At 39.3% G+C, this 144,179-nt stretch overlaps 2 protein-coding genes across 2 annotated transcripts in view; one reads left to right on the top strand and one right to left on the bottom strand.

The window, feature by feature from the left end:
• LOC126162390 (tRNA (uracil-5-)-methyltransferase homolog B-like) overlaps window positions 1-17,281 on the top strand; it is a 103,490-nt gene extending 86,209 nt beyond the window's left edge. Inside the window, exon 8 of the mRNA XM_049918868.1 lies at window positions 17,021-17,281. Within this exon, the coding sequence (XP_049774825.1) occupies window positions 17,021-17,223 (203 nt within the window). The 3' untranslated portion in view covers window positions 17,224-17,281. The remainder of the gene's footprint in view (window positions 1-17,020) is intronic.
• A 17,766-nt stretch (window positions 17,282-35,047) lies between these two features.
• On the bottom strand, window positions 35,048-132,106 carry LOC126162389 (enoyl-CoA hydratase, mitochondrial-like). The gene is made up of 8 exons (XM_049918867.1): window positions 131,977-132,106; window positions 104,653-104,853; window positions 85,840-85,964; window positions 75,033-75,237; window positions 64,455-64,574; window positions 55,842-55,909; window positions 35,544-35,651; window positions 35,048-35,271 (listed from the first exon to the last, which is right to left on the bottom strand). The coding sequence occupies exons 1-7, from the start codon at window positions 132,068-132,070 to the stop codon at window positions 35,586-35,588; spliced, it is 879 nt and encodes a 292-aa protein (XP_049774824.1). The 5' UTR covers window positions 132,071-132,106; the 3' UTR covers window positions 35,048-35,271; window positions 35,544-35,585.
• Window positions 132,107-144,179: the final 12,073 nt, after the last annotated feature.

Genomic DNA, 144,179 nt, shown 5'->3' with positions numbered 1-144,179 from the left:
TTGTGCTTGACCAAGCACACTGTTAACAATGTTTTCACAACAACTTATATCACGATTTTATTGCCTTAAAATTTCTATTTCTTGTCAGATAATACTTGTATTTACTGGAGTAGGGGATATTATTACAGTCATCATTGTGCCTTCCAATGTCTGTATTTTTGATTATAGATCAGAACAGTGTTGTTGCACACCTGATACCACTTTAATGACTGATTTTCCTCTCATGCTGTTTGAGCCCAAACTACCTCATTATTTGTAATGACGTTCATCAGTAATTCTTGTTTTACTACTTCCATTTGTGAGTTGACGTGTATCTGAATCTCAGTTTCATCTGCTTCGATCTTTTAACACTGTGTTGTAACCTGATTGTTTCTCTTTACGTGATTTTCTGCATTCCTGAGTGAAATTATTAAACTTACTCTGAAACTCATTATAAAAATTCACTATCTCTTGGTCTAACATTTAGTCCTGTTTGTTAATTTGTTGTTCAAATTTTTTGTTCAGATTTCTCTCATGATCATTGAGTTTTTTGTTCAAATCAGCATTCATTTTTTGTAAAAGCTGTCTCAGCATTTCCTCTCTTCCTACAATCTCAACCCTGTTGTTATCTGTTCAACATTTACATTCAAGTTTTTATTTTCACTTTCCAGGGCATATTCATTTTGAATTCTACCAGATAGTTCAGACTCATTAACAAGATCCATATCACCACTTTCCTGATTAACACTGTCCTCTCCATTGATTATGTTACCATCCTGTTTCATTAGGCATTATTGTTCAATTGTATACTGCACATGCAAAATATAATTAAAATGAGATTATTCACTGCCTATCATTCTTTTCCTGTCGAACTTTGCTTGTAAGGCAAGGCACCACTAAAAATGTCTAATTCACTCACAATACTTAGACACTAGCTGTCAGACACCAGATCCGAAGATTGTTGCAGGATGCGATGTGCTCATCATTGGTCTCCATGTATAGTGACCCTGTTGGTATTGCTCCAGGCCCGCTATATTAGGGCAGTCTCTCCTTACTTTTCAAACAAACTCTCTAATGAAACATTCCTCCAGGGATACTATGATGACTGTTTCAAGTGATTGTTAACTGGTAATGAATCATAATTTATTCAAACACTCAGTAAACATTAACACTTTTGATAAGATTCAGCATTTCAATCTGCATGCCACAATTTGCTGCCAATTGCTATCACACTGAAAATTAAGTAATGACTGACCATGGCATGGACATGCTAGAAAAGCATTAAGATGGCTACTGAGCGGTGCTGATGAATGCACCATCCAAGGTCAGCTCACTTCATCCTGGCCGAGAGCCCAGCTGCAACTAGCTCACACCACAACAATAACTAGTATGCAGCATATTGCCAACAAGCAAAGATTAATTTAATACTGTTAGCCACGGCTATAACATGCTCAACGGAGAATGTCAGCCTAAAAGTCCACTGCTTTCCTACTGCCAGGTCCAAACAGTATCACAAATTACAAAGTATATCAATGGAATCACAAGGTATTCTCGTCTGATGAATCTACCACAGTGGGGAAAAAAAAAAAAAAAAAAAAAAAGACAGTGTTTGACAAACCTAATTGTAAGTGGCCATTAATTGTACATGGCCTGGAAGAGACACCATGATGGCTGTACCCACAGCTTTAATAACATCATGAGGGGAAAGAAAAGAAAATAAGTAAGGAAATCCCCCTGTGTATTTTCAAACATCTGAGCATACTTGGCCATTCATTACTTTATTTAGTGCCTCAAGGGTTTTTAAGCTATAGAATGATGATGCAAACTCAGGACTTGCTATGGTAACCACTGTTAGATATGGAGGAGATGGAAAGCTCTTGAGATAATAGTCATTAGTTGGCAAACTCTGGGGCAACTACCACACCCCAGTTGTATTAGGGTTGTCATGCTGACATTTTACCTTCATTTCCCCAGGTACATGTGTGATGAAGATGCAGTACTCAGATTACTTTATTTTAATTTCTAAAGGGTGGGTTGATGTTGATTGAAATTAGCCTAAATCTGCCAAGAGGGTTTCAGAGGGTAATACCTGCGATCACCATAAAAATAAAATGAAGGTAAAAAATTTTAACAGGACAATACAGTGTTAAAATCAGTTTACCGTTATTAAAAAATGGGGTAGCTTTGTGACATCAATATTTTTGTAGAAGGCTTGTAAGGAATAATTAATACATTGAAATCTGCACAAAAGCTGTGTTGCAGCCTGCTTCCCATCAAGACTGTTCCAGCACAGCTGACTCAGTGAAGTCAAAAAGATACAGTGCATAAGGTTAATGGCACATTAAAGAACATAGCAGCATTTGTACAAACTTTTAATTCACTTACATTACTGAAATTTGTAAAAGCCAACCCAAGACCCAACAAGTGTTTCAATGTTAGAAACTTGGAAAAGCACCATTAGTTTAAAAAGCATTTTACAAAAACAATGAAATAAAAACAGTTTTGGGTACAAATAATTTTATTGTTTCTCAAAATACCCGCCTTCCAAATTAATACACTTTTGTATGAATTCAAACCAATTCTGAAAACTGTTTTTCACTTTGATGTTGGAACCTGAAAAACATCGCTCTGGAAAGATTCAACAGCTTCTGATGTGACACGACTGTCTACTTTCTTGACATAAGTGAATGAAAAGAAATTGTTTCGTAGTAAATCAGGTGAATATGGATGATGAGACATGCACTGCCAATTTTTCTCCACCATTGTCATGGTGATAATTTCATTGACAACATTTTGGAAATCAGGTGTTGTATACCATTTGGCATTAACTGTTCTTTGATCCCCTGCAGTAGGCTGTTCCAACCCAAGTGTTCACCCACAGATGCCCAGCCACCTGCAGGCAGCAACAGGCTGGGGTATGTGGGGTGGGATGGTTGCTAACAAGGATACCGTGTGGGTAGTCAGGCAGCCACACTGTACTGTACATGACTGCACCGCCGTGGACTCTTTTGTGCGAGCAGGGGTTGCACATGCACAGAATTCATACAATAGGGCTGCCCGGCGGGCAGCCTACACTAGCTACACTGCTTGCACTCCTGTCCAAGTCCCATGGGAAAGCTGAGGAACAGCCGACAGTCAAGCAATGGTCACATGTCCATGTAACCATAGAAAGAAGCAATCTTTTCTTTGAAGTACTTTGCAAGGAACCAGTCTTGCTGATTTCTGTTCCTCGTGGAAGAACCAAACAGTTGAGTGTTGCTTAGTTTCCAGCTTATACAAATGCATACAAGTTAGGTCTCTTGTAATGTTGTATAAAGATTTTGTAGTACCTGTAAAACAATGTGGAGTCAGTGGGGAATAGATCATTTACACAGCTAAATATTAATGCAAAAATAAATGTACTGCAGTCTTCCATATGCCAGAGTATGCTCCTGTCTCATGGTGAGTCTTATGCTGAACTTCTCCAGTAGTCGACATAGACCCACACACACTCATGAAAATGCAACTCACACACATGTGGCCACAGTCTCTGGCTGCTGAGGCCGGGTTGCAAGCAGCAGCACATGATGGGACCAGAGACTGTGGTCATGTGTGTGTGTGAGTTGCATGTCCATGAGTGTGTGTGGGTGTGTTGTCTATTTCCGATACGGCCTTGTTGGCTGAAAGCTTACTTTCTGACAGTCTTTTTGTTGAGTCTTGCAACTCAGCATCTCCACTACATGGTGAATGGCAACTGTTCTTTTCATAATATTGTCAAATCACCTATTAAATTTTTACAAACAACCACTACATGACATTATTGAAATGTGACAAATTTTAAACTCATTTGGGCTACCTATGGACATTGGTGCATTTCCTGTGCTGGTATCATATGCTATTACTGGTGTTTTGTTGCAGTATATTAGGTGTTTTCTTATTTTTACCTTGAGCTTTTCTGTTAGTCCACTATTTCTTCATTTTCATGTTGAACTCTATCTTGCATTTCTTGGACCATTTCTACATCTACGTCTACACCTAAACTTTATCTGCTGCATGTATTTCAATCTGTCTCTTCCTCTACAGATTTTGTCCTCGACAGATCCTTCTAGTATCATGGAAATCAGTCGCTGATGTCTTAACAGATATCCTATCATCCTGTTGCTTCTCCTTGTCAGTGTTTTCCACATATCCCTTTCCTCTCCAGTTCTTCGCAGAACCTCCTCATTCCTACACTTACACTCTGCAAAGCACTGTGAAGTGCATTTCAGAGGCTACATCCCATTGTATCAGTCATTAGGGTTTCTTCTCGATCCATTCACACAATGAGTGTGGGAAGAATAATTATTTAAGTACTGTAATTAATCTAACCTTGTCCTCACATCACTATGTGAGTGATAAGTAGGGGATTGAAGTATATTCCTAGAATCATCATTTAAAGCTGGTTCTTGAACCTTTATAGGTAGGCTTTCTAAGGAATATTTACATCTGTCTTCAATAGTTTTCCAGTTCAGTTACTTCAGTATCTCTGTGACACTCTCCACAGATCAATCAAACCTATGAGCATTTGTGGTGCCCTTCTCTGTTTGATATCCTCTGTTAATCCTATCGGGTCCCACACACTTGAGCAGTATTCTAGAATTGGTTGCATGAATGATTTGTAAGCAGTCTCCTTTGTAGACTGATTTCACTTCCCCAGTATTCCACCAGTAAACCAAAGTCTACCACTTGCTTTACCCACAACTGAACCTATGTGATCATTCCATTTCATATCCCTACAAAGTGTTACACCCACGTATTTGTAGTTGGCTGATTCCAACATGCCTCATTGCTATCATAGTCATAGGGCTCTATGTTTTTTCACTTTGTGAAGTTCACAATTTTACATTTCTAACATTTGAAGCAAGTTGCCAGTCTTTCAACCACTTTGAAATCTTATCAAGATCTGACTGAATATTTCTGCAGCTTTCTTCAGACAGTACTTCACTATAGATAACTGTGTCATATGCAAATTGTCTGAGGTTACTATTAATATTGCCTGCAAGATCATTAATGTATAGCATGAACAGAAGGGCGCCAACACACTTCCCTGGGGCACACCTGAAGTCACTTCTAAATCAGACAATGACTCTCCATCCAAAGTAGTTGCTGTATCCTTCCTACCTAAAAACCCTCAATCCAGTTACAAATTTCACTTGATAGCCCATATGATCACACTTCTGATAGTAAGTGTAGATGTGGTACTGAGTTGAACACTCTCTGGAAATCATGAAATACTGCATCTACCTGACAGTCTCAATCCAAAACTTTCAGTGTGTCATTTGGGAAAAGTGCAAGTTGGGTTTTGCGTGTTTTCATAATCCATGCTGGTTGCCACGAAGGGGGTCATTCTATTTGAGATATCTCATTATTTTGGAACTCAGAATACGTTCTATGATCCTACAATGAATCGATGTCAAGGATATTGGACGGTAGTTTTGTGGATCAAGTGGTTCAAATGGCTCTGAACTCTATGGGACTTAACATCTATGGTCATCAGTCCCCTAGAATTTAGAGCTACTTAAACCTAACTAACCTAAGGACATCACACAACACCCAGTCATCACGAGGCAGAGAAAATCCCTGACCCCGCCGGGTTTGTGGATCACGTCTACTATTCTTCTTGTAAATAAATGTGATCTGTGCTTTCATCTGACTGTTGGGCATAGTTTTTTATCTGAAGGGCGTATGACAGATTATAGTTAGAAGGAGGGCTAACTCACCCTCAAATACAATGTGGAATCTGATTGGGATACCATTGGGCCCTGTAGCTTCATTTAGTTTCAACAATTTCAGCAGTTTCTCAACACCACTGACATTAACCCATATTTCACTCTTTTTTTCAATGGTATGAGTATTAAATTGGCATTTTTCTCCTGGGTTAAACATTTCAACTTTTGATTTACTAACCCCAATTTCACTTTCTGTCTCATTTGCGAGTGACTGGACACTAACTTTGGTGCTGCAAACAGCCTTTACTTTTCTTTGGGTTTTGTGAAAGATCATTTGACAATATTTTGCTGTGGTAGTCATTGAAAGCAAGCTTCACGCATTGCTTTCTTTACAGCCAAATGTGTTTCATTCAGCATGTGTCTATCTATAGCCCCATTCTTTTTTTACATGTATTATGCAACAGCCTCTGTTCCATTAGAAGTTTCTTCATCTACATCTACATTTATACTCCGCAAGCCACCCAACGGTGTGTGGCGGAGGGCACTTTACGTTCCACTGTCATTACCTCCCTTTCCTGTTCCAGTCGCGTATGGTTCGCGGGAAGAACGACTGTCTGAAAGCCTCTGTGCGCGCTCTAATCTCTCTAATTTTACATTCGTGATCTCCTCGGGAGGTATAAGTAGGGGGAAGCAATATATTCGACACCTCATCCAGAAACGCACCCTGTAACTGCTACCAGTGTTTAGTGTTTGTTCCGCTATCATATAATCATACAATAAAGGATCCTTCTTTCTATGTATTCGCAATACATTACATTTGTCTATGTTAAGGGTCAGTTGCCACTCCCTGCACCAAGTGCCTATCCGCTGCAGATCTTCCTGCATTTCGCTACGATTTTCTAATGCTGCAACTTCTCTGTATACTACAGCATCATCTGCGAAAAGCCGCATGGAACTTCCGACACTATCTACTAGGTCATTTATATATATTGTGAAAAGTAATGGTCCCATAACACTCCCCTGTGGCACGCCAGAGGTTACTTTAACGTCTGTAGACGTCTCTCCGTTGATAACAACATGCTGTGTTCTGTTTGCTAAAAACTCTTCAATCCAGCCACACAGCTGGTCTGATATTCCGTAGGCTCTTACTTTGTTTATCAGGCAACAGTGCGGAACTGTATCGAACGCCTTCCGGAAGTCAAGAAAAATAGCATCTACCTGGGAGCCTGTATCTAATATTTTCTGGGTCTCATGAACAGATAAAGCGAGTTGGGTCTCACACGATCGCTGTTTCCGGAATCCATGTTGATTCCTACATAGTAGATTCTGAGTTTCCAAAAACGACATGATACTCGAGCAAAAAACATGTTCTAAAATTCTACATCAGATCGACGTCAGAGATATAGGTCTATAGTTTTGCGCATCTGCTCGACGACCCTTCTTGAAGACTGGGACTACCTGTGCTCTTTTCCAATCATTTGGAACCTTCTGTTCCTCTAGAGACCTGCGGTACACGGCTGCTAGAAGGGGGGCAAGTTCTTTCACGTACTCTGTGTAGAATCGAATTGGTATCCCGTCAGGTCCAGTGGACTTTCCTCTGTTGAGTGATTCCAGTTGCTTTTCTATTCCTTGGACATTTATTTTGATGTCAGCCATTTTTTCGTTTGTGTGAGGATTTAGAGAAGGAACTGCAGTGCGGTCTTCCTCTGTGAAACAGCTTTGGAAAAAGGTGTTTAGTATTTCAGCTTTACGCGTGTCGTCCTCAGTGCCATCATTGTCCCAGAGTGTGTGGATATGCTGTTTCGATCCACTTACTGATTTAACGTAAGACCAGAACTTCCTGGGGTTTTCTGTCAAGTCGGTACATAGAATTTTACTTTCGAATTCACTGAACGCTTCACGCATAGCCCTCCTTACGCTAACTTTGACATCGTTTAGCTTCTGTTTGTCTGAGAGGTTTTGGCTGCGTTTAAACTTGGAGTGAAGCTCTCTTTGCTTTTGCAGTAGTTTCCTAACTTTGTTGTTGTACCACGGTGGGTTTTTCCCGTCCCTCACAGTTTTACTTGGCACGTACCTGTCTAAAACGCATTTTACGATTGCCTTGAACTTTTTCCATAAACACTCAACATTGTCAGTGTCAGAACAGAAAATTTCGTTTTGATCTGTTAGGTGGTCTGAAATCTGCCTTCTATTACTCTTGCTAAACAGATAAACCTTCCTCCCTTTTTTTATATTCCTATTAACTTCCATATTCAGGGATGCTGCAACGGCCTTATGATCACTGATTCCCTGTTCTGCACTTACAGAGTCTAAAAGTTCGGGTCTGTTTGTTATCAGTAGGTCCAAGATGTTAGCTCCACGAGCCGGTTCTCTGTTTAATTGCTCGAGGTAATTTTCGGACAGTGCACTCAGTATAATGTCACTCGATGCTCTGTCCCTACCACCCGTCCTAAACATCTGAGTGTCCCAGTCTATATCTGGTAAATTGAAATCTCCACCTAAGACTATAACATGCTGAGAAAATTTATGTGAAATGTATTCCAAATTTTCTCTCAGTTGTTCTGCCACTAATGCTGCTGAGTCGGGGGGTCGGTAAAAGGAGCCAATTATTACCGTAACCTAGCTCGGTTGTTGAATGTAACCTCCATCCATAATAATTCACAGGAACTATCCACTTCTACTTCACTACAGGATAAACTACTACTAACAGCGACGAACACTCCACCACCGGTTTCATGCAATCTATCCTTTCTAAACACCGTCTGTACCTTTGTAAAAATTTCGGCAGAATTTATCTCTGGCTTCAGCCAGCTTTCTGTACCTATAATGATTTCAGCTTCGGTGATTTCTATCAGCGCTTGAAGTTCCGGTACTTTACCAATGCAGCTTCGACAGTTTACAATTACAATACCGATTGCTGCTTGGTCCCCGCATGTCCTGACTTTGCCCCGCACCCGTTGAGGCTGTTGCCCTTTCTGTACTTGCCCGAGGCCATCTAACCTAAAAAACCGCCCAGCCCACGCCACACAACCCCTGCTACCCGTGTAGCCGCTTGTTGCGTGTAGTGGACTCCTGACCTATCCAGCGGAACCCGAAACCCCACCACCCTATGGCGCAAGTCGAGGAATCTGCAGCCCATACGGTCGCAGAACCGTCTCAGCCTCTGATTCAGACCCTCCACTCGGCTCTGTACCAAAGGTCCGCAGTCAGTCCTGTCAACGATGCTGCAGATGGTGAGCTCTGCTTTCATCCCGCTAGCGAGACTGGCAGTCTTCACCAAATCAGATAGCCGCCGGAAGCCAGAGAGGATTTCCTCCGATCCATAGTGACACACATCATTGGTGCCGACATGAGCGACCACCTGCAGATGGGTGCACCCTGTACCCTTCATGGCATCCGGAAGGACCCTTTCCACATCTGGAATGACTCCCCCCGGTATGCACACGGAGTGCACTTTGGTTTTCTTCCCCTCCCTTGCTGCCATATCCCTAAGGGGCCCCATTACGCACCTGACGTTGGAGCTCCCAATTACCAGTAAGCCCAACCTCTGCAACCGCCCGGATGTTGCAGACTGAGGGGCAACCTCTGGAACAGGACAAGCAGCCATGTCAGGCCAAAGATCAGTATCAGCCTGAGACAGAGCCTGAAACCGGTTCGTCAGCCAAACCTACGGAATGTCTTTCGTCCCCTGCCACACCTTGAGATGACCTCCCACTCTACCACAGGTGAGGGATCAGCCTCAATGCGGGCAGTATCCCGGGTAACCACAGTTTTAGTCCGATCGGGGGATGCGTGGGATGAGCTGGCCGTCCCCGACAAACCCCCATCCGGACCCCCACAGTGATGCCCATTGGCAACAGCCTCAAGCTGTGTGACCGAAGCCAACACTGCCTGAAGCTGGGAGCAAAGGGATGCCAACTCAGCCTGCATCCGAACACAGCAGTTGCAGTCCCTATCCGTGCTAAAAACTGTTGTGCAAAGAACGTCTGAACTAATCTACAGAGAGCGCAAACAAATCGACACAAAATTTAAACGGTTATTAAAATACAAGATTGCCTAGTAAATGCAGTAATGCTGCCACTTGTGCACTGCTGACACACTGCTCGGCGGCAGAAGGAGACTACGCGACTTTACACTATTCAGGTACTAAAACGCGATGCTACAACTCTCAAGTACTATAATATGCCCGAAATTTATGAATTAAACAATGCAAGTATGAAAAACACGCAAAGAAATTAAGAATTAAACTATGTAACAAGTGAGTGAGCTAGGAGTATACGACTTGCTGCTGCAGCTGCTTATCCAACGGCGGCAGGGAGCACAGTGAATGTCCCATCATGAACTGTTCTACTGGGTACATATCTATCTAGTACATGGCTAGTTATTATTTTAAACCTGTGCCACAGTTCCTCTGCCTTCTCTTCCTGTGCTGGAAGTTTCAAGTGTCTCATTGAGATATGACACTACTGCTTTTTTATCTAGTTTACCACTTTACACCCACCCCTGATACTGAGCCTTGCCGAAACAGTCTCACATGCAGTTTCAGTTTCTATTTCAAAGGATTTGAGTTTCTTGTCTACTGCAACAAGTACACCACCTCCATTTCCCATTAATCCATCCTTTCAATAAACACTTAAATTTTCCACCCAAAACCCACTGCTATCAATTTCAGGTTTCAACCAGCTTCCTAAATTCAATAATAAATAATATGTATTTGTGTGTATGACAACTTATCCATTACTTCACAATATGGAGTCCACTGTGATTTTCTTGCTTTTTACTGCTGTAAAAGTCATTAATATGTAAGTATGTTCTAATTCATTGGGGGACAGGCGCGCATGCAGTGGTCAAATCGCTGCAGGCATAACTAAATGGGTTTGCTTCAACATGGAACCAGATACTTTCAACATACTAGATGATGTATGATTACGTTGAACAAAGCAAATACAGCACACTAATAAATTGTGCAAACCGTGTCAAAAGATTTCTCAAAATCTATTAATCCCAAATGAAATGATCAATTAAAAACATCTTATTTTGTGCCTGTCTTGCATTTTGTAGTGCATTGAATGTAGCCTAGAGATAAAACCGAAACTAAATATAATGACTTGAGTACCTGCAAGTGCAACTGCCATGACTGCCACGAACCATCATGAGTTATAATAAGGAGGCAACAGGGCAGATAATCTATCAATAATATGTAGGAGGGCTGTTCAAAAAGTTGTTGTTGTTGTGGTCTTCATTCGAAACACTGGTTTGATGCACTCTCCATTCTACTCTATCCTGTGCAAGCCTCCTCTTCTCCGAGTAACTACTGCAGCCTACATCCTTCTGAATCTGCCTACTGTATTCATCTCTTGGTCTCCCTCTATGATTTTGAACCTGCTTCCTGCTTCCCTCCAGTACTAAATTGGTGATCCCTTGATATCTCAGAATGTGTCTTACCAACCAATCTCTTCTTCTAGACAGGTTGTGCCACAAATTTCTTTTCTCCCCATTTTTATTCAGTACCTCCTCATTAGTTATGTGATCTACCCATCTAATCTCCAGCATTCTTCTGTAGCACCACACTTTGAAAGCTTCTATTATCTTCCTGTCTAAACTGTTTATTGTCTGTGTTTCACTTCCTTACATGGCTACACTCCATACAAATACAGTGTGACACACGAGAGGCGGACAGTTTTTAATGAAATAATACTCAGCCAACTTTAAAATTAATGCATGTTTATTTACACAAAATCAAAGTTCATTATTTGCCATTTTAGTTACCAAAGTTATTTGTGAAAAATAATGTCATCAAGGTGATGTCCATCATTTTGAATGCAGGTCTCAAGTCTGTTCTCAAAATCCTCCATCACACGGACTAAAATCTCTGCAGGGATGGCAGCAATTTCTTGAATTATTGCATTCTTCAACTCATTCAAATTTCGTGTTTTGTGGTTAGAGACCCAGTTCTTAAGGTACCCCCCACAGAAAAAAGTCACATACTGATAAGTCGGAAGACCTGGGAGGCCAAGGAACATTGTCAAAATGTGAGATAATCCGGCCAGGAAACATGCGTCTTTGAACTGTCATTGAAGTGTTCGCAGTTTGCGATGTTGCCCCAGCCTACTCGAACCAAACTCGTTTTAAAGGGATTCGTCACCTTCTTAGTTCTGGTTTCAAGAATGTTTCAAGCATACGAATGTAACGAACTGAATTAACAGTAACTGTGGCCCCTTTCGCTTCAAAAAATAAGGTCCAATAATGCCAACAGAGCCAAGAGCACACCAGACTGTTACTTCTTCTGAATGTAGAGGACACTGGTGGATAAGGTGTGGATGCTCTGGAGCCCAGTAATGTAGGTTTTGCTTATTCATGGTCCCGTTTAAATGAAAATGAGCATTGTTCATCAATAAAATTTCATTTTCATTCAATCCCAAAATCACTTCCATTCTGTAAGTGAAGTCTTCTCATAGAGCAAAATCAGTTTCCTTAGGTTGTTGGACAGTGAGCATTTTGTAAGGATGGAATTTTAATTCTTTATGCAAAATTCATCTAACGGATTCACGATTGATTTGTAACTCACTAGCATGACGTCTCGCTGACAGTCCTGCACTTCTGACTGCTGCTTGCCTTACCTTTCAACATTTTCTGGTGCTTCTTATCCAGTATGATTCCAGTTGATCTGAAGTTTTCCACCCATCTGAGGATTGTGTTATGGCTTGGAACAGCTCCATGTTGACCGACATTAAACCGCGCACGAAACAATCGCTGCATAGCAATAATAGACTCACCACTTTTCACGAAACTGTCATAGACAACCACTTGACGTTGCAAGTCCCACTGCTCCATAGTGACTGAGTAAATGAAATGACGTCTTGGGTGGATCAGAACTATCCCCACCATGATCAGAACTATCCCCACCACGACCACCTCCCACCACCGCGCCCTCAGTACTATGCAGTTCAAAACCGTCCGTCTCCCATGTGTCACCTTGTACCTTCAGAAAGGAGCTCCTGAAACTTAAATCTCTACTTGATGTCAACAAATTTCTCTGTTTCATAAATGCTTTTCTTGCTATTGCCAGTCTACATTTTATATCCCCTCTTACTTTGACCATCATCAGTTATTTTGTTGCCCACGTAGCAAAACTCATCTACTGCTTTAAGTGTCTCATTTCCTAATCTAATTCCCTTGGCGTCACCTGATTTAATTCGACTTCATTCCATTATTCTTGTTTTGGTTTGTTGATATTCATCTTATATTCTTGTTTCAAGACACTATCCATTCTGTTAAATTGTTTTTCCAAGTCCTTTTCTGTCTCTGACAGAATTTCAATGTCACTGGCAAACCTCAAAGTTTTTATTTCTTCTCCCTGGACATTAACTCCTACCCCAGATTTTATATATACAAAATGAATAACATCAGGGACAGGCTACAACCTTATCTCGCTCCCTTCTCAACCACTGTTTCACTTTCATGGCCTTTCACTCTCATAACTGCCATCTGGTTTCTGCACAAATTGTAAATAGCCTTTCGCTCCCTGTATTTGCCACTGCCACCTTTAGAATTTGAAAGAGAGATTCCAATCAGCATTGTCAAACGCTGTTTTTGAGTCTACAAATCCTATAAACATAGGTTTGCCTTTCCTTAACCTATCTTCTATGAGGAGTCGTAGTATCAGTAGCGCCTTGCATTTTCCTATATTTCTCCGAAATCCAAACTGATCTTCCCTGAGATTGACTTCTACCAGTTTTTCCATTCTTCTGTGAATAATTCGTGTTAGTATTTTGCAACTGTGTCTTATTAAACTCATAGTTCAATAATCTTCCCACCTCTCAGCTCCTGCTTTGTTTGTAATTGGAATTATTATAGTTTTCTTGAAGTCTGAGGGTATTTCGCCTGTCTCATACATCTTGCTCACCAAATGAAAGTGTTGTGTCATGGCTGGCTCTCTCAAGGATATCAGTAGTTTTATCAGAATGTTGTCTACATGCAGGGCCTTGTTTCAACTTAGGTCTTCCAGTGATCTGTCCAATGCTTCACGCAGTATCTCCCATCTCGTCGTTGCAGTCTTCCATTTCCATAATATTACCCTCAAGAACATCACCCTTGTATAGACCTTCTATATACTCATTCCACCTTCCCTTCTTTGCTTATGACTGGTTTTCCATTTGAGCTCTTTATATTCATATGGCTGGTTCTCTTTTCCTCAAAGGTCTCTCTAATCTTCCTGTAGTTGACATCTATCTTTCCCCTTGTGATATATGCTTCTAAATCCTTACATTGTCCTATACCCTTTCCTGTATAACCATATTGCACTTCCTGTCATTGTCATTTTTAGACACTTGTATTCAATTTGCTTGCTTCATTTACTGCATTTTTATACTTTGTCCCTTCACCAATAAAATTCAGTATCTCCTGTGTTATCCTACGATTTCTACTAGGTCTTGTTTTTTTACCTATTAGATTTCCTGCTGCCTTCACTAGTTTATCTCTCAAAGCTACCGATTCATCTTCTGCGGTATTCCTTTCCCCTGTTCTTGTCAATCATTGTCTAATGCTCCCTCTGAAACTCTTGACAGTCTCTTTCAGTTTATCCAGGTCCCATCTGCTTAAATTCTAACCTTTTTGCAGTTTCTTCAGTTTTAATCTACAATTCATAACCAAGAAATTATGGTGAGAATCCACATACATCTGCTCCTGGAAATGTCTTGCAATTTAAAATCTGGCTCCAAAATCTCTGTCTTACCATTATGTAATCAATCTGAAACCTTGCAGTGTCTCCAGGTCTCTTCCATGTATACGGCCTTCTTTCATGATTCTTAAAACTAAGCGTTAGCTATGATTAAATTGTGCTCTGTACAAATTTCTAGCGGGTGGCTTCTCTTTCATTCCTTTCTGCTGGTCCATATTCAACTGCTATTTTTCCTTCTTTTCCTTTTCCTGTTATTGATTTCCAGTCCTCCATGACTATTAAATTTTTGTCTCCCTTAACTATTCAAATCATTTTTTTTTTTTTTTTATCTCATCATACATTTCTTTACTCTCTTCATCATCTGCAGAGCCAGTCGGCATATAAACCTGTGCTACTGTGGCAGGTGTGGGCTTCATGTCTATCTTGGCTACAATAATGTGTTCACAGCTGACCATAGTAGCTTATCCGCATTCCTATTTTCTTATTCATTATTTTTACCATTATTCAGTTTTATATTTATAAACCTATATTCACCTTACCAGAATTCCTGTTCCTCCTGCCAACAAACTTCACTAATGCCCTCCTCATCTAACTTTAACCTATTCATTTCTCATTTTAAATTTTCTAGCCTTCCTGGACATTCCGTGCTCCGATTCGTAGAATGCCAATTTTGTTCAAACAGTATCTGAGCTTATTTTTTATTGTTGAAACTAAAAATGGTATTGCGGCGCACATGCTCTTTATGTTTGTAGGCATATGTAATGCACTTGCCTGATTTTTTTCATGACTGAAGAAACAACCAGTCAATGGCTAGCCATTGCCAAGGGGACACATGTAAGTGGTAGTGTTTGGATTTTGTGTTGTGGAAAAATGACAGAAAAAAAGTGGAATAGTTTTAGTGTATAAAATTTTATTTTAAGGTAGGCAATTCTCAATTGAAACAATTTGCAGGAATGACAAGTGCTTGGGGATGAAGGAATGGGTGCAACACAGGAGTGGTACAACTGCTTCAAAGATGGCTACTCTTTAGCAAAAGTGAAAGGCATTCAGGCAGTCCCTCAACATCTGCAAATGAGGTTTTTATCGATCATGTAAGGACACTGATGATGCAGAACAAACAAATCATGATCAGAGAAATTGCACACTAGGTTAAAATTAGTATTAGATCCATTCATCCCATTTTAACAGAAAATTTAAACCTCTGGAGGATCTCAGCAAAATTTGTGGCAAAATTGCTAACAACGGAGCAGAAGCAACTTTCTTCAGAGATTGCAGGACTTGCTGGATACTGTGAACAGTAATCCCAACCTTCTTGACACAGTGATCACTGGTGAGGAGCCTGGGTTCATGGGTATGACACAGAAACAAAGTTCCAGTCATTGCAGTGGAAGCAGCCATCATCCTGGAGACCCAAAAAAGCAAGGCAGGTCCGCAGTGATAGGAAAGTCTTACTGACCACCTTTTTTAAATACAATGGTGTGGTCCATCACGAGTACACCCCGGAAGATATTAATGTTAGTAAAGACTACTAGCAAGAGGTTCTGCATCACCTTTGTGAAGCAGTGAGATGCAGACAACAGGGATCGTGGGCAGCGGGCAGTTGGCACCTTCACTATGATTATGCACTCTCTCATTGTTCTCAGTTAATTCAGAGTTTTTTGGCCAAACACAACATGACTGTGGTTTGTCAACCTCACTGTTCCCCTGACCTATCTCCAAGTGACTTCTGATTTTTTCCTAATCTGAAAAAGACACTGAAACGGAACATATATCAGAATAGCGAATACATTATGCAAAATTTGATGGAGCAGCTGCCCACCCAACCGAAAGAGACTTTCCAGTGGTGCTTCCAGCAGTGTTGTGAGAGGTGTGTAGAAGCTGAAGGGGTCTACTTTGAAGGTGACTAGTGCCAAACAATTGTATCTGATTGAAGAGTGATTTTGTAAATAAAACTCAAGTACTTTTTGAACAGCCCTTGTGAAGTCCCCAGTGCAGTAAAGAGGCACACTCCACAAATCATCAATTTGGAATGTGGGATGGTACAATTACGGAGCAAATGGACACTATCAGGAGAAAAGGATGTCATGGCCACTGCATCTCTTTGTGAGTATGAAAGGTAATGTGTGTGTTATGTTTGCGAAAAATCATTCACAGTATTTCTTGGCAGTCTGGCTCAGCTGAAATTGCGTGAATGGAGCATACTGAACTGTGAACAATTAGTGATGTACATGCCTGTTTCAGACAACTATATCATTGCTAAGCTTAATATGAATATCCATATAACACGAATAATGGTTTACAGTTATAGCTCCCACTGGGAAATAACTTCACACTTTGACAAAAAAGACTACAGTTTACAGTTTCACCTATTTTAATTTGGCTTAATTTAGTTACATATTTATCTTCAATATGAGTATGTGCACTGCTGCAGCTGTTATGTACAAAACAATAGTTTCTTCAGAGGCCACATTTTTTGAGATTTTTCTTTTTGTGTGTGTGTGTGTGTGTGTGTGTGTGTGTGTGTGTGTGAATAGCTCAGTAATCACTTGCTTGAGAATTGCCTTTAACCAGAAATATCTAACAGGAATATGTAAAATTTACTACTAAAATAAAATGTTTAGTCAAAGGTTTTTACTGTTCTTGTGTTACCTGAACAATGTTTGTTCTGTTTCAGGTCCAAAAGTTGTGGATGTGCTGAACAATTGCCCACAAATAAAGAGAGTGGTCTATGTGTCTTGTAAAGCAGATAATCCTAACACTCTTTCAAATTTTGTTCAGCTTCAAGAATCTGGGAAATTTCACTTACGCCAGATAATTCCTGTTGATATGTTCCCACATACATTTCATACTGAATTAATTCTTTTATTTGAAAGATGACGTCAGTGGTGTATATTTTTTTATCTAATATTGTTTTAATAAAGACAGAAAATCTCTGCTGTCGTATATTATTCTTGAATGCTTTAAAATATATCTACAGTGACAAACTATGAGATGATAAAATGATACTTTTAATTTACTGCCAAAATTACTCGCAAGTTCTCTTCCATGAATTCAAAATCATTAACCAGAAATACCTTTGTGTTAATATTATCTTAAGTTTTGGAACAAAAAAGTTGCTCTCTTTGAAAGGAAAGAGGCATGAAGAGGAAGGCAGAGTTAAAATAAAGCAAATCAACTCAAAATTTTAGTAGTAAAGGGAACAACGTAGCACATAGAAACCAAAGTATTGAAAGAAGGGGAACATGCCTATCTTTTCAAAGATAACTGCAGCCATACCATCTGATTCTAACTACAAGTTAGACATAATCCCATTAATAAAATGGATAAAGTGGAGATTAATTGCAGTTAGTGGAACAGGTTTATAAAGTAAGAAAAAGCAGTAGACATGTAGGGACTGGAAGTAAAATAGCAAGAAAGGTAAAAAAATATAGAGGTGAGTCAATCAGATTGCGTATAAGCAGAAACAAGGACCGCAGACCAAAGATTGAATAGGGAACTTAACTGTGACATAAAATAATCAAATGGATTTGAGGGGTGGACTCAGTAGGCAGCAGTTGAGGCTAATCTGAACTGAGGAACATTATATGTGGGCTGATTGTAAAAAATTGGCAGAAGCCATTTTTTAACATTTCATAGGGCATTCTACAGAAGTAGAGCAGGCATTCCATACATTTAAGGCATGTCCATTAACATAATTCCATTCTGGAATCGTAGCTAGGTTACCTTTGTTTTTGAAGACATTCCTCTAACTGAAAGCTTGTCAAGACTTTGCTATACAAATTCATACATGTAGATAGAGCCAATATAACAACTGAAAATCCTGGCCAGGGAATTATTAACAGAATGAGTAAAGGCAATAAATAGCTTTTGTTGGTGTGTTCCACAGCTTTGATAAACAGTAGAAATGCCATATTGTAACACTTGAAGCTGCTGAGTAACTAATTTTAATTGTACGGTGGTTTTGGTCAGAAACCATTTTCCAGTACTTGTACAATTTTATAGATGCAAGATAAGTTTCAGGCAAAAATAGGATGTGTACAGAACATGAACATCACGAGAGTCATGAAAAAGTAATGAAACTGAACTGCTTCATTGAGCCATATGTGGTGTATACACCTAGTGAAAATAATGTATAAATTGTAGCTCTTGCCGAGACAGTGCCACCGTCTTGTGTGTTACTAGAGGAGTTTCAGTTAGAACAGCCGTTTCTTTAATTGTGTCCACTCCCACTTCTGTTTAAATCTTTTGAATCTGCATCTTTTTTGGAAAGACATTTCCTTAAAGATTTTTAATAATTAATATAAAACTATCGTGATTTTAATCTTGTTTTAAAGGTGATCATCCTGATCAGAGTAAAATTGATTCCTCACTAGCCAAAATATTTGCCACACTAGATTAGTGCTACTGATAGGCTATAACTTGGCATCTGTTGATTGGGGGGGGGGGGGGACTTGGTGGAGTGCACAGTGTTTGCTGCAGGAAGAGGTGTAGTGCAGGAGTGGGGGTGGGGTTGAGGGGGAGGGGGGGAGGAAATACTCTCCACCTCCGTGTACTGTAAGTACGCAGTGCAGGCAATACAAACTCGTGCTTCGAGTTTCCATGAAAGAGCATTGGGAGCAATGGATGGTCAGTTAAATACTTTGTGGTATTGATATTGAGATTGCTGTTTGTATTGATATGTTAAATAATGAAAAACAATGGAAATAGTGCAACAAAATGCAGATAGTAACCGCACAGTTCAGTAACAAAGCAGACAACAATACAGTCAACACTGGTTAATAGTACACTGCACAGTTGGCAATTAATATCAACAAATCAGTACAACTGCTATTAAGAACTACAAAGAAAAGTATATCCTTACTTTCAGACACGAGTGCACAAATATTTGCAAAGTCTGTAACTAAAAATTGCTGAGAATAGCCCTTTGAAATTAAAGACAGTCAAAGGTGGCTCATGTTTATCACCTGAAGTTATTCAGAGCTCCATTTTGAGAAATTCTTGAATGGCAATTCTGTTCGAAGGATATGCATTAAAGAAAAAAAGACTCCATCAACAGCTGATATAGTGAAGAGAGAAGACTTTAAATTTTGTGAATATTCTGAAAAACAACTGAAACAATTCAATCCTATGAAGGACAAGTTTCATCACCTTCTGATGAATTTACTGCAGAGTGTGAACCATGATTTCATCAAATTTGTGCAAAAGCTGGTAAGTATGTTTCAGGGGAATGCTGAAGTTGAAAGAGACTCTTCTGTTAATAAAAACATTTTAGTTGAAAACTTAGAAGAAGAAACATTTATTGCAGAAAGAAGTGTTTACAATGCAATACAATTTTTAGGTGGTTAACTTAATAGTGAGGAACAACTAAATGTGAACATTACAAAATCAATGATATTAGCCATGAAGAAAGCTTCATCAAAAAGAGTAGAATCCATAAAAAAAGAAGAAATCCAATGAAGATGAAGTGACCAGTCTTAAAGAAGAATAGTTCAAGAAACAAAAGGGCTCAAAAAAAAAAAAGGTTATCGAAAACGCAAAAGAAGCAGCTGAAGTTTTAGATGTTGATATTTCGATTTTAACAGAAACTTAAACACTCAATCTTTTACTGTGAAATTTAACATTTTATGGAAACTTTATACTTTCAAAATTGTTGGATTGTCTAAAGGAAAATTGTAAGTTTTCACTACATTACTATGTTAGAACAATTTATATTTTAACTGATGTAATGATAAATAAATCTGGAAATAGTCTTACCCTAACCTCTGTGAGAGTTTAATGTTTTTATTGCATTTGACAAATAATATACTACAAGTCACACATAATTACATTATTGATTCTGACCTACAGTTAAAGTGATACAAGAATTATTTACATTCAGCTTTCATTTCAACCAGCTTTCAGGTTCATAAAAAAAGTGTTCTTGTCATTGTACCACTAATATTTTTGAGAGGTCATGGATATAACTAAAGAGATAGTGAAAAAGTCATGAAAAGGTCATGAATTTGATCCTCTAAAAATCTGCGTACATCCTGAAAAAGGATATTTTTGCATAAAACTTGTCCTGTATCCATAATGTTGTACAATAGGCATTGCTAAATGATCTGTGACCAAAGTGACTCATACAATTAAAAATAAATTATTCAGCAGCTTGATCTGTTACAATATGTTATTTTTAAGTTGCAGACAGGCACAATCAAAAGACTGTTACATATTATAGCTTCCAGCCAAAGCCATTTTCAGCAAAGAAAGCACACACACATTTACACAAGCAAGCACACCTCATACACACAAGTCTGCTAGCACTGGCTGCTCTCACTGGAATGTGGCTGACTTGTGAATAGAATTCTGAAATGGGCAGGGAAGGGGGAGGGATAGCAGGGTATGGGTGGGAGGGGGGAGAGAAGAGTGCTGTCTTGTGTGGGGGTGGGGGTGCACGGACTATATCACAGTCTGATGAGACTGGAGGTACAGTGTTGGAAGAACACATGAGTGGAAAAGGAGAGGAACAACACAGAGGTAAGGATAGGCACCACACAGTGAGGATGGTGGCATGAAAAGGGAGGAGGTGATAGGACAGAGGGGATGAAACTGTTGGTTGGAGAGCAGGTTACTGTAGGTTGAAGCCAGGATAATTTCAGGAGTGGAGAATGTGTTGTAAGAATGACTCCCATCTATGCAGTTCGGAAAAGCTGGTGATGGAGGAGAGGATCCAGATGCCCCAGATTGTGAAGTACCAATTGAAATCAAGCACACTATGCTCAGCAGCATGTTGTGCCACAGGGTGGGCTACTTTACTCTTGGCCACAGTCTGGTGATGGCCATTCATCCTGGTGGACAGCTAGTTGGTAGTCATGCCAATATAAAAAGCTCTGCAATGGTTGCAGCAGAGATGGTAAACAACATGTCTGCTTTCACAGGTGACTGGGCCTTTGATGGGGTAAGATAAGACTGTGACAGGACTGGAATAGGTACTGTCATGTGGGCAGGTCTTGCACCTGAATCTTCCACTGGGATATGATGCCTGTAGCAAGAGATTGGAAATGGGAGTGGCATAGGAATGGACTAGGATGTTGGGTGGGCGATGGAACACCACTTTAGGAGGGTGCGAAGACACCACTTTAGGAGGGTTGGATGTCCCTCATTTCAGGGCCTGATGAAGGATGTGGCTGATGAAGGTGGTGCTCTTTTGTAGCTGACTCTTGGAGGTGACGGGAGAATTGGTGATGTGTGTGGAAATGGCATGGGAAATCTGTTTGTGAAGTAGGTCCAGGGGCTGGTGCCTGTCTGTGAGAATTTCAGCATACTGGGAAAAGGAGTACTTGTTAATGCTGATACGCCATCTCTGCTTAGCATGGGAAGAATTTTTTGGAGTGGAAGGGGTGGCATCTGTCAAAATGCAGGTACTGTTAGTGGTTTGTGGGTTCAGTGTGGACAGAGGCGTGGATGGAACCATCAGAGAGGGAAGGGTCAATACCCAGGAAAGTAGGTCTGTGGCTTGAGGGGGGCGGGAGAGAAAGTGTTGAAGTTGTGAAGGGATGGGGATAGGGTGTCTTGGCCCTGTGTCCATATCCTGAATATATCACCAGTGAACCTGACGCAGACTAGGGTTTTGGTGTTTTAGGAGGCTAGGAAGGCTTCCAGTAGGTGTTCCATAAATAGGTTGGCATCGAAGGGTGCCATGCATGTGCCCTTGGCTGTGCCATGCAGATGACCAAGGCTAATATACTCTATGCCACTCCCAATTCCAACCCCTTGCCACAGGGATCATATCCCAGTGGAAGATGCAGGTGCAAGACCTGACCAATCCACACACATGCCACTTCCTATTCCAGTCCTGTCACAGGATTATTTTACCTGATCAAAGGCTGGACTACCTGTGAAAGCGGTCGTGTCATGTACGAGCTCTGCTGCAACCAGCTTTTTCTGCACAGCTTTTTCTATTGATATGACTGTCAGGCATCTGTCCGCCAAAATAAACCGCCACTGCCAAACTGTGGCCAAGAGCAAAGTAGACCACTCTGTGACACAACATTAAGCCTTAAAATAAGTGCAAATGTGCAATTTACCAGAGGTTTGGTAACATTGACGAGGGATGTGACCCATTCACTAGAGGAAACAGGAACCACAAACTTGAGAAGCAAGCTGATCTAGCTTCACATAGATGTGGGAGCAGAGGACCAGCGGAATCTGCCTAGCACAAAAAAATCTAGGATGAGCTGATTGCCACAAGGTTATGTGAGCTAGAAAGTCTGTGGTGCACCCTAGGCCTTCCACAAAGATATCATGAAATTCTGAGCAGAGAGATTCCAAAGACTGTTGGAATACATAAGCAGATACCAGTTGTATGGAGTCCATGACTGAAAAGCCAAATGCCTGAAATGTATCAAACCCAGAAAGATTTGCTGGACTAGTGTCTTGGCTGACAATAAAAGTAATAAGTCAAGTGATTGATGTGCAGGTGACTTCTGCCATGAATTGTCCAAGTAAGGAGATTTGCTCTTTATGATATACCCTGAGGACCTACTTTGCAGGTAACAACTGCAGAGAGCTGAGGTCTGAATATGTTTGGGCATTAAGCAGGGAAACTGCTGTGCCGGTGTCTGCTGTGGGCACAGCCATCACAAGAGAACCAAAACTTTGATAAAAAGCTTGTTGGAATCATGATCGGTAACTGGCCCTGATGAAGACACTTCTTGAATATCCAGATCGATGTTGTCTGATGCTGTGTTGTACACTGCTGAGTGGCAGACTACTGCACTGTGGATTTTTTTCTCAACACTTAACAGATGGCCCAAAGCTGAGGACACACTGGTATGTCATGTTTGGAGTAACACGATGCACATGACGCCAACAGGGAATAGTGATTGGAACACTGTACACATGCTGAGTGGTAGCCACCACGTCGATCAGCTTGCACTCCCCAGATGCAGCGGACGCAGCCAGACCACCCTGTACTGCTGTGACATCGCACTATGTTTCCAGTTGATGGCCAGCTGCTTGTGAGACCTCATATGACTGGGAAATTTACAAAACCTCTTTGATGGAGAAGTTCTTTAGCTGGAGGGCCCATTGCTGGACTTCCATAATGGGGATGGATCAAATGATAATATCGCAAACCAGGACATCTAGATATGACCCTTTTGACTTGTCCATGACAAAATGGGATTTGCGACTAAGGCCGTTGAGGGTTGTGGCTCAGACACAACAAGACTGATGGGGCTGCTTCTTGCAATGGGGCCAACTGCTGCAACACCTGATTCAAGGTGGGATAAGTCCATGGCAAAATTAGTGCCTGACATACTTCTGCATCTGTAATGTGGAAAGTTGAAAATGATGGCATCATTCAGTGTTCCACAGCCTCATCGAACAGTGGGAACTGAAGAGGAAATGCAGCCAGAGATGAATTTTTGGAGAGCAACACCAGCAAAGCCTGAAACAACTGCATAATGGAAAACAAATGAAGATACAACTCTATTTTGTCACCAATGTGTTCTAATACTACAAGAGAACACCACACGATGAATGACACAACTAACTTTATTAAATCGAGAAAGCAACTCTTTATAATGGGTACACTAGCTGGGAGTGGCTCATAATAACACTCCAATAATACAGCTGTGAAGGTAGACATGTAACTGAGTCAGAGGTACAGTATTCCTTTCCCCTTCTTGTCTGTCTACTGGCTACCCAGTAGAGTGCACAGCCGAGAGGCTGCATGTGCATTCACAACAGGTGGCCCCTGGTGGTTGTTGAACTTCTAGCTGTGTCTGGTGAGTTCTGTAGTCCACCTTACAACTGCGTGCCTGGATTTCAGGTATGGATTTATGCAGCTCACTACAAGCAACATGGCACTCTGGGATGATAAGGAGTGCTGTCTGTAGAATTCTAGATTACAGTTGCTCATGCCCATACCACATCCATGTTTAAATGTGACTGTCTTTGCCATAGCTATTAATAGTATTATGTCAGCAGTGCAAAGTCCTGTCCAGTGTTATTTGTTTGTGGATGACTTCTCTGTTTTTTTCTCCTCTTCCAGCCTTGCCACGACAACATGTCAATTGCAACTATCTCTTCTACGTTTGGATGAATGGGCGCAAAAGAGAGGTTTTAAGTTTTCAGCCGAGAACTCTATGTGTTATTTTTAACCGTTCTCATACCGTTTTAAATTTTCCTGAGTTGAGGATGAGGACACTATTCTTAATTTTATAGAAACAGTGAGGTTTCTGGGCCTTATATTTGACAGCAAACTTACATGGTTGCCACATCTTAAGGACCTGAAGAAACGGTTGGTTAAGGGTCTCAGTATTTTAAAATATCTTAGTCACACTACATGTGGAGCAGACAGAGCTTGTCTGCTCCGATTTGAAAGGGCATTTGTGTGATCTCGGCTCAATTATGGGTGCATGGTATATGGGTCTGTGAGATCTTCTTATTTGAAAATGTTGAATGTGGTGCATCATGAAAGCATTCGACTGGCCTCTGGGCATTCAGAACAAGCCCCATACCAAGCCTCTGTGCTGAGGGTGATGAACCACCACTTCACATCAGGCAACGGCTTCTTATGGAATGTCAGATATATAAAACACTGTCCACACCATACACACCTGCATACCATACCATTGCTTGGCTTCCGACTTTTTCCTACCTGGAAACGTGAGGCCCTATGGGATTCACACACAGGATTGCCTTTTAAAGATGGACGTGGCTGGTCTTAATGTTTTATGGCAAGGTTGGAGCAGATTTCCACCCTGGCTCCTCCAGAGATCCAGAATTATTTTAAATTTGACTAATTTTAAGAAGGATAGTACACCAGATTTTACATACCAATCTCTGTTTTTTAACATTTTAAATATGCATCACAGTTTCATGGTCATTTACACTGATGGCTCCAAACAAGGGAATTCCCTTGGCTGCTCTGTAGTGTTCCCAGACCGTGTTACCAGGATTTGCCTTCCTGCCGAATATACTGTTTTTGCAGTGGAGCTCCATGCAATCCAAGTCACTGGAGCAGGACCGTCTTCCAGGCAAACATTTTCTCATCTGCTTTGATTCCCTTAGTGCCTTACAATCGTTGCAGAATCTGTAGCCAGCTGAGGAGTTGGTCTGGCTCATATTTGACCAACTGTACTTGCTCCACTTTTAAATAATTACTATTAACATATGTGAGTATAGTCTGCATTTTCATAAAAGAGAAAGGTTGGCCCTCAGTTTTAAAGAATGTAGTACCAGATCCTGTTTTGTGCTTAGTTTTAGGTATGTAATTGCTTTTCTAATTTATTTCAACTATTATTAGTTTGTATCTTTCATTGTAGGGTGAAATCAATAATTGTTCCTTAACTTAATGTCTACTGTTGACTTATAAACAAATATAAATTCTGTACTAATTATAAAAATTTGGAGGAACAACTAATAGTATTCTTAAAGGCTCCGTTTGGATCTATTCAAAAACATGTTAGCAAAACCAGCCCTTAATTAATTCCAAAGTAATTAATGGTTTGTCAAAAGTATTGTTTACATAACAATATATGTTAATTTCATCATTTAAACAAATAATTCGACCTAAACCTTGTAGTAGAAGAAACTGTTTAAAGGGACAAATTTTTCAATGTATGCAGTTAATTTAATGAGTTAAGTTCTAATTTTAATTTCTGTAAATTTAACTTCAAACAATGTGTAGTTCCAGCACCTATTATTGTGAAGATATGTAAGTGCCCAGTTTTTGGTCATGAGACAGTCAGTACACAGAGTTTCAGACAAGGAACCTGTGTTGGTTAGAACGACAACAACGCATCAACTTAACAGTGAAATAAGTATTACACCAATACGCCATGTGTAAAAACAATGACAGTGTCTGCTCCATACGTATCTTTCTATTTTTCAAGAACTGTGAACTTTGTGGTTAGGTTTTTACTGCTTGTAGATATACAACCGTAAACTATTGTAGCAGTATGTGGATGTTCACCTGCAACCTATTAATGAGGCTTATGGGAAGTTAAACAATAGTGTACTGGCCATATAATTGTGTAATATTGGGTAATTGTGAACAGTGAAAGTACAAGACTGTGAATTGCAGCTGTGGATCTGGCAGCAACATCATTTACAGTAGACAGTACTGCATGTCCCCCCCCCCCCCCCCCCCCCTACCCCTATTTTTTCAGCCAGTGTGTCGACACTGAGGACAACAAACGAAATAAATAAAGGAGGCAGAACTGCTACAACCTGCAAAGGATCAGTGTTTACCTGCATAGACTGGCAGCTCAACCACACCATATAAAAATGTAAGCATGACTGCTGTCATTGACTGATGTAGACATAGATGTAGCTGGTTTCATTGACGACTGTATATACATTTGATAGCCTGATGTCTCAAAACCAGTTCAATGTGCTCCTCTTGTTTTAGACTTTACTTGTTTGTGGTTTATTCTGTTTTGATCTTTTTATAACCTGTAATAGCTCATTTTAACTTTGTTATAAAAATTGTGGAAGCTGAGTTCAAGTTTAGTAAGGCACTCGCATTTTCGATATATTGGTGTCCAAGACTTATCATATCAATCCATGATGTCAATTGTATACAATGAGTATTTAATTCCATAAATCAGCATTTATTTGTGACAGCATTATAAATAGGCTCTTAAGTTGTTCAAATGCACTCAATAGAATTCCTATTGGGTCAGTCCATATGAAGTGGTGCAGTGATGGTTACTTGACCATTTTTAAATATTTTAATTTTTTTATATGTGATTGCCCTATATTTGGGAAGTTCAAAACAGTTTTTTAAAATAATTTATGTTGCACCTTTATTGGATGGCAGCCACTTTTATTTGTAGGCGTGCGACGATTTTTCATCTGGAGACATTACTCAAAATTTGAATATCTCTGCACTGGGTTAAGTTACAACATTGCATTTGACATGATTGTTTTTAGAAAAGTGTCCTCTACAATATTGTCTATTACCCAAAATATCCTAAATTCAAAAATAACAAGTCAAAATCATCTCCAAAGTTTGGTATCCAAATTTTCAAAAATCCGCTTTTTAGGCCCAAAAATAACAAACAAGGAGTGATTCATGTGAGTCATTTTTTTCCTATAGTTATATATCATACACTACTAGCCTCATATAGAGTAAGAACACTTACATTTGTTTCCTTAATTTTTTATTAATTTTTGAAATTTGAAAATTTTCATTTTTTTTTTAAATTTGGGGTTAGTTATCTCAGGTGGGATTGAATATAAAAATATGATTTTTGCACGGTTTGTACACCTATATGATAGCAACATGCTCTAAAATTTTCAACATTGATATCTGGCCGTGAACAAAGATATGAATTTTTGAAAATGAGGGAAATAATTCACATTAATCTACAACTGATCTTATAGCTGTTGCCTATTTGAATGGTTTATTGTTTTAATGTAATGAAATTTAATTGTGACATATATTTAGTTAACACTATCACCCAATATTCATATAGTTTATTTATTTTTAATAATGTAATATTAAACAATAGGAGCTTTCACTTTTTTTAGTTTAGGTTTATTGTCAATAAAGAAGCAAATTATTGCTGGGTATTGCATTGTTATTGTTGTTGTGGTCTTCAGTCCTGAGACTGGTTTGATGCAGCTCTCCATGCTACTCTATCCTGTGCAAGCTTCTTCATCTCCCAGTACCTACTGCAACCTACATCCTTCTGAATCTGCTTGGTGTATTCATCTCTTGGTCTCCCTCTATGATTTTTACCCTCCACGCTGCCCTTCAATACTAAATTGGTGATCCCTTGATGCCTCAGAACATGTCCTACCAACTGATCCCTTCTTCTAGTCAAGTTGTGCCACAAACTTCTCTTCTCCCCAATCCTATTCAACACCTTCTCATTAGTTATGTGATCTACCCATCTAATCTTCAGCATTCTTCTGTAGCACCACATTCCGAAAGCTTCTATTCTCTTCTTGTCTAAACTATTTATCGTCCATGTTTCACTTCCATACATGGCTACACTCCATACAAATACTTTCAGAAACGACTTCATGACACTTAAATCTGTACTCGATTTTAACAAGTTTCTCTTCTTCAGAAACGATTTCCTTCCCATTGCCAGTCTACATTTTATATCCTCTCTACTTTGACCATCATCGGTTATTTTGCTCCCCAAATAGCAAAACTCCTTTACTACTTTAAGTGTCTCATTTCCTAATCTAATTCCCTCAGCATCACTAGACTTAATTCGACTACATTCCTTTATCCTCGTTTTCCTTTTGTTGATGTTAATATTATATCCTCCTTTCAAGGCATTGTCCATTCCATTCAGTTGCTCTTCCAGGTCCTTTGCTGTCTCTGACAGAATTAAAATATCATCGGCGAACCTCAAAGTTTTTTTTTTTTTTTTTCTCCATGGATTTTAATTTCTTCTCCAAAGTTTTCTTTTGTTTCCTTTACTGCTTTCTCAATATACAGATTGAATAACATCGAGGAGAGTCTACAACCCTATCTCACTCCCTTCCCAACCACTGCTTCCCTTTCAGGACCCTCGACTCTTATAACTGCAATCTGGTTTCTGTACAAATTGTAAATAGCCTTTCGCTCCCTGTATTTTACCCTTGCCACCTTCAGAATTCGAAACAGAGTATTCCAGTCAACATTCTCAAAAGCTTTCTCTTAAGTCTACAAATGCTAGAAACATAGGTTTGCCTTTTATTAATCTATTTTCTAAGGTAAGTCATAGGGTCAGCATTGCCTCACGTGTTCCAACATTTCTGTGGAATCCAAACTGATCTTCCCCGAGATGGGCTTCTACCAGTTTTTCCATTCGTCTGTAAAGAATTTGCGTTAGCATTTTGCAGCAGTGACTTATTAAGCTGGTAGTTCGGTAATTTTCACATCTGTCAACACGTGCTTTCTTTGGGATTGGAATTATTATATTCTTCTTGAAGTCTGAGGGTATTTCACCTGTCTCATACATCTTGCTCACTGGATGGTAGAGTTTTGTCAGGACTGGCTCTCCCAAGGCTGTCAGTAGTTCTAATAGAATGTTGTCTACTCCCAGGGCCTTGTTTCGACTTAGGTCTTTCAGTGCTCTGTCAAACTCTTCATGCAGTATCATATCTCTGATTTCATCTTCATCTACATCCTCTTCCATTTCCATAATATTGTCCTCAAGTACATCACCTTTGTATAGACCCTCTATATACTCCTTCCACCTTTTTTCTTTCCCTTCTTTGCTTAGAACTGGGTTTCCATCTGAGCTCTTGATATTCATACAAGTGGTTCTCTTTTCTCCAAAGGTCTCTTTAATTTTCCTGTAGGCAGTATCTATCTTACCCCCAATGTGAGATAAGCCTCTACATCCTTACATTTGTCCTCTAGCCATCCATGCTTAGCCATTTTGCACTTCCTGTTGATCTCATTTTTGAGACTTTTGTATTCCTTTTTGCATGCTTCATTTACTGCATTTTTATATTTCCTCCTTTCATCAATTAAGTTCAATAATTCTTCTATTACCCTAGGATTTCTACTAGCCCTCATCTTTTTACCTACTTGATCCTCTGCTGCCTTCACTACTTCATCCCTCAAAGCTACCCATTCTTCTTCTACTGTATTTCTTTCCCCCATTCTAGTCAATTGTTCCCTTACGCTCTCCCTGAAACTCTGTACAACCTCTGGTTTAGTCAGTTTATCCAGGTCCCATCTCCTTAAATTCCCACCTTTTTGCAGTTTCTTCAGCTGTGTTGTAGAAGTACATTATTGCTGGGTGTGGCATTGTTGTAGTCAGTCTGTTTTGAAACCTCTGTTAGAGTGGATGTACATACTTCATCGAGAGTGTAGAATGTATGTGCTTTGTTCTGTGTGTAATTTGTAATTAATTTTGAGAGATTAACTGGAATGTAGTAACATGGATGAACAGTGCTCTGTTGGACAGATAGCAAGTGAAGTGTGTCACAAAACAGTTTGTGGTTCAATTTAAAAAAACTTTAAAAATGTCAATGACTCTGATGAAGTTAGACAAAGTTTGTTTAAATTTTGAGTAAGTTCTTCTCTAACATCAGTGTGTGAGTATCGTGAGAAGAAATATATTCTGAAGGAAAACTTCATTTTTGGAAGAAAGCGCTGTGATCCACTTAAAGTTCATAAATAGCCTATTCCTAAATTTTTTAATGACCTTTATAATTGTAATGAGGTAGCTGTTAGCATATTAGATTTCGCTTGTTCTAAGTTAGACATATTTCCTGCTTCGAAAATAATAAAATTAAGTAGCAGAAAAAGAAAAGGAGGTACAACAAATTTCAGACAAAATTACAAGACTTGGAATACTGTAATTCTTTAATAGTACAGATACCAACATTATTTCTAAAGAAGATGAAGAAAACCTACCACCAGCATCATCTGACACTAAATATTTGAGCTTAATAGAGAAATTAAAAATTAAATGTTCAGTGACATCTAAAGAAGAAAAAATGAAAATTTTAAGTTTGCTCCCTGGTGCATGGTCAAGAGAAAAAATAGTTCATGAATACAACATTTCTCAACGTCTGGTTAAACCAACCAGAAAATTTGGATACCAATGAAAAACTTTTTAAGGAAACTTTCAGTGCTTGAACTCACTCTAGTAATGAGGTCTTATTCTATATCACAGAAGCTGTCTGGAGAAATAAGTGTTCTTAACATTCACCTCCAAGTTTAGGAACAGTTGCATCTTGAAGGATGTTCATTGAAAATATTTATTTTAAGTATGTCAAAATAATATAAATGTTAATTTCAGTGATGTTTCCACTTTTTGTATATAATTCAGTTCCTTACTTCAATTATAATTGATTATATCCTGCCAATGTCACACATGAATAGGCAACAGCCATAAGATCAGTTGTAGAATAATGTGAATTATCTCCTCATTTTCAAAAATTCATATCTTTGTTCACAGTCAGATATCAATACTGAAATTTTTACAGTATGTTGCTATCACATAGGTGTACAAACTGTGCAAAAATCATATTTTTATATTCAGTCCCGGCTGGTCATAGTGGCTGAGCGGTTCTAGGCACTTGAGTCTGGAACCGCGTGACCACTACAGTCGCAGGTTCGAATCCTGCCTCAGGCATGGATGTGTGTGATGTCCTTAGGTTAATTAGGTTTAAGTAGTTCTAAGTTCTAGGGGACTGATGACCTCAGATGTTAAGTCCCATAGTGCTCAGAGCAATATGAACCATATTCAGTCCCACCTGAGATAACTAACCCCAAACTTCACAAAAAATGAAAATTTTCAAATTTCAAAAATTCATAAAAAGTTAAGGAAACATTTGTAAGTGTTCTTGCTCTATATGAGGCTAGTAGTGTATGATACCTAACTATAGGAAAAAACAGACTCTCATAAATCACTCCTTGTTTGTTATTTTTGGGCCTAAAAATTAGATTTTTTTGAAAATTTGGATACCAAACTTTGGAGGTCATTTTGACTGGTTATTTTTGAATTTAGGGTATTTAGTGTAATAGACAATGTTGTAGAGGACACTTTTCTAAAAACAATCATGTCAATTGCAATGTTATAACTTAACGCAGTGTTGGGATATTCATATTTTTGCTAACGTCTCAACCTGAAACATCGTGGTGCGCTTAAAATCGAAAATGGCCGCCATTCAGTTAAGATGAAAGGTAAAATATTGGTTAAAACTGTTTTGAACTTCTCAATTATAGGGTAATCACAAATAAAAAAAACTAAATTACTTAAAAATGGTCAAGCAACCAACTTAATTTTTATTGGACCACTTCATTTGGATTGACCCTATTGGAACTGTTATGTGTTTGTTTCAAAAATATATATAAAATAGGCACTAAACTTCTCTTAATGACTTATGGATGATGGCATCCACATTTCTACTGAAAAGGACACTAAAAGAAAAAGAGAAGAATATGTCCTGCAGTTATAAATGTGGCATAGGACTCAGGCAGGAGATTAGAAGAATGGCAATGGAAGAAATTGAATATGCACTACCAAGTGTAATATACACAGCTGATTGCTGTTATAATAACAGAGGACATTCAAATTAGATTTAAAGACCAACAGTTCTGTGTATGAGTAATATTATTGTATTAGCTCTTTAAAGTTCGTTTTATATTTTGTTACATTCTTACTGTAGATAGTAGGAGATAAGGAAACTAAGGGATTGCTGAAGGGACCAGAATTATTGTGAATGAGGTGGGATGGATTGGGGTAGTTACAGTACCTATAGTTGGGGCAGTATAAGCAGATCCCAGACAGCGCAGAGCACTGTTTCCAATTTTCAGAGGAACCATCCCGGCATTCGCCTGGAATGATTTAGGGAAATCACGGAAAACCTAAATCAGGATGGCCGGACGCGGGATTGAACCGTCGTCCTCCCGAATACGAGTCCAGTGTCTAACCACTGCGTTTCAATTGGGAAGTGCTATTGGCTACAGGTCAAAACAGTAGCTGTCTACAGAACTGTGATAACAATAATAAGTTTACAAAATTGTGTTATGTTATTGGCTGAGGTATGCCCACAAAGCTGCACATCCCAGCCCACTGCAACTGTCAGGGATTAACTCGTGCTGACTCAGCTAATGTGGTGATTTGAAGTACAGGCCAATTCTAATTAACTTCAAGTTTCAAAATGCTGTAAAATCGAACTGCTGCTCATACTGATGTCAAATTTGAATAGAATATTATCAAAGAAAGGGGAACATTATGGAAACAAAAAAATGAATGAAACTTTTCCCAGGTAGTGTTATAATGTAAGTAGGTTCAGCTCGGACAGATGAATTGTGATACAATGGCAATGATATGACTTACATATCAAACCATCTGTACTGAGCCACGTGTATGACCACACAAGTTTGGTAGTCAACTATTGTGGCAGTGTTAGTTGAGTAATTCCGTACACCACACTAAGGATTGGAAAAGTTGGTCTCTAATTGTCCTAAGGCTAAAATCTGCATAAAAAGCAACAATGACAGGAGTTTTTAATTATCCTGAGGCCAAAAAATGCATAAAAAGAAACAATGAAATCAGTTTTAATTGTTGTGAGACAGAGACTAAGACAGGCTCAATATGCTGCCCACCCTCTTCTGCCACAAGTTGAAATCAAGGAACAGCATGTTCCACAACAGATGGAGCACCTCAGGGGTCTCACACAGAATGCACTGGTCATGCATGCTTTCATTTCAGCTGTGTTTGTAACTGGAGCACTGAACATAGCACCTTTCAGGTAACGCAATGGCTGGAAGTCACATGAGTTAAGAACAGGAGATCTGGATGGCCAGGATGCAGGAAAATGATGGCTGATAATTCTAGTATTTCCAAAATGCCTCTGAAACAGCTGCCTCACTGGCTGTGCAGTGTGCTGAGGATCACTGTCTTGCATAAAAATTATCCTACCCACTCATCTATGCTGTTGAAGAGTTATAATGACATTATTGTGTATAAGACTCTTAATAGCAATTACCAGTGATGGCACAGGTAACAGGAAACAGAGAACCCATCTGAAAAAAATATGCCCCTACAATAGACAATGCTGTCAAGTTGCACCACACATTTACCTTTGGAGAATGAACTGTACCATTTGATGTGCAAGTGGAATTTCTGTTGCACATATCTGCTGTCCTGTGTCTTAACATGTCCTTGGAGATGGAAATGGGCTTCCTCTGTCCACAAAATATACCATGGCCATTTGTTGTCCCCTTCCATGCAAGCAAGAAATCCTAGAGAAAATATTTGTCTTACTGGCAGGTCAGCCTGAAGAAACTGCTGAACATGAGTAATTTTGTATGGATAGCAATGCAGGATGTTTTGTAGAATTTTATGTACCATGCTCACAGGCATGTCCAAAGTTTGGGCGATTCGCTGTTCACTGCATATTTCCACACCACCATTCTCTTGCAATTCTGTGGCCACACCTTCTACTGATGTTGCATCAGTTGTTTTCCTCCCTCTGCCACATTGCACTTCAAAATAACATACCCTTTCAAATTTTGTAATCATATCTACAGACCCTTGACAACCATTGGACGCATGGCTTTTTTCACATCCTTGAGTGTCTGGAACTTACGCAAAGCTGCTGGCACTGAGGCATCATTCATGTAAAAGCAGTCTGTGAGCAGTGTACGACCCTCCATTGAAGCAGTCATGCCAGGCACCTCAGATGCAAACTGAGGAACAGTTGTCTTCTATTTTGCATATTCTGTCACTTACAGCACCATCTAGTTGTAAACTTTTCTTTAATTTTTTCCCCATAGTGTTTTCCCCTTATTCAATAGTTTTCAAATTTTTTGTCATTCTGAGTAGTGGTTCATTTTTTTACAGTGTGTTGAACTTGAACTTTGATTATAATCTCCCTGTGGTATGCTGATCCTGAGATTTAAATAATCTGTTTGACAAGGTTGTTAAAACAAGAAAGAAAAACAGGAAATAAATAAATCCTTTATTAAAAAATGTCTGTGTGACACTGGATGAGACTTTTTTTTACAGATGGTAACTGGTAAAAGATAAGTTCAATTATCATCATCAATCAAATTGTATACCATATCAATTAAGAAGCTACTTAAGTAATTAATCTTACATATGTCACTATGTTGGCTACAAACATTATGTATGATACAATGAACAGAAAACTCAGCCAGAGATATTTCTAAAGACATAATATTTAGGTAAAAGTGTATCTGTTGCTGACTATACAGTATGAAAGAAAACATGAGTGATCTGATTCAAACAGTAGTTTATTTTTATGATTGTATCTAGTGTGAAATTGCAACATACTATATGTGATGCAGAATACATAATGCACAGAATAGTAATGGTGCTCTTGATTATCTTATATAATGTGTAGGATTAAAAAAGTTGTAGGCATTGCTTACTTTGCATTTATGATTGTTTTTATTTCAAATTGTATTATGTGTTGCAAATCCAGCTTAGTATCCAGAAGCTATAAAAGCAAGAAAAGACAATAAACATGACTGTTCAGCAACAAATATTAATAATAATTTTTAAAAATTCTGTTATCACATGATATTTTTTCGTGAATAACAAATGGTGTAAAAACAACAAGTGAACCAAATAACTTCATGTATCATGCCAAGAAATTAAATTTAAAATAGCAAGTGACATGCTGTAAATAACTAAGCATTTATCTGTAAACATGCCACAGATGCTATAGTTATTTATTTAGTCTGTCTTATTAGTAAAACAATGACTCACCTCACTTGTCAAATCTCCTCATTATACTCCTTTTTACCAAAATTAACTATTTTTGAAATTTGGTGCTCTTTTTTCAACAAAGGCTGTCACCCCTTCCTTGCGGTCATCCTACCACAAAGAAACAAGAATCAATTACTTTCATATTAGTAAAATACTGAAAAATTGTGTATTGGAAAAAACAATAGAATGAGTAAAGATAAACAATCATCATTTTGTGGAGGTTTGAACGTTAGATGGGAGCATAAATAATAACCAAAAACTAGAACAACCTATAAACTGGACCAGTTCGGTCACATTGCTGGAACTATGTAACTATGTGTGTGTGTGTGTGTGTGTGTGTGTGTGTGTGTGTGTGTGTGTGTGTGGGCGCACGCATGTGCACACCTCTCTAAGACAAACAGAAGTTTGTAAGCTGAGCTACCATGTTCCTTCCAATTCCTGTTCACATGCCTATTTTTTTAACTGCTCAATGCCTCCACTATGATGTAAGTGGCCCCGTTGAGTCATTCCATTGTTTAAACTACTGAGTCAGAATTGCTCACCAATACCTACTTTCAGGAGGCAAAATATGAGGTTTGGAGTTTTAATAGTGGTATCTATTTATTTACAGCTCGTACAAAATAGATTTATGTTTCAGAGTTTTACTGACCTTCAAAGTAGTCACCAGCATTGTGTATAACCCGTTGCCAGTGATGTGGAAGTCGTAGGATACTCTTTGCAGTGCCAGTTGTGTTGACAGTCTGAGCGGCGCGGTCTATTACCTGACGAATTTGTAGCAGTTCTAAAGCGAATGCCGTGCATTGTTTCCTTCAGTTTAGAAATCGAATTGAACTCACGAGGGCTTAAGTCAGGGGAGTGCAGTAGGTGGTATAGCACTTCGCAGCCCCATCAGTCAAACAAATCAGTAACAGATTGCACTGTATGTGCTTGAGCATTGTCCTGCAAAATGATGGTCAGGTCCTGCAGAAAGTGTCATCACTTCTGTCTGTAAGCTGGTCGTAGGTTGTGTTCCACAAATGGAAAGCATAGAGACAGAAGTGATGACACTTCCTGCAGAATAAGACCATCATTTTGCAGGACAATGCTCAAGCACATACAGCACAAACTGTTACTGATTTTTTTGACTGATGGGGCTGGTAAGTGCTATACCACCTACTGCACTCCCCTGAATTAAGCCCTTGTGAGTTCAACTCAATTTCTAAACTGAAGGAAACACTTCACGGTGTTTGCTTCAGAACTGCTACAAATTCGCTGGGCAATAGACCGCGCCACTCAGGCTGTCAATATAACCGGCACTGCTAAGAGTATCCTACGATTTCCGCACCGCTGGCAACATGTTATACACAATTTTGGTGACTCCTTTGAAGGTTAGTAAAACTTTGAAACACATATCTACTTTGTATGAGCTGCAAACAAATAGTTGTCACTATTGAAGTTCCAACCCTAGTATTTAGCTATGAAGACGGTACCATACCTCCTGATTTGGCAAGAAGTGTATTCCCAAGAGAACATCTGCAAGGGAGTGTATAAATTATAGAACACTAGCCCTTCTATTGTGTGCACATTACTGCCAATAATTAAAGAGAGGACTAAAAAGAAAATAGATTGAAACTTAGGCTAATGATCAGTTTGGCTGCAGTTTTGGAAAAGTAATGAGGGTAGCAATATTGGCACCAAGTTAAATTTTGAAAAAAAAAAAAAAAAAAAAAAAACAAACATATAAACCACTTATTGACATAAAAAAGCATTTAATGTGACTAATTGGGATTTTTTTAATTATTCTAAACAATGCACAGAGTAAGATTTGATTGGAAGGACAGGCAATTAATTTAGCATATATACAATAGTCCAAATACTGAACTGGATATTAATGGTAGCAAGAAAGAAGTAAAAGCCAGAAGGAGGTTAAGGCAGGGCTGCCTTCTATCACCTTACTTATTTAATATGCTCTTGGGGAGGCAATATTAACAATGAAAGAAAAGACACTTGGAATGAAAAGTTATGGTTTTCATAGTCACTGCATCAGATTTGCAGATGACATTGCAATAGTGGCAGACTCAGACAAAGAACTAAATAAAATGCTTAAGGTCTTAAAACAACAGATAACAAAATAAGTGCCAAGAAGACACAAGTCATCTCTATATAGAGAAGAAAGGAGGTGGAGGTCAGGTTGGCATAAAAGCAGGCAGTGAGCAACTTGCGAAAGTAGCCAAATTTTACTATCTTGGTAGCAATGTGGAGGAAAACAATTGATGTCTTAAGGGAATCAAGAGAAGAATAGCACTGGCCAAGAGTGCCTTCCACAACAAAAAGAACCTTCTACTGAACAAACACATCAGCTTCCACACTAAGAAAAGATTTGTAAAGACATTTGTGTGGAGTGTCCTGACTTACAGATGTGATACCTGGACATTAGGAAAGCTAGAGAAAGCTCGCCCCAAAGCTATATAAATGTGGTTCTGGAAGAGAGTTACAAGAACTAACTGGACTGGCAGAAAAATGAATGCAATGGTTTTACAGAAAATAGAAGAGAGGAAAGTTGCAAGTAATAGGCCAAAGCAGCGTTCATTAGACACTTGATTAAACATGATATTCTTCTACAAATTATTTTCAAATGCAAGCTCCCAGGAAAGAAAATGATGGGATGAATGAGAACATTTATTTAAAAAAATATGATCAGTGAAACGGGATGTTCTTCAGAGATGAAGAAGACTGCTGAAGACAGAAAGCTATGATTGCAGAGAGAAGGCTTAGCCTTCTGCAAGAAGAAGAATAGACACATATAAAAGAATAAGGTATTATCCTAAATTTTGGATTTTTTAGTTGCTTTGGGAGAAGAGAGGTATGTGTTGAAGAACAAGGTATTATCCTAAATTTTGGATTTTTTAGTTACTTTGGGAGAAGAGAGGTATGTGTTGGGAAAGATCAAAATGGAAGGATAGATCACTGAACTGCAAAATGAGAGGACTACTTCTGTAGTGAGGGGAGACAAATATCTCTCATTCAAATCCCAATCCAACTGTCCACATTTAGGTTTTCTGTGTTTGATTAAGGTAAATGCTAGGGGATGGTTCCTTTAAAACTCTACTCTACTCCCTCCCATTCTCTCAGCAGTTAAAATAATAATAATAATAATAATAATAATAATAATAATAATAATAATAAAAAATTCTCCCTTCCCTACCCTCGCACCATCCTGAGTTTCTTCTCTATAGTGGTGCCATGAGACATCACTATGGAGACTCAGTAGATGGTGCAACATTAGTGTTGACTACCGTGGTACCCAAATGGGGCTTGTAGTCAGGAGTACCCTCTGATGAGACAATACATAAAAGCCAGTCCAAGACCAGTCTTAGTTTGTTGTAATGTGGTCTGTGGAGTGCACAGCAAGTGTACTATAAGTTTGGTTAAAGTGTTTATATTGTGAGCTCTATTTGTGATAGGAGGAACTGTGGTATGGCATGAATGGAATCTGCATTGGAATATGGACTTAGAATAGCTCACAACATTTCCAAGGAGTGGTGAACAAATCAGGGCAAGCCTTCATTGTTTGTGTGTAGACCTTTTACAAAGTGGCAATGTCTTGGAACCCATGATGTGTGCAAATTGAATCCCAAAAATCATGGTGAGAGTGTGAATTTTCAACCATGGAACAATTACAACAGCTAGTAACATACACTAGGCAGGATTATGAGGAGCTAACAACGACTGTATTACAGGTAATATAAGTTCAAATGGCTCTGAGCACTATGGGACTTAACTTCTGAGGTCATCAGTCCCCTAGAACTTAGAACTACTTCAACCTAACCTAACCTAAGGACATCACACACAGCCATGCCCGAGGCAGGATTCGAACCTGCGACCGTAGCAGTGCGGTTCCAGACTGTAGCGCCTAGAACCACTCGGCCACCCCGGCCGGCGAAATATAAGTATTAGTGAATGTAGCAGGAGCATTTCCCACACCACCCATGTTTACATCTTCTCCACCATTTAACACTTTCCACACAGCTCATATGCAATACGTTCTCACAAATGCACCTACAGCACCAGAGGCCACATTCTTGTCAGAAAACGCTGAACTGTATCACATAATACAAAAATGGATGAATTCCAAGTGCCTAGAATATTTTCTTTTCCATAAGAACACTAGCTTTTTATCTGCAACTTCACTTAAAGAAACGAATAATGCACAATGAGAAGTAGAAACTTATCCCCTACCATCCTCAGGATGAACTCCTTGCAAAGTCAGTCCATTGTACCCTATTCAGTACACCTAATCTCACATAGGCATATCTTCAAGTTCCCTTGGTGCAGAATCACAAACTCAGTATTCCAAATCTTCTTTAACATTAATATTTGTTGCTTCTGAAAATCTCTTCAGCCCCTACCATATTACAGTCTTTTAAGGATCATATACTACAGGGTATTTCAAATTGTGCTGCATACTTTGGTGATATCTTGGTTACAGGTGCATTTCTAGAGGGCCATCTCCAAACTTAAGGCTCTTGTTCCAGAGGCTGGCAACAAAAGGACTAAAATGCAATCTGTGCCAATGGTTTTTCGTGCAACTCCTTGATATTCTTGAGGTTCAGCCTCTCAGCTTATGGATCTGAATAAATGGAAGATTCAATTCAATTCAATTCAATACAAATTCAATTTTTATTACGTCAAGGCCACCACAAGCAAGAAATGATGTCCTGCACTGCCCTCTGTGATTTTCTACCAGTTTACAGGGGCGCCTTGGTATAAGGCCATGGCCTGGCAGAGTGGCTTCATGACTGCCCCCAGACCACCAATTTAAACATATTGCACCCACCGCAAGTTCATGTTTTGCTGAGGCCTCTCCCTTCCAGATGGGTGCATCCAATTGGGGCTCACAAGTTTGGATACCATCTAAACTGTATCTGTGGAATGACCTCTGTCTGCCATGGGTCCTTGATGTATACTGTAGCCACTGTACATGCTAATCTGTAGCATCACCAGTTTTTCTACCACTGGCAGACCTTTGATCCCAGGGCAGCTCTGATCCCAGGGCAGCTCGAACAATTTCCACTGAGCGTCGTCCTACTCCAGCCTTTCCCAGCAGTTCCAGTCAACAAAGCCAGCTGCTCCTCTTGGTGGTGGCTCCTCTGGACTTAAAATTACCCATTATTTTTCTCCCCAGTAGCTGCTGTTGTCATTATGGAAAGTGAGTAACTGGCACAACGTTAGTGTTGACTGCTGTGGTGCCACTATCCGGATGGTGCTTCTTATCAGGAGCATTCTTCAACAAGACAATGCCAAGCTCCAGCACACAAGGTGGCACAGGAATGGTGCAAACAGTGAAATATATGCTTCCTGACAGATTAAAACTGTGTGCCAGACCAAGACTCGAACTCGGGACCTTTGCCTTTCGCGGGCAAGTGCTCTACAAACTGAGCTACCCCGCGAAAGGCAACTTCCTGACAGATTAAAACTGTGTGCCAGACCGAGACTCAAACTCAGGACCTTTGCCATTCGCGGGCAAGTGCTCTACAAACTGAGCTACCCCGCGAAAGGCAAAGGTCCTGAGTTTGAGTCTCGGTCCGGCACACAGTTTTAATCTGTCAGGAAGTTTCATATCAGCATACACTCTGCTGCAGAGTGAAAATCTCATTTGTGAAATATATGCTGATTGATGTATTTTCCTGGTTTGTGATGTTCGTATTTCAGGTTGTGATTATTATTGATGGAACTCTGATACTGCATGAATTTGACTTGGGTTGGATGGCTTGCTCTAAGATAGCAAGTATGCTCAGGAAGTGTGCTGTAATGTATCTCAAACTGTCTAATAAATCAGATTTAGTCTCCATTAGCTCTCTCTCTCTCTCTCTCTCTCTCTCTCTCTCTCTCTCTCTCTCTCTCTCTCCCTGTGTGTGTGTGTGTGTGTGTGTGTGTGTGTGTGTGTGTGTGTGTGTGTGTCATCACCTTCATGCACAGGAAAGTTCTATTCCTTGGACACTGTCCTCAGGGCATGTACACAAGAACAGTGAAAGCTGAGAGACGTTTTTAAAAGAATGTATACTCAGTACACTATATGATGAGTGAACTGTGACATGCCAGCAATGCCAGCTTAGAAGGCCAATACCAACAGAAAAAAAAACAGAGTAGCACACCTATCACATATGCTGGACTCATCTCTGGGAATCATAAAAATGCCTGAAAAATTAAATGTCTGCAGTGCCTATTAAATATAACTTATGTCTCTAGAAACCAACTGTTTGCCAAATATCCTGCAAAAATTTTATGTCATATTTTGGACAAGCTATAATAATTGTAGAAGACAATATCAAGAGTACCAAAGGTGCATCCAACTCTCACAACCAACTAAATTGATTCTCAACAAGCAGTGCCTCATCTTCAAGCAGGTAATGACATGTGGAAACACCAGCATCAATGAGAATGTCAATGAGAATGCCAGAAAAAAACAACAACATGGAACTCACATAATACTATGTGCAGAAATCTGGCTAAAGCCCAAAATTAACACTAGGGAGATTTTTTGATTAAATCTAAGTACATATCAAAGGGATAGGCTAATGGAAAATTGAGGTGGCATAGATATCATAGTAGACAAGAAACTCAAATCCACTTAGATAAAAAATGAAGCTGAAGGATGGGCACAAACTTATGATTGTGTCCTTCTATTGACAACAAGATTCAGTCTGAAGTGTAACAGAAAATGCTAAAGGAAAGCTCAGCTATCTATGAAGTAGGTTTGTTCCACAATCATACTAACATCTTTGGAGGAAACTTTAATTATCCAACTACTGAGTCAGATACTTACAGCTTTGTACTTGGTGAATGTGACAAGACATACCATGAAACACTCATAAATCATTTCTCTGAAAAATTCTTTGAACAGAAAGTTTGAAGGCTCACTTATGACAGAAATATATTTGATCCAGTGACAGCAAGTAGATCTGACCTAACTGAGGATGTTCACACCGAAACAGGTATCAATGACTATGAGTCAGTTGTAGCAACAATGATCACTAAAGGATAAAGGACAACCAAAAAACTATATAGAATGTCTAAATCTTCAGTGTCAAAATTTAAGGAACTCGAAACCTTATGTTCTGGGCAAGCGCTTGGTGAGAAATTGTGGCTAAATTTTAGAAAAATAATTAACCATGCAATGAATAGGAATACCTATCAGATTCTCTAGAAGGGTTAGTGACTAAGTTAGCCCTTTTTTTAACCACTGTAGATATATTGAACAAAAAACTGCACCCTTTAGTTGGAAGAAAGCACAGGTCATACTTGGTTACAAGAATGGTAGCAGAAGTCACCCACAGAGCTACCAGCCTATTTCTTTGATGTTCATCTGCCGCAAAGTCTTAGAACATAATCTGAGTTCAAATATATAGAGTGTCTTGAAGAGAGTCATCTCAGCCATGCCAACTGGCATGAATTCTGAAATCACTTATCTTGTGACACCTAATTAGTACAGTTCTCACACAACCTCCTGAAACCCATGGATCAAGGGGGTGAGGTAGAGGCAATATTCTGTAACTTGTAAAGAACACTTGACTGAATACCGTACCAACTCTTATTATTGCAAATATATTCATGCTGGATTTCAAATTAAATTTGTGGCTATATTCAGATTCTCTTGGTAGGGAGAGCACAGTATGTTAATGGGGATGGAGAGACATCAACAAATGTAGAAGTACCGATAACTTCAGGCAAGCCCAAGAGAAGTTGTTCATGTTACATACAGGGTGTACATAAAGTCTGAGAACACTCAATTATTTATTGGACAACAACTAAACATTGTACAGATGTAATACATATTGCATTTTGAAGAGAAACTCTGAAAGTTCTTTTTCATTCGATATTCGAACTATTAGTGACCCGGCAGACATCAATACATAATTGAATTCTTGCCATACCTGTCGCAGCATGGCACCGTCGATTGTGGCAGTTGCTTCCCGTATTCTCTCCCGGAGCTCTGCTACATCATGTGGTAGAGGCGGTACATACACCAGATCTTTAATGTGTCCTTGTTGGTGGCTTCTTACCATACATGGTTCTAAACATCCACTGAACAGCTGTGGCACATTTGTTTTTGTCGATCTCCAACACACAGGAAGCTCGCTTCGTGCCTGAACTCACCATGTTTGCGACTAGCGCTGACTATCGGCAACTTACCAAACTATGCTGTGGTGGTATATATGAAAAAATACTTTCAGGGTTTCTCTTAAAAATGACATATACATAATATCTGTACAATGTTTGGTTTAGATTAGATTAGATTAGATTAGATTAGATTTACTTTCATTCCACTTGATCCGTAGTGAGGAGGTCCTCCAGGATGTAGAGCATGTCAGAAAAACAATAATACATGACAAATATTTACAACTGAAACAAAGAAGCTAATGTACCTTCCAGGGGTCCCAAGTGGAATGATCATCATTTTTTTAATGAAAGCTATATGAAAGAATCATTTTACAAACACTAATGCACTGAATAAGGTAATAAACAGGTAATAGAGCTACTACAATACTTATTTACAATGAACACATTACTGCACTGAAATGGTGCAGAAGCTGAAATAATATGGTTATAAAGCCAACTGTACATTACTTTTTCTAAAATTTTTGAGAACGCTGGCAAAAGTGAAACTGGATGGAAATTTGATACTGCTTCTTTATCTCCCTTCTTAAACAGTGGCTTAACTTCAGCATATTTCAACCATTCAGGAAATATTCCACTGAGGAACGACTGGTTACACAGATAGCTTAATATGTTACTTAACTCAGAATCACATTCTTTAATTAACTTTGTTGATATTTCATCATACCCACTATATGTTTTTGATTTTAAAGTTTTTATGATGCACATTATTTCTGCTGGGGTAGTGAGGGTCAAATTCATATTACAGAAGTTACTTGCAGTATTTCTTGTAATGTGGTATAGCATCAACATCAGAACTGTTTTGGATTGACAGATACAGTTTTCTTTTTGTTTTACAAGATACCCCTATTCCTTGAGTAATCCATGGCTTCTTTGTAGACTTTGCTCTAACCTTGGTTAGTTTTTGGGGAAAACAGTGCAATAAATAATTGAAAGTGTTCCCGGACTTTATATGCACCCTGTATTAATGACAAAGAGACAATATTAATAGTAAGCTCAGACTTCTGCAGATGATGCAGCTATCTATAATGATAGACTGTCTGAAATATGGTCCATAAATATTGTTACATCTTGATACGGTTTCAAACTGGTGCTAAGATTGACAACTTGTATTCAGTTTTTGTAAATGTAAAATTTCACACTTCACAAAATTCAGGAAATGTAGTATTCCATGACTAAAATATTAGAAAGTTACCACTGCAGTCAGTCAGTTCATACAAATATCTGGATGTAATAATTTGTTGAGATATTACATGGAATGATTGCACAAACTCACTCATAAGTAAAGTGGGTGGCAGACTTTGGTTCACTGGGACACTAGGAGAATGCAGTAGTCACAGGAGGTTTTCATGTATATGTTGAAAAACCTGAACCAGTAGACATTTGAAATAGATGCAAACTACCCCACAAAGGCCCCCTTACAAACAGCATTAAGTAAAGAATCTAGAAATTCTAAGCCTCCTAAGCAACACTTCTGGAGAGAAACCAATGACAAGAGTAGACTAAGTGTCATGTGTCAAGTGGCATTTAAACATCATTCTTTTCCCAATGTATACATGAATAGAATGGGAAGAAATTCTAATACAAGGTATAGTGGTAAGTACCAGCTGCCATGCACTTAACAGTGGTCTTCGGAGAAGGGATATGATATAGATGCTTCGTGATACAAGTGCCGGTCTTATAGGACAGCGTAGTAAAGGAGATAATTGAGTTTAGAGTGAGATAAGTTAATTAACAGAGACTGAGGTTTTAGTTTAAGAGAAGGGTCCAATCTGCATTCAGTTTGCTTGGATCTTGTTAGAAATCTTATCAATCAAATATAGGAAATCCCTTGGAATGTATTTGTGATGGAACACCATAGTTCAGGATGACAGTCACTGATATAAAAAAACTGCACATGTGAATACGTTCTTCATGGAGTTCTTGCCTCATCAAATTTGTAATCAACTTCAAGCTTTCTACAACTTCCTCGGTAGTCGTGATCAGGGAATTTCAGTAGGCCATTAGGTACTTGTTTATTTGTTTGTTTGCTGTCCACATAACAATCATTTTTTCAGACATTGTCTTAGATTTTAGTTCATATACATACAAAGGTTTAGTTAACATACATAAGTGCACACATTGATATAAATAGTGAAGGTCAGAAATTATCCTTTTTTGTGTTGCAAAAACAAACTTATAATAAATGCTTAAGTTTATTCTTTAAAGTGTTAGCTATCTTGAGGTCAGATGGAAGAGAGAGAGAGAGAGAGAGAGAGAGAGAGAGAGAGAGAGAGAGAGAGAGTGTGTGTGTGTGTGTGTGTAATATATGCAGTTCTGTGAAAATTTTTCCTTCCCAGTGTATTGTATCTTCGTGTTTTACTGTTTGTTACATTATATTCTGGATTTTGTTTCACAAACATTATTGCCTCCAGGATGTACATAGAATATGTATAGTATTTTATATTTTATGAAGATTTCTCTACAAAGCTCTCTCCTGTTTACCTTGGCTACCACTCTTACTGCTTTTTTTGTAGGCTGAAGAGCCTGTCTGTATAGACAGCTAGTGCCCCACCCTATATCTCTTTACCATTCTGAAGATGTGGATGTATCACTGTGAAGTATATTTGTCTCTAGCTATCATGGTCCAGGAAGGCTGAGGCCCTTTTCAATACACATTTCTACTGATTTTCTCACAAATATGGTTCACATGTTCTTTCCATCACAGGTGTTTGTCAACAATTATGCCCAAAAACTTGTGTTTGTTTGTGTAGCTAAGGGCCAATGGAGGTTTAGTAGAGTTCTACTTATGTTCTGATTATAGCTAAGCATAAATTGCACTGTAACTGACTTCTCTTTATTTATGAGTAGCTTATTTGCAGTAAGATAAGTTGACAGAAAGTTATAATCGATTTCACTACTGTTTGTAGTAGTTTGCATATCTTGGCCCGAACTGGCAAAAAATGTGTCATCAGCACAGATTATAACCTTGCAGTTTTGGGGTTCAATTAAAGCAATTATGTACACAAGAAACAGAAAAGGCCCCAATATACTTCGTTGGGGCACACAGCATTGAAGTATCTTATGAGTTGATTAGTTGTTACCAACAGTTCATTTCATTTATACGTTAGTTTGACACAGTGTTTCCTGTCTCTCAAATAGGAGGTAAGTAGTTGTAAGGCTACCCCTCTCATACCATATGCTTCTAATTTATGCAGTAGAATGGTATGATTCACAGTATCAAAAGCTTTACTCATATTAGGACGGTGCCTGTTACTTTGTCTCCTTCATCTAGCTTCTTTAATATTTAATGTAGACAAATTTCTACTACGAGGGCAGTTCAATAAGTAATGCAACACATTTTTTTCTGAAACAGGGGTTGTTTTATTCAGCATTGAAATACACCAGGTTATTCCCCAATCTTTTAGCTACACAACACTATTTTTCAACGTAATCTCCATTCAATGCTACGGCCTTACGCCACCTTGAAATGAGGGCCTGTATGCCTGCACGGTACCATTCCACTGGTCGATGTCGGAGCCAACGTCGTACTGCATCAATAACTTCTTCATCATCCGCGTAGTGCCTCCCACGGATTGCGTCCTTCATTGGGCCAAACATATGGAAATCCGACGGTGCGAGATCGAGGCTGTAGGGTGCATGAGAAAGAACAGTCCACTGAAGTTTTGTGAGCTCCTCTCGGGTGCGAACACTTGTGTGAGGTCTTGCGTTGTCATGAAGAAGGAGAAGTTCGTTCAGATTTTTGTGCCTACGAACACGCTGAAGTCGTTTCTTCAATTTCTGAAGAGTAGCACAATACACTTCAGAGTTGATTGTTTGACCATGCGGAAGGACATCGAACAGAATAACCCTTCAGTGTCCCAGAAGACTGTAACCATGACTTTACCGGCTGAGGGTATGGCTTTAAACTTTTTCTTGGTAGGGGAGTGGGTGTGGCGCCACTCCATTGATTGCCGTTTTGTTTCAGGTTCGAAGTGATGAACCCATGTTTCATCGCCTGTAACAATCTTTGACAAGAAATTGTCACCCTCAGCCACATGACGAGCAAGCAATTCCGCACAGATGGTTCTCCTTTGCTCTTTATGGTGTTCGGTTAGACAACGAGGGACCCAGCGGGAACAAACCTTTGAATATCCCAACTGGTGAACAATTGTGACAGCACTACCAACAGAGATGTCAAGTTGAGCACTGAGTTGTTTGATGGTGATCCGTCGATCATCTCGAACGAGTGTGTTCGCACGCTCCGCCATTGCAGGAGTCACAGCTGTGCACGGCCGGCCCGCATGCGGGAGATCAGACAGTCTTGCTTGACCTTGCGGCGATGATGACACACACTTTGCCCAACGACTCACCGTGCTTTTGTCCACTGCCAGATCACCGTAGACATTCTGCGAGCGCCTATGAATATCTGAGATGCCCTGGTTTTCCGCCAAAAGAAACTCGATCACTGCCCGTTGTTTGCAACGCACATCCGTTACAGACGCCATTTTAACAGCTCCATACAGCGCTGCCACCTGTCGGAAGTCAATGAAACTATACGAGACGAAGTGGGAATGTTTGAAAATATTCCACAAGAAATTTCCGGTTTTTTCAACCAAAATTGGCCGAGAAAAACAAAAGTGTTACATTACTTATTGAACTACCCTCGTACTATTACAGTAAATTATTATTGGCTACATTATGTTATGGTGGCATAGCAAAGCCACAAAACTTCCATACAGTCCTAGAGATCATGTAAATACCTGTCACTGAAGTATATTGGTAGTAATACTGATTTTGTTAGATGGCGGGTAATTCAGCTGATTTCTCTGTCGCCCTTTCAGCATCAGGTACCTATTTCTGTGCATCTACCTACTAGGACTCTGTCATCAAAGAAGCCAATGAGATCAAAATGTGTAACCATCATATTAAACAGAAGAGTGGCTTCATCCTTAGTGGCACATATCAACAGGCACTTGATGCTGAAGGGAAACAGAGAAATCAGCTGAACTAACCATCATCTAATGAAATCAGCATTGCTACCATTGTTCTTCAGTCACTGATATTGACATTATCTCTCATAACATATGGAAATTCCATGAGCTCATGATGTCTTCATGACATAATTTGGCCAACTATATAAAGTATCTTAAGCGAACTGAAATCTCCTGATGACATCATGGAGGAAGTCCTTAAAGCTCAAGATTGAATGCACATTGTCAGGTTGCATGTAAATTGTCTACATTACTGTTTCATTTGAGTATGGGTTATGAGTACCAAGATCTTTCTTTGAACAACTGTAGAAGAGAGCCTCTAGGGCTGTCAAAGTATTATGGAATAATGCCAAAATTAATTCTGTTGTAAACTCAGAACTTTAAACATTAATAACATTGCCAAAAAAAAGTTAAAAGATTATATCAAAAGTATATTATGAGCTTTTTATGTTATAATGTGGGTTTTTTAACTGCATAAGTCATAGGACAATACTCAAACATTCATAAATTATGGAATCAGATATACAGGGTGTATAAAAAATAATCATCCGATTTGGCACATCTACATTTCTGAAACTAATAAACACAAACAATGAATTTTGTTTTTTGATGAACAGGACACTAAAAAAGCATTTTTCATACCTTTTCATAGGTGTTCAATATGCCCCCCTTGAGTTGCATGGCATATGTCAATGCAGTAATCGAATTGTTCCCACACTGCAGCGAGCATGTATTGTGTTACAACTTCCACAGCTGCTGTTATATGATGTCTCTGTTCGTACATTGTTGTTGGTAATGGAGGCACATCAACAGAGTCTTTTATAAACGCCCACAAGAAGGAATCACATATAGTCAGTTCTGGTGACCTTGAAGGCCAGTCCAGTGTGACCGATCCATCATTCAGTAATCCTTTGATTTAAAAATTCCCACACTTCTAGATGCCAGTGTGGCAGTGCCCCATCTTGTTGGTAAATGAAGTCATTCAAATCAGTCTCCAACTGTAGGAAAAGAAAGTTATCAAGCATATCGAGGTATGTGCTTCCTGTTTCCCGTGAAACTGAGCAAAACACATTAAATTTTAAAGAGTTCCTTCCTGTTGTACAACTTCATATGATTGCTCAGTACCCCATGTTCTCACATTATGATGGTTCACCTTTCCATTTAAATTGAATGTTGCCTCATCACTAAGTACCAAGTGTGGAAGGAAACTATTGTCCTCCATCTTGCCAAGAACAAAATTAAAGAACTGCACACATTATTGTTTGTCACCTTCATGAAGAGCTTGCAGTAGCTGAATTTTGTATGATTTCATGTGTAAACATTGACGCAACACATGCCAGATGGACATCTGGGGGCATGTTGTGATGTTGAGCTGCTCGGCGAACGGATTTCTGCAGACTCCTTGTGGAACTATGGCAGATGCATTCGACATCTGTGTCAGACACTTGGGGCAGCCCGGCGATTTGCCTTTACACAAACAACCTGTTTCTCAGAATTGTTCATATCATCATCTAATGCTCTGTGCTTTAGTAGGATACACAATATACCTAGCATGAAAGTCACACTGAACAGTTATTACTGACCTGCTCTGCACAAAACGTAGAGCACAAAATGCTTTCTGTTATCCCAACACCATTTTTACTAGAACTGAGGTGGGTGCACACTGCTGCTACATAGCAGGAACCATGTAAAACTCAAGAGTTTGCTCTTTCCAACAGTATGTTGTTCACACACATATCTCACATAACATAATAGTTATGGTTTTTTAAAAATCGGATGATTCTTTTTGGTACACCCTGTATATAACCTTACTTGGTTAAATTATCTTAGCAACAACAAATGAAGAAATGTGCACAGTAGCTGGAAGTATAATACCACATTCATAACAATAAAGGATTACTAGTGCCTCTCGCAGGGTTGGTATACAAACTGCTAGTTTTCTTAATGTGCATTAACAACTCAATTTTCGCACATTTCTGGAATGCGTTTGACATGGTGCCCCATTGCAGGCTTTTAACGAAAATACGAGCATATGAAATAAGTTCTCAAATATGTGAGTTGCTCCAAGACTTCTTAAATAATAGAACCCAGTATGTTGTCCTCAATGGTGTGTGTTCATCAGAGACAAGGGTACCATCAGGAGTGTCCCAAGGAAGTGTGATAGGACCACTGTTGTTCTCTGTATACATAAATGATTTGGTGGACAGTGTGGGTAGCAACTTGAAGTTGTTTACTGATGAAGCTATGCTGTATGGTAAGGTGTCAAAGTTGAGTGACTCTAGGAAGATACAAGACAACAAAATTTCTAATTGGTATGATGAATGGTAGCTAACACTAATTGAGGAAAAATGTAAGTTAATGAGGATAAAAAAAATGAGGATGAGTAGGAAGAACAAACCTGTAATGTTTGAATACAGCATCTTTAGTGTCCTGTTTGATGCATCCAAGCCAATTAAGTATTTGGGCATAATGTTACAAAGTAATATGAAACGGAACAAGCATGTGAGTACTGTTGTTGGGAAGTCAAATGGCTGGCTTTGGTTTATTGGGAGAATTTTAGGAAAGTTTGGTTTACCAGTAAAGGAGAATGCATATAGGACGCCGGTGCAACCTGTTCTTAAGTACTGCTTGATTGTTTGGGATCTGTACCAGGTCAGATTCTACATCTACATCTACATCTACATCTACATCCATACTCCGCAAGCCACCTGATGGTGTGTGGCGGAGGGTACCTTGAGTACCTCTATCGGTTCTCCCTTTTATTCCAGTCTCGTATTGCTCGTGGAAAGAAGGATTGTCGGTATGCTTCTGTGTGGGCTCTAATCTCTCTGATTTATCCTCATGGTCTCTTCAAGAGATATACGTAGGGGGCAGCAATATACTGCTTGACTCTTCGGTGAAGGTATGTTCTCAAAACTATTTTGTAGCTAAATGATAAGGGATCTATTCTATGTATTCGCAGCACATTACACTTGTCTACATTGAGATTTAATTGCCATTCCCTGCACCATGCGTCAATTTGCTGCAGACCCTCCTGCATTTCAGTACAATTTTCCATTGTTACAACCTCTCGATGTACCACAGCATCATCCACAAAAAGACTCAGTGAACTTCCGATGTCATCCACAAGGTCATTTATGTATATTGTGAATAGCAACGGTGCTACAACACTACCCTGCGGCACACCTGAAATCACTCTTACTTCGGAAGACTTCTCTCCATTGAGAATGACATGCTGGATTCTGTTATCTAGGAACTCTACAATCCAATGTCATCCACAAGGTCATTTATGTATACTGTGAATAGCAACGGTCCTACAACACTACCCTGCGGCACACCTGAAATCACTCTTACTTTGGAAGACTTCTCTCCATTGAGAATGACATGCTGCGTTCTGTTATCTAGGAACTCTTCAATCCAATCACACAATTGGTCTGATAGACCATATGCTCTTAGTTTGTTCTTTCGAAACCCATGCTGATTCCTACAGAGTAGATTTCTAGTCTCCAGAAAAGTCATTATACTCGAATATAATACGAGTTCCAAAATTCTACAACTGATCGACGTTAGAGATATAGGTCTATAGTTCTGCACATCTGTTCGACGTCCCTTCTTGAAAACGGGGATGACCTGTGCCCTTTTCCAATCCTTTGGAACGCTACGCTCTTCTAGAGACCTACGGTACACCACTGTAAGAAGGGGTGCAAGTTCCTTCGCATACTCTACGTAAAATCGAACTGGTATCCCATCAGGTCCAGCGGCCTTTCCTCTTTTGAGCGATTTTAATTGTTTCTCTATCCCTCTGTCGTCTATTTCGATATCTACCATTTTGTCATCTGTGTGACAATCTAGAGAAGGAACTACAGTGCAGTCTTCCTCTGTGAAACAGCTTTGGAAAAAGACATTTAGTATTTCGGCCTTTAGTCTGTCATCCTCTGTTTCAGTACCAATTTGGCCATAGAGTGCCTGGACATTTTGTTTTGATCCACGTACCTCTTTGACATAAGACCAAAATTTCTTAGGATTTTCTGCCAAGTCAGTACATATAACTTTACTTTCGAATTTATTGAATGCCTCTCGCACAGCCCTCCTCGCACTACATTTTGCTTCGCGTAATTTTTGTTTGTCTGCAAGGCTTTGGCTATGTTTATGTTTGCTGTGAAGTTCCCTTTGCCTTCGCAGCAGTTTTCTAAATCTGTTGTACCACGGTGGCCCTTTTCCATCTCTTACAATCTTGCTTGGCACATACTCATCTAACGCATATTGTACGATGGTTTTGAAGAAATCAAAGCAATTCAGAGGCGGGCTGCCAGATCTGTTACCAGTAGATTCAAACAATACATAAGTGTTAAGGAAATGTTTTGGGTATTCAAATGGGCGATGTTCTTTTCAAGAAACAGTATTGAGAAAATTTAGGGAACCAGCATTTCAAGCTGACTGCAGAACAATTCTATTGCTGCCAACATACACTGCATGTAAGGACCACAAAGATAAGAGATGAGAAATTAGGGCTCATATGGAGGCTATATTTGCAAGTGGAACTGGAAAGGCAATGACTAGCGGTGGTACTGGTTAACCTCTGCCATGCACCTTACAGTGGCTTGTGGAGTATCTGTGTAGATGTACTAAATAAGCAACAATGATACGTAAATTTTGTTGGTGATGAAAAGAATACTAATCAAGTTTCCTAATTCTGCACTGCATGAAAAAACCAAGGCAATCGCAAAACTGGCGTACACATGGTCTGTTAAAAATAGTTTAGTCCCAGTTCTTCAAAATGCATTTTATGTGTTATGAGGTTACAAATAATAACCAACAAAGTCCTTAATTTGCAAGCAATGAAAATAAATTGTGAAACAGAATGTATAAATTTGACAGAATGAAGGTGTCAGATGAGATGGATTAAGCATAATGATCAGACACTCGAGAAACTAAATTCAGCTTGTTTCTCCTAAGAGGTGATAAAACACAAATAAACCTGTTTTTTAGTCTTGGCATATTTGTATTCTTTGTTGTCTTGAAAACGGATATCAACTGCGTTTTTTTTTTTAAATAGGAACCCCCATTTTTATTACATATTTGTGTAGTATGTAAAGAGATATGAATGTTTTAGTTGGACCACTTTTTTCGCTTTGTGATAGATGGCGCTGTAATAGTCACAAACATATGGCTCACAATTTTAGACAAACAGTTGGTAACAGGTAGGTTTTTTAAATTAAAATACAGAACAAAGGTACATTTGAACATTTTATTTTGGTTGTTCCAATGTGATACACATACCTTTGTGAACTTATCATTCCTAAGAACACATGCTGTTACAGCGTGGTTACCTGTAAATACCACATTAATGCAATAAATGCTCAAAATGATGTCCGTCAACCTCAGTGCATTTGGCAATACGTGTAACAACATTCCTCTCAACAGTGAGTAGTTCGCCTTCCGTAATGTTTGCACATGCATTGACAATGTGCTGACGCATGTTGTCAGGCGTTGTCAATGGATCATAATAGCAAATATCCTTCAACTTTCTCCATAGAAAGAAATCTGGGGACGTCAGATCCAGTGAATATGGGGGCCATGGTATGCTGCTTCGACAACCAATCCACTTGCCATGAAATATGCTATTCAATGTCGCTTCAACCGCACGTGAGCTATGTGCCAGACATCCATCATGTTGGAAGTACATTGCCATTCTGTCATGCAGTGAAACATCTTGTAGTAACATCAGTAGAACATTACACAGGAAATCAGCACACACTGCACCATTTAGATTGCCATCGATAAAATGGGGGCCAATTATCCTTCCTCCCATAATGCCACACCATACAGTAACTCACCAAGGTCGCTGATGTTCCACTTGTCGCAGCCATCATGGATTTTCCGTTGCCCAATAGTGTATACTGTGCTGGTTTACGAACCGCTGTTGGTGAATGGCGCTTCATTGCTAAATAGAACACGTGCAAAAAATCTGTCATCATCCCATAATTTCTCTTGTGCCCAGTGCCCAACTGTACATACTTTCAAAGTCATCACCATCCAATTCCTGGTGCATAGAAATATGGTATGGGTGCAATTGATGTTGATGTAGCATTCTCAACAACGACATTTTTGAGATTCCTGATTCTTGCACAATTTGTCTGCTACTGATGTGCGGATTAGCCGTGACAGCAGCTAAAACACCTACTTAGGCATCATCATTTGTTGCAGGTCGTGGTTGATGTTTCACATGTGGCTGAACACTTCCTGTTTCCTTAAATAACGTAACTATCTGGCAAACAGTCCGGACATTTGAATGATGTCGTCCAAGATACCAAGCAGCATATATAGCACATGCCCGTTGGGCATTTTGATCACAATAGCCATACATCAACATGATATTGACTTTTTCCGCAATTGGTAAATGGTCCATTTTAACACAGGTAATGTATCACGAAGCAAATACCGTCTGCACTGGCGGAATGTTACGTGATACCACGTATTTATACATTTGTGACTATTACAGCGCCATCTATCACAAAGCAAAAAAAGTGGTCCAACTAAAATACTCACATTTCTTTACATACTACATGAATATGTAATAAAAAATGGGGGTTCCGATTTAAAAAAAAAAAAACGCAGTTGATATCCGTTTGACCCATGGCAGTGCCATCCAGCTGGCCAACCATATCGCCATCCGGTTTCCCCTTCAAGCTAGACGAATTTCGTTCTTTGTAGTTTTTTCGTTGAAGCTTATTTCGTGAGATATTTGGCCCAGTCACTATCAATGGACCACCCTGTATACAATGTAGAAATGTTGTATGGCAAATGTTTGTAATGTGAGAGTTAGGAGGGATGGTTACACAAACACATGTGGTAATTTTTATAAAGCTAATGCCGCCTTTCCCTCTGCCCTCTACAATATACAAATGTAAATTAATAAATTGCAGACATAAAAATTAAAAAAAAAGAGACTTGTATAAAAATGACTGTCATAAATCACAAGACTTTTAGTTTTCATCAAATTTTTCAATTTATGAACCCCCAAAAAATTAAACATCTTATGGTCTTACAGCACTTATTATTTATTCTTTATGCTGTGCATGTGAATTTTGCTTCATTAAAGTAGTTTACTCTAATATGGTGGTTAATGCATGTAACCACATAATTTTAAGTTCCTAATTATACTTACAGTTGCAAATGTTGCATAGGCTAGGCACTTTTCAAGTTGAAGGCCATCTTGAAGAGTAGTTTCAAGGGCTGAAAAAAATCAACACTTTGCACACTTGCCTCCATAAAATTATTTTGAAAGTACTAATCACTTTACACAGACTAGGAATGCTGCTTTGGGGAAATGCCAACACAGTGACTTTCTTGTAATTTTGTGATCATATATTTCAGCCTCAGGTCACACAAATGGTACCATTACCAGTTCTGTCACATTACCAAGTCATTAGCAAATGATCTGTTTGGAAAGTTAAACAAGGTGGCAGGGGTAGTAAAATAGCAGAAAACTATTACAAATCAAATTAACATCTAGTAAAATAATGGGAAACTGTTATTACAAACCAAGTAACTTGTAAACACAGCAATACATTCTTGAATACACTATGTAATCATCTAATAATGACATATGAGTAGAGAAAAATGATAATGATACTATTTCTATGAAGTAAGGCTGGAAAAAAAAATGTTATAACAGAGTGCTAGTCTTTTATAGCAATAAACGTTTCACTTTCATTAGCGATATGATGAAATAACGGCAATATGAAAAGAATAGGTGCTACTCATTACATATATGAAGCACTGAGTTGCAGACAGGCAAATAGAAAAGAAACTGGTAGATATTATTAGCTACTAATCTAAGGATGATATAATTGTAAACATATTTGTGTTCTGTCCATGCATTTGCAGAACAATTTACTGTACTGAAACACACAGCTTCTGAGAGACAACAGAAACTGATTATCATAAACAGATGTTAATATAGTGACTACAAACTTAATTCATTATACAATTACAATCAGACCTATTTAATTAATCAATGAGTAATAATGAACATCAGTGGATCATTAATATTCTGTTTTGTCTTCTTTTATTTCTTCCTATTGCATTCACTTTTTTGAATCTATTGCATACACTGTTCTGAACTTCTGTTGTCACTATGTGCTTATAAATATATCTCTTGTTGTTCCTGGATCTATTCACAGCTAGAACAATTGTTCAGGTAAAACTAAGTTGATAATGTTTAAAAAACTTGAATCCTGCTCCTCATGAATTCAGTTCTTGTACCTCTAGTCTGCCACAGATTATATTTCTGTGGATTTGAATAGAAGTACTAGCACTATTGATACTGCTGAATAAAGACCATTTTCATGAAGGTATCGCAGGCCAAGAATGAAAACTTTTTGGTAAACTTGCAGCATCAAATTTGGATAAAATCCTGAGCTTTCAATGAATAGTTCCATCATCATCAGGGACCATGCCTGATAGTTACAAAACTGAAAAGTCTCTTAATTTTATACCCATAGGATGGCACTTGATTGGCTAGGTTACATCAGGATGACATCATGGAGATGGTGTGTACTGAGGTGGCACACTCTATGTGCATAGACTAGGTTTGCACTTGCTATCCCACATTGCTTGCAGTGCCATTATTTGTATCAGGTGGTGAACTATGGAAAGTGTTCCTCTGTGCTATTTTTTATCAAATGCTTGCTTTCATGCATTGATAAGTGCATAGCTGGTGTTTTTATTGAAGCTTTTATCACACAGCCTTATTTACACAGCTTCTCTAATCACCAAGTCCCAATAGTTCTCATATGTTCAAATGTTATCTTGTGCTTTTTTAACAATCCATGCTCAGGCACCACCAAATTTACAAAATTTTTTTTCTTTCAGGTGACACAGATGCTCCATACAGTGGTCAGCAACAGTCTGTATGGATTGCTCCATGCAACTGCTGTCACACTTTCAAGGAATATTATAAGTCCCTGGCACCTTCAGGCTGAGGTTACCTTTAACATTTTGCAAGATATCATTAATCTTCTTGTGTGAGTGAAACACCAGTCTGATTATCTATTTAAGACTCTACCTCTCTTACTGACTGTTGCATCACAGAATGGAAACCACACGATATGTTTGTCCTCCTGGGTTTGCTGAAATGCATCGGTCTGTATGGGTCATGTTTTTATACACAGAATGTCTATGTCATTTATCATTTTTTTGTTCAACCAACATATCTAAAACAAGTCAACTTTCTGTCATTCTCGATATGCGCCATATATCTTGGAAGCACTCTATTCATGTGGTTGACGAATGGATGCAATGTCTCCCTGCACTACTTACTCATAAGGTTGCACAGAGCTGGTTTGGTGAACATGTCAGAAAAATTTACTTTGAAAACTACACAAAATTTTAAACAAACTTTTCATGTTAATTGTATCAAAACTCATGCATGTATCATGATATGTTGCATATTTCCACAGACAAGACTACAGCCATGGAGGCTCTGGTTCAATTGGCAATGGTGGGGAACTTCCCTCTCCAACTTGCCTGCTATCCCCCCATTGTGTAACTCACTAGAAACATCACCCAAGCCACTCTTCTCCCACATGGATCTAAAAGCAAAATAAGTAATAAATATATTATATAAACACAGTCTAGTTAATTTTTAATGTTTTACTAAAACAAAATATAGTCTTTATTTTTCACTGGTGTATTAACACAGGAAACAGCTATGGTATTTGTCTGTACAATATTACACATACCAAATACTATACACAGTTGTTTTTGTCCCTCATCAAACACTTGTTTACTGCAGTTCTCAAGACTTTTGTACTGTTTGTAAATCCCTTCATTTCTGCATAGATACTGCAACCTACAACCCTTGAACCTCATTAATGAATATGATGTATCCAACAAAATTTGTGACTGTATTGGTGATTTATTGGTAGGCAAGATGTAGCCTGTTAACTTGGATGGAAAGTGTAAAGGTACATTCTCCTCTAGTATTACTTTTCCTCAACAGTAGTAGTCAACACAAGAAATATTTTTCAAATTTTGGACAGGTGAGTATTATCTCTGCTGTTTTTCTGAAATATTTCATATAATTTTATACACAGTATATTTAAAAAGAAAGATGATGAGACTTACCAAACAAAAGCGCTGGCAGGTCGATAGACACACAAACAAACACAAACATACACACAAAATCTAGCTTTCGCAACCAATGGTTGCCTCGTCAGGAAAGAGGGAAGGAGAGGGAAAGACAAAAGGATTTGGGTTTTAAGGGAGAGGGTAAGGAGTCATTCCAATCCCGGGAGCGGAAAGACTTACCTTAGGGGGAAAAAAGGACAGGTATACACTCGCACACACACACATATCCATCCTCATATACACAGACACAAGCAGACATTTGTAAAGGCAAAGAGTTTGGGCAGAGATCTCTGCCCAAACTCTTTGCCTTTACAAATGTCTGCTTGTGTCTGTGTATATGAGGATGGATATGTGTGTGTGTGCGAGTGTATACCTGTCCTTTTTTCCCCCTAAGGTAAGTCTTTCCGCTCCCGGGATTGGAATGACTCCTTACCCTCTCCCTTAAAACCCAAATCCTTTTGTCTTTCCCTCTCCTTCCCTCTTTCCTGACGAGGCAACCATTGGTTGCGAAAGCTAGATTTTGTGTGTATGTTTGTGTTTGTTTGTGTGTCTATCGACCTGCCAGCGCTTTTGTCTGGTAAGTCTCATCATCTTTCTTTTTAAATATATTTTTCCCACGTGGAATGTTTCCCTCTATTATATTTATACACAGTATGTTATATTTCAAGATACAATTTATGAAAAGGAATTACTTTGTTTTCATTGTTACAATCGATGTTTACTAGCTCTGAATGTACAGTTAAAAATGATTTTTTTGAAACATTTGAAATTGCGATGTATTTGGCACATTTAAATTTCTTTTATTAATTATGCAATGTAATACTGTATTATGTTTATTTCTGGATTCATTTATAAAATAATAATCTAAACTAACAGAAATTCATTTGCCAAGAAAAATTGCAAACCCTTTGGAATATTGTTATTACTGTAAAGTGAAATGTAAGAAAATAAACATAAATTCTGCAAAGACATTCTTCAAAATTATTCGGCTCAATTGAACCATGAGAGTCTAAAATGTGAGAATTTCAGTTTTAAAATCAGACCCCTAGACATGAAGAACTGAAGCCAATTGTGAGAGAAAAGATAAGTAAAAAATTTAATGTAAATCTTACTCTCTTGAATTTTCTGGAAAGATTTCACCATCGTGGACAGTAGAAACAACAAGAAAGGGAGAGGTAGATTACAAAAGTCATCAACAGATGTATAAATAACTTCAAGACTGCCCTAATGAAGTGTATTATCACCCTTAATGATCACACTAAATGACTTGGCAAACAGTATTATTATTATATTGTTGTATACAAATAAGCCAATTAGGACTACACAATGTACTCAGGGGATGACACTTGCATTCATTTGAGCCCATATTTCTTTTATTTTCTTTCTGTGAACTTCCTTTCTCTCTCCAGATGGTGTTGTTCCAGTCTTCTTTGGTTTTTCTCTTGGTACTCTTGTCATTTGTTAATTTTTTGAACTTAATAGTTCAGATTTTGGTAATCTGGCAAAATTTCTACAATTCCTAACAATGTCAGATCTGTTTTGATCTCACAAATACATTTCATTATTTCCTTTTTGGCTTCACTTGTATTGTCAGAGAATTCAGCTGACTGTTATGTAAGCTGAGAACTGTAGAATTCCCGTAAATGGGTTGGGTGTGAACTAAACATCAAATAGAGCTAGCCTAGTAGCTGACTGTTTGTGGTGCAGACATGAGACCTTTTTAGATTAGGTGACTCTCCATCCAGCCAGGATAATGACAGCTGCAGGGGACCTGGAAGTGTCAGTATAAGATGCAAAGGAACATCTCCTACAGGTGAGAGTATTAAACTTTTAATGATTAACTGCCAAAGCATTCGCAATGAAGTTTTAGAGTTTGAGAGATCCTAAAAGGCAGTGAGCCTCACATAATATTAGGTACAGAAAGCTTGTTAAAACCTGGAGTTGATAGTGATATTTTTGGGGAAAATCTAAATGCATATCAAAAGTTAAGGCTAATGGTTAATGAAGGTGGTGTATTTGTTGTATACAAGAAACTCAAATCCACAATGATAGAAACTGAAACTGCATATGAAGTTCTCTGAGCTAGGCTAAGATCGAGGGTGGAAGTAAACTTATAATTGGATCCTTCTATTGACTCACTTCCAAGATTTAATCAGAAGCTTTATGGAAAATGTAAGTACTTAAGCTCCCAAACATGCTGCCACTGGAGGACACTTCAATTATATAACAATCAGTTGCAAAAATTACAGTTTTATGTCATGAGCATGAAAAAGCATTCTGTGAAACATTACTAATGCAGCATTAACAGCAACTTCATTGACTGCCACTCACAGCTATGTGCTATGGGGAAGACAGGCTGCTGTCAGTTGAGCTCACTCTTCCACCACTCGCTGACCCCAATGGGGGGTGCCACATATACATGTCACCAGAAGATACTACATTCACATGGCCTCACTGCTTGCAACTCTGATTGGCTGATGCATCTTTTTAATCAGATGCACTCAAAGCTATGCCCAGATTCATTGAAGTTTCAGACTAATATCAAGACAACATTCCATTAGAACTACTGATGGCCTTGGGAGAGTCAGTCATGACAAAACTCTACCATCTGGTGAGCACGATGTATGAGACAGGCGAAATACCCTCAGACTTTAAGAAGAATATAATAATTCCAATCCCAAAGAAAGCAGGTGTTCACAGATGTGAAAGTTACCGAACTATCAGTTTAATAAGTCACAGCTGCAAAATACTAACGCGAATTCTTTACAGACGAATGGAAAAACTGGTAGAAGCTGACCTCAGGGAAGATCAGTTTGGATTCCGTAGAAATGTTGGAACACGTGAGGCAATACTGACCTTACGACTTATCTTGGAAGAAAGATTAAGAAAAGGCAAACCTACGTTTCTAGCATTTGTAGACTTAGAGAAAGCTTTTGACAATGTTGACTGGAATACTCTCTTTCAAATTCTGAAGGTGGCAGGGGTAAAATACAGGGAGCGAAAGGCTATTTACAATTTGTACAGAAACCAGATGGCAGTTATAAGAGTCGAGGGGCATGAAAGGGAAGCAGTGGTTGGGAAAGGAGTGAGACAGGGTTGTAGCCTCTCCCCGATGTTATTCAATCTGTATATTGAGCAAGCAGTAAAGGAAACAAAAGAAAAATTCGGAGTAGGTATTAAAATTCATGGAGAAGAAGTAAAAACTTTGAGGTTCGCCGATGACATTGTAATTCTGTCAGAGACAGCAAAGGACTTGGAAGAGCAGTTGAACGGAATGGACAGTGTCTTGAAAGGAGGATATAAGATGAACATCAACAAAAGCAAAACGAGGATAATGGAATGTAGTCAAATTAAGTCGGGTGATGCTGAGGGAATTAGATTAGGAAATGAGACACTTAAAGTAGTAAAGGAGTTTTGCTATTTAGGGAGTAAAATAACCGATGATGGTCGAAGTAGAGAGGATATAAAATGTAGACTGGCAATGGCAAGGAAAGCGTTTCTCAAGAAGAGAAATTTGTTAACATCGAATATAGATTTAGGTGTCAGGAAGTCGTTTCTGAAAGTATTTGTATGGAGTGTAGCCACGTATGGAAGTGAGACATGGACGATAACTAGTTTGGACAAGAAGAGAATAGAAGCTTTCGAAATGTGGTGCTACAGAAGAATGCTGTAGATAAGGTGGGTAGATCACGTAACTAATGAGGAGGTATTGAATAGGATTGGGGAGAAGAGAAGTCTGTGGCACAACTTGACTAGAAGAAGGGACCGGTTGGTAGGACATGTTCTGAGGCATCGAGGGATCACAAATTTAGCATTGGAGGGCAGCGTGGAGGGTAAAAATCGTAGAGGGAGACCAAGAGATCAATACACTAAGCAGATTCAGAAGGATGTAGGTTGCAGTAGGTACTGGGAGATGAAGAAGCTTGCACAGGATAGAGTAGCATGGAGAGCTGCATCAAACCAGTCTCAGGACTGAAGACCACAACAACAACAACAACAACATCAATCTTAATATGTAAGACTGCAATGAGGGAAGTACATTGATGTAGCATGATGCTACTAAGGTTTATTACTTATCAGTGTCTTATCAGATTGTAACAGAATTCTAAATTATTTGTTTCTATCAAGAATATTACACTCGTTGTATATAACCCAGCACTATAGAAGAACACACAGATGTATAAAGCAATGTATAGATCAATTATTAAGTCTACATCTTGAAAATAAACCTATTAATGTGCTACCATTTTACAGATGTCTGATCGATTTTATTGGCCATCTCTACAACCAATACACCAACTAAATGCCCACTCTAAGAGCTACACAGAAAAGGCTATTCCAGAGGCTACACATGATGGAAATAAATTGGATCTAATCACAAAAAGTTACCTGAATTCTTTGAGGATGTTATTCTACAAATAGTTGAATGTGCCAGTTTGTAGGGATATGGCACAGATGCAGGTAAAGCTAGGGCAGTCTTCGCTGCACTGGTAGAACGTGAGAGAAATGCAATATGCACACAAAGAAGGTTGCTTACAGAACACTCATGCAACCAGTCCTAAAATATTGCTCAAGTGTATTTGAACCTATACCAAACAGGACTAACAAGGGACGTTGATTGTATACAGACCAGGGCAACACAGATGGTCACAAGAGTTTTTGATACGTGATAGTCATCAAGGTGCTGTAGAAACTAAAGTAGTAGACACCTGAAGATTAATGCAAACTGTCCCAAGAAAGCCCACTTACGGAAGTTCAGGAACCAGTTTTAAGTGATGAAAATAGGAATATACTACAGCCTCTTATGTATCACTTCCATAGGGATCATGAGACAAATATTAGATTAATTACAGTGCACACAGAGCCATTTGTAGGGATATGGCACAGTTGCAGGTAAAGCCAGGGAAGTCTTCACTGCACTGATAGAACACAAGAGAAATGCTTCTGTACTGATAACTGGTGCAATGTGAAGTAACCTCTGGCATGCAATTCACTATATTTTGCAGAGTATGTATGTAGATGCCATTTGAGGACATCTCTCACAGTAGGGGCTAAAATGTTTGGCACAGAAACATGCCATGGTCTAATACCTAGAAAACCAATATCACCAAGTATTTGCAACTTGACACAAGTGTCACATCACAGATTTTTCAGATGCATTTGACATGAATTTTTTATGTTAGTGATATCTTACACATTCATATGAATCTCCTTACTAATGAGTCTGTAAAACTAATAATGAATCTCCTTTATTATGTAAGTGATCCATCATGTGAGCAGTTCATATTTTACACTTATATTTTGACTTGATTATTTGTATAAACTAATCTTATATAAAAAAAAGGCCCTCATCTTGGCATCTCAGTAATACAGTTTCTAAGAGTCTTAAAAAGCTGTAATGTGGCCTTACGTTATTGAATACTTAACTCGGGTAGATGCAAGTTGACTGGAAAAATACTTAATGTTTTCTCTTTTCTCTAACAGCATTACGATAAGGCTTGATTATCTTTATAGTGGATACTACACACTAATTTTTTTCTTCTGTGAACCCTAAATTAAATGAATAAAAGTTTTTAATACTGTACTGTTTCATTTCAATCAATTCCATTGAAGGAATAGCATAGTTCCCAGCATTGTGAACACTAACCTGTGTTTACTGCCTCTTTGCACAGAGTCACAATCAGTGGCGAATATGAAGAGATTTTCTCTGCTAATTTGATGGCTTCACTCATAAGTTGGCTAGCAGGGAACACTTTACTCACAAGACCTATAAAAAGGATAGTAATAATATGAGAGTGCTATTTGTCTTCACACTGAAAATAAGCAGATCTGTCATTTCATTTCTGTGACAATGAAAAAAACAGAAAAAAATGCATGCAACTTGTAGCCAATGCCTGTTGAATCATAAGCAACACTGAACTGGCATACAGATTAGATGATAAGATTATAAACTTTCAGTACAGTAGTAATGCAGTAATACAGGCTGTACCTAAGGGCTCAATCTTTGGGGCCTTTCTCTTTCTCATATGCATTAATGACATTGTAAAACCTACTAATTACTATATAATAAGCTATGCTAATGATGCGCCAGTCTTATTCTATGATGGTGAGTGTAAAGAATTCAAAGCTTTTTCTACTTGTTGTGTAACAGAATTAGTTAAATACTTCAACAATCGAGGCCTCAAGTTGAATACCACATAATTTCAATTATTGGCATTTAAAATTGGTAGTTCTCACCACATCAATGTAAATAATGTCTATAACATGTTGGCAACAGAATCTGGTAGCTGTAAATTTATGGGTGTGTATCTGGATGAAAAATCTGATGTGTATAAACCACATTAAAGCAACAACTGTGACTTATCTCTCTTTAGCCACTTCACAAAGATAGTTCTTAGTCAAACACTGCAAATAGAATATTATGGAATGATTTATCAGTTTCCTAACTGTGTGATTTAATTATGGGGCTGTGTAGTTTTCATTCGTTTACAAAGAATAATGCTATTGCATAAAAGGGCAATAATATTTATACATGTGACAGATCACAGAGAATGATGTGGTGAAGTATATGTACAGCACAAATGCTTAACAATATATTCTTTACATATATATAAATAGTTTACATTTTCTTGTGAGCTAATCAACTGAAGTTATCAAGTACCACTTATGTATATGGCAAACCCAGAACGAAATATAACTACTTTTGGCCAACAATAAAAGTGAAAATGATAAAAGCCCATACATCACTGGTTTGATTTGGTTTAACGAACTACCAAGAGTTACTATGATTATAAAAGGGGAATCATTTTAATATAAAACTGAAGTTTTTTTTTTTGACTGATAATGTTAATACTCATTTAATGAAAGTTACGATTCTGCTTGTGATGTAAACCTGTAGATATAAAACAAATATATGAGGTAACAGTTAATATATGTAACATTTTTATAGGTGTAATTATTGTTGTTTGAAAATGCCGTCATTTTGAAGACTCAGTGCAAAGACAATGTAAACAAACAAACAAACAAATTCAGTCTACATGTAAAAAATAGGAATCCAACAAATATATAAAGAATCCAATTGATTTAGCTGAACACTTAATGTTAGCATTCTTTTTAGGGTTCCCACATCAGCTGGTAAAAACAGGATTCTCATAGGATTACTGTCTTGTATGTCTGTATGTCAGTCAGTCTGTCTGTCTGTTGAAAACACTTTTTCTCAGGAATGGTTAGATGTATCAGGTTGAAATTTATTACACATACTGACATATCAAGATCTACAGTCTCTTGGCAGTGTAAAAAATGGAAACAATTGCAATCAAAAGATGCAGCAATTTATGTCATGTATTCTGACACTCGCTAAATCACTCATCAAAACCTGTAGGGACTTCCTATTGATATAGAATAGGCAAGCAGCAAGGTTTCTCAGTAAAACTAAAGAACAAAATCTGAAAATTGTTAATTTGTAATTATATCACATGAAATAAAGTTTGTCATTTGTTATCTGACTGTCTGTCTGTCCATCCATCTTTTAGGACCCATTTTTCTCAGGGATGAGTATCAAGTTGAAATTTGTGTCACATACTAAGGTCTGTGGCCCCTTGGCAGAGAAATAGACATTAGCTCCAAAGTCAATGTAATCAAAAGATGTGGCCATTTATGTCACATATTTTGATACTTACAAACTCACTCATGAAAACCTATAGCGTGCTTTGTGTTGACCTTGAATCATGAAACTTGCTAATAAGCAAGGTTTCACAGTTCAGCTAAAGGAAAAAATCACAAAATTGTTAATTTGTAACTACATCATATATATACAATATTTTTTTCATCATTTGTTGTCTGACAGTCTGTCCATCAGTCTGTTCAGACCCCTTTTCCTCAGGAAGGGTAGATGTAACAAGTTGAAATTTATTACACATACTGAGGTTTCCGGTCCTGTGTTGTAAAAAAGTTAAACATCTAAGTCAATGCAATCAAAAGATAAAATGTATTTAAATGTTCACAAACTTACTCATCAAAACCTGTAGGGTACTTCCTGTTGACCAAGAATAATGAAATTTGGTAATAAGTAAGGTTTAATAGTACAAGTAATGGTAAAAAAATCAGAAAATTGTTAATTTGTAGTTATACCACAACAAAAATATTTAGTTTATCATTTATTACTCAAATTCAAACTTAAAATTAAAAAATTCTTGAAAGTCTTGGAATTCCTGAACTTGATATTTTGCCAGTATCAATGACAATAAGAGAGAAAAATCATCAAGAATCTTGATTCCTGGGATGGATGAACTGCCTATATACATAATTAAGTTTGTACGAGACCCTCAGAGTGTGAGTCCTCCTCGCACTTGCCCAATTTTTTATGTGTCTATCCATTTTTGTGAAAACTAAATTCAAAGACAGATTGTTGTTCTTGTTCATCCATTGTTCATATTACACCCTAGCCTTCTCATTGTAGAGTTACTTACAAGCACTTCACAAATTTTAACCATGCCACTTAATTTCAAACATATGACTATAATTTAAATTTTAAACCATTAAGCACACCGGAAGCAGCTACTAGGGTAGCAGAGTACGTGTGGCGTGCACACGGGGGTTTTTTAGGTTAGAGGGACCCCCCCTTGGGCGAAACGATAAAATACCTGACGGCTTACCAGAGAGGACATTATCATCGTTGATAAAGAACGTCCGTCCTCAGAGACCAAAAACAGGAAAAGTTAACGTAATATTGGTAAACTGCAGGAGTATCCAGGGCAAGGTTCCTGAATTAGTATCTCTTATTGAAGGAAATAGTGCGCATATAGTATTAGGAACGGAAAGTTGGTTAAAACCGGAAGTGAACAGTAACGAAATCCTAGACACAGAATGGAATATATACCGCAAGGATAGGATAAACGCCAATGGTGGAGGAGTATTTATAGCAGTAAAGAATTCAATAACATCCAGTGAAGTTATTAGCGAATGCGAATGTGAAATAATCTGGGTTAAGCTAAGTATCAAAGGTGGGTCAGATATGATAGTCGGATGCTTCTATAGACCACCTGCATCAGCAACCGTAGTAGTTGAGCGCCTCAGAGAGAACCTGCAGAACGTCGTGAAGAAGTTTCGTGATCATACTATTGTAATAGGGGGAGACTTCAATCTACCAGGTATAGAATGGGATAGTCACACAATCAGAACTGGAGCCAGGGACAGAGACTCTTGTGACATTATCCTGACTGCCTTGTCCGAGAATTACTTCGAGCAGATAGTTAGAGAACCAACTCGTGAAGCTAACGTTTTAGACCTCATAGCAACAAATAGACCGGAACTTTTCGACTCCGTGAATGTAGAAGAGGGTATCAGTGATCATAAGTCAGTGGTTGCATCAATGACTACAAGTGTAATAAGAAATGCCAAGAAAGGAAGGAAAATATATTTGCTTAACAAGAGTGATAGGGCACAAATCGCAGAATATCTGAGTGACCACCATCAAACGTTCATTTCTGAGGAAGAGGATGTGGAACAAAAATGGAAAAAATTCAGAAACATCGTCCAGTACGCCTTAGATAAGTTCGTACCGACTAAGGTCCAAAGCGAGGGGAAAGATCCACCGTGGTATAACAATCATGTACGAAAGGTACTACGGAAACAAAGAAAGCTTCATCATAGGTTTAAGAGTAGTCGAATCATAGCTGATAAGGAAAAGCTGAACGAAGCGAAAAAGAGCGTAAAGAGAGCAATGAGAGAAGCATTCAACGAATTCGAACATAAAACATTGGCAAACAATCTAAACAAGAACCCTAAAAAGTTTTGGTCATATGTAAAATCGGTAAGCGGATCTAAATCCCCTATTCAGTCACTCGTTGACCACGATGGCACCGAAACAGAGGACGACCGAAGAAAGGCAGAAATACTGAATTCAGTGTTCCGAAACTGTTTCACTGTGGAAAATCGTAACACGGTCCCTGACTTCAGCCGTCGCACGGACGCCAAAATGGAAAATATTGAAATAAACGATATCGGAATTGAAAAACAACTGCTATCACTTAGTAGCGAAAAAGCATCCGGACCAGACGAGATACCCTTAAGATTCTACAGTGATTATGCTAAAGAACTTGCCCCCTTTCTATCAGCAATTTATCGTAGATCGCTGGAAGAACGTAAAGTACCTAGCGACTGGAAGAAAGCGCAGGTCGTTCCCATTTTCAAGAAGGGTCATAAATCAGATGCGAATAATTATAGGCCTATTTTGCTTACGTCAATCTGTTGTAGAATAATGGAACATGTTTTGTGTTCTCGTATTATGACGTTCTTAGATAATACAAATCTCCTTCATCATAACCAACATGGATTCCGCAAACAGAGATCATGTGAAACTCAGCTCGCCCTATTTGCCCAAGAAATTCACAGTGCCGTAGACACTGGCGAGCAGATTGATGCCGTATTCCTGGACTTCAGGAAGGCATTTGATACGGTTCCGCACTTACGTTTAATGAAAAAAATACGAGCTTACGGAATATCGGACCAGGTTTGTGATTGGATTCAGGATTTCCTAGAAGAAAGAACACAACATGTCATTCTTAACGGTTCAAAATCTGCAGATGTAGAGGTAATTTCGGGAGTACCGCAAGGAAGCGTGATAGGACATTTATTGTTTACAATATACATAAATGACTTAGTTGACAACATTGGTAGCTCCGTGAGGCTATTTGCAGATGACACGGTTGTCTACAAGAAAGTAGCAACATCAGAAGACTCGTACGTACTCCAGGAAGACCTGCAGAGGATTAATGCATGGTGCAACAGCTGGCAGCTTTCCCTAAACGTAGATAAATGTAATATAATGCGCATACATAGGGGCAGAAATCCATTCCAGTACGATTATGCCATAGGTGGTAAATCATTGGAAGCGGTAACGACCGTAAAATACTTAGGAGTTACTATCCGGAGCGATCTGAAGTGGAATGATCACATAAAACAAATAGTGGGAAAAGCAGGCGCCAGGTTGAGATTCATAGGAAGAATTCTAAGAAAATGTGACTCATCGACGAAAGAAGTAGCTTACAAAACGCTTGTTCATCCGATTCTTGAGTATTGCTCATCAGTATGGGACCCTTACCAGGTTGGATTAATAGAAGAGATAGACATGATCCAGCGAAAAGCAGCGCGATTCGTCATGGGGACATTTAGTCAGCGCGAGAGCGTTACGGAGATGCTGAACAAGCTCCAGTGACGGACACTTCAAGAAAGGCGTTACGCAATACGGAGAGGTTTATTATCAAAATTACGAGAGAGCACATTCCGGGAAGAGATGGGCAACATATTACTACCGCCCACATATATCTCGCGTAATGATCACAACGAAAAGATCCGAGAAATTAGAGCAAATACGGAGACTTACAAGCAGTCGTTCTTCCCACGCACAATTCGTGAATGGAACAGGGAAGGGGGGATCAGATAGTGGTACAATAAGTACCCTCCGCCACACACCGTAAGGTGGCTCGCGGAGTATAGATGTAGATGTAGATGTATTATAATGTGTCAGTTCATCTGTTATGATGAGATATCAAGTGACGTATTCAAATGCAGAGTAGGCAGCCATTTATAGCACTAGCACAGGAATCAAGTAATTAAATATTTGTCTTCCTTGGTACTTTGCAATACGCTGTAGTGAGATCAATTAAAAAATGACGACAAGAATGTAACATGTAACACAAAAGTACAACCCATCCCTGTATATTAATTAAAAATGCTCTCTTATAACAAACTGTTTGATTACAATATAGGGAACAGCTTTGTGAGTCACTCATGCATAATCCAGATGATGTTCACGACATATTGTGGGTGGAACTGTATTCAGTCTTTGGAAAAAAATTCCTTTCTCAAATAAATAGTGAAACAAACATGGTGGGAATTCTGAGTGACCAATCAGAAGTTTTTGACTTAATAAAGCATAGCATGTCAAAGAAAAAAGAAGAAAATAATGATTCCAGGCTTGAGTCTTGGTACAGAACAGATTTTCAGTTCGTCAGGACTTTCAAGACAATACACACTATACTGCAGAGTGGAAGACTCATTCTGGAAATGACACATAGGCGGTGTCTAAAGCCATTTATGGGCAATATCCACATCTACATCTACATACAGCTACATCTACACATATACGCCACAGACCACTGTACAGTGTGTGGCAGAAGATATCTTGTACCACTACTAGTCATTTCCTTTCCTCACAAATAGAGCAGGGGAACAATGACTGTCTATATACTTCACATGAGCTCCAGTTTTTCTTATGTTACCTTATCTTCTTGGACCTCATGCAAAATGTACATTGCGGCAGTAAAATCCTTCTGCAGTCAGCTTCAGATTTTGGTTCTCCAAATTTTCTCAATAGTGTTCCTCTAAAAGAATGCAGTCTTTCTTCCAGGGACTCCCATTTGAGCCCTTGAAGCATCTCCATAAAACTTAATGTGTTGATCAAACATACCAGCAACAAATTTAGCAGCCTGCCTCTTAATTGCTTCAATGTTTTTTTTAATCCATCTTGGTGGGGATCACAAACACTTGAGCAGTACTCAAGAATAGATAACACTAGTGTTCTATATGTGGTCTCCTTTACCAATAAGCCTTACTTTCCTAAAATTCTCCCAATAAACCGAAGTCACTCATTTGGTTGCCCTACTACAATCCTTCCATGTTCTTTCCATTTCATATCTCTTTGCAGTGTTACATCTGGATATTTAATCCATTTGACTGTACCAGGCAGCACAATAACAATACTGTATTCAAACATTATGGTATCTTTATCCTACTCATCTGCATTACCTTACATTTTTCCACATTTACAGCTAGCAGCCATTCATCTAACCAACTAGAAATTTTATCTAAGTCATCTTGTATCCTCATACAGCTTCCTGTGCCAAATAGTGACCAGAATGATCTTTTGCTATGGTATGATGGTGGTAGCTGTTGTATGCTTCATGGATCAACCATTTTACAGATGCACAAATCTCTGTAACTCTAGCATGTCATCATTCATGCACACTCTTTTGAACTGAGAGTGCAACAGTCTTTGCTTCCTCAGCATTTTAGTTACTAAACCACAGTAGGTCTTTGGGTCCTTAATCCACTAACAGGCAAATACTACTCTGGAGGATGATTTAGAATCTTTTTAGGCTTTACCCATAATTCCTCTATTTTCATAATACTGGAATTAAATCATGTCCTTTCACACTCTAAGTGTGATGCTAACAAATTCTTATATGCTCTTTCTAGCAAAAATACTCTTCTAGCCTTCTTAATTGATTTATTAACTTTAGTGACCATTGTCTGTATGATGACATGATGGTCATTAATCCCTGTCTCTCTACTGGAACTGTTAATAAGGCCATGCCTGTTTGAGGTACAAGGTCTAAGATATTTCCATTGCATGTGGGCTGTCAATCTAACTACTCAAGACAGTTTTTTGAAAACGTGTACAAAAGTACTTCACAAGACTGGTTTTTTGTATTCCCTGCACAGTGAATTCATAGACATCCCAGTTTATACTCAGTACATTAAAGTCACCTCCAACTAATGTTGCATTATCTGCATACTTCCACGCTACTGAATGTAAACTTTCTTTCAGTGATTCTAAAACTGCCACAGCAGAATCAGGTGGCCGGTAAAAACACCCTATAATTAACTTGAGTTCACTTAGACCTGTTACATACTTCCAGATACCTTCATCAACAGACTCAGTTTTGACCTCAATAGACACAATATTTTTATGTCAATAACAGTGAACATTCTCACTCATATGGCATCTAATCTCTCTTTCCAATACTGTACCATGAGCCACTAAATATTTCAGAGCTTTCTACTTCAGCTTTCAACCAGCTCACTGCCCTGAGAATAGTATGAGTGTGACAACATTTCTGGAGGACAATAAATTCAGGACTCTGTTATGAATACTTCAATATTTTACTCATAAAATGTTGACAGTTAAAGTTTCCTTACTATTAATGTGGTCTGATTTTGCTATATGGTTGTTGACTAATGAGTGTTCTTCAGAGTATCTCAAACTACTGCCTAGCCTAAAAAAACCACATGTGCACTGCACAAATATTCTGCTATCTGAGTAACTGCTTTCTTTGTCTAGTGAACCCTTGTCTTATCAACAGAATTCCTACAATTCTCTTCCCAATAACATAGATCCAGAAATCTACAGCCAAGATTGTCAGAGAGTTGATGAATCCTTGGTTGAGACCCTCCACTTGGCTCAAAACCAGAGGACCCCAATCAACTCTGGGGACAATGCTGCAAATTTCAAGCTCTGTTTGCACCCAGAGCATGAGGCCAGTAGTCTTCAACACTTACACTAGCCATCCGTATGAACTGAGGATGGCCTCAGAATCCAAGTAACAGGTATCATTAGTGTCTATGAGAGTGACAACTTGCAGATGACTGCACCTGTATGCTTACTAGCTGCAGGCAAGTCCTCCTGCAGTCTCAGATGAGACCCATTGAGAGACATACAGAGTGCACATTGGTTTTCCTCATGAGTCTGTGTGCTATTTCCCTAAGGGGTTCCATAATGTGCCTGACATTGTAGTTCCTGATAGCTAACAGACCTCTTCCCGCTGTGTGCCTGCTTGGATCCTGCTGAAGGACCTACTACCTGTCCACTCACAGGGTGAATGGGCATGGCTAGACAGCCAGTCTTCACACTGATCCTCTGCCTCAGGTGACATGTGTTACCATGCAGTGATGGTGGATCTACCATGCTGGGTACACTGGATGGGACTGGAAAGTGATGAAATAATAGAGAGGATGTGAATAAGGAAGGGAGTAGCAGCCAAATGTCTGAGGTAACAGAGGGTGTGCTGAAGTGAAATTTTTCACATGTGGAGTTGAGTGAAGCTGATGCTGGAAAAGAGGGATCAAATGACGATGGTAATGAAGAATATGCTGCAGTAATTAGAGTCATGGTAGGCAGAATTTTCAGCAACTTGGTGGCTGAACTTGCAGCTAGCCATATTTTGGTGGTGGTACTCATATGATTAGTTAGGTGATTGTCATAGCCACATAGAATGTTGAACAGCAGCCGCAAAACAGCTGATTAATGATTTGGTTGCTTTAATATGTGGCCCTTGCTTTGACAGGATATAAAAATGCCTGTAACAGGACTGCAGTAGGAGTTGGTAACTGGTTTATGGGTCAGGTCTTTAACCTGGATTATTTATTGTGTACATTGGGTTGGTAACAGAATACCACTTTTGGAGTAAGGACAGGAGTTTGGGTAGGATATCTCTCATGTCAAGGCATGAGAAGAGTAACTTGGAGCCCTAGTGAAGTATGTAATTGAGTTTCCTTCTAATTTTGATAATACAGATTTATAGAGTAGAAGGTAGAGAGTTTGGTTAATAGTGATGTCAGGCTTGATCAGTTTACACAAAGAAATGATATGAGAGACCTGTTTTTACTGTTGCTGGGCAGGTTAAACCCCATCTGTAAAGTATCTGACAATGTTCTCAGTATATTTGGAAAACTCTAGATATCAAGGTATATGGGCGTGGAAAAAATTACAACAGCCCCAATGGAGGTACAATTAGTGCTTAGTAGGTCTAGGATGGACAAAGGCTTTTTTGGAGCCATTTGAGAATTGTAGATCAATGTCCAGGATGGTGGTTCATTCTTTCAAGAAGGATGAGGTCAAATGAATTTGAGACTAGCTCTTGAGGTTCTACAGGAAAAAATAGTAGAGAGTGTCCTTTCCATTGCCTCATATCACAAAATTATCATCACTGTATCTGAACCATACAAAGGGCTTAAAGTGTTGAGTGAACGGAAAGAATTTCTGCAGGTGACTCAAAAACAGGTATACTAAGAGGGTTCCATGAATCTACTGATGGTAGTTCTGTGGATTTTGTTTGTAGATTTCACATTTGGAGGAGATGTTTTTGTGTGAAGGAGATGTTGAGTATGACTTCAAGAGGATACTGGTTGCAGTGTTTCTACAAAAAGATCTTCTCTCTCTGTTGATCAGCACCCTGAGTAACTCCTTGCCTGTCACTGTCAATGCTACAACTAAGTGTTGCAACAGCCTGCTACTGTTGAATACTATCTTTCCTGACATCTACATGCAACCAAACTGACCCTATAACAGAACTACAAAACACACTCAAAGGAACTCCTTTCCTCCATTAAACAACTCTTGTCTCTGTAAGCTACATTATAATAAGTTGTAGAATGCAATTTTTACCCATTCTTTCAGCTTCCTTTGCAGTAACTTGATCGCCAGTTAAACACATTTCCATTGCCTTTGATTTTCCAACAGCTCTTGTCAATCTCTGAGTACCACCAGCTCCTGGTATTGTTCCAATTATAATTTCTGGTTGCCCAAAACGTGCTTTGTCACCGGCATAAATAATATCACACATCATTGCCATTTCACATCCTCCACCTAGCTGCAACATCACTTCAGCCTGTTTATATTTTTCTCTGTACATATCTTCTATTTCACTTACCAAATAAATATTTAAATCACCTTCCAATCTAAATATAAGTATGCCATTTTTTGTCACTCAATTACATGGTATGACATAAATTATGGAACATGCACAGAAAATAAGCATGACCATATATAAATTTATATTAGTAAGTGGCTAATTAATGTTGAGTTGCTGATGAGCACAACAAAAAGATTGCTTCACATTAAAGTTTTTGGCCAAAAGAACTTGGGAAGTAGAAACACACACACACACACACACACACACACACAGTTAAAATTTCACAAAAATATAACTCACACTGTCATGACTACGATCACTGGCCAATGAGGAAGTCTCTCTTGTTATTCATTTCTGGACTTTCCATTGTTTTGAACAGGTAGGTAGTTAGTTAGTTCATATTCACAACAAATGTTATGATGTGGAAAGTCATTTGAATGATAATTTACAGCTAAAATATATTTGTATGTCTACCTACTGGCCTTTTATAGGTTTGTAATTGACTACTTATTTCTATTCCAGAATTCTTCCATGGTGTAATGGATGTTTTTAACAAAAAACAACTTCAATATACATTTGAAACCACTTTTTCTGTCTGCCAGACATTTTATTCCCACACAAATCATCAAAGAGTTTTACACCTGTTTATTACACTCTCTTCTGTGTTAAAATTAAATTCATTGGAGAGAAGTGCAGGTCAGTTTTTGTACTATTACAATATTTACAAATACTCTCAGAATGCAATAGTTTGCTGACAAAGAATGTCATCAGTCAATAAATATACTATGAGGCTGTAGTATATATTCCAAATTGCTTAAACAGGTGCCTGGAATGTGTAAACACTGCACATAATTGTAATTACTTTCCTTTATGCAGTGAATACTTTGTCAATGTGAGGAGTTATTTCATGAACATATCCCATGGAACATCAGTGAATGAGAAATGCTAAATAAGTTAACTTACTGATTTCTATATCCCTAAAGTTCTCAGTTATTCGTATGCAAAAGAAGGTGAACCATAAACTTTCAGTAAGTCTGCTATGTGATTATGTTTAGTTTTAATGTTCATAAGCTAATACAATCAAGAACTTAGAAATTTCTACCCTATTTATAATGTTTTGATGGTATATTACATTCATAGGAGATCGGATATTTTAAACTCTAAAAACATGGATGAGCTGTAATTTTTTTTAAGGTTTAGAGCTAGCACATTCATACAAAACCACTTAGTAACTTTAACAAACAAATCATTTACTATTTTCCTTGTCCATGCTTCTTTGCTCAGCCTGACAATAACGCTTATATCATCTGAACAAAGGATTAATTCTGATGCAGATTGAAATAATTTTGTAACTCATTAACAAAGAGCAAGAACAATAACAGGTCATTAATCAAACCTTGCAAAATGCACATTATGTTTTCTCTTCATGCAAATGTCATGATATCCCTCATTGTACTGTGTGAACATCCTTATGTAACTTTCTGTATCCTGTTTTTTACATAGGAAGTAAATAAGGCATGTCCTGAACCAAACATACCATAAAAACTTAACTTCTCTAATAAGATATTATGAATGACAGAATCAGATACCTTCAATTACTTGCAGATTTCAGCAGGTGTTACAATTAAACAAATTATTAGGTGCCCAGTGAATACATGAACAGCTGCCCCAGTAGGACAAACCTTGATTCATTGGAATGTCTATATGAATGACTAAGTATCCATTTACACAGGTAGGTGACAACCCTCAAGTACATTACTTTCTCAAACATTTTCAAAAGAGATGGAAGGAGTGACATTGACCAGTAGTTTTGATATCTGTGAAGAGAAGCCCAATAATGGCTTATTTCAATCTGTCTAAGAAAATACCCTGAATTAACAATGTATTACACACATGACTAAGAACATTAACACTAATTTTAGTGCCTTGTTAAAGATATCATCAAGTTCACTTGCACTTTTATTTTTGAAGGTCATAAAAAATTTACTTGTTCCAGATAAGAATGACTAAAAAATTATAGTTTCACTAAATCTCTTCTGCATTTTTTTCTGTGTAATGTTTTCCTTTCACATCTGAACGTCTTCAACTTATTTTCTCATCTACTGTCTAAAGGAAATCATTAAAAATACATGAACAATCTACTATAATTCTCTCCTTCTTCTTAATAGAGATTGTGATGCCTTCATGGGCTACTTTCTCTTTCTCTCTCTCCCTTTTTTAATATTATTTCACAATGATTAAATTTTACAGTTTCACCTGCCAATTTTTGACAAAATTTGCACACACATGATGTTTTGCAATTTTTTTAGTATGTCACAGTATATTTTATAATGTTGAAATATTTCTTGTCCTGGATATTGTGTAGATTTCCAGCTTACATTATGAAGACACTCTGAGATTTCTTTTAAGACCTCCTAGTATTACATTTGTTTATTTTGAAATTGCTTTTAAAACTGATAAAAAAAGAAAAAAAATAATAATTTAGCGCCAATGTTCAGCTAATGAAACTTCACCTCAGCCAATGTTTTGTAATCTTTCTGTAAAATTTTTTGTTATTTTGTCAGTAATCACCCTCATTGCTTTTTTTGAGCATTTCTGGACTGAATAAGCAGTTAAGTTAAGAAAATTATGATCAAGTTAAGAGAATCACAAACCCTCAAACGGAGAAGATTTTCACTCCAATGCTAAAAAGATCTGTACTAGGAGAAGGATTCTCTAGTGTGGCTGAGTACATGAGCAGACAGCGAGCAAAAGTTCACCTTCTGAGTTATAAATTTTATGTACTAAATTAAGAGACACGAGCATTAGAAACTATTATTAGAAGCTGAATTAAGATTACAACCACTCAACCACAGTATAAGATAATATTATGTCAAAAAATGGTACTTTTTTTAAACTCTGGTACTGTAAGTCATTAGGTAGTGTAAATACTTGAACACTGTGTATATACTATGCAAGCTATTATACACTGAGGTGACAAAAGTCATGGGATACCTCCCAGTATCATGTTGGACCTCCCTTCACATGTGTAGTGCAGCAACTCAATCTGGTGTGGACACAACAAGTCACTGGATGTCCCCTGCAAAAATACTGAGCCATACTACTTCTATAGCCATCCACAATTGTGAAAGTGTTGCCAGTGCAGAACTTTGTGCATCAACTGGCCTCTGGATTATGTCACATAAATGTTTGATGGGATTCATGTTGAGTGATTCACTTTAACTGACCAGAATATTCTTCAAACTGATCATGAACAACTATGGCCTGGTGACATGGCACATTGTCATCCATAAAAATTGTGTGATTGTTTGGCTGCAAATGGTCTCCAAGTAGCTGAACATATCCAGTCCACTTCATGTAAACAGAGCCCACACCATTATGGAGCCACAACCAGATTGCACAGTGCCTTGTCAACAATATGGGTCTACAGATTCATGGAGTCTGCACCATGCTTGAACTCTACCATCAGCTCGTGCTGACTGAAATTAAGACTCATGTGAACAGGCTACAATTTTCCAGTTTTAGGGTCCAATTGATGTGATCACAAGCCCAGGAGAGGCACTGCAGGCAATGTTATGATGTTGGCAAAGGCACTCCCATCTATCTTCTGCTGCAATAGTGCATTAATGCCACATTTCACCACACTGTCCTAATCGACATGTTCATTGTATGTCCCACACCAATTTCTGTGGTTATTTCATGCAGTGTTGCTTTTCTGTTAGCACTGACAAGTCTACACAAATGTCACCATTCTCAGTCATTAAGTGAAAGCCATTGGCCATTTCATTGTCCATGGTGAGAGATAATGCCTGAAATGTGGTATTTTTGGCACACTCTAAACATTGTGGATCTCAGAATATTGAATTCCCTAATGATTTTCAAAATGGAATGTACCATGCATCTAGTGCCAATTGCCATTCTGCATCCAAAGCCTGTTAAGTTTCATTGTATGGCCATAACCACATTGAAAACACTGTAAGCAAAATGACTTGTCAAATGTTACAAGTAAATAGCTTTAGAATAGGTAATTTATGGAACCAATCAGAATTACATTCACAAGTTACATAATGTGACTAACTGTGAATCAGGATTTGACATTGCATTTATTACATCATATGCATATGTTTGTTTAACTTCTGCTTGGTTTAACAATATATTGTTTATCAAGATACTACAATCTGAGAAGCATGAGTGGGGAAATTTATGTTCAATATTGAGTTGTAAGTGGCTAACTGCATTCTTAAATTACTTTTCCTCTCAGACTGCTTTAAGAAATTTAGATAAAATTATCACAATTCAATAATCCTTCTTTTTGTTTGACAGACAGCACAATAAGTCTTCAAAATTTTTCCTTATAATTGCCCATTTACCCAGTGGGACCTGTGTACAGTGACAACAACAAATATTACATTGTCCAATATCAACTTCCAAGTACACGCTTCTGTATCCTGATCTGTAGGCCTAATCACTTACTTCTTTGCAAATTTATATTCTTTTTTATATCTGTGTCAACTTCCCCTTTAGCAACATCAGATTTAAATGAATATACAGTTAATTCATAGCACTATTACTTTAATGTTCTCTATCCCTGATTTTATATCATACTTTGACAGACAAAAGTCATCAGTTTCTTTCAAACTACTCAGGTCTTCCAAAGAAACCAATTGATTTACTTCCTTAACCCCCCCCCCCCTCCCATTAACCTCTCTCTCTCTCTCTCTCTCTAATGTACTGACAAAGCAAGTTTATTTCCTCTTTTTCTCTAGTCTTATATAATGAATGAGAGTCTCTACCAGTTTGTCTGAATTGAACTTGATTCCAATAATCACTGTGATTTTCCTTTGTGTGCTGGTGGTCCCCCATATGCTTTCAGGTAATATCTGTCACCTTGTCTTTATGCCACCTAATCAGGTGTAGTACAAGTAATCTTGAACAGCACAAGTGTGAGCTCTTGCAGCCATCCCAATGATTCTGCCTAGCTTTGAATTTACTCACTTTACAAGAGTAACCCAGGGCTGATCATGGCACCTCAGGACCTCCACAACAAACTTGTATTTGGTAGCTGCTTCTAATATGTCTTTTTTTTAAAGTTGTTTCCAGCTCTGTCAACTATCAAAACCACGTGAGGTGGTGCAGTGGTTAGCACACTGGACTTGCATTTGGGAGGATGACAATTGAAACCTGTATCCGGCCATCCAGATTTAGGTTTTCGGTGATTTCCCTCAATTGCTCCAAGCAAATGCCGGGATGGTTCCTTTAAAAGAGCACATCTGATTTCCTTCCCTATCCTTGACACAATCCAAGCTTGTTCTCCATCTCTATAATGATCTCAATGTCAATGGGACATTAAGCCCAACCTTCCTTCTTTCCCTCAAATATCCAAATGTGATCATCTTTGCTAAAATCCTTACACACTTGTCCTATGTTTCCTGTTACCTAGCTAAGATTAGTCCTTGGTTTCACAAAGCTTGTTACCAGGAATCCTGAACCTAACTTGTTCTGAACCTACTGGTCTACACCCTTCCATTTAGTGTCATCTATCAGCAGAAGTTTTCAGAATGAAATTTTCACTCTGCAGCAGTGTGTGTGCTGATATGAAACTTCCTGGCAGATTAAAACTATGTGCCAGACTGAGACTCGAATTTGGGACCTTGCCTTTCTACTGCTTGGTAGAGCACTTGCCCACAAAAGGAAGGTCCCAAATTCTAGTCTCTGTCCACCACACAGTTTTAATCTGCCAGGAAGTTTCAGCGGAAGTTTTATTTTCTAATTATGTTTTTCTTCCAATTACCTGCAAAGTTGCTACTGTTCTTCTACTGCAACCTACATTCCTGTACATCCTTATGAAGGTTTTCCTTATGTGATTCTGGTAACAAGTGACGTCTATTAATTAGCTAAGTTTATAATTTTTTAGCAAAATTTTCACCCATTGTCCTTTGCATGTTATCTTTTCCTGGCAGATCCTCTCTTCCTCTTTCTGTCTGCCCCTCCCTCCAGTACCTTTAACTACTGTAATTCAGATTCTGTGTTCTAGCTTGGCCTGACGAGAATAAATCTTCTGCTCCTCTTCTGAATGTTTCTGAATCTAGTACAGTACACATTGCATAGAAGTGCCTCACTGAGTATCCCATTCTCTTCTTCACTGTAGTCACACCAATGAAATCACAAGCTACAATTTTTGCACACATTTCCAGTTCAACTAACCTGCGGGAACAACCACACTTGCTAGAAAAGTAGATTCAGTTAAATAACACAAGTACATTTAATTAGATAAAAAATTCCATAATGATTTATGAACATTTCTAATGCATAAAATTAAATATAGAAATAGGTTGCTTAGCATGAAAATAAATGTGCTCTTTTGAAAAGGTTTCACCTCATATGCCCTAACACAGACACATCCACTAATGTAACCACACTTGATTTGTATTTAGATCAACTTGGCATATTTTATTTATTCCATGAACAGAAAATCTGCTACTTTGCATAAATTTTGATATTGATCTGCTATGTCTCAGTTACTGTAAGCCTTACTCTGATGGACAAAGAAGACTCTGTTAACCAAACTGAATTTTAATTGTGTAATGGATGAAGCAGAACACATTAGACTCCCTTTATTTTGTTCTATATTCTTTATTTGTAATTGTTATCAGCAAATACTGCAATAAGAGAAACTCCAGGATGTAAACAATAGACAAAAGTCAGTAATGGCTACCACTCCTTCATTGCTGGTTGATGTGTGGTGCACAAATAACTGTAATTTCAATTTAGACTTAACTAGCATTTGAGCTACCACTCTTTTCCTAAATATACATGCGCACATGTACACATGCTCACTTCACACACGCACAAAAACATATGCGTGACCCCCCCCCCCAGCCCAACCCCCCCACACACACACATACACACAACTAAGCCCATCCACCTGTAATCTCAAAGAAACTTCACTTTATTAACCATTTAATTTCCCTCACCATTTATTACTGCTAAAATAACTTATTTTTAACACTATTCTTATTATTGCTTTTTCATTAGTGCTTCTATGGTTTGCAGGCTGACCTGCGCAAAAAGCCAGAAGAGCCCAGGGGTAAGTCTAGTTGGGTCCTCTCGACTACAAAAACTACTTCATATTTTTCTAATTTTCTAAAAGGCTTGTAAGTGGGCTATGAAACAATAATCTTGACAAAAGAAGTTCTATCCTATTATGTAGCATGTCATTTGAGTATAGTAGTATGTGCAGAGCAGAGAACTCACTCATTACAAAAGCAAGCAGATTGTAGAGCATGTACTATGCAGTACGATTTCATGGAACAAGCCATACTACTGTAGAGTACTATAAATAAATGTAACGTAGCTAGATACACAGTGTGTAGCAAAGCTCATAAATAAAATTTCCTCAGTTTTTTATTGGCAAATGTATCAATTATGTCATTAAACTGTAATTGATGAACTAAAGTCAATTACATTGAAACTACTCCAAAATCTGATAATCTTTTTTGTGTTATTTGGATTGCAGAACATTTTTTTTATTCTTTTAAATGCACTAAATAGTCTTTCAGCCTTAGATTCAGACAGATGAAAAATATGCTTAGAGCTACACAGACGTTTGGGAAACTGTTGAGTAACTTTTGTCCAATAATTGCATTTAAGAGCTCAAGTGATCAGGCAATCACTGAATCTAGCACTCTGAATTGTTTTCAAATGATTGATTTAGACTACTACATTGTATAACAGTCCACTGTTATAGTAGTAGTAGTAACTTTACTCATTTGTAGATTTGTTTTTACAAGGATATAGGACATGTCAGAGTACATACACGTTTAGACCCATTTAAAATAAGCTAATTCATACACACATACATTTACAGACTTCTAGTTGGAGACAATCATTAGATTTACTCCTGGTATACAGTACTTCTTTTACAAATAATTTATTAAATAATGTAATGCCACACTGTTCACTCATATCTCACAATCAGTCACTGCACACACTATACACACATTGTTCCATTAACACTTCACTCACTACACACACAAACACACAACACACTGGTGATTTCTGGGCCATTTTCTGTGCCGCAACTTCTCATTTGCTATTCTGAAAAGTTGAGCTCAGAAAGAGGAAGAGGTGTTAGTATTGTGCTATCCATAGTTTGGGGGGGAGTGTTTCTAGAAAAGGAAAGAAGAAGGAAAAAACATAGTGTGAAGGTGTTATGTGGAATGTTGGATGTTTTGTAATCATTATTATTATTTATATGTATAACATTTTTTTACCAAACCCTCTACTCTGTTTTATCAAAGTATTCCTTCAATGTATAAAATGTGTTGCATAACAGGCACATTTCGGATAATGTTTTTCATAGAATACAGTCACAACAAACTGAAGTTCTCATTCAATTCTTGCACAGCCTTAGAGAAGAGTGGGAGGTTTTCTCTATTATGGTCCAGAACAACATAAAGCATTATTGGCTTGAATCCTTTTTCACAGCATTTAATGCCAGTCTCCATTCTACCATATTAAGCATCTTTAAGGGCAGTCAAATGTCCAGTTTGCTGCTCAAGACCTATATTCTTGTAAAATCTCTTTCAACTTTTCTCAGAAAACTTTTGAATTTTATATCAAGTTGTTAATATTTCACAGTTGAATATCCAACATATTGTTGATTACATAACAAGACTTTGGCAGGGAATTTGGTTCACTGATAGTGAGGAAAAAATTTACAGGTAGTCAAAGTGACCACAATATGTGGAAAAAGGCAACAAAGGACATCAATATGGCACAAACAAGTGGCAATTATCTGCTTTCATTTGTTACACATGACAGCAGCCAGCTTAATAATACAAAAGGGAGAATGACTCACAAATGAAGGAAGTCACTGTTCAATAATCAAGTGCCTGATGTCAGCCTGTCTCACTGTGTTCTAATATAGATGATGGCACTCTTCTCACCATTAATTGTAATTTTTTTAAGTTAAACTCAACTTCCTTACATTCAACACTTAAAAAGAATGAAATTATCGTATGACATTGTTGGGTGGGAGGCCCCATGCAGGGAAAGGGGGGGGGGGGGGGGGGGGCAGTTTGGCTGCCGTATTGTAAGTCCTTTTTAGTGGCTGCCAATTCGGCAACTTGCGGGTCAATGAAGATGAAAATGATGTTGAAGGACACACAACACCCAGTCCCCTGCCAGGAATCGAACCCGGGCCCACTGCGTGGTATGCGGAAATGCTACCTCTATGCTACAGAGGTGGACTCAAAATTTAAAGAAAATATGTAATAAATGTGTTAAATGGGTCCCTTGCATGATGAGTAGGTTTGCAGCATTTCTGACCCTGGCAGTAGAATCCTGGCTCTCCCCACCTATCGTGAGGCCTGGCTGCATGTGGGTGCATTTTTAATGCCTTTGTTGTTGTCTGTGAGAATGTGCACATATGTCAAAAAAGAGTAGTAGTTCTAGAGCTACTTAAGTCTTGTGTGCGTCTATGTGCCATCATCAATTATCTGTAGGACAGTAGTTGCCTTTCTTCATTTTTATTTATAGATTTTGTTGATTCATATGATTCTTTCATGAAATGATTAACCTATGGCTGATTTAAAACTAATTCATTACTGACATATGTTCAACACTGAGGAGTCAGTCCTCTAAACCCAACTGTACATAGACTTTATTGTTATGTTGTGGCACACAGGATGTCAGCCTGGTGAACCATCAGGAAGTACAGGTTCATTCCTCTCTCTAACCCCAGCCCCTCTCCCTATTCTACCCCTTATGAAGTAGAAATTCACAAGAGTTATTTTGTAATATCCACGCATATGTGAAGGCAATCTATTACTTCAAAATGATCAAAGGAAAACCAGGAAATAATGATAGTGATGGGCAAAATTTGAACTGTGGACAAATGATAATTACTGGACAGTATGGATGGTACTTGTGTTGAAGCTGTACTTAGGGTAACAGCATGACAAAAACTGATGAACTACTCACAAAGAAAGGATTTTTATCAAACTGTGTCACAGGAATATCTTGTTTTCTTCTTTAAAAAAAGGCATGATTTGGTGTACTGTAATCGGATCCATGAACGATGGCAGTTCGCACAGGCTCAGACAAGGATGGGGAATGAATTGTAGCTGGTTCCAAGTGACAGTTGCAGTACCCGCATATGCATACTTTGTGCTTGATGTAAGCATGTAGCCTGTAAATTATGTCTCTCACTTGCTTGTGTTGAATTTGTCTCTTATTGCCACCATTAGCCATGACAACTTGCAACAAATGGAATACAAATTCACTCAAATAACTCACCACAACCATGTTAAACAGTCGCAATGCATACAACATTCACAGCACAGCACAGCACAGCACTCGGAACACTACTGTATGCTCATTGGCTGTCAGAGAATGCATAACATAGATGCACCGAATGATCCTAAACTCAACTGCCATCGTTGTGACTCCAACTATAGTATATCATCAGTTAATATGAAAATGTAGTAAATGCAAAATTCAAGACACTGTTGCTGTGAACATAAAACTTATAGTTATGTAAGAGCAACTCAAACTTACTGCATATCCATTTACAGCAGCTATCACAGGTTTACTGCAGTGTGAGATTCGTTTCCATTCACCAAACAAGCTTCCCTTCATGACTTCAGAATATGTTTGGTTCAGCATTTCCTTTATGTCAGCACCTATTTGAAAGCTCACAGTAAATTTTAGTTAAAATGCAACATTCACTGAAGATATGATAAGTGTGAAGAGTAAAGAATAGCTAACACCTCTCACAAGATGTAATTGAGATTTGTAACTTGAATTTAAGGCAACTGTATTACTTGTTCCTCTGTGGAAGAGATTCAGAGATACCATGTCCTCTTAAAATAGATGCTGAGAGAAAACAATGGAGTATAAAGATAGGTTAACCCATGAATACATTTGGCAGCTCTGTCTTTCACAATGAAAAAGTAGAAGATGGAAAAATTAGTCTGAACTGTGTTCTTTATGCTTATATTTGATTGACACCCAGTTTCACTACATCTCTATATTCTAGATATTTGTTGTTGATGTTGTTGTGGTTGTGGTAGTAGTGTTCAACTGAAGACTGGTTTCCTACAACTCTCAAGATTAGTCTATCCTTTGCTAGATTTTTCATCTCAGCATAACAACTGCAATCTACCTCCTCCTCAATCTGTGTACTGTAGTCAAATTTTGGTCTCACACTACAATTTTTACCTCCAAAATTTCCCTCCAGTAGCAAATTAACTATTCCTTGATGTTTCAGAATGTGTCCTATCAACCAGTCCCTTCTCTTAGTCAAGTTGTGCCATACATTTCTCTTATTCGCACTGCAATTCAGTAAATTAATGGGCAAAAACATATTTAATATGAAACCAGCGATTCTAAAAATAAGATATGTAAATGGAAGAGGAATCACTGCTATCAGCTGCAGTGGGACATTAAGCAGAATCAGTGGCATCAAGCGAAAATGTTTACCGAACTGGGATTCAGACTCGGGATCTCCTGCTTACTACACAGGTACAGTAACCACTGCACCATCTGAGACACAGCATTCTCACAGCTGCATGGACTATCTCAGTATGCCTCATGGTTGATCCACACTCCCACCAAGCACCACCTATCCACAGTCCCTGTCCATTATATTCCCGTTCGCTATTCAGAGATTCCCACAGGAGCTTGGATGTCTGCATTGTCACTGAAGAAAGTGGATCCATTGCCCATCCAGGCTTATCAATTACATGAATGAGGTGCGTGTTCTTTTGAAGGAACAGACACCACACATTCATAAAATCTAAAAATAAGGCTACAGCAGGTTCCATGGGAGGAAAGCTAGAACAAAACTGTAGTATTACTATTATTATTAGGAAGCTGTTACTAAAATGAGTTGTTCTACATTTATGGTAAAATTTTACATGTTTGATGTATCTCCTGTACCTGAATCAGATTATTTGTATTACGTATGTTCTTTGGCATACCATATTTCAAAAGCTTTTATTCTCTTCTTGTCCGTTCTGTTTACTGTCCACATTTCAGTTGTGTATAAGGCTACAATCAAAACAAACACTTTCCAAAAAGACTTCTTAACACTTAAATTTGTATTGGAAATATTTTCCTCTTTCAAAAACAATTTTCTTGTTATTGCCAATTTAAACTTTTTTTCTATGTCTACAGCTATATATTTACTCCACAAGCAACTGTATGGTCCATGGCAGAAGGTGCCTTGCTTAATTACTAGGCATTTACTTTCCTGTGCCACTCACAAATAGACCAAGGGAAAAAAACTGTCTATATGCCTCCATATGAGCCCTAAATTCCGTATCTTATCTTCATAGTCTTTACATGAAATGTATATTGGCAACAGTAGAATCATTCTGCAGTCAGATGGCTTCAATCTGACTTGGTGGAGATCCCAGACACTCTGGCAGTATTCAAGGAAACATCACACTTGTGTCCTATACATGGTCTCCATTACAGATGAATCATTTCAGGAGTATTCTCCCAATAAACCATTTGTCTTCCCTACCACAATCCTTATGCACTCTTTCCACTTCATATCACTTTGCAACATTACCCATAGATATCGTATGTACAACCTTACAATTCTATGATTTGTTTTAACTGTTTTGTTTAAGATAGATAATTTCCTTGCTACAAAATAATGTAAAAATCAATTTGTAAAAATTACTTGTAAATAGCTCTCTTGACCTATCCAATATCATATGTACAGCTGTACAATACTATGATTGCCTGGATCAATAAAAATACAATACAATACAATACAATATTCAATCGACATGACTGTATCAAGCAGCACACAACTAATGCTGTATTTGAACATTGTAGTACTGTTTTCCTACTCATCTGTATTAACTTACACTCCTGACACTAACTAGAAATTTTGTCTAAGTCATCTTACATCCTCCTATGGTCACTCAATGATGACACTTCCTACCATTTTTAGGTATTTTGTTGCCCAACTAGCAAAACACATCTACTACTTTCAGTGTCTCATTTCCTAATCTAATTCCATTGGCATCATTTAATTTAATCTTATAACATTCCTCTGCCCTAGTTTTACTTTTTAAATCACCATATATTTCACTCAACTGATCTCTCAAGTCTTTTGCTATCTTTAAGAAAATTAAATCATCAGCAAAGCTCAAAGATTTTTTTTCTTCTCCTAGATGTTTAATTTTGCTGTATCCCACTACTAATGATGATGAGTGTGAGTGCGCCAAGTGTGGGTTGTAATGCGACTGCACTCAGATCTCCTGCCAACTGTATCAGCGCAGGCTGGCCATTTGATGCTGCCAGTAGGAAGCATGCACATGGCATGGTTTCTGCTATGCTGTTTACTGGTGGCCCACGAGGCTCAGTGTTCAGATGTTATGAATAAAGCTCTATTTATGTGACTTGGATTGGGTTTTGTATTACTTGCTTGCTACACAATTGGTGATGAGTTTGGAATGGTTTCTACTTGTGCAATCTTTAAGTGCAGTTTCAACAGGTTTATTCATTATGGTTGCCATGCTACTGGTCCTCACTGAACAGGTTACTTCAGCTGTGATGACTTTGTCAACTTCCATTAATAGGCAGGGTATTGCTCCAACCACCCAATTTTCCTCATTCACCCATCTTCTATAGTACTTCTTCTTTCTTTTTTGTGTCCTTTATCCCATGTCTTCAAGGGTTTGGTATGTCAATGATTTAATTTGGTAATGTTAGTGGTAGAGGGTGGTTGGATGATCTTCTTGATGCCACGTTTTCCTCCCCTTGGATAGAATTTGTGAGTCCCACCCATCTGTGTCTAGTGTTAGCTCAGCCATGTGAAAGTGTGTGAATGTTCTGTAAATGTTCACAAATCATATTATTGAGGCGGGATGTGGGTACAAGCCTGGTACTCATCTGGAACCCTTACCAGGTAGGACTGATAGAATACATAGAGCAGATCCAACAAAGAGTAATGGATTTCATCACATGATTGTTTAGTTGGTGCGAGGGCATTACATAGATGGTCAACAACCTCCAGTGGCAGGCATTACAAGAGAAGGATTGTGCATCACTAAGAGGGTTACTATTGAAATTTTGAGAAAGCACTTTCTGGGAAGAGTTAAATAACTTATTACTTCCTCCCACATACATCTCACAAAAAGACCACTACAAGAAAATTTGAGAAATTAGAACTAATACAGAGACTTACTGCCAATAATTCCTCCATGCACCATTCACAAGTGGAGCAGTGGAGCACCATCAGGTGCCTTGTGGAATATGATGCAGATGTAGTTGGAAGTGCGAAACTGCCTAAAAACCATATCCAGATGGGCCTGCAGACTTGCCCTCATTATTAATCTGCCAGCCAGATTCAAACAGGAGACAGTGATTCTCCCCAAATCTCAAAGCAACATGCTAATGTGTGTGCTCTCTGGGTGGGTTAATCTTCTATTGTATTTATTTTAGATATTTCAGTCAGTTGTTGACTAACACTCCATTTGAAACTCTCAAGACTGAGTGTTTGTTTCAGCCTATGTAGGTTCCATCCCCTTCTTTCACTACTATTCTGCAATTTTATTGAGTTAGGATTTGTAGTGGTAACACTATGGACTCATCTTTAAGGGGACAACAATTCAGACCCCTGTCCAGCCATTCAGATTCAGGTTTTCCATGACTTTCTTGAATTACTTCAGGCTACTGCCAAGATGGCTCCTTTGAAAGGGCATGCCTGATTTCTTTTTCCCAGCCTTTCCCAAGCTGAGCTTGTGCTCCAACTGTAAAGACCGTGTCATTCATGAGACATTAAACAGTATCTTCCTTACTTTTCCTGCAATTTCTTCAGTTTTATTCGGCATTTCATAACTTACAGTCATACCCATATTTTCTCCTGGAAATATATTGCCTTCTGTAATCTGGTTTCTAAATCTCGGTCTTATCATTATAAAATCAATCAGAAACCTTTCAGTGTCTGCAGATCTGATGCACATGTACAAATTTTCTTGATGATTAAACTGGGCTCTGTACAAAGTTCGGTCACATGGAGTACCATTTCTTTCTTTCTCCATTCCATGTCCCTGTACTATTTTTCCTTCCCTTCCCTTTCCTAGAGGTTTAAGTCCTCCACCCCAATTAAATTTTCACCTCCCTTAAAATACAGAATGATTTTCACTACAATGTAAGCTTTCACGGCTGGTATTGTCTTCACTTAAAACTTCCGGGCTGATAGGTCGTGGTCGAAGTATAAAACTCTCTCCTGACGTTTCGTCTCTGACTGCGGGAGACATCCTCGGAGGTAAAGCGGCAAACTGCGAAGAGAACTCGACGAAGCGCTGATTAAATAGGCAGTACAGAGGGCGCCACAGTAGATCACGTGGCGTCGGCTATGAGATTGTCTCTGGTGATGCCAACATTCTTGATTGAAAGTAATCGATCATCACGCTTGCAGTGCAATGCTGACATCCAAATTTTATCCAGTTTAACACCTTCATGTTTCCTGTTAAAATTATTACGATGTTTATCAATCTCGATAGCCTCTCTATACAAGCGTGCATAATAATGCGAGGTTTTTGATATGACGCTCGTCTCGCTGAATTTTATTTCATGATCACTTTCCTGGTAAACATGTTCCGCTACGACCGATTTATCCGTGTGACCCAGGCGGCAATTCCTCTTATGTTCAACAAGACGGGTGTTCACACTTCTCTTTGTGGTACCGATGTAAACCTTTCCACAACTACAAGGAATTTTATATACCCCCGGTGTAGCCAAAGGGTCTCGTGCATCTTTTGCCGACCTTAAAAATTCTTTTATTTTTCTGGTGGGTCTGAAAATAGTTTCCACCCCATACTTGCCTAAAACTTTCCCAATGCGGTCTGTGACCTTACTAATGAACGGAAGAAAAACTTTGCCCTTGGACGACTGTTGTTCGTCGTTACTCCTGATTCTCTGCCTAGAGCGAAGTGCTCGATCTATTTCCTTGCTAGAATAGCCATTCTTCACGAACATTGACCGTAGATGTTCAATCTCATCTTTTAAATAAACAGGTTCACAAAGTTTGTACGCCCTGCCTACCAAAGTTTTCATTACATCTCTTTTTTGGCTAGGGTGGTGGTTTGATTCTTTGTGTAGATAACGATCAGTATGTGTGGGCTTTCTATGCACCTCATGGCCCAACGTTCCGTCCTGTCGTTTAATCACAGAAACATCCAGGAAGTTCTATTGCCCATTCCTTTCCGTCTCCATAGTGAATTGGATTTTCGGATTAATGCTGTTTAAATGTGTCAGGAAGGCATCCAACTCCTCTTCTCCGTGTGTCCATACTACGAACGTGTCATCGACGTAGCGATACCATCTGGCTGGTCTCTTACTGGCAGTCTGCAACGCCCATTGTTCAAAAGTCTCCATAAATAAGTTAGCCACAGCAGGACTGAGAGGACTGCCCATAGCCACCTCATCAATCTGTTCATAAAAGTTATTATTGTATTGAAAGAGAAGGTGAAAAGGAAGGTGATCATGAAATAAAATTCAGCGAGACGAGCGTCATATCAAAAACCTTGCATTATTATGCACGCTTGTATAGAAAGGCTATCGAGATTGATAAACATCGTAATAATTTTAACAGGAAAGACGAAGGTGTTAAACTGGATAAAATTTGGATGTCAGCGTTGCACCGCAAGCGTGACGATCGATTACTTTCAATTGAGAATGTTGGCATCACCAGAGACAATCTCATAGCTGACGCCACATGATCCACTGTGGCGCCCTCTGTACTGCCTATATAATCAGCGTTTTGTCGAGTTCTCTTCGCAGTTCGCCGCTTTACCTCCGAGGATGTCTCCCGCAGTCGGAGACGAAACGTCAGGAGAGAGTTTTATACTTCGACCACGGCCTATCAGCCCGGAAGTTTTAAGTGAAGATTTTCACTATTTCATCATGTAGTTTTTCATTCTCTTCATCATCTGCAGAGGTAGCAGACATATGAACTTGTGCTACTATGATGGCTGTGATAAATTGTTCACTATGCTGTTTGTAGTAGTTTTCCTGAATTCTTATTTTCTTTTTCATTACCAGACCTACTCCTACAATACCCCAATGTAATTTTTATATTGATAACCTTTACTCACTTGATGCCAGAAATTTTTATAGTGATGATACAGTCTTGGGTAGTCCCTGTATGGAGATTCAAACGAAGGTTATTTTTTCTCCAGAATAGTTTACTCAGAAGGGTACTACCAACATTAAACCATAAAGGAGAGCTGCATGTCTGAGGGACATATAATGGCTGAATTTTCCCACTGTCCTCAGCCATACCATAATATGAACATAGCATGGCTATGTTGTCTAACACTACAATGCCAAATCAGTCAAGCATCATGACTGCTGCCCCTCCAACTATAGAAAATGCTGTTGGCTCCCTTAAGATATAATGTGGTGGTATGGTCACTCTTATACAATCCTTTTGATGTGGTTGGACGTATGATGTGTCTGCCAGTATCATTCAGGTACACAGACCACCCCATCACGGCAAAGTACATGGATCATTGGGGATCCATATAACTTTCATATTGCTGATATTCTGTTGCACAGTATCCAGGCTAGAAGTATACACAAACAAATGCTTTTAATGAAAGAACTTGAGATTTTATGTTGTTGGGTAAATATGCAATCAACAGAGGCACTCTTCAAGATGTGATCCTCACCATTTCATGTACAGCACTGAGTTGTCTGGTGCATGTGCATAAACGTTTACTGTGCAGCAGGCAGACATACACCCGACAGTTAACATGTGGGTGCCACAATGAAAGGTGCAGTGTGTGCTATGGTTAGCAGAATTAAAATCTGTAACACATGTTCAGCAGCATGCAAGAGGAGAATAGAATGTGGATCCTCCCACATGTAAATCCATTTATCAGCGGGACGGAACTCTTCAAGAAACAGGATGTTTTACTTCAAATGTTGCAAAATATACTAATACACATGTGAATGAAGAGCTGATGGGACGTGTACATGAAGCATTCATTAGAAACCCACATAAATCCATTAGACAAGCTAACAGGGAACTAGCCCCCCCCCCCATTTTATGGCACATGACATTGTGCACATTATGTATCCAATTGCTTGCTCACAAACTCCAACTTTTGCATCATATTAAGCCTGAGAATCACCACAGTTTGTATGTTTTTCCTGTTGAAATACTGCACTGTATAGAAAATAAACAACAAATATCTCAATTCAGTGCTGTTCAGTGACAAATCTACCTTCCACATCTGTGCCAAAGTTAATCAACATAACTGTCAAATATAGGGAAGTGAGATTCCAAGAGAAGTGACTGAGCATGAAAGGGAAACACCAAAAGTTAATGAGTGGTTGGGATTACGTAAACATGGTCTGACTGGTCCATTTGTTTTATGAAGCCTACAGTGACAGGGCACACCAATCTTGGTTGGCAAACTATCCAGTTCCACAGGTGTCTCCCAACATAATTTTTCAGAAGGATGGTGCACCACACCACTATCACAAGGATGTTACTACATTTCTCCATAAGATCTTTCCTGACTGTTGGATTGGAAGGAGGGGTCTCATTGGCTGGCTCCCCTCAGTCTCCCAATCTGACTCTGCTGGATTTCAGTGTATGATGGTTTATCAAAGATATTATTTACAAAACAAAGGTTCCAGATGTGATGGAGTGGAGACAATGAATCTACACCACCGGAAAGGTCCTAACACCAGTTATGCTTATGGACATGTGGCAAGAAGTGGAGTACCCTTTTCAATATCTATCAAGCTACAAATGGTGCCCCACTGAACTGTACCAAAATGCATAAAAATGAAACTTCCTGGCAGATTAAAACTGTGTGCCCAACCGAGACTTGAACTCGGGACCTTTGCCTTTCGCGGGCAAGCGCTCTACCATCTGAGCTACCGAAGCATGAAGGTAGGAGACGAGATACTGGCAGAAGTAAAGCTGTGAGTACCGGGCGTGAGTCGTGCTTCAGTAGCTCAGATGGTAGAGCACTTTCCCGCGAAAGGCAAAGGTCCCAAGTTTGAGTCTCGGTCGGGCACACAGTTTTAATCTGCCAGGAAGTTTCATATCAGCGCACACTACGCTGCAGAGTGAAAATCTCATTCTGGATGCATAAAAATGTTTGAGCTCCTCTGTATCTCACAAAATATCCATGTGAAGGTTTTTGCAGTGTGTCAGTTCAATTAAATCTCCTCAGCCTGTGTCATCAACAAGGAGTCTGTGACTTTTTGGGATAGCATACTGATTACTATGATCATCTCTCAATACGCCAGTGTCTTAAAACCCATGTATTTATATACACTCTATTGGCAGTCAGTATTTAAATACTGTGTCTATCACTCTCAAACAGTTTATTTATTTCATTGCTTCTGTGTCAATGATGGGGCACTTCATACCTGTGGTCCAACACTGACCCAAGAGATATGTAATGTGGCATTCTATCTTATTGATGAATTCTTCTGGAGATATCATCAAGTAAACTCGTCATTGTGTAGTAAAGTTTTGGAAAGTTTTGTACTTAACATCTGATGGCTTTGATCAGTTTACTCAGATGATATCTTGAGAACAATTCATCAGTAAAATTCACTGAGAAAGCCTACTTTCAAATTTATCTCTCATATTGCTTATATTGCAGACTGCCAAGCTTCATTATCTTGATTAACAAGATTTTATGGTACTTTTTTTAGTTCTTTCCTTCACTACACTATCTCAGAAACCATCTGCTGAACAGATAACTGACGGCCTTTCATAACTGAAAGAACATACCTCTCATAAACTGTGCTCAGCCTGTCTGCATTTGACTACCTGCCAGAGTACTACGCTGTGTGTACACTGATCAACCAAAACATTATAACCACCAATCTACCATTGATATAAACCAACTCAGACAATAGCAGCATCCCCTGGTGAGGAATGACTGCTTGTCAGAGATTCACACAGTGGATGTAGTATCTACATCTAAATCTATATCCATACTCTGCAAGCCACCTGACGGTGTGTGGCGGAGGGTACCCTGAGTACCTCTATCGTTTCTCCCTTCTATTCCAGTCTCGTATTGTTCGTGGAAAGAAGGATTGTCGGTATGCTTCTGTGTGGGCTCTAATCTCTCTGATTTTATCCTCATGGTCTCTTCGTGAGATATACGTAGGAGGGAGCAATATACTGCTTGACTCTTTGGTGAAGGTATCTTCTCGAAACTTTAACAAAAGCCCGTACCGAGCTACTGAGCGTCTCTCCTGCAGAGTCTTCCACTGGAGTTTATCTATCATCTCCGTAGCACTTTCATGATTACTAAATGATCCTGTAACGAAGCGCGCTGCTCTCCGTTGGATCTTCTCTATCTCTTCTATCAACCCTATCTGGTAAGGATCCCACACTGCTAAGCAGTATTCAAGCAGTGGGCGAACAAGCGTACTGTAACCGACTTCCTTTGTTTTCGGATTGCATTTCCTTAGGATTCTTCCAATGAATCTCAGTCTGGCATCTGCTTTACCGATGATCAACTTTATGTGATCATTCCATTTTAAATCACTCCTAATGCGTACTCCCAGGTAATTTATGGAATTAACTGCTTCCAGCTGCTGACCTGCTATTTTGTAGCTAAATTATAAGGGAACTATCTTTCTATGTATTCACAGCACATTACACTTGTCTACATTGAGATTCAATTGCCATTCCCTGCACCATGCGTCAATTCGCTGCAGATCCTCCTGCATTTCAGTACAATTTTCCGTTGTTACAACCTCTCAATACACCACAGCATCATCCGCAAAAAGCCTCAGTGAACTTCCGATGTCATCCACAAGGTCATTTATGTATATTAGGCCGGTATTACACTATCAAATTTCTTTGTCAAAGATTTGATCAAATATTCTGTCAAATATATTTGACAAAGAACTTTGACGTAGTGCTAGAAGGGGTATTACACTGTCATCAAAGTTTTCGTCAAAGTTCAAGATAGCTGACAACAACTTGTTATTAACCGCAGCAGTTGTACGTACCCCAATTGCATTGTGTGCACATGCGGAAAAGAAGTGGGGGAAAAAATGGAACCATACATACGAGGTTGACAGTCTTAAAAGTTCTGGGATTACAACTTGATAATAAATTCAGTTGGAAGGAGCACATCCCAGAACTGTAGAAACGCCTTAACAAATCTGTTTGCAATTCGAGTGTTAGCAGACATAGGCCACATAAAAATGAAAAAGCTTGCATACTTTCATTCCATAATGTCATATGGTATAATATTTTGGGGTAAATCTTCAAGTCAAACAAAAGTTTTCAGAGTCCAAAAGCGTGTAATAGGTATTATTTGTGGAGTAAATTTACGGACGTCCTGTAGAAACCTCTTCAAAGAACTGGGTATACTAACTACTGCCTCTCAGTATATTTACTCCTTAATGAAATTTGTCGTAAATAATATATCTCTTTTTCCAACAAACAACTCATTTCATACATACAATACCAGGAACAAAAATGATCTACACAAGGACTTAAAAGCACTTACTTTAGTTCAAAAAGAGGTCCACTACTCAGGAACACTCATCTTCAATAATTTGCCAGCAAACATAAAAAATTTAGTTACAAATAAAGATCAGTTTAAAAGGAGCCTAAAAGACTTACTAGTGGCCAACTCCTACTCCACTGACGAAATTTTTAATAAAAACAAATGATGTATTGTATTTACTCATACTATTAGTATTGTTATTTCAGCTTTAAAATATTGACATGTTCCACATCCACAAGGATCTCCTCAGCATGGATCTATGGAACGAAAAACTAATCTAATATGGGTGAAGCCGTGGGTTTTACGACGACACGATAAAAGCATTCAACAAAACTTCTTACGTGAGCTTACAGTGGAAGACGTCAAGTGGTACATCAATTACTTAAGAATGGATGAGCATACATTCCTGTACGTGCTCCTCATATCACAAAGCACAATATTCACTTAAGAACTGCTACATTTTCAGAAGACAGGCTCACTGTAACACTCCGTGGGGTGAGGGTTAGGTTAGGTCAGGTCAGGTCAGGTCTCCAATCTTCTTATTTTATCTTTGTATCCAGGGTGCCTCACGTTGTAAACCACCTCGGGTCAACAGAAGCGTCCGATCTTACCCGTCGGCTTTGACCCGTGACGTAAGCGTGTTGTGGTGTGTGACGTCATTACGGCGCGGAGTTTGATTTGCGATTGTGGCATGTTTGTAGATGTCTTGTTTTTGTTTGTCGTGCTCTCTGGTGGTGTGTTCATGGTTTTCGTTTGTTTCGTTTGTTTCGTGTGGTGGGGTCAGTTTTCTGTTGCTCAGGTGTTGGATTTGAAGCGGAATTTCTATTAGTGAGTTAATGGTTAATTTAATGCTCATTGCTGTACGTCGGGTGAGTTTGTTATTGAGTGTATTTGGTTGTGGTTTTTTGTTCAGGAATGGATATGAAAGACCGCCTTAACAGTGTTCGGTTGAGGGCGATGATGGGGGAGACAGCTTTAGAGCTGATTAAATTTCTTCAGCTATTTGGCTTAATTGCCGAGGTCGTGAAGTGCGGTGTGTGCCGTGAACCTATGAAATTGGTTAAAGTTCCGGACTCTCGGACCAGGGACGGATACATGTGGTGTTGCCGGAAAGATGGCGTATGGCGTTCTGTAAGGCGTGGTACCTGGTTCGAGAAGTCTAGATTGGCCATGCGTGAGATTGTGCTTATTACGTATTATTTTTGTTATAGTTGCGGGCAGAGTTTTTGCGCGTTTGAGACTGGTGTGAGTGAGAGGACTGTTTTAGACTGGTATTCCTTTTGTCGTGAGGTGTGTTCCGAATTTATTAAGTACAGGGGTAAGTTGGGTGGGCATGGGGTGGTTGTGGAGGTGGATGAGTCGCAGTTTGGTAAAAGGAAGTATGGGAGGGGGAAGTCTGTGGCTGGTCTTTGGGTGTGGGGGGCTGTTGTTCAGGGGGGTGGGGGTACTGAATGTGTTTTTAGGGTTGTGGAGGGGAGGTCGAAGCCTGAATTAGTGGGGTTAATTGAGGAGTATGTAGAGCCGGGGTCCACAGTAGTTTCAGATGCGTTTTCTTCATATAGGGGGTTGGGTGAGAGGGGATTTAATCATTTAGTAGTGAACCACAGTCTAGAGTTTAAGAATTATGATACTGGGGCTTGCACTAACACAATTGAGGGGATGTGGGGAGCGGTTAAGTCAGTTCTTGGGAGGGGGAAGAGGCGCTCTTCCAACCTTCAGTCTCATTTAGATGAGTACTGTTGGCGGAAGAGTGTCCCAGAGGGCTATTGCATTCTTCGGGTTTTTTTAATGGCTGTGGGTAAAATGTATAGACCGAAAGTGGTTAGTTAGGGTGGGCTGGGTAGGTGGGTGGGTGGTTTATTTTGTTGTATAGTGTTTGTGTGTTGTATTTTGGAGTTGTGGGGGAGGGGGTTGACGTTTGGGTGGGTTGGGTTTTTATTTTAGTTCAGTATTTTTTCGTTGGTGTGTGTGTGTGTGTTTTTGTATGTGTGTGTGTGTGTGTGTGTGTGTGTGTGTGTGTGTGTGTGTGTGCGTGCGTGCGTGTGTGCATTTGTGTGTGATTGTGGTGGCCAATCTAGTTTGTGGAGCTGGAACTTTTTTGAGGTAAGTTCCGTTTTTTTTTTTGGTTATTTATGTATGTTTTGTGTATTGGTTATAGGTTGGAAACATCCGATCTCACGCGTCGGCTTTGACTCGTGACGTAAGGGACCTACACATTGATCTGTAGCGTAGCCCTGAATACGAGGTTAGGTTGGGAGTTTTTTTTTGGAATGCGGCCGCGGCAGCGGCCGCCTATGATTCGAAAATATTGATTTGACACTAATGAACATGTATACGTAATATGAAGCAATTTGATGAACATATTGATCTGTAGCGTAGCCCACTTGAGGTTAGGTTGGGAGTTTTTTTTTTGGAATGCGGCCGCGGCAGCGGCCGCCTATGATTCGAAAATATTGATTTGACACTAATGAACATGTATACGTAATATGAAGCAATTTGATGAACATATTGATCTGTAGCGTAGCCCACTTGAGGTTAGGTTGGGAGTTTTTTTTTGGAATGCGGCCGCGGCAGCGGCCGCCTATGATTCGAAAATATTGATTTGACACTAATGAAGCCTGTGGGGGGATGGGGGGGCACTGCAGACTCCCCCCACCGCATAACGACACATGATGATCAAATTTTGAAAAAAAATGAAAAATTTTTTCCGTACCTGCTAAACTGCATAAGTGCCGATGTATGTAGGTGTAAGGGAAGCTTTCGTTTCTTAGTTTTCTATTGGGGGATGTGATCGGTAGGTTCTGTTGAGCTATATAGGTTAAGGGAAGTGTCCGATTATGGATAGGAATGTGTTTTTTGGTATTTGGTCAGTTTTGTGATGTTGATTTATTTCGTTGTTTTGCGTGGTTTTGAATGGCGGTCGGTGGCTACATTTCTGTATATTTAGTTTCTCCGCACCCAAAAACCCCTAATTTCCCACGCTTGTCCCGTTACAGTCATTAGGCTTTTTGTGAAACTTGTGTATTTCAGTGTTTACTATACGTATGCGATGTTTTTATATCCGCCATATTGGAATTGTTTATAGTCGTTTCCGCGGTATTTGTGACGTCATGGGTCAAAGCCGACGGGTAAGATCGGACGCTTCTGTATTTCCACCACCTCATCAGCTTCATACATCTCTATTAATTTTGTAGTTGTCGACACACACCAATTGTATTTACCGGCAAAAAACACAACAGACGACAGAACGCTGCAGCGATGCTAGCGCTCCATGTGGTAACATGTCACATTGCAGTGAACAGAAGATAAGTGATTTCTTTGATCAAATCTACAGCGAGGCCCTAGATTTGATCAAATATTGGACAACATTTGACACAGTTCCTATTACACCATCAAATATCTTTGACAAAGTATTTGGACAAAGATATTTGACAAAGAAATTTGGGGATTAGTGCAGCAGGGGATACAACCCGTCGGCTTTGAACAATGACGTCACAAGTCGCCAGAGAGCATGTATTACAGAGATGAAAGAGCTGAGGAGAATGTTGAGAAACAAAGGAATGCGAGAGAGATAAACATTGATCTTGTCAAAAGCATAAGTGTTTTTTGACTTAAAAAAAAAAATCTCACCAGATAGAATAAACTGATCCTACTTTATTAAGCAATATCTTGTCAAAAGCCGAGAAGCAATTCTTCTTAATGTTCTAGCTCCCTTCAGTACATAATAAGTGTTTTTTGACTTTAAAAAAAAATCTCACGAGATAGAATAAACTGATCCTACTTTATTAAGCAGCTCCCTTCAGTACCTAATAAGTGTTTTTTGGCTTTTTGAAAAAAAAAATCTCACGAGATAGAATAAACTCATCCTACTTTATTAAGCAATATCTTGTCAAAAGCCGAGAAGCGATTCTTCTTAGTGTTCTAGCTCCCTTCAGTACGTAATAAGAGTTTTTTGGCTTTTTTAAAAAGTACCGGCCAAATAAAAACCAAATAATTAAGTTAATTAAGTCACACGTTTAATGATGCACCCAATATCAAGCGATCGCTTTTAGATTTACATTCAATTATTTTAATGATAGTGCTTATTAGAACACAGAACTGCTTTATTATCTGTGCCTCGAAGTGAAGACATTACGATCTATGACTAAGGAATGACGTCATTGTTCAAAGCCGACGGGTTGTATCCCCTGCTGCACTAGACCCGAAATTTGATAGTGTAATACCGGCCTTATGAATAGCAACGGTCCTATGACACTCCCCTGTGGCACACCAGAAATCACTCTTACTTCGGAAGACTTCTCTCCATTGAGAATGACATGCTGCGTTCTGTTAATTAGGAACTTTTCAATCCAATCACACAATTGGTCTGATAGTCCATATGCTGTTACTTTGTTCAATAAACGACTATGGGGAGCTGTATCGAATGCCTTGCGGAAGTCAAGAAACATGGCATCTACCTGTGAACCCATATCAGTGAGCATACTGTCCGTGTGTAGAATGGGGAAAGTGCACGATCTGAGTTTGACTGAGGGCAGCTTGTGACGGCCTAGAGGCTCAGCACAAACATTTCAGAAACATTTCTGGATGTTTGAGGAGTGCTGTGGTGAAGTGTCTTCAACACGTGGCAACACTGACATGAAATGATGTACAGAAGCCGTGGGGTTGGGTGGCCACCTCTCATTACAGATGTTGGACGTCATAGGCTGGGGAGACTGGTAAGACAGGACAGGCAGCGAACTGTGGTGGAACTAACATCACACTTTAATGCTGTGCAGAGTACAAGTGTGTCTGAACATACAATGCACTGACCACTCCTAATGATGTCACTCTGCAGCTGACAGCCTGTGCAAGTGGCAATGTTAACACCACAACATCAGGAACTATGACTGAAAAGGGCATGTGATCACCAGCACTGGATGTTGGTGCAGTGACAGAGTTTTGCATAATATGATGAATCCTGATACCTTCATCATCACTCAGAGACAAGCTGGCAGCAGCTCCATTACGCTCTCAGGAAAACTCATGTCGGCATCCATGGGTCCAGCAGAGATCAAGCAAGGCACCATGACAGCCAAGAAGTGTCATAATCTGGTTGCAGACCACATACATCCTTTCATGGCATTCTTCAACAAGATAATGTGCCATGTCACAAGTCCAGGAGTGTGATGGAGTCGTGTGAGGATTGATGTGCTGCCCCTCCCCCCCTCTCCCCTCCCCCCCAAAATCAAAAGATCTGAACCTTACTGAACACATCTGCAATGTGACTGAATGTTGTGTCATAGCTTATTGGCCCCCTCACCAGAATTTATCTGAATTAGGTGACTTGTGTTTGCAGATGTGGTGTCAACTCATTCCAGTGACCTACCAATGCTTCATTGCTTCCATGCCATTATGCACCACCATTACCTGTGCCAAAGGCGGACATACCAGCCATTAGGTAGGTGGTCATAATGTTTTCACTGATCAGTGTATATTCAGTGAAGTGCTCCAAAACAGACATTGTGCTTGACCAATGACTGATTACCTACCTTTACAAGAAATGCAATTGATTCCAGGTATACGAATCCTTAGATTATCATTCACATTGCCAAATGCCTTTTTTTCCCAATTGATTGGAATGTGGACTTGGTTCCATTCTTGGTGACAGCTCTACTGATTCTTGCAAATGCCATACCACCAAAAGCAGGAAAACCATATTCTTTTCTCTTTCTTTTTATGTATCACTGCCTCATAAAGGGAGAAAAAGGGGGTGGTGAGAGGGGAGGGTCAATGCATTCTTAATATCTTCATTACTGAAGTCATTTACGGTAAACATCTTTTACAGTGATAAGCTCAATGAATAGGTGCCATTGTTACACACAGTCCTTCCGCTGCATAGCAGAATTGCTTGTTCTGAGTACTGATGTCCTGAAATCTGAGAAACATGAAATTTAATCTAGAAGTTTTTGAACATGGATTTTGTCACATTCCTTCCAAATACTGGGAATCTTACAACATACAGACACAGTATCAAGTCTCAGTACATTGGTACAGTGCTCTGAATAATATGCAATATAAGATTTGGCAGGAAGACAAATCTGGACTATCTGGTATTAGTTTATGAGAAAAGCACATTCAGCTATGAAAAGATGTCAGCTATCTATTTCGTGTGTGATTCCTGACACACCACGACTGAGGAACCAATTGAAATACGTGTCGTCAAATCATATTAATCAGTATAAGAGATTTGGCCTCAGTGTAACTTGGCAGCCTGGCTGGAACCAATAAGACTAGAAGTCAGGAACAACGTGGGTCGGCAGTGGGTATGAGGAGCCATCCTCATAAACACAGAAGTAGTGAAGTCATATTCTTCCTCAAAATACCATGGACATCCTGCCAATAGATACTGTTAATAAACCAAGATCTTGTTGCAGCATCGAAAAATGTCCTATGAAATACCACATAGAAGACTTATTTTTGCACCTACAGCACGTATGTTAAACTAAATTTTAGTTTGTTTATTCCACAAAATTTCTATTAATCTTATTCTATTGTATCAAGTAAGACTAGATAAAAGAGAATGAGATCTAAAGTAAGGCAGTATACAGAATAGATAATACCCAAGAAAAATATGTATATCCCAACATTAACATGCTGAACAATTTGATTCTCATATGGGTTCAATTATATCTTCCAAAAGATACTGAGCACTTAGTCATCAATAATAAATAATTTTCTCAATTATATATGCATTGCATTAATGTTTCAGGGCAATGTCCTTCAAATGTTGAATTTTCATTAATTAAACACATTTTAGGAAGAAAGACTAACATGAGTAATAATTTCAGTTTAACTGCTGGAACTTCTCTCCAAAGTTACTAGAAAGGAATTGGGCTCAAGGAGAATATCTTGTATTTCACATTTTATTCTTAGAATGGAAAAAAAATCATTTTAATTATATGAACCCATATGCCTACTGCAAAAGGCCAATAAAAACTGTCATAATACAGTTTCAGGGCAGCTCATATACAACAGAAATACCACATATTATCCCTTTTTACCTATTGTTGTGGTGGACTATCATATTTTGGTTATAGCTATTTTTTCAGTAAAAGGTCTTCATTTATTAGAAGTGTAGCATGAAAATGATGGATTCTGTGAGGTTCAACATCTTGTGGCTCAGGTACCACACTCATTCAGAAGTTTTTATATAATATGATATAATAAACTTTGGCTATACTTTTTTTTTAATTCGTAACGGAATTTTGATCTTTGTGCAATTATTGGTTAGCAGTGGCTAAAACTGCATTTTTGATTGCAGCCAAAAGCAACAACCTGATGTCATTTAAAAACTTTTAATCCCTCAATTTCTCCTTGTCAACATTACAGTTTTTCTTTACATCTGAAATTCTATAAATGTATTACTATTTCCCCCCACCCCTCTTACCAGCAGGTGATGTGTGCACTGTGGACATGTGAGTCACGCTTGTACAACTTGTCTACAAGATGCCAAGAGCTCAGCAAGAATTAAAGTGTGTTTCAGTATAAACCCAAGATTCTGACAGAAGTCTTTCATGTCATGGAAAGCTACCTTCGTTTTTCTTCCAGATCTTATTGGCCATACTTCTATCTGTATAACACTGTGAAGTAAATGTAACTGAATAAGAGTAATCTCTCACATTGGGGTAGTACTTATTAAAACACTAGCTTAAATTGGAATAAGAAACTACCTGTGTTACTTTGTCATTCCTTACTGCTCTGTTATTAATATTAAAACTGAAACAAAACCACAATTCTTGTTACAAGGAATGTAAATGATGCAAAATTTCAACCACAATTGAGAAGGCCCATCCCACTGACTCACCTGCGGCAAATGCTTTTTCATTCCCTGTGATAATAATAGCTCCAATTTTATCATCTTTTTCAAATTTGTCAATGGCTGCATCCATTTCCAGTATTAAATCAGTACATAAGGCATTCAGGGCCTTTGGCCTGTTTAATTGGACCAGACCAACATTCTTCTTTTCACCTAAAGTGTTGATTAATATGTACTGGTATGATGTGTCTGAAACAAAAATCTGCATCACTAAGAACAGAAATACTCCTCATTTAATTTATTTGTATGTTGATATCATATAACAATTTCTTATCAAGAGGTTACTGAGGCTTAACAGCACAAAGTGACAGAATTAATAGTGACTTTGTGAACTGGTTGCACAAAAAGGATTCACACGTTAACGAAGTGCTTAGTACTGAATTACACACTGTAAAATTCTAGAGCTGAAGTATTATCTCAGCACAACAAGGGAAATATTGATGTTAAAAACAGAATTAGAACAAATTAAAACAATGCTAAAATGTGATCTTCCTAAGTGGAAGCATGACGTGGAAGAAAACGTTGGCAAATTGCACCATGAGTTGTAATCTGTGCACAATAATGCAAATGATAGCCCAGCAGCAGTGGCAACAAAAAATCCGCATATGTATTTACCGTCTCCATAGCCGGGTGTGTTGTACAGAGAAACACTGTATAACACTTATACGAATGAGGGGTATTCATCGTGTGATACGTGAGTGGCAAATGCTTTGATGAACATCTTCTTGCAAGCATCGTCAATTTCAGACGTACATCCCAGACAAGAAAAGGGGTCAACACCCTGTTGTTTTCATAAAGAGTTTCAGTGGGATACTGCCCAAATCCCGGACAGGCACCCAAAGAATACGATTTTTTGCCTCACATGTACAAGACGAAGGTTCCCTGCAGGCATCAGAAATTATAGAGAAATGTGGAACATGGTTCAAATGGCTCTGAGCACTATGCGACTTAACTTCTGAGGTCATCAGACGCCTAGAACTTAGAACTAATTAAACCTAACTAACCTAAGGACATCACACACAACCATGCGAGAGGCAGGATTCAAAACTGCGACCGTAGTGGTCATGCGGTAACAGACTGAAGCGCCTAAACCACACGGCCACACCGGCCAGCGAGAAATGTGAAACATTTGAACAATTCGACAGAGTGTTTTTATCAAAGTACTGGTCTCCAACCAGCAAGAGAGATTAAGAAAAGAAGTGTACTCACCTGAGATTTACAACAGTAAACAAGGTACTCTACGCAAGTACTTTGAGAAATATATTATAAGACAAGATACTGGCATGATCCCATATCAATAAAAGATATTAATCGAATTTTAAAGGCAAAATTACCTTTAAATTTAAGAGAAAAGTTATTGCATGCTCCGGAAAATGACATTGAGCAGTTGTTCTTGCCCGTTCTTGGCTCGACAGACTTGTCACATAAGAACACAAAGCAGTGGACTCAAGAAAACGGGCAGGCTAACAGACAATTCATACCACAATAACAGTGGTAACGGGAACCACAACTGAAGCCAAAACAGTAACGGTGTCAGTAATGGAAATGGAAATGCCCGAAATACACCCCAGCAAGGTTAAAGAAGTAACCATGCACAGGGAGGAATCAACCAGTTACCGGAATGACATCCACATGAACAATCAAGGTAACAACATAATGCCACAATCATGGCCAACAATGAACAAGCGGATTGGCAATCGAATACTGCACCAAAAAACAGTGGGCAAAAGCATTAGATACAGAATAACAACCCAAACTAAAGTAATCAAAATAACAGTAATAATACGGTGAACTGGCAGGCACTAAACCCACCTGTGAGGCTAATTAAAGAGATTGAAAGTATTCAACCTTCAAATAGCCTCCCAACAAACTGATTTCGATCACATCAAGTCCTCAAATAGTGGTCACGAATAGTGTAGGGGGCAATACGCTAAAACAAATCAATCTGATTCATTATAATAATGGGGTTGTTATACACAATGAATTGTTCTTTGAGGAAAATTTCTACAGAGAGGAAAAAAATAGTGTTACAGGCTGGATCTGAAGCTGAAGTATGTAAAGTACCTACAGCAGTAATAATCGACACCAGTACATCGGTGAATGTTATTTCTTATATTTTGTTTAAACAAATGTGTGAGAAGAGTACACCTTGCTTTACCAATCCAGAATTGTAGAATTATTGGTGTGATAGACACCAGGCTGAAGAATATAAGTTGGCAGACTCAGTTGGAAATATTAACAGAAAATGGAGCATTTAACTGTGCGTTCCTGGTGGTTGAGAATTTGTCAGGCAACTGTATTATTGGTTTAGGATTTCTGCAACAGAAGGGTGCAAAAATTGACTTCTCCGCAAGCAAATGCTTTGTTACAGTTGATGGAAAATATATAATTCTGGATTTGCTTAAAACAAAAGCTCTCCACGGCAAATTCTGCCAGCGAGTGAAATTCAAATTTGTAGGAATTGTAGCTCCACTGACAGGTGATAGTTCAATTGCTCTAGCTCATGTAACCAAGTGTCCTAATGTTGACAACAACAAACAAGATCTCAAAGCAATATTCCCATGCAAGATTTTAGAATCAGATTACTTAAGTGATCAGCAGAAAATGAGCTATGTAATCTCTTGTATAGATATCTACAAGTCTTTGCAGAAAAACCAGGTATAATAAAAGGATACGTATATCACATGCAAGTTAAGCCTCATGAAATGTGTTACTGTTGTGACTCACCGATCATTCAAAGTGCCGCCGCGCAATTACGCGCGTCCTCTACGTGCGGCGCTGTCTGCCAGCCATGCAGCAGCTGCGCCACCTAAGCGGCCAGCCGAGCAGCGGCCGCTAGAATGGGACTCAGTGCTCATTCGAATGCTAACGTGTACACATGTCTTACTTGTCAACTTACTCTGTGACTTACACTCCTGGAAATTGAAATAAGAACACCATGAATTCATTGTCCCAGGAAGGGGAAACTTTATTGACACATTCCTGGGGTCAGATACATCACATGATCACACTGACAGAACCACAGGCACATAGACACAGGCAACAGAGCATGCACAATGTCGGCACTAGTACAGTGTATATCCACCTTTCGCAGCAATGCAGGCTGCTATTCTCCCATGGAGACGATCGTAGAGATGCTGGATGTAGTCCTGTGGAACGGCTTGCCATGCCATTTCCACCTGGCGCCTCAGTTGGACCAACGTTCGTGCTGGACGTGCAGACCGCGTGAGACGACGCTTCATCCAGTCCCAAACATGCTCAATGGGGGACAGATCCGGAGATCTTGCTGGCCAGGGTAGTTGACTTACACCTTCTAGAGCACGTTTGGTGGCACGGGATACATGCGGACGTGCATTGTCCTGTTGGAACAGCAAGTTCCCTTGCCGGTCTAGGAATGGTAGAACGATGGGTTCGATGACGGTTTGGATGTACCGTGCACTATTCAGTGTCCCCTCGACGATCACCAGTGGTGTACGGCCAGTGTAGGAGATCGCTCCCCACACCATGATGCCAGGTGTTGGCCCTGTGTGCCTCGGTCGTATGCAGTCCTGATTGTGGCGCTCACCTGCACGGCGCCAAACACGCATACGACCATCATTGGCACCAAGGCAGAAGCGACTCTCATCGCTGAAGACGACACGTCTCCATTCGTCCCTCCATTCACGCCTGTCGCGACACCACTGGAGGCGGGCTGCACGATGTTGGGGCGTGAGCGGAAGACGGCCTAACGGTGTGCGGGACCGTAGCCCAGCTTCATGGAGATGGTTGCGAATGGTCCTCGCCGATACCCCAGGAGCAACAGTGTCCCTAATTTGCTGGGAAGTGGCGATGCGGTCCCCTACGGCACTGCATAGGATCCTACGGTCTTGGCGTGCATCCGTGCATCGCTGCGGTCCGGTCCCAGGTCGACGAGTACGTGCACCTTCCGCCGACCACTGGCGACAACATCGATGTACTGTGGAGACCTCACGCCCCACGTATTGAGCAATTCGGCGGTACGTCCACCCGGCCTCCCGCATGCCCACTATACGCCCTCGCTCAAAGTCCGTCAACTGCACATACGGTTCACGTCCACGCTGTCGCGGCATGCTACCAGTGTTAAAGACTGCGATGGAGCTCCGTTGCTACCAGTGTTAAAGACTGCGATGGAGCTCCGTATGCCACGGCAAACTGGCTGACACTGACGGCGGCGGTGCACAAATGCTGCGCAGCTAGCGCCATTCGACGGCCAACACCGCGGTTCCTGGTGTGTCCGCTGTGCCGTGCGTGTGATCATTGCTTGTACAGCCCTCTCGCAGTGTCCAGAGCAAGTATGGTGGGTCTGACACACCGGTGTCAATGTGTTCTTTTTTCCATTTCCAGGAGTGTATATTTGTTGTTGTGTCGTTCCGAAATATATGTGTTAAACTTGAAGTTCTAACAATTGGTGACGAGGATGGGATTTTTCCTTTTCACCGTTGACTCACAGGGTTCCATGGCTACTGTCGAGCAACTATTGCAAGATCTCCTTGAACAGCAAACGCTTCTAACAGCGGCGATTCGCGATTTCGTCGCGGCGTCAAATGCGGGGCATTTCTCGTCGTTGGCTATACCTCCTTTTCCTCCATACGATGAGACGGCAGAAGACTGGTCTGATTATGAAAAACGTCTTCGACATCACTTCTTGGCATTTCATGTCACAGACAAACAACCATGTAAGTCTCTATTCCTTTCCTGGATTTCACCTCAAATGTATCGGTTGTTGTCGCAATTGGCTCCTTTGAAGGATCCTGCGTCTTTGTCCTTTGCTGAAATGTGCTCACTTCTGTCTGTCTATTTTCAAAAGCAAACGCATGTGGTAGCCTCTCGTGTTGCTTTTTATCGTTGTCAAAAACAGCCACATCAATCCTATCGCGCTTGGGCTGCTGAACTTCACGGCCTCAGTCGAAAGTGTCAATTTGTTACTGACGTTCAGAAAGAATCCTATGCCGATTCCATGGTACGGGATGCTATTATCCGGTCGGCGCCCGACAAAGAAGTTCGGCAACGTGCCCTTCAGTTGCCGAATCCGACTCTAGATGGAGTTCTCTCCATTGTGCAGTCTTTTGAAATTTCTCGCGCCGCTGGGGCACAAGCAGAGGCGTGGGGTGATGTCGGGGAAATACAACCTCTGTGCACTGTTGACGACGCGTGCGGCACGTCCCCGCCAGCCGACGTGGCCGCAGTGCGCTCCCATGCACAGCCTCGGCCTAGCCGTAAACAACCCGCTAAGAAACTGCAGCAAAACCCCCGGCAACTTCCTTCATGTCCGCGGTGTTTTACGAAACATTCACGCGAGGATTGTCCCCAACGTTGGGCTGTGTGTCACAATTGCAAAAAGAAAGGTCATGTGTCTTCCATTTGCAAACCCGACCGCATACATGATGTTCATGAACATGATGCTGATTCTGATTCTGTGTTGTCTGTCAATTGCACTTCTTCCCTTTCAGGGAAGTTATTCCTCACTCTCCAAATCCTTGGTCGAGATGTTCGCATGCAAGTGGATACCGGTTCTGCTGCCACTATAATTAATTCTCAGACGTATCGTCAGTTGGGTTCTCCACTCCTGTCACCTGTCACTCGGCAAATACGGACGTACAATAAACAGAAGATTTCTCTCTTGGGACAGTTTAATGCTGAGGTATCTTACAAATCCATCGTTTGCACTGTTCCCATATTTGTGGTCGACCAGAGCAACGCAGAAAATCTTTTTGGTTTCAATGCCTTTCACGTTTTTGGGTTCTCTATAGATGACTCTGTCAATATTGTCTCTGATGCTATTCCTTATGCTCAACTGGATTCCTTGTCGACGACATTTTCGTGACTTTTTTCTCCTGGGTTAGGCCGTGCAAACGACTTTGTAGCTCATATCACGCTCAAACCCACTGCTCGGCCTAAGTTTTTTCGGGCTCGGCCCCTTCCTGTGGCCCTTCGTAATTGGGTAAAACGGGAGTTGGATCGTCTCACTACTTCAAGGGTCTTGCTTCCTGTCACTTCCAGTGAGTGGTCCTCTCCTGTCGTTGTCGTTGCTAAGCCAAATGGTGATATTCGTCTCTGTGGCGATTTCAAAGCCACTGTAAATGCTCAATGCCTCATCGACACTTACCCTATGCCCCGTCCTGAAGAACTGTTCACTAAGCTTGCTGAAGGCCAGTATTTTTCTAAAATTGACCTGTCAGAAGCTTATCATCAACTTCCTCTCGACGCTGCTTCCCAGCAGTTTCTGGTCCTTAACACGCCTTTCGGCCTCTATCAATACCAACGCTTGCCATTCGGGGTTGCTAGCGCCCCTGCTCTCTTTCAACGATTCTTGGAACAATTATTTCTCCCTGTCCCTGGGTGTATCAATTACATGGACGACATTGTTGTCACTGGCTCCACCACTGAAGAACATCTTCAAAATCTCTGCACACTTTTTCATGTCTTACAGACTGTCGGTCTTAAGTGTAATCTTCAGAAATCACAATTTTTTCAGGCATCTATCACGTACTTGGGTTTCAACTCTCTCGGGATGGTATTCGTCCGCTTCAACAAACTGTCGCTGCGATCAATGCCCTTCCTCGCCCTACATCTGTTAAGGAACTGCAGGCCTTCTTGGGGAAAATAGCATACTACCACAAGTTTTTACTGTCTGCGGCTTCGGTGGCTCAGCCGTTGCATAAAAATGTGCCTTTTCACTGGTCCGCATCATGTGAAGCGGCTTTCCAGAAATTGAAGACTATGCTGAAACAGGCCCCATGCCTGGCTACTTATCGACCTGGCCAACATCTTGTTCTTGCCACAGACGCCTCTCAATATGGGGTCGGTGCAGTCCTTGCGCACCGTTTTTCTGACAGTTCGGAACAACCCATTGCTTATGCCTCCAAAACGCTCATGGATGTCCAACAAAAGTATTCTCAAATTGAGAAAGAAGCTTTGGCCATCATTTATGCTCTTCATAAGTTTGGTGTTTTTCTCTATGGCTCAAAATTTCATCTTGTTATGGATCACAAACCACTTGTTTCCTTGTTTCATCCATCACCGTCACTTCCCGACAAGGCTGCACACCGCCTCCAGCATTGGGCTCTTTACTTGTCTCATTTCAATTATGAGATTCATTTCCGGCCAACGGCTCAACATGCAAATGCTGACGCTCTGTCTCGCCTTCCCATGGGTCCTGATCAGGCATTCGATAGGGACAAACTTCTGTGTTTCCACCTGGATGTTACCGAGCAGCGGGTTGTTGACGGGTTCCCCATCACTGGGGACAGGCTGGCAGGTGCTATGGGTTCTGACCCCACCCTCTCCCGGGTTTTACGCTGTATTCAGAAGGGTTGGCCAGATCGCCCGTCCGCTAAGACTTCTGATCCATTGTGGAACTACTACACTTTGCGCTACCGCTTCACGGCTAGGGATGGTGTTATCCTCCTCTCCACTGACAATGCTTCGCCGCGTGTTGTGGTACCTGCGTCTTTGCGTGCTTCGGTCTCGTGCCTCCTTCACCAAGAGCACAGGGGTGTGTCTCGCACAAAATCTCTGGTGCGCCGTCGTGTGTACTGGCCTGGCATCGACTCTGAAATAGCACACATGGTCACTGCCTGCGGCCCTTGTGAGTCACAGGCCGCTGCCCCGAAGTCATCTTTGTCACCGTGGCCTACGCCTGAGAAGCCCTGGGAGCGCAGTCATGCTGACTTTGTGGGACCCTTTTTAGGTACTTATTGGCTCCTCGTAATTGACGCCTACTCTAACTTTCCTTTCATTGTCCGTTGCACATCGCCTACCACCGCGGCAACCACCAGTGCTCTCACTCACATTTTTTCTTTGGAAGGCCTCCCCTCTACTCTTGTTACTGATAATGGTCCGCAATTTGCCTCTTCCGAATTTGCGGATTTTTGTGCTCGTCACGGCGTTATGCATGTCACGGCCCCACTGTTCCATCCACAATCCAACAGTGAGGCTGAACGACTGGTCTGCACATTTAAGGCTCAGATGCAGAAACTTCTGACTTCTTCTGCTGCTGATGATGCGCTTCTCCAGTTTCTGGCGTCTTACCGTTTCACCCCCATGGGCGACCACAGCCTGGCTGAGCTCTTACATCGCTGACAGCCCCGCACGCTACTTCATCTTCTGCGGCCTTCCACCTCATAGCCGCGGGTGCCTTCACTTGGCCGGTTCACCGACGACGACCTCGTCTGGGTACGGGGATATGGCAGGCGGTCAAAATGGAGCCCGGGCCGCATCTTAAGACACCGTGGCAGACGCCTGTATGAAATCCAGATGGACACAGGTGTTGCAGTGCGTCATTCGGACCAGCTTCAGCCTTGGGTGCCAGCAACGCCTGTTCCGAATGCCGCCACACCACCTTTGGCTCTACCTGACGCTCGGGATCTTGGCATCTCTCAATACTCACAATGCAGCCCTCTCACCATCATCGCGATGCCAGCACCAGAATGGATGCCACCAGGAGACGTGCCCATGCAGGAACCGGAGGACCATCCTCTGTCAGAGTAAATCTACTCGCCTCCTCCTCCTCCAACGGACACCGACACATCGCCCATGTCTCCTGTCATATCAACTGGACTTGCTGCAATGGGCAGATTGGTGCATGGTGCCCCAGCCGATTCGACCCCTAAGTCTCCTGTCATCTCGACCCGTTATCATCGGGGACACTTCCGTCCGTACGGGAAGCCTCCTCCTCGAGACTTTACGGCGAGTCAAACAACGCCTATGGACGTTAGCCATCTCCAGGACACCTCCATCAAGACCAGTGCAACAATTTCAAAGGGGGGAAAAGTGTTGTGACTCGCCGATCATTCAAAGAGCCGCCGCGCAATTACGCGCGTCCTCTACGTACGGCGCTGTCTGCCAGCCATGCAGCAGCTGCGCCACCTAAGCGGCCAGCCGAGCAGCAGCCACTAGACTGGGACTCAGTGCTCATTCGAATGCTAACGTGTACACATGTCTTACTTGTTAACTTACTCTGTGACTTATATTTGTTGTTGTGTCGTTCCGAAATATATGTGTTAAACTTGAAGTTCTAACAGTTACCACACAACCTATTCAATTCCATTGACCAAGAGGGAGGCCTTAAACAAAGAAATCAAGAAAATGTTAGAATAGAGAATAGTAGAAACATCCTTATCTCCATACAGTAGTCCTCTATTACCTGTAACCAAACCAGGAGGTAGTTTATGCTTAGTGCTGGATGCACAAGTGATCAAAAAGATTATAGTACCTATCAGAACAAGTCTATAAAACCTAGAACAACAAATATGGAAATTTTATGGTGTGCAATATCTATCTTTGATAGATTTACAAAATTCCTACTGGCAGATATTGCTGTCTGAGGAATGTAAAAAATATATCGCATTCATTTTCAACAGCAGAAGTTGTCAGTTTTGTGTACTACCATTTGGGTTAAATGTGAGTGCTGGCATGTTTATCACCGATCTAGACATGGCATAGGTCCCGAGTTACTAAATAAAGTAACAGTATATGTAGATGAGCTGCTGATAACCACTGCAGTGTGGAGCAAGCATATTGAGTTACTTCCCAAGTTCCAGAACGTGGGTGTCACTGTGCAGATTTGCAGAAATCCAAGTTTGGAATGGACAAAATAAAATTCTTATCTCATATCATAACACCTAAAGGTGTTAGACCAGACCCGAGTAAGATTGAGAAACTGAAGAACATGCCACCTCCTTGTAATAATAATAATAATAATAATAATAATAATAATACAAATCTCTTTTGAAAAAACGCAAGTCCTAACAAGAGAAGGCGACGACATCACAACCAAATACGGCAAAATTAAAGGGGTTACACACTTCAGATACCTAGGCGAAATCATCGAACCGACCGGAACAGAGAAACTGGCTTACGAAGACAGACAACAGAAGACACGGAAATCACTAGGCATGGTACGAAACATCTACAACAAACAATGCATTTCCAGAAACACCAAGATCAGACACTATAACACAGTGATCAAACCCGCCGAACTGTATGCCAGCGAAACACTAGCACTCAACAGGAAAATCAAAATTGAAGAAACCAAAAAAGAAGAACGCAAAATCATGAGGAAAATTTTAGGAGGAAGACCCACACCAGATGGCTACAGACTACAGAAGAACTCAACAGTAGAAGCATATTCGAACATCGAGAACGATATGAGAAAAAGGCGCCTTAAATTCTACGGACATTTAGATAGACTCCCTGAAACAAGACTCACCAAGAAAATTCTAGAGCACATCAAGACACTTAAAGTCTCGACACCCTGGATGGAAGGAGTCCGAAAAGACCTACAAGCAATTGGCACCACAAACACCACAGACAGAAGCACCTTCCGAAAACACATAGACAATTGGGAAGTAAAGTCAGAAGCGCTAAAACAGCGGACCAAACAAGAATGGTCTGAGGAGAGAAAAGAGGCCCTCTCCAAGAGAATGAAGGAGTACTGGAAGGACAAGAAGCACAAGCCTTCAAAGTCATAAGCTTAACGATTTCCTTTTAGGGAAAATCCGCTAATAATAATAATAATAATAATAATAATAATATAAAAAACCAGCTAAGGCTTACTTAGAATTAGCTTCTTTCTTTAGTTATTTTTTCCTGAGTCAGTTGCTTAGTAGTGTAGCACTATTAAGCTTACTTGGCAAAAACACACCTTGTTGTTGGACATGAGAGTGCCAGATTGCATTTGATAAAATCAAACATACTCTAGTACATGCACAAATTCTGCTTCATCCGGATATGTGCAAAGATTTCTGTCTGACGAGAGATGCATCATTCTCCAGAATAGGTGCTTGCCCATCCTAGATGGATACTAATGGCAATGCTGACATTAGAGTCATAGGATTTGCGAGTAGGACACCATCGGAATGTGAGAGATCTTACTCTAGATTAGATTAGATTAGATTAATACTAGTTTCATGGATCATGAATACAATATTTCGTAATGTGTGGAACGAGTCAAATTTTCCAATACATGACATAATTAATTTAATTTAACAACATACTTAAGTTAATATAACAACTTTTTCGTTTTTGGTGTTTTTTATTTTTTCTATTTTTATTTATTTTTTATTTTTTATTTATATCTAAAAATTCCTCTATGGAGTAGAAGGAGTTGTCATTCAGAAATTCTTTTAATTTCTTCTTAAATACTTGTTGGTTATCTGTCAGACTTTTGATACTATTTGGTAAGTGACCAAAGACTTTAGTGCCAGTATAATTCACCCCTTTCTGTGCCAAAGTTAGATTTAATCTTGAATAGTGAAGATCATCCTTTCTCCTAGTATTGTAGTTATGCACACTGCTATTACTTTTGAATTGGGTTTGGTTGTTAATAACAAATTTCATAAGAGAGTATATATACTGAGAAGCTACTGTGAATATCCCTAGATCCTTAAATAAATGTCTGCAGGATGATCTTGGGTGGACTCCAGCTATTATTCTGATTACACGCTTTTGTGCAATAAATACTTTATTCCTCAGTGATGAATTACCCCAAAATATGATGCCGTATGAAAGCAACGAGTGAAAATAGGCGTAGTAAGCTAATTTACTAAGATGTTTATCACCAAAATTTGCAATGACCCTTATTGCATAAGTAGCTGAACTCAAACGTTTCAACAGATCATCAATGTGTTTCTTCCAATTTAATCTCTCATCAATGGACACACCTAAAAATTTGGAATATTCTACCTTAGCTATATGCTTCGGATTAAGGTCAATATTTATTAATGGTGTCATACCATTCACTGAACGGAACTGTATGTACTGTGTCTTATCAAAATTCAGTGAGAGTCCATTTACAAGGAACCACTTAGTAATTTTCTGAAAGACAGTATTGACAATTTCATCAGTTAATTCTTGTTTGTCAGGTGTGATTACTATACTTGTATCATCAGCAAAGAGAACTAACTTTGCCGCTTCATGAATATAGAATGGCAAGTCATTAATATATATTAAGAACAACAAAGGACCCAAGACTGACCCTTGTGGAACCTCATTCTTGATAGTTCCCAGTTTGAGGAATGTGCTGATCTTTGCATATTATGAGAACAACTTATTTAAACTTTCTGCACTCTTCCAGTTAGGTACGAATTAAACCATTTGTGCACTGTCCCACTCGTACCACAATACTTGAGCTTGTCTAGCAGAATTTCATGATTTACACAATCAAAAGCCTTTGAGAGATCACAAAAAATCCCAATGGGTGGTGTTCGGTTATTCAGATCATTCAAAATTTGATTGGTGAAAGCATATATGGCATTTTCTGTTGAAAAACCTTTCTGGAAACCAAACTGACATTTTGTTAGTACTTCATTGTTACAGATTTGTGAAGCTACTCTTGAATACATTACTTTCTCAAAAACTTTGGATAAAGCTGTTAGAAGGGAGATTGGACGGTAATTGTTAACATCAGATCTATCCCCCTTTTTATGCAAAGGTATAACAATAGCATATTTCAGTCTATCAGGGAAAATGCCCTGTTCCAGAGAGCTATTACACAGGTGGCTGAGAATCTTACTTATCTGTTAAGAACAAGCTTTTAGTATTTTGCTGGAAATGCCATCAATTCCATGTGAGTTTTTGCTTTTAAGCAAGTTTATTATTTTCCTAATTTCAGAGGGAGAAGTGGGTGAGATTTCAATTGTATTAAATTGCATAGGTATGGCCTCTTCCATTAACAGCCTAGCATCTTCTAATGAACACCTGGATCCTACTATATCCACAACATTTAGAAAATGATTATTAAAAATATTTTCAACTTCTGACTTTTTGTCTGTAAAGTTTTCATTCAATTTGATGGTAATACTGTCTTCCTGTGCTCTTGGTTGACCTGTTTCTCTTTTAATAATATTCCAAATTGTTTTAATTTTATTATCAGAGTTGCTGATTTCAGACATGATACACATACTTCTGGATTTTTTAATAACTTTTCTTAATATAGCACAGTAGTTTTTATAATGTTTGATAGTTTCTGGGTCACTACGCTTTCTTGCTGTCAGATACATTTCCCTTTTCCGGTTACAAGATATTTTTATACCCTTAGTAAGCCATGGTTTGTTACAAGGTTTCTTACGAGTATATTTAACTATTTTCTTGGGGAAGCAGTTTTCAAATGCATTTACAAAAATGCCATGAAATAAATTATATTTTAAATTGGCTACAGGTTCACGGTACACCTCATCCCAGTCTAACTGCTGTAGGCTTTCCCTGAAATTTGCAATTGTTAAATCGTTGACTGAACGTACTTTGGAGGACTGTTTAGTATTGCTGAATGGAGCTATGTCATATATTGTAACTAGCTGTGCACCATGATCAGAAAGACCATTCTCAACAGGCTGAGCATTTATCTGGTTAAACTTATCTTGGTCTATAAAGAAGTTATCTATCAGTGAGCTGCTATCCTTTACCACCCGAGTAGGAAAATCAATAACGGGTGTCAAATTGAAAGAACCGAGTAATACTTCAAGGTCATTTTTCCTATTACCCTCTTTCAGAGAATCTACATTGAAGTCCCCACAAATAATAATTTGCTTCCCCCTGTCTGACAGATAGCACAACAAGGAGTCCAAATTTTTCAGAAATAGATGAAAATTTCCTAATGGGGACCTATATACAGTTACAATTATAAATGTGCCTTTATTTAATTTAAGCTCACAGGCACATGCTTCTATATGTTTCTCTACACAAAACTTTTTTATTTCTATACTTTTTGCACAATGATAACTTTTGGCATATATGGCAACTCCTCTTTTCTCCATATTTTCTCTCATTACATGTGCAGAGAGCTTATATCCACTTACATTTACCTTATCTATATCAGTAACAATGTGATGCTCAGACAGGCGCAGTATATCTATTTCATACTCAGCTTCTAAATCTTCTAAACAAACTAGAAGCTCATCTATTTTATTCTTTAAACTCCCAATATTTTGATGAAATATACTTACATTATTTTTAATTATACTTTTATGAGAACCTTTCCTTATTCTAACATTTGCAGTACTCTCCTGTCTGAGTTTCTCATTGTGCTTAGGCCTAGTTGCTATACCAGTGGTCACATGGTGTTCAGAGAGGCAGATTATGTCAACTGGGTTGGGTGACTTTAATTCATCAATGCAATTACCTAGGACTGAGATACAACTTGGTGGAGATAAAATTTCTGGTGATTGGTGAAAATTTGTAATTGACAGCTGTGATTGGTGATCCAATGCGCTAGAATTGTGCTGTTTAATTTCTTTCCTAAACTGAAGATTTGTTTCAATCCTGACCTCTCATAGAACTTGACATCTTTCTGTCTTACCTATCCTAAAAAAGGTGCTGCTCCAACACCTGTAACCACTGGTATTTTACCATTCATGGCAGTGCCTCCCCCCCTTAAATTTCCTGCTATTACCCCAGCCAGTTTCCCCTTCCCTTTCCTGTTGAGATGTAGGCCGTGCCTGGTATAGTCCCACCTACTGAGAGAATCAACAGGAACCACACCAATATGAGCCCCCGCACCCGACGCAAACAGCCGTTCCAAATCCAAATTAACTCTCCCAACAGAAGAGTTCAAATGAGGCCGGTCATGGCGTCTCAGGACAGATACAAATTCAACATTGGTGTGTCACGATGCCGACTCTGTCACCAAAATCGAGGCATTGGCTGTAATATGGTCATAAAGAAATTTAATTCTATACATATGGTAAACATGTCAAGGTGTTTTGTGATCACCAAGCCTTGAGTTGCCTCATGAGCTGTAAGTTGTTGCATCAGCATTTGGCGCTCTGGTCATTGCCATTCCAAGAATACGACATAGAGAGTATTCATATTAGCGGAAAGGAAAACTTGGTAGCAAACACACTATCTCGCCTATCGCAAGGACTGCACCAGTATTCAGAACTTGTTGAACAAACTACTGAATTTAAAGTACTGTTTGTCAAAGAACCTACATACAGGGCTTACAGAAGAATGACGCAAGATGAAACACAGTTATTGAAGCACTAGCTCAGGGACCAGTAAATCCTCATTTTACTTTACACAATGGCATTCTATTCCATCGTCACGATACAGAAAAAGATGAATGGTGTGTATGTGTTCCATTGGAATACCAAGAGCCTTTGGTATGGTATACACACCATTCCTGGGGCCACTGTGGCTTAAACAAACGTAATCAGAAACTCGGGCATTATCGTTATTTTCCAACACGAAACGGTACATATTGAGAAAGTGCATAACTTATCAGAAAGCCAAACACACGAATGTACAATCTCGGATACAATTACAAGCGTTATTACCAGTTAAGCCACGCGGGACCATGGCTGGTTCAAATGGCTCTGAGCACTATGGGACTCAACTGCTGTGGACATCATTCCCCTAGAACTTGGAACTACTTAAACCTAACCAACCTAAGGACATCACACACACCCATGCCCGAGGCAGGATTCGAACCTGCGACCGTAGCAGCAGCGCGGTTCCGGACTGGAGCGCCTAGAACCGCACGGCCACCGGGGCCGGCGGACCATGGCGAATGACGTCACAGGACCCCTGCCAAAATCACGTGGGAGCAGTGAGTATTGCCCAAACGATAAATTTTGCCTTACTGTGTACTAAATTTTATTGTCTTTGGGTAGTGTTTCGTTTTTCGCCATTTAAACGCTCCAGCTTTCTTCGTTAGTACATTATACTTTTCAGTTATTTATATCTGTATAGTTTTTTGTTTTTCTTCTGTCAAGAAAAATGCATACTTCAGTAACTAGTGAGCCATTGACCGTTGGAATTGTATCATATGCCTTCTCGATGTTTTCAGATCGCAAGAAGGGACAGAGTGTAGTGAATAAGGAAGCAAGGTACCAGTATATTATAAAATCATGTGATTAAAACGCAAGGCAGGAAAGTAAAACAAGGTTATCTTCTCACTGCCTAGTATGCTGGCATATCTGTACGGTCCGTTACACAACTTCAGAAAGGGGCAATCTCCACAGGTGTGATCCCTTTGTGCTCGTGGTAAAAAGCGTCCAAGTTCTAAAGTATAGAAGTCTCATTGTGATTACTTGGATATGGCTGTAATAATATACTACGACACACTGTACTACATGCATGTGAATATCTCATTTCCATAGAAACAGTCGAAAAGCAATCACAAATAACAATGGTTCGCCGTGATGAGAAAAAGCATTTCAATTGTTGCATGCACATTATCAGCATTAATAAACTAATTATACAACAGGCTACACAAATGAAGAAAATAGTCGGTATTATTACGAAAGTAGATAGTGCAGACAGTGGTAACGTAGTATGCCAATAAATAAACTGCAATGCTCATTACAAACAAATAACAATAATGATGCAATCGGAAAGAAAGGACTACGTGGACAACAGTACAGATAGCAAAACGTTACTGCGGCAAACAAAACGCAAACAAAAGAAATAAATGGACAGAACGAACTAAAACTATCACCATGAACATAATATACTAGCAAACATGCATTCACAGGACAATATATGTACTAACATATCCTCTTTAGCCAAGCCGCGTAATTGTGTGCTCGTATATTGATGCTTAATAGATTGTATTCCATGTACCCCAAATACAAGATGTCTGTCCTGCGAAAGAGCAAGACCTAAATAGTCGTCTGTATCCGGTAACCAGCTGCAAATCCTGGCATGTCTTCCCCTGTTCCTGTCCGCAACTGAGGGTCATGGCATCAACTACTGTCTACCAGCAAAAACCGTCGTTCCGGCAATCCGTCGCAGAATCTATCATTGCATCTACAAATCACTATATTAGACTTTGTAAAATCGTGAAAAATTCTTAATCGAACTTAATTCTGTAAAGACTTGCAATTTTGATTTGTGAGAAAGAACGTTTATGACAAATTGACATAACGAGGCCTTTAAATGAAAAAAACTATATGATAAAAGACGCTTACACGAAAAAGTGGTTTAAAAACTGAACATTTTGTGTAATAACATGTGTTATCATGAACACCTTATGGGCTTCAGAATTTTAATGTTTTTGAAAATGACATGACAAAATGCCTATGAATTTCTGCAATTTTTGCACTGTCTAATAACATTTAAAATATTATTGTACTTTGCTATCGAAATATTCAAATAATTTTCAATGAAGAAATAGAATGAGGACTGTCCATCCGTTAGTATTTTGCCCCGTTTTCGTTCGGAGCGCGCCTGAATAGGTCTACGAGTAATTAAAGTCGAGGTACAAGTTAGAACACAGGCCTCTGTCAAAAACAAGGGTAACAGTAAAATGTAAATGCAAATGTGCTCAAATAATTTTTCTGAAATGAAAGAAGAGATATCCATGTAACATATAAAACCCTCAACTTGTGCCCATGAACTATGAAAACAACAAATGAGATGACGTTAGTTAAACGTTGATCTCCAACAGTCAAAATAGTGAAATGTCAACCTTGTGAAATGCTATAGAACCTGCAATCATTTTAATATTACGAAGTCCGCTAATCGGTTTAATACTAATTTCTGCAAGGAAACATACTTAAATTCACGGTCAATAACAAATTTTACTAAAAGATTTGTCCTCCAAGCCAAAACTGTGGGCTGTTGCTACTTTCAGAAGAAACTGCATTAATTTTCGTAAGAGTTCTGAATTAAGCTAGTCGTTTAATGAGAGGGGCCCCAGTTTCTTTTAACGTTGCCGTCATTGCTTTTCATTTTAAAGTAAAAACAGTTCACAACCCTAAATTGACTTACATATTAACTGCAAGTAAAGTAATTAAATCCCAATTAATGGGCGGTGACGTTAAATGTCGTAAGAAGTTTTAGTCTTTTGTTCAGTCAGTAAACGGATCGAAATCATCTGTCCGTAATGGCATCGAAACGGAGGATGACACGGAGAAGGCCGAAATAGTGAACGTCTTTTTTCTAAAACTGTTTCACTGAGGAAGATCACACTACAGTTCCTCCTTTAAATTGTCGTACGAACGTCAGATGATAAATGTCGAAATAAGTGACCATGGGACAGAAAAGCATCTGAAATAGCTTAACAGAGGAAAGGCCACTGGACATGATAGGATACCATTACGATTCTACATGAAGTATGCGGAAGAACTTTCTTCTCTTATAACAGCCCTGTATTGTAGATTGCTGCAGGAACGAACCGTTGCTAATAACTCGAGAAATGGACAGGCCATTCTTGTGAATAGGTTTCCAATATGATTACGGTCGCACGCCAGGTAACAGTCCCTGAGTTCGGAATGGTTGTTGGAATTAGATGCGTGGGACATTCCATTTTGGAAATCGTTAGGGTTTTCTATATTCCGGGATTCACAGTGTCAAATGTGTGCCGAGAAATACAAATTTCATGTATTACCTCTCGCCACGGACAACCAAGCGGCCGACATCCTTCACTTAATTACCGAGAGCAGTAGAGTTTACATAGAGTTATCAGTGATATCAGTCAAGCGCCACTGCACAAAATAACCACAGAAATAAATGTGGCAAGAACTACGAAAGCATCTGTTAGGACAACGCATCGAAATTTGGCGTTAATGGACTATTGCAGCAGACGACTGATGCGATAACTTTGTTTACAGCGTGACTCCGCCTGCATCGCCTCATCAATCTTGATCACTTCATTTGGATCCTAGACGACTGGTAAATCGTAGCCTGTTGGTCGGATGAGTCCCGATTGTAATTGGTGAGAGCTGGTGGTAGAGTTAGAATGTTCTGCAGACCCCATAAAGGCATGGACCCAAGTTGTCCACAACTTGCTGGTGGTAGCCCCGTAATGGTACGGGTTATGTTTACATGGAATGTGCTTGGTCCTCTGGTCCAACTGAACCAATCATTCACAAGAAACTGTTATGTTCAGCTACTTGGAGATCGTCTGCAGCCATTAATGGACTTCATGTTCCGAAACAACGATGGAATTTTTATAGATTACAATGTGCCATTACACAAGACCACAACTGTTCGCAGCTGGTTCAAAGAACATTCTGTACAATTCGAGTGAATGACTTGGCGTCCCAGATCACTCGATATGAATACCATCGAACATTTATGGGACATAACCGAGAGGTCAGTTGGTTTCTGCAGAGGGCTTCCAATGTCCATGCAAGCTGAGTTTCTGCATTATGCAAGGCAAAAGGAGGTCCAACACAATATTAGGAGGTATCTCATGACTTAATGACTTCTGTCACACTGTCACCTCAGTTTACAGATAACAATGCCCTCAAAATTTCTAAATCACATGTAAATGCTTTGCCCCTACTGATATAAGGCTTTTGATACAGTTCTGTACTGCCACCTAATCAGTGCTTAATTTCAAACATACAACCCACATCCCCCCCCCCCCCAGCCATAACAATATTGGCAAACTGTACACACACATACACATACACACACACACACACAGACAAACATTGCATCACGTTGGTCAGCCACTGTCGCTTCCACTGGTGCAGCAGCAAATTATAGTTACATTGCGGTCTAATACATGTGTAAGTCTCCAGTGCCGACTTGTTCCCCAAATGGTCAAGGGACCATCATAATTATCATGTGCAGTGACTGATAAAGACTAAAGCACTCAGAAGAAGAGGAGAAAACGAAATTTCACTTCATAAGTTGAGAGCGTATGTGATGTTATTTCAGTGATTATAAAATCGATACAAATTTAGAAGGAACTTATCAGTTTGAACCCATTTATGACATTGCACTTCCTCTGGCCTGGATGCATACTTTTATTTGGTTGGGAAAGTGTCAAAGAAAGCGTTGTATCATCTCCTGGAGTCAAGCTGACCCACAACTGTTCTAACTGGGCCTTGATGTGTGTACTGGCACTGGGACAGAGTTGATATCTGAGCTGGTACCACACATGTCCTATCAGGGACAGATCTGGGAACCCTGCTGGCCACAGGAGTAGCTCAAAATCACGCAGACAGTTCACAGGGACACATCACTGTCTAGTTTGACTGCCAACTGCATTGCCCTGTTGAAAAACGACGCCAATTACATTGTCCTGTTGAAAAACGGCATCACGATACTGTAACATCACAAGTAACACATGAGGATGCAGGATGGCCTTTACGTATCTTTGTGCCCTCAAATTTTCCTCAATCACTACCAATCATGACTTGAAGTCGTGCACAGTGGCTCCCCACACCACCCCCTCCAAAATACTGGAAGAATTGGACCTCACCTCAGATCACTGCCATACTAGCTGACGATAATCATCTGGAGCAATGCAGAACTGCAATTCCTCACTGAACACAATGCAACACCATTCATCGACAGTCCATGCTTCCCAGTCACACCACGACTCAAAATACAGCTGTTTGTGTTGTGGTGTTAAATGCCAGCCTCTGCATGGGACAATAATTCACTAGCCTGACTGGTGCTAGTCTCTGGCCAATGGTGCAGTGTATCACAGAATGTTGCAGGGAGGCCATTTCTGGTCCTTGGACAGCAGACGTAGATATGAAGTTGTTATGATCTGTTTGATGCTCAGTATGGCGATCTTCCCTCGTTGTTGTCAGTCATTGTCTACTGGAACCTTGACTTCGAGTTGGCTGCCCTAGAGTTCACATGCAGTCCAGCTAGAACTTCTGTCGCATTGTATTAAATGATTCGACCAGTCTGCCAAATGGAGACCCTCAAGGAGGCACCTTTCAGATTGATGACGCATTCTCACACAGCTATGTGGCATCTCCACGTCCTTCACAGTGATCACTCATGTGACACTGTTTACCAATCTCGGTAACAACGCTAAACATGAACAACACTAACGCACTGTGTTGCCCATTCTACAAGCGTTGCCCAGAAAGTGATGCCCCGCATTTTTTTCTTCAACAGATCTTTATTGAACATAATGAGAAGTACATTCACGAAAGAGTGGTGTTTTATCTACACACCCTACTTTTCCACATAATCTCCATCCCATTCAATGGCCTTCCTCCAGTGCGAAACAAGGGTGTGTATGCCTTGTCAGTACCAATCCTTGTTCTGGTGGTGGAGGCAGTGCTTCACTGTGTGAATCACCTACTCATTGTCCTCAAAATGTCTTCCATGAATGACATCCTTTAATGGCCTGAACAAGTGGAAGCCCGAGGGGGCTAGGTCAGGGTTGTAGGGTGGATGGGGTAACACTATCCAACCCTGTTTTGCGATGTGTTCAGCAGTGCTCAGACTTGTGTGGGGCCGAGCATTATCCTGTTGGAGAGAAACACATCCTGGGTTGCTGTGGCGCCGAAGTCACCGGAAGCGCATCTTGAGTTTTGTTAATGTGTTGACATATGCTTCTGAATTAATGGTACTGCCTCTTGGTATCACATCAATAAGGATCACAGGATCACACCTTCAGAATCCCAAAACATGGTGACCATGACCTTACTGGCAGAAGAATTTGATTTTAATTTTTTCTTCTGTGGGGAGTGGGAATGGTACCATTCCACCGACTGTCGTTTTGCTTCTGGCTCAAAATGGTGCACCCAGGTTTCATCACCTGTCAAAACCTGGGACAAGAAGGCTTACCCCTCAGTTTCAAAATGTTACGACAAGTTTTCTGTGCGATTTGTGATCCACCGTTAGACACTGCGGGACCCATCTTGCACACAATTTTGAATATCCAATAGTGCAGATAATTGCATCCACACTTCCTTTGCTAATTGACAGATGCAGCGCCAACTGCCGAGTCGTAATGTGTCAGTCCTCGCGAATTACATCAGCTTGCTGTTACATGTCTGGAGTGGCAGCCATGGATGATTTCTCCGACTGCTGCAAATTGTGGAGCTCCGCCGAACCGCTCTTCTGATGACCTCACCCCCTGTGCCCAGAGACTAACTGTACTTCTGTCGACAGCAGATGCTCCATAGACTTTACACAAGCGTTTGTGAATATTCCCCACAGTTTCTTTATCTGCAGTAATAAATTCAATGACGGCCGTTGCTTGTAACGTGCATCACCTACAGTCGCCATTTTGAAACTGTCCTGCAGCTAAGCTATCTGTCGGAAGTGACGGAAACTTGGCCCGCTCACTCAGGCGACTTCAAATATTACATACGTAATGTTTCGCATTCGTAGCATTGTTTACGACTGAGAAAAAAATACGGTGAATTATTTTCTGGGCAACCCTCGTGTATGTCACAGAGAACTGAAACTAATCACTTACATACCCGCTGACGGCTTGTACATCTACAAAGCTACTTTGACGGCCAACTCTGTCTTCTGGGTCTATGTCTTGTCAGGCAGAGTACATAAGGATCATAGCAAATCTCTAAGGTCACATTATCTGACGATATGACGACAACATGAATTTCAGGGCGGGGAAACATTAAATACGATGTGCTGCAAACTTTGGTGCTCTGCACACTCCTACATAAATTTTTGACGTCGGACATTCGCGGACTCTTCAAAAACTGTAATGTTCTGTTGATGACACATATACTGAAAAAAAAAAAAACACACAACTATAACAGACGCGACTTGGAGAATAGCAGAACAAGTTTACAAACAGTTCACAGTCAACAACTTTATCCTTAATCTCGCAAAAACTCTTTATAAAGTAATTCCGAGCAAACGAAATCAGATACCAGAACTAAAGGTCTATGGGCACACACTGGATGAGTCTCCACATGTGAAGTTTCTGGGTATCTGTGTGGTTAGTAAACTGAGGTGGCACGAGCACATGGATAATTGGAACAAAAAAATCACCTCTGCCTACTTTGAATTCAGTAAACTCTCTCGCTGTGTTGACCTACAGACAAGATTGCTGGTATACTTTCGCACATTACTGTGTCACAGCATAATCTTCTGCGAAATGCAGCTAAGGTGAAGAAAGGATTTACTCCACACAAGCTTGATATACATTTATTGCGTAAAGTAGACAACTAAATGTCTTGCAGAATCCCCTTCAGGTATCTAGGGATTCTTAACGACCTAATTGTATTTGTGGTCAATAACAAGAGTGAATTTAGAATGTACTCTGCAATTCATAAGCAGAGTTCTAGAATTAAAAACAATCATATAGACTGCGCATCCCTCTCTAGGATTGGGAATAGAGTGTTACAGGCCCGGATCTAAGTGTGGTTGGGGGGGGGGGGGGGGCGGACGCAAACTGTGGAATCTGCCTCGGTCACGAATTCCAGATTCCAGGGGAGCCAAAATCATTGTTGAAGAACAAACCTTTTTTCAAAAATCATATAGCATTCAGCGCACGTTGGTCTAACGATAACGTATCCCCATTTGTTTTTGAACATTTTTGAACACATTCTAAGTTGATTTACGGACGAATCATGAGTTGATTTTTGAATGCGTGTACAGTATACGTGATCTCTCTGCCAGGAGAATCCTCGTTGCATATAGAAATAAAAAAAACTTTCCCGCAGAGGAAAGGGAACGGGGCTATATGAGGTGAGCCGAATAAACCCGAACGGGTGAATGCCAATCGCTGTTTGTTTATGTGGTTGACTGGGTGTACGAATGATCGGCGTTGTTATAATACAAGTGAAATCCATAGATTCAGACCACCAGATTGGAAATAAACGACTGGCAGGAATAACAGGTAACAAAGATTTATTATCTTGTCGGTGTAGCCAAGAAAATGAAATTTTGACAGAAAATTTTTGTCAGAACGCTACACTACTAATGACCTCTTATACAGTCTCCGGTTAGCAGCCGCTGAAGTTATATTCTCGAAACAGCACGGAAAACGCGTTGTACGAACACGTAATAATGGCTAAGTTGAAAATAAACGCGGGATAACTAAACCGGTGATTCTGGTAACGGCTAGTGAAGTTAACTGAAGAATAAGTTTCGTCAATGGCAGGAATAGTTACAGAGTTAGTGATGACAAGATTGTTTGTTAGAATGAGGAAGGAGAAAAAAAGGGGGCATCACACAAATTATATGGGGGATATGACGATTCCAAATTGATGTAAAAATTTCGTACTACTGCTTTTCGATCGCATGCTTGAGAAACTGGAACATATGAATGAAATGTGAAACTTGAGAAACTGGAGCATATGAATGAAATGTGAAACTATTTCCCAACACAAAACCTTTTGCTTGTAGTAGGCCTAATAGGCATTTTATATTGGTACTACGTCAATTATATTCTGTCGTGTTATTTATGTAAATGAGGAAGACAAAAATGGCCATTTGTGCCAAAACTGTCTCGCTTATTGGCATCTTTTACAATTTCTGCAATATCAGAAAGGCCTATTTCGTTTTAGGTAGCAGACAATGACAAAATAGACATAATCAAATCGAGAAACCACACCAGTAAGTACTATTCGTGTTAACGGCTTTTCTAGTATTAGACGACAATTTGATTTTTCATGTAGCAAAACGTTCGACCAACTTTGATGACGTAATAGATTCTTTCACAGAAAGGAAAAGATGCCGTGTAAAGCTGTAGCAGGATAGAAACATTTTAATTTCCACTGTCCTGAATATAGGTTTGATGGCTTCCATTACAAAATATAAAGGTTTGAATTCCATAGAGTGGAATACAGTGACGTGCGATAGAAATATGTGTGCGGAGGCGAGGTACTGCATTTTGGCACACGTAAGACCAAATAACATGACTTTTATATATCAAACCCTTCAAAAAGATGTGCGCTACAACATGAACAAATTTTTGAAAAATCGATTTTTTAAAAATTTCGATGTTGGAGGGGGGGGGGGGGGGCGGCGCCACTATGGCGTTTTTGCCCCGGTTAGGGAATATTGTAGATCCGGGGCTGGAGTTTTATGCTCTGGTGCAAAAGTTCCGGTATACATAAAGCAGGGATCTGAAAATCCCCAAATATATATAAGTAAAAGAATGCTTCATTAGCCACTCCAACAACTTATTGGAATATTTGGACTCAAGGATTTAAATTTCGCGTAAATCTAATATTTGCTAATATTTGTACGAGATGGATCTTCACCTTGCCTGTATGTAGATAATTAATAGTGGTCTGTGTAACATTCCATAAATGCATTCTCTTGACGCAATAGATCAGGGTAGCAATGAAGAACGAGCAGTGGTTTTTATCAAAGTAGTTGTTCACTCCTAATATACGTATACAAGTTTCAGAAACAGTCTGGAAAACTTATAAGATTGTTGCAGAAAAGATCGTGCTGAGAAAATAACTCGATATGTTGCGCCGTTTCCGTGTTATTTAGCATTGAAGTTAGCCAATCAGGTTGTTGCGCGCGCAATTTGAAGCACCTGCCCACCCTAAACTGCAATGATGCACAGACATCTCACGTTTGTGGGTCCTTCAGTTACTACTTGTTCAAATGCTCATCACCGGTTAAAATTTGCCTTTTTACGGAGTGACAAATAAAAGCTACTTTCGTTCGGTTCGAGGAAACCAAACGAAGAACATGGTTAGCTACACAGTTTCTGGCAGGCTGCTCGAATTTTCGCTCGCGACGACCTGACTGGCTAACTTCTATGTCAAATACTTCGGCAGCGGCACAACGTATCGAATTGTTTTCTTAACAATAGTTTCTCGGCACAATCTCCCCTGCAACAATCTTGTAAGTTTTCCAGACTGTTTCTGAAACAAAGTAATCCAGAAGTAACCCCCATAATGATCAGTGTGAGAGGATTAGAACTGGTAACAATTTATTATTAAAGACATTGTACAGACGTAGTCAGCAGTGGCTGCCTCTGCCTTGTCTAGTGTGACTCGTTCCACCTGCCTGAAGGCTCTTCGTCGTTATAGGGAGTTACGGAACAATATGTGCGGACGGGAGAACTAGTGACTGAATGCTGACAAGTCAAATTTTACAAAAACTGAAACCTGTCGACGGAGAAATTTTATTAACGTTTTACACCATGCACTACCCGTAGCTATGCAAACTTCTTTTCCATGAACATTTAGAGCTGAAGGATTATAGTCATTCTTGGAACAAAAATCCTTGAAACGGACTTTCCATGTGACATGGAGAAGTAATAGCAACAGTACGGGTACGTCTGTCGGGGAAAGATGGTAACAGGAAGCTCACTGAACTTCAAACCCAGCTAGCACTCAAGCTTATTTCAAGGTGGATATTGAGTTTAGGTTCAGTTGAAAATACAAGATTGAAAAATCAACCTGTTACACAGCTTGTTTCAAGGTGGGTATTGAGTTTAGGTTCAGTTGAAAATTCAAGATTGAAAAATCAACCTGTTACACAGTTTACATCAAGCTGTAAAAATTTAGCTTGATTTAATTTCCCTGGAAGGCTGTACAGCAGATGCGCGCGCAGCATAGCTTCCATAGACGTCCACGGGAAGCGCCACAAGCGTTTATAAGCCGTGACGTAAGGGTGTTGTCGTGTTTGACGTCCTGACGGCGCGGAGTTTGGTTTGAGTGTGGCTGTCTCCAGTTCTGTTTTATCTTATTTTATTTACTTTTCTGTGCCTTGCTATGTTTACGGCCATTTTACCTTTGTGACGCGCGTTAATGGTTGTGGTTTGTTGACAAGTTTGTTTTATACTAGAAAACAGTTCGGTACGTTAATGTTACAAATGTTAAATATTACGTAACGTAAAGTTACGTTTACGGCCATTTTACCTTTGTGACGCGCGTTAATGGTTGTGCTTTGTTGAGAAGTTTGTTTTATACTAGAAAACAGTTCGGTACGTTAATGTTACAAATGTTAAATATTACGTAACGTAATTAATTAGGTTCAATAAATTAAGATTAATATTTATATAGCTTAAAACAAGCTGTAAATACCAGGCTGTATTCCACGTGTGTAGATACAGCTGGAGCCAAGCTTGATAAGTCAAGCTTGAAATATAGCTTGAACTCTGCCAACTTTGATGTTTGTTTCAAGCTTGAATCCAGCTAACAGGCCTGAATATTCCAGCTTTAATCAAGCTTATATACTTGAACTTTACAGCTGGAAACAAGTTTGAAACCGGCTTACTGTGCTATCTGGGAAGTTATCTAGACGGAGCTTAAGAGCGGTTTTAAAATTATGCTTTGTGATTGCTGCCGCACACATTGCTCCGTCATACACTAAACAATAATATATACACTCCAACTGAGAATGTAAGTTTTCATATCATTTTGAGAACTTACTGGTCGCCACAATATAAGAAGAGAATATAACAACACCGTTCACAGTCCCTGCAAAAACATTTCCTTAACATTTTCTGCTGCGAGCACTGAAAGATGTAAAGAAGATAGTAATGGATTACTCTCATTATATGTACGCTGTCGTATGTGGTTCGTATTACACAGCTGACGGGCGTCGCTTGCGGCCAACACTTTGTAATCGTTTGTAAAACTGTTTACGTGCTGTTGTGCAACAGGATGATACAGCAGTGATGCCTTTGCACACGCGGCTGGTACTCACTGCTCATGCATTTCTGCGCCGTCAACAACGCTCCTTTGCTTCTAGCGTATCCTGTGCGAAAGAAAAGCCGAGATATTTGAAGTGCGAGGACCATTTCAGTTGTAGTCCGCTTGCCACCACTGCGAAGTGAAATCTGTGGCCGGCTTTCTTCACGTCGCAAATACACGCGGCGTTATCGCAAGCAGCTTCCCCGACGCGCCTCCAAGCAAAGTCCAGATTCCCGCGCTTCTTTCGAGCGGGTGCCGCCGTCGATACACACTGGACTCGCGTGCGGGGGACGGCTGTTCAAATCGTCGATGTGGAACATACCTTCCTCCTTCTGCATAAGCATCTTCTGTTCTCGGTAGCTGCGCTGGTTCCAAAATTGGCTGAAAGATGTTAGTTCTGTAGCATATTGTGCTCGACATCAGAGATAGATTTAAAACACTTTAATTATACTCTTGTTGTAAATTATTCACTGATACTTTCAGTTTCGGGTCTCACATATAGTTCGAATTAAAGGAAAGCTGATTGTTACCTACTACGTACACTAGTTCATAGACTGTTAAATTGTCCTAGCGCAGTAATCACAAAACACAGTCCAGTGGTTCAAAATGATTCGCATGTGCCAAAAATTTAACGTACCAGTTCACATTTAACGAATTCGAAACAATATAGTGCACAAAAATAATCAGGAAGTCCGTCAACACTGACCTGCAGACCTGTTATTGTTCATAGGAGTTAATAATCATTGTGATCCTGCAGTAAGTTCTCACATGAGTTTAATTATTAACTACTGTCAAAGAAATGACGAATTAAACCTACGAGTGAAGAACACATGCAAATATTTCAGAATATTAGTTGTCGAACTACGGCACGTTGTTCACAACAAGAGGCATGCAGTGCCTTTCATAAGTTTTGGGACAAACAGAATAGTTTTGTATTTACTGTGAGAAATAACAAATAAACAACTAAACATATTACACTACTGGCCATTAAAATTGCTACACCAAGAAGAAATGCATATGATTAACGGGTATTCATTGGACAAATATATCATATCGGAACAGACAAGTGATTACATTTTCACGCAATTTGGGTGCATAGATCCTGAGAAATCAGTGCCCAGAACAACCACCTCTGGCCGAAATAACGGCCTTGATACGCCTGGGCATTGAGTTAAGCAGAGCTTGGATGGCGTGTACAGGTACAACTGCCCATGCAGCTTCAACACGATACCACAATTCATCAAGATTAGTGACTGGCGTATCGTGACGAGCCAGTTGCTCGGCCACCATTGACCAGACATTTTCAATTGGTGAGAGATCTGGAGAATGTGCTGGCCAGGGCAGCAGTCGAACATTTTCTGTATCCAGAAAGGCCCGTACTGGACCTACAACATGCGATTGTGCATTATTCTGCTGAAATGTAGGGTTTCGCAGGGATCGAATGAAGGGTAGAGCCACAGAGCTTGGATGGCGTGTACAGGTACAACTGCCCATGCAGCTTCAACACGATACCACAATTCATCAAGATTAGTGACTGGCGTATCGTGACGAGCCAGTTGCTCGGCCACCATTGACCAGACATTTTCAATTGGTGAGAGATCTGGAGAATGTGCTGGCCAGGGCAGCAGTCGAACATTTTCTGTATCCAGAAAGGCCCGTACTGGACCTACAACATGCGATTGTGCATTATTCTGCTGAAATGTAGGGTTTCGCAGGGATCGAATGAAGGGTAGAGCCACAGGTCGTAACACATCTGAAATGTAATGTCCACTGTTCAAAGTGCCGTCAATGCGAACAAGAGGTGACCGAGACGTTTAACCAATGGCACCCCATACCATCATGCCGGTTGATATGCCAGTATGGCGATGATGAATACATGCTTCCAATGTGCGTTCACTGCAACGTCACCAAACAGGGATGTGACCATCATGATGCTGTAAACAGAACCTGGATTCATCCAAAAAATGACGTTTTGCCATTCGAGCACCCAGGTTCGTCGTTGAGTACACAGTCGCAGGCGCTTCTGTCTGTGATGCAGTGTCAAGGGTAACCACAGCCATGGTCTCCGAGCTGATAGTCCATGCTGCTACAAACGTTGTCGAACTGTTCGTGCAGATGGTTGTTGTCTTGCAAACGTCCCCATCTGCTGACTCAGGGATTGAGACGTTACAGCCATGCGGATAAGATGCCTGTCATCTTGACTGCTAGTGATACGAGGCCGTTGAGATCCAGCACGGCGTTCCGTATTACCCTCCCGAACACACCGATTCCATATTCTGCTAACAGTCATTGGATCTCGATCAACGCGAGCAGCAATGTCGCGATACGATAAATTGCAATCGCCATAGGCTACAATCCCACCTTTATCAAAGCCAGAAACGTGATGATACGCATTTCTCCTCCTTACACGAGGCATCACAACAACGTTTCCCCAGACAACGCCGGTCAACTACTGTTTGTGTATGAGAAATCGGTTGGAAACTTTCCTCATGTCAGCATGTTGTAGGTATCGCCACCGGCGCCAACCTTGTGTGAACGCTCTGAAAAGCTAATCATTTGCATATCACCGCATCTTCTTCCTGTCGGTTAAATTTCGCGTCTGTAGCACGTCATCTTCGTGGTGTAGCAATTTTAATGGCCAATAGTGTATGTTTGTTATTCCAGCAAACAGAAGGATGTTCACTGAGCAATAAATTGAACATTTTACTTCATTTAATGACTCATAAAATTTTATTTATGTGAAATAACATAGATTTGCCTTCGCAAAGGTTTTGGGACAAAGTGCAGAAATAAATTTAAAAAAAACTAGGAAATAATGAGGAAATAGTACTTTGTACTTCTACCTCAATGTTGTAACATTTGTGTCAGCCGTTTTGGCGTATTTTTCACAAGCTTCTCTAAGTAAGAAATACTTAGATTTTCCCATTCTTCTTGCAGTCGTCTCCTCACGTCCTGTTTGAACTGTGTGGGGACTTTTCGAATATTTCTTTCTAAAACATCCCATAAATTCTATATGGGATTCATGTCCGGACTTTGTGGAGGGGGATTGACAACTTCTGGCCAGTTGTACAGGAGCCACAACCGTACAACATAGGTGGTATGTTTGGGGTCATTGTCTTTTTAAAATTTTAAACTCTCTCCAATCCCCATATTTTCTACGCTCTTCTTCAAATTGTTCCTTAGAATCTGCATGTATACATTTTTATCCATTGTTTTGTCAACGAAGATCATCTCACCCACTCCCTGGGCCGACATACAACCCCAAACCATAACATGGCCCCTGCTGTGTTTCACTGTAGCATGCATATTTTTTTCTTCCAGCTATTTGTTGGGCTGTCCCCAGACCGTTATTCGTCAATCCAGTCCTGATATGTTAAATTTTGATTCATCCAAAAAAATTACTTGATTCTACCACTCCATGTTCTTGTTTATGTGTTCCCTTGCGAATAGCAGCCTCTTCTTCCTATCGGCAGGACTGGTGTAAGGCTTCCTTCTTGCAGTTTGCCTATGGTAATTTTCTCTGTACAGTACTCGTCTGATTGTGCTAGCAGTGGCCTTCTTCTCAAACTCTTCCTCAGCCTCAATGGGAGTTCATGTAGCTGTGATTTGTGGATCTTTCTTGACCTTTTGTAGTATTGCATTCTCTTCTCTCCTCACAAATATCCTTGGATATTTGTGGCATATTTTCTGTCCTGTCTTCAGATTTATATCGACAGATGATGTTCCCTACAGTACTTTTCTTCATATTCAGTAATGTTGCTATTTATCAGCATGTTATTCCCTTTTCGTGGTGAAATATTACTAACTGCCTCTGTTCAAAAGTGCTCTTTTTACCTCTCACTTCCTTTGAGCTCTGGACAGGTAATGACTGACATCACAGAAAGTAATGAATAACAGAGACATGCACACTGACACTGTTGCCAACACTTGTTACAAAACTTTTGAAGTGCAGAGTTTCATATCACGCAGTAAGAAATGGGCCTTATTCTGTTGTAAACAAGCAAACATACATGACTGCACTTTTCATCGCCCATAATTACACGTACAACTTGCAGACATACAACCTTGTTAGTCATCATAAATTCTTTCATACTCAGACATACTATGCACAATGTTCATCCCAAAACTTATCAGAGGCACTGTAGGTGTGGCTCTCTTTACTCTCAGCTGCTGACTGCCTGACCTCAGATGCGCCAGGTCTATATATAGTTTTGCATATGAAAAATATCTTTTACACTACTTGTTACTAACAGCAACCATCTTAAATTAAATATTTTATTATCCTCAAAATAATGAAGTTTCTATTAATGAGATAATCAACAAATGCTGCCAGTGAAATAGAACATTAAAAAATGTATCAACAAAATTATAATGCCAAAATTCAGAATCTGATAGTAATTTTGACATAATTTGTAACTGAAGTCAGCAACGGTCTAAAGCTTTAAAGTTAATTAATTTGCAAGATAGTTGCAGACAATTTTAGATGCCTTACGAAAAAGTGGTGGTATGTACTTTTAAATGTTAATATGCCAAAATATGTTTCCTGTCGCTCACTAAATATGATTCACAAATAAGCTTAGTCCCATTGAATTTAATTGCTCATCATACTAATTGCTAATATAGTTGCAGTGATCTAATTAGTTAACTCAGAAACTTCATTAATAATGAAATATTGTTAACTCTAAAGGTCTTATTGAATGGACCCTTTCAACTAACAATATTTCATAATTAAAAAGTTTCTGAGTTAACTAACTAGATCACTGCAACTACATTAGCAAGTAGTATGATGAGCAATGAAATTCAATGGGACGAAGTTTATTTATGAATCTGAAAGTAGTAGGCCTATACATTCACTGGGTAGTAGGTACACTATCATACTGTCATTCTCACAATTTAGGAAAAAATTTAGAAAATTTTGGGAGGTAGGAAATCATAGGAGATGAGACTGGATACTCAACTTACTTCAGCTCATCAGATCTCTAATGACATCATTGTCGACAGCACGTTGTATCCTAATCTTCTTTTCTTCATTCCCATGGGTCTCCTAAAAATGCGTCGACGTAGAGATAGGAAAAAGCAGTCAAAAGGCTATTACAACTATTTAATTACAAGTATTCAATGGAAGGTTAAGAAAGGTCTGGGAAGAAGAATGGGTGAGATCTCATAACAAATATTAGCTTGTTAAAGGCTGTGTACTAGATTAGTTTGTGTCATGCAAATAATGAGGGACATGAAGGACATTTCTCTAACAACAATGTAGATTGATTGAGTAACTAATTGATTGATTTATTCATCCGTAGGACAATATACATTGCATGGATGTCGTCAAATGTTTCTACAATATTTCTTGTAAAATAAACATGTCTATTTACAGTATATACAGCTCCTATACTTAGTTCTACTTTTCTAATCGTGTCTAGTTAAATTTGTTACGCAGTAGAATGTTCATGAACATTAGTCTAGTTATTCTAAATATTCATCTGTAGTGTAATAGCTATTATCTAGTAAATATTTTTTTAGCCTTTGACTAAAGGTGTGGAGATCATTTACATGTTTTATTTCTAGTGGTTATCTGTTGTACATTTTAATACCATGATATAATACGCTATTTTGAGTTTTTGAGTTGTTTCTTCTGTTTAGATGTAAACAGTGTCTGGATTTGGTTCCATGGTCATGAACTGTGCTGTTTGTGGTATATAGATTAATGTTTTTCCTTAAATACATTATGTTTTGACAAATATATTCACACGGAACTGTCAGAATTTCTAACTTTTTGAACAACTCATTACAGTGTGCCCTGTTACTGCTATTTGTTACTATTCGAACAGCTCTTTTCTGTATCTTGAAAATAGTTTGTATGTTCCCAGCATTTACACCCCAAAACATAATACTATAACTGAGGACTGAATGCAAAAACCCAAAGTAGGCTATTTTGAAGGACAAAATATTGCACACTGGTGCAAGGATTTGCAGGGTGTAACATGCTGAAGATAGCCTCTTTGCTAAAATTCTCACATACCCTGTCCATTTTAGCTGACAATCTACATTCATCCCCAAGAATTTGCTGTGTGTTACACAATCAAGTACCTCATTGTTTACTTTCAGTGTAATGTCAGTGGGTTTTTTATTTAGTTGGAAGTTTATACAGTTTGTCTTTTTGACATTTAGAGTTACTTTATTCTTTAGTGACCACTTGTGGATGTCTCTGAGAGCTTCATTGGATTTTTCTATTAACAGTGTTGAGCTTTTGTCTGTAATCACTATAGTGCTGTCATCAACAAACAGTATTTTTCCCCATGCCTGACACACTGTGGGAAATCATTTATATATATAAGGAAGAGGATTGGGCCCTGTACACTTCCCTGGGAGACACCTATATTAATATATATTGGATCAGATAAGTATTTACTACCAATCTTTTGCAAATATGTGAGATTTCAACTCTTCGTACCCTGTTTTCCAGGTATGATTTAACCATTGCTTTGCTGTACCCCTTATTCCTAATAGTTCTAATTTGTGTAATAAAATTCTGTGGTCAACTGTGTCAAAAGCCTTTGATAAATCCAACAAAATGCCTGTTGCATTCTCGCCTTTGTCTAATGCTTCTAGTACTACTATGGTAAACTTAACGGAAGACTCGTGTGTAAACAAAGAAATCATCGCGACAAATCGGAAATTCAGGAAGATTTGTAGCGGTTTTGTGCACACAACTTTCATTGAAGCAACGAGTTCAGTAAGAGAGCATTTTACTAGACATGGACTGCACAGAAACAACCTAGGCAAGACAGTGCTGGCCAAAGAAATTCTCCAGGTGATAAAGACAGCAGGAGTGGATGCCTGTGTAAAAATAGCACTACCTGCAACAGGTTTTCTGCCAATGACAACAGAAAAGAAAAGTGCACTAACAGCATATGAGGAAGAAACATCTGCAGGTACACCCTACGATGAAAAAATTACAACTGTGCAAACATGTAAAGCGTCACAGTCACTAGTGGCATTATCAGTAGCAGCAGCGGAAAAGGAAGTAACAGTAGCATCAACAGCAGAAGTTTCACCAGCAACAGTAACTATAGTGCCTCTAAAAGGAGAAATGAGAATTGCAGCAGGAGAAGCACCATCAAGTGTTACGGGTAGACGGAAAACAGCACCTCCTGTCCGTCTAAATTATTTTTTAGTGGAAGGCAGCAAGATGAAGAAGCCCACGAGATAAGTAGTGCAACAAATTTCATAACACCTCACCAAAACGTTCAGTCTAAAATAAACAACAATTATGATCTTAAAATTTGCTATCTGAATGTTCAAGGACTAATAGATAAAGAATTTATTGTAAACAGTTTTGGACTAGATAACAAATTTGATATTTTCTGTCTGAGTGAACATTGGGTTACTGAGAGTGTACTTCCAGTTGTCAAACTTGATAACTATAATGTAGCAAATAGTTACTGTAGAAAACTGCATATAAGAGGTGGTGTGGCAATATATATTAATCAGTCATTCAGCTGCTCCATTGTTAAGTTGGACCTAGATTATTTATGTGAGGAACAGAACTTTGAAGCCACTGGTATAGTTATGGACAGTCTTAAGTTAGTAATAGTATCCCTTTACAGGTCACCTAAGGGTATCATCAATGTATTTCTAGAAAAATTGGACATGCTGTTAGATGTACTTAGAAGGACCAGATGGTTGCATTATGACATAGTAATTGGTGGAGATCTGAATGCAGATTTTGATATAACAACACATAAACGTACTGTGACTGAGTTGAAAAACCTTCTAAGACAGTGCAATTTGCACTCAATCAATAACAGGCCCACAAGAGATAAAGCATGTCTTGACAATATTTTTGTCAACTTTAAAACTACAGAAGAAACATGTGCTGTTACAGCGTTTCCATTTTCAGATCATGACTCTGTATCTTTAAACTATACAAGTAGGTTCTGTATTGATAATAGTAATTTTCCTAAGCCTGTCCCAAAAGTTATAATCACCAGGCCTGTCACAGATGACAAAATTGTTCAGCTCTGTAAGTCCCTTGCTGAGAGAGACTGGTTCAACCAATGTCATGGTGACACAAGTTATAGTCTTAGTGCTGATTTGTCAGGGAAACTATTATTTGAAAGATTTTTTAAAACATTTCTGGCACAATTTAATGACAACATCCCCATAAAGAAATGCAAATTGACTGACAAAGGCTTTACAAACAGGGCTACAAACAGACAAAATTCATGGTTCACTAAACAATTATCAAATATGAAAATCCAAGTTATGGTGTTGCACAATATATGTAGCAATCAGAAAACAGAACATGCCAGATTAGCCTATATAAAATGCAGGAATGAGTATAAAAAAGCCATCATGGAAGCCAAAAAAGCACATAATTTCAATACCATTGATAATTCCACAAATAAGTGCAAAGCTGCATGGAAATTAATAAATGGTGTTGCTAAAGATGTGAGAAGCAAAAAAATTAATTTAAGTCCCCAAAAATTCAATGATTTCCTTATTAAATCTGTTGAAAATGTAGGAAATACTGTAATCAAACCTGATATCAGTTCATCAGAGTTACTTTCTAAAAATATTTGCAGAACACCAACAGACACAGGTATGTTTATGTTCTCCGAGGTCTCACCTAGTCATGTCCTAAGCATTGTAAAACGGATGAAATCTTCAGACAGTGTAGATATATATGACATATCCTGTAATTTACTAAAGAAAGTAATAGACTATATTGTGTACCCCTTAACATTCTGTATAAATAAATGCATATCTGAAGGATATTTTCCCGAAGAACTCAAAGTGGCTAGGGTAATTCCAATATATAAAAAGGGAGATATGGACTCACCTTCCAGTTACAGACCAATCTCCATAGTCCCAGCTTTTTCTAAAATACTGGAATGTGTAATTTACCAACAGCTATCTGTCTATTTTGAAAAATTAGGAATAATTAATGAATCTCAGTATGGTTTTAGGAAAAAGTTGTCTACTGTGGATTCTATAGACTTTGTAGTCAAATACTTACATCAAATGTTTGAGGATAATGGCTATGCTCAACTCACATTTTGTGATCTAAGCAAAGCTTTTGACTGTGTAAAGCATAAGCCACTCCTAGAAAAACTGGAATTCTATGGCATTAGACATAACAGCCTTAAATTAATAAAATCATATCTTCAGAATCGTAAGCAAGTTGTTTGTGTAGGGAGAGAAATGTCGAGTATAGAGCAAGTCAAGGTAGGTGTTCCGCAGGGATCTGTGCTGGGCCCCTTTTTGTTCCTGATAATGATAAATGATCTGCCGTCGTTTGTCAAGTCCACCACTGTGTTGTATGCAGATGATACAACATTTCTTCACGCTAGTGAGGATTTCAATAGCCTTAAAACTTGTGCAGAAAAGACAATTGACCAAGCATCCTATTGGTTCAAGGCAAATGGATTCCTCCTGAATGAAAACAAAACACAGCAGATGGTCTGTAGTCTTAGAGACAAGCTTCTGTCAGATGATCCAAGTTATGTCAAATTTTTGGGGGTATACATTGATGATAAATTATCTTGGGGTCAACATGTACAATATATTAGTGGTAAATTGTCAAGAGTTATTTACCTGTTAAGGCGACTTATGGATTGTGTTCCTGAAAAATATGTTAGAACATCCTACTTTTCCTTCTTTCAAAGTATAATAACATATGGAATTATTTTGTGGGGGAACTCTAGCTGTGTACTTGACATATTAATACTGCAAAAAAAAGCTATTAGGATAATTACTGGTTCTGCATATAAGGCACACTGCAAACCATTGTTTTGTGAACAGAAAATCATGACTGTTATAAACTTGTATGTATACTATGTTCTAATTTATACGAAGAAGAAATTACCAGAAACAAAAACCAGAGAAAATGTACACAGCCACAATACAAGAAGGAATAGGTGCCTCTATATTCCCTACCACAGATTGTCAAAGTCACTCAACAGCTACGAAATCATGGGGTACAAATTATTTAATAATCTTCCTCAATCTGTTCAAGAATTACCTGAACAATTATTCAAACAAACAATTCATGACTGGCTAGTCCTCCACCCATTCTATGACATAAGAGAATTTATCAACTGTAATATAATACTATAATGTTAACAAGAAACCTGTTGTTTCTTTCAAACTATTAATTGTATTTTAGTATGTAAATGACGTTGTCTATTGCTGTAATGGCCGAATGACAATAAAATTATTATTATTATTATTATTATTATTATTATTATTATTATTATTATTATTATAGCTGTCTGTGTACTTTTTGTGTGCTGAAACCAAATTGTTCATTGCAGAGAAGGTTAAATTTTTCTAGGTCGTTCATTAGTCTAATTTTAATTATGGTTTATATTATTTTTTAAATACAAGATAACAAGGAAATTGATCTGTATTTTTCTACATTTTTGGCATTGCCATTTTTTAGTACTGATATTACTTTTGCTTGTTTCAGGTATTCAGGAAAGCAGCCAGATCTGAAAGTTTCATTAATTATTATTGTTAATGGGATTTTTATGTTGTGTGCACATTTCTTAAGTACACTGACTGGGATCTCATATAACTCTGTGGATTTTTTATTCTTTAGATTATGTATCACCTGCGCCACCTCTTGCTCTGTTGTTTGTTGTTGGAAAGAGCACCATTGAGTGTGGTGGCTGGTCCTGTTGGCATAGAACATGTGTGTCTGGAAATTTATCTTGCAATTTCTTAGAAATCCCACAAAAGTGTTCATTCACATAGTTTGCAAGTTCCTTTGGGTTGCTGGTTTCAACATCTTTGCTTTTAATCTGTGTTTCCAGATTTTTTTTGTCCATCATTTGCTGTCTCCTGTTTAATTATGTTCCAGATTGCTTTACTTTTGTTATCTGCCTTCAGTAATGTTTTGCCATTTGTAAGTTTTTTTGCAGCTAGCAATACTTTTCTATAAGTTCTCCTGTAATTTTTGTAGAACTCTAAAAAAAGGTGGGTCAGTCTGGCTATTTTTGATGGATGCAAGATACCTTAGGGTTTCAGAGGATTTTTTGATACCTCTGGTCACACATTTACTTTTGTTTGTTGATCCAATGGAATGCAGTGTTTTGGGGAATGCTTCCTCAAATTTTAGTTTAAATATTGTCATGAACTTATTAAACATTTTGTTTACATTTGTTTCTGTATACACTTCCTCCCACCCTTCATGTTGTAACTGAGATGAGAAATGACATAGGTTTCATTCTGAGAAGACCCTCTTGCATGCATTCAATTTAGCAGACTTTTCTACACAAATAATTGCTTTTAATATCTGGCAGAGATGATCTGATAGGCCTAGATTTTGAACAAGTAAGTGGCAGTGCTTTCTTTCTATGTCTGTTGCTACATGGTCTATGATTGAGGAAGATTGTTAGGTCATTCTAGTTGGACAGTTAACAAGTGATGTTATGCCATAGCTTCAGAGAATGTAGGTACTACTAAGATCATCTGATTTCATTGTGTTGATGTTTAAATCCCCACATATGAGAATGTTCATTTTTGGACAAGTTACCTTTTCTAAGCTCTGATTGAGTTTTGAGAAAAAAAATATCCATATTACTGTTGGGGGATCTACATATACAAAATACAATTAATTTTTTTGACAAGCTGTTTTCTGTTATTTCAACTGCTGATAGATCAAAATGTTTGTCTTCACTTAATGCTCTAAGAACTTTTCTCATTTTAAATGTTATGCTTTTTTTCACATAAATGCATGAACCCCCCACCTTTCATGGGAATTCTATTATAGGAACAGGCCAGGTCATAAGATGTTAATGCAAAATATATAATTTCATTTTCCTTACACCAATGTTCAGTAATACACACAATGGTACTGCCTAGTTTTTGCAATTCTAATTATAGTTGTTGAACTTTATTCTTTGTCGACTGTATATTTTGGTGAAACACAGTTAAAAATTTGGTACTACTTATTGTGGTGGTTTCCTCCCCTTTGTGCCTGATGTTAAAAAATCTTTCAGGTGGGATGGAAGCACTATTTTTTGTCTGCTTGTTATACTGCACATTTCACCTGCAGCTGTTTCCTCTTCTTCTGCTGGTTTACGACAGAAAATAGAACTGCATGATGGATTCAAACAAAACTGAATACTTGTTGACACACAAAAGCTGAACTAAATCACAGCAAGTGTTAGGACAGCTAAGCTAGAGGCATCATGTGTGCTGAGTTTTCAA

Source organism: Schistocerca cancellata, chromosome 2, assembly GCF_023864275.1.
Source record: "Schistocerca cancellata isolate TAMUIC-IGC-003103 chromosome 2, iqSchCanc2.1, whole genome shotgun sequence".
NCBI lineage: Eukaryota > Metazoa > Arthropoda > Insecta > Orthoptera > Acrididae > Schistocerca > Schistocerca cancellata.
Note: the sequence above shows the minus strand (reverse complement) of the source record. Positions and strands in the feature narration are given on the sequence as shown.

What these genes read in the sequence shown, in the direction of transcription:
- LOC126162389 (XM_049918867.1), bottom strand. Translation starts at nt 132,070, where the DNA reads ATGGTCCTCGCACTTCAAATATCTCGGCTTTTCTTTCGCACAGGATAC. An exon ending in AAAGGAAGCTGAAAGAATGG is followed by an intron (nt 64,575 to 75,032) that starts GTAAAAATTGCA and finishes TCCTTTTTATAG; the next exon opens with GTCTTGTGAGTAAAGTGTTC. An exon ending in CAAAGAGGCAGTAAACACAG is followed by an intron (nt 55,910 to 64,454) that starts GTTAGTGTTCAC and finishes GATTTTTTTCAG; the next exon opens with CCCTTGAAACTACTCTTCAA.